Here is a 144,179-nt window from a genome sequence, read left to right as displayed (position 1 = left end):
TTAGTTTTGAAAAATAGCCTATATGTTTATGGCTATTAAAAAGAACTTTCCCCTGTTTTCATCTTCTAACTGGTTAAAGATAAAGTAGAGGAAAGTTATGGGAATTTTTTTATATAGATATCTACTCAGTGACAGAATTATGTTACTAATTCAACATTTTTTCATTTTCTCTTGTTTTCATATTTGATGCAAACATGAGTGTTGTTCTCCTGTTCAATAGTTATATTGCTTAATTACTTTTCATGTATAATTATAGACCACTGTTAAATACTACCCAAATCAATGATAATACTAATGGCGAGGGTTGTAATGGAGTTTAGTATATATATTGCTAGTGTTTCACATTTCAGGTCAGTTCAGTCATTCAGTCATGTCTGACCCTTTGCAACCCCATGGACTGCAGCACACCAGGCTTCCCTAGAGTGTGCTCAAACTCATGTCCATTGAGTTGGTGATGCCATTCAACCATGTCATCCTCTGTCATCCCTTTTTCCTCCTGCCTTCAATCTTTCCCAGCATCAGAGTCTTTTCTAATAAGTCGGTAATGAGTTGGCTTTTCACATCAGGTGGCCAAAGTATTGGAACTTCAGCATCAGTTCTTCCAAAGAATGTTCAGAACTGATTTTCTTTAGGATTGACTCGTTTGATCTCCTTGCAGTCCAAGGGACTCTAAAAAGTTTTCTCCAACACCATAGTTGAAAAGTATCAACTTTTCAGTGCTCAACTTTCTTTATGGTCCAACTCTCACATCCATGCATGACTACTGGAAAAACCATAGCTTTGACTAGACAGACCTTTGTCAGTAAAGTAATGTCTCTGCTTTTTAATGTGCTGTCTAGGTTTGTCATAGCTTTTCTTCCAAGCAGCAAGCATCTTTTAATTCCATGACTGCCGTCACCATCTGCAGTGATTTTGGAGCCTAAGAAAATAAAGTCTGTCAATTAAGAGCAATCACTCTTTTTAAAAAAATGTTGATTTACAATATTGTGTTAGTTTCAGGTAAACAGCAAACCACTTGAGTTATATATATATATTGCATATTCTTTTCCCATATAGGTTATCCCAAGATATTGACTATAGTCCCCTGTATTGTAAAGTAAGTTCTTGTTTATTTTATACCTAGTAGTGTGTATCTATTAATTCCATACTCCTAGTTTGTCTCTCCCCCTCCCTTTTAGTAACCGTGAGTTTGTTTTCTACATCTGTGAGTCTGTTTCTGTTCTGTAAATAATTTGTATTATTTTTTAGATTCCACGTATGAATGATATCATGTAATGTTTATCTCTCTCTCTCTGACTTACTATTCTCTAGGCCCATCACTATTGCTGAAAATGGCAGTAGTTCATGCTGTTTATGGCTGAGTAATGCTCGATCATATATGTATATACCACATTGTCTTTATCTATTCCTATGTCGCTAGACATTTAGGATGCTTCCATGTTTTGGCTATTGTAAATAGTGCCATTATGAACAATAGGATGCATGTATCTTTTTGAATTAGAGTTTTCGTCTCTTCTGCACATATGCCTAGGAGTGGGATTCCTGGGTCTAATTGTAGCTCTATTTTGAGTTTTTCAAGGAACCTCCATACTTTTCAATAGTAGCTCCACCAATTTACATTCCCACGAACAGTATACGAGTCCCCTTTCTCCACTCCCTCCCCAGTATTTATTATTTGTAAACACCTTCATAATAGCCATTCTGACTGGTTTTTGAGGTGATGCCTCACTGTAGCTTTGATTTTAATTTCTCTAATCATTAGCGATATTGAACATTGTTTCTTGTGTCTGTTGGCCATCTGTATGTCTTCTTTGTAGAAATGTCTATTAGTTCTTCCACCCATTTTTGATTGGATTGTTTGTCTTTTTACTATTAAGTTATGTGAGCTATTTGTATATTTTGGAAATTAACCCCTTGTCGATGATCAATCATTCTTGATCCATGTACTTAGGCATTCCTGGCAGTACAGTGTCTATGGCAACGTCTCAGTTCTGGCATTGTACTGTGAAAGCAGACATCGATAATGTCTAAGTGAATGTGTCGGAGAAGGCAGTGGCGCCCCACTCCAGTACTCTTGCCTCGAAAGTCCCATGGACGGAGGAGCCTGGAAGGCTGAAGTCCATGGGGTCGGGTATGGTTGGGTTCTAATAAGGCTTTATTAATAAAAGCAGGCTGCAAGTTTGCAGATTCTTGCTTAAAATAGTTAATTTTGGTCTTATTTTGCTTTATTTAAAGACTCAGATTTTCATGTTATCTTTCTTTTATTGACTGCATTTACCTGAAATTTATCTTTATATATAATTACACTGTAATTGTATCTACTAAGCTTTAATAGTACAAGTAGGAATAAAATTGTCCATTGACTACTCATATGATTAAGAGAATTTGATTAGTAATACACGAAGAACTACAAATGTTCAATAAACAACATATGCTTAGTTTCACTAGACGTGAAATAAATAAGCACTTCAAGAGAAAATATACATTTATATTTATGTACTTATCAAGCTGCCAAAAAGGAAAAATCATTACCCGCTTATATGTAATGTAAACATCTGTGAATATGGAATGGAGATGGAAGCTGGGAGGAATTGACTTTGATGAAAAACTAAAGAGAGAATAAACATAGATTCTTTCTGGAGGGTAAGTTGGTGTTACATGTCAAAGCCTTAAAATGCGTGCTATTTGAACACTGCAATTATTTGTAGGACTATAAGGAAATAACCAGAGGAACACTAAGTGTATTTAAAACAATGTTTATGATGACATCATTTGTAATAGTAAAAGAGCAACAGTCACAAGTGGGAATGTTACCAAGTCCAAGTTCATACTGATGGCCATACAAGGGCTAAAAACATAGTAGATGAATTTTGGGGGCAAGGAATAGTTACTTTATTCACAAAACCAGCAGACCAGATCTAATCCCTATTTGCCTGCTAATAGACTAGTGTCCCAAAGAACCATCTTACCCGTTAGAATTCAAGCTTTTTTAATACTAGAAGCAGAGGGGATGTGACTTGTTTTATGCCAAACTTCTTGGTGCTGGAATCCTTTGTTCTTGCAGCTGTCCCACTAGATCTGGTCACAGTGTTCCTATAAACCTCCAACAAAAGTTTGTTCCTATAAACCTCCAAGTCAAATGTTATTCTCTCTTCTGTAACTTTTATGTCTATATAAATAGAAAAGTGTTATACTTTTAAAGGTCAGAGACCTGGGAATGGGCTATCCTGTATATTTCAGGCAATAGGCAACATTCTTTTACAAAAGGTCAGGACCAGCCTGACTAACTACAGGCAACAGAGCACAAAGGTTAAAGCTAAAAGAATAGATTCAATAGAGTTCAGGTTTGTTATTCTCTGCATTGGAGAAGGAAATGGCAACCCACTCCAGTGTTCTTGCCTGGAGAATCCCAGGGACGGCAGAGCCTGGTGGGCTGCCGTCTATGGGGTCGCACAGAGTCGGACACGACTGAGGTGACTTAGCAGCAGCAGCTACAAAAATAAAACTAATTTCAAACAAATTTGAATTAAATGTTTGTTGACAAAGGTCCATATAGTTAAAGCTATGGTATCTTCCAGTAGTCATGTATGGATGTGAGAGTCAGACCATAAAGAAGACTGAACACTGAAGAATTGATGCTTTCGAACTGTAGTGCTTCTGTTTCTTATAATGATAAAATGATTGTTGTTCTTGTTGTTCATTTGCTAAATTATGTCTGACTGTTTGCTACCCTGTGAACTTCAACATGCTAAGCTCCTCTGACCTCCGCTATTTCCTGGAGTTTTCTCAAATTCATGTTCATTGAATGGGTGATGCTATCTAACCATCACATCCTCTGCCACCTGCTTCTCCTGTTGCCTTCAATCTTTCCCCAGCAACAGAGTTTTTTTCTGGTGAGTAGGCTCTCTGCATCAGGTGGCCAGAGTACTGGAGCTTCGGCTTCAGCATCAGTCCTTCCAATGAATATTCAAGATTGATTTCCTTTAGGATTTACTGGTTTGATCTCCTTGCTGTCTAAGGGACTCTCAAGAGTCTCCTCTAGCACTACAGTTCGAAAGCATCAATTCTTCAGTGTTCAGTCTTCTTTATGGTCTGACTCTCACATCCATACATGACTACTGAAAGAAACCATAGCTTTAACTATATGGACCTTTGTCGACAAACCGATGTTTCTGTTTTTTAGTACACTGTCTAGGTGTGTCATGACTTTCTTTCCAAGGAGTAAATGTCTTTTAATTTCATGACTGCAGACAATATCTGCAGTGATTTTGGACTCCAAGAAAATAAAATCTGTCACTGCTTCCATTTTTTCCCATCTATTTGCTTTGACATGATAGGACAAAATGCCGTGATCTTAGTGTTTTGAATATTGAGTTTTAAGCCAGCTTTTTCACTCTTCTCTTTTACCCTCATCAAGAGAATCTTTAGTTCCTCTTCACTTTCTGCCATTAGAGTGGTATCATTTGCATATCTGAGCTTGTTGATATTTCTCCAAGAAATCCTGATTCCAGCTCGGGATTCATCCAGCCCAGCATTTCACATGATGTACTCTGCATATAATTTAAATAAGCAGAGTGAGAATATACAGCCTTGCACTCCCAATTTTGAACCAGTCCATTGTTCCATGTCCAGTTCTAATTGCTTCTTGGCCCACATACAGGTTTCTCAGAAGACAGGTAAGGTGGTCTGAGTACTGCCATCTCTTTAAGAATTTCCCAGTTTGTTGTAATCCACACAGTCAAAGACTTTCATGTAGTCAATGTAGCAGAGGTAGATATTTTTCTGGAATTCCCTTGCTTTCTATATGATACAACAAATGTTGGCAATTTGATCTCTGTTTCCTCTGCCTCTTTGAAACCCAGTTGGTACATGTGGAAGTTCTTGGTTCACATAATGCTGAAGCCTAGCTTGAAGGACTTTGAACATAACCTTGTTAGCATGTGAAATGAGCACAATTGTATGGTAGTTTGATTATTCTTTGGCATTGCAATTCTTTGGGATTGAAAGGAAAACTGACCTTTTCCAGTCCTGTTGCCCCTGCTGAGTTCTCCAAATTTGTTGACATATTGAGTGCAGCACTTTAACAGCATCATCTTTCAGGATTTGAAATAGCTTAGATGCAATTTCATCATCTCCACTATCTTTGTTCATAGCAATGCTTCCTGAGGCCAACTTCACACTTTAAAATATCTGGCTCTGTGTGAGTAACCACACTATCATGGTTATCCAGGTAATAAGACCTTTTCTGTACAGTTCTGTGTATTCTTGCCACCTCTTTTTAATCTCACCTGCTTCTGTTAAGTCCTTTCTGTTTCTGCCCTTAATGTGCCCACACTTGCATGAAATGTTCTCTTGATATCGCCAATATTCTTGAAGAGATAGCTAGTCTTTCACATTTTATTGTTTTCCTCTATTTTTTTGCCTTGTTCATTTAAGAAGGCCTTTTTACTCCTTGATATTCTCTGGAACTCTGCATTCAATTGGGTATATCTTTCCCTTTATTCCTTGCCTTTCTCTTCTCTTCTTTCCTCAGCTGTTTGTAAAGCCTCCGATTTGTAAAGACAACCACTTTGCCTTCTTACATTTCTTTTCTTTGGGGTGGTTTGGTCACTGCCTTCTGTCCAATGTTATGAACCTCTGTCCATAGTTCTTCAGCCACTCTGTCTACCAGATCTAATCCCTTGAATCTATTATTCACCTCCACTGTATAATCTTAATGAATTTTATGTAGACCATACCTGAATGGCCTAGTAGTTTTCCCCACTGTATTCAATTTAAGCTTGAATTTTTCGATAATGAGTTCATGATCTGGGCTACAGTGAGCTCCAGGTCTTGTTTTTGATGACTGTATAGAGCTTCTTCATATTTTGCTGCAAAGAACATAATCAATATGATTTTGTTCTTGACTATCTGGTGATGTCCACGTGTAGAATTATCTGTTGAGTTGTTGGAAAAGTGTGTTTGCTATGACTAGCATGTTTCTTGATAAAAATCTGTTTACTTTTGGCCTGCTTCATTTTATACTCCAAGGCCAAACTTATCTGTTATTCTGGGTATCTCTTGACTTCCTAATTTTACCTTCCAGTCCGTTGTGATGAAAAGGACATCTTGTTTTGTGTGTTCTAGAATGTGTTGTAGGTCTTCATACAACTGTTAACTTCAACTTCTTCAGCATCAGTGGTTAGGGCATAGATTTTGATTACTGTGATGTAGAATGGTTTACCTTGGAAATGAACTGAGATCATCCTGTCATTCTTGAGGTTGCACCCAAGTTCAGACTTTTTTGTTGACTATGAGGGCTACTCTATTTCTTCTGAATGATTCTTGCCTACAACAGTAAATATAGATAATGGTCATCTGAACTAAATTTCCCCATTCCTGTCCATTGTAGCTCATTGATTCCTAAGATATTGATGTTCAATCTTCAAATCTACTGCTTAACCACGTTCAATTTACCTTGATTCATCATACAGGACAGAAATGGTAAGGACTTAACAGAAGCAGAAATAGATGGGGAAACCGTGTAAACAGTGTCAGACTTTATTTTTGGGGCTCCAAAATCACTACAGATGGTGACTGCAACCATGAAATTAAAAGACGCTTATTCCTTGGAAGGAAAGTTATGACCAACCTAGAGCGCATTTTAAAAAGAAGAGACAGTACTTTGCCAACAAAGGTCCATCTAGTCAAGACTATGGATGACAGAGGCTGAGATGGCTGGATGGCATCACCAATTCGATGGACATGAGTTTGAGTAAACTCTGGGAGGTGGTGATGGACAGGGAGGCCTGGTGTGCTGTGATTAATGGGGTCACAAAGAGTCAGACATGACTGAGTGACTGAAGTGAACTGAATTGAACAGAAGCAGAAGATATTAAGAAGAGGTGGCAAGAATACACAGAAGACTGTACAAAAAAGATCTTCATGACCCAGATAATCACGATGGTGTGATCATTCACCTAGAGCCAGATATCCTGGAATGCAAGTCAAGGAGCCTAGGGAGCATCACTACAAACAAAGCTAGTGGAGGTTATGGAATTCCAGTTGAGCTATTTCAAATCCTAAAAGATGATGCTGTGAAAGTGCTGCCAGAAAATTTGCCAATCAATATGCCAGCAAATTTGGAAAAATCAGCAGTGGCTAAGGGACTGGAAAAGGTCAGTTTTCATTCCAATCCCAAAGAACAGCAATGCCAAAAATGTTCAAGCTACCGCACAATTGCACTCATCTCACATGACCAACCTAGACAGCATTTTAAAAAGAAGAGACAGTACTTTGCTAACAAAGGCCCGTCTAGTCAAGACTATAGTTTTTCCAGTAGTCATGTATGGGTGTGAGAGTTGGACTATAAATAAAGCTGAGTGCCAAAGAATTGATGCTTTTGAACTGTGGTGTTAGAGAAGACTCTTGAGAATCCCTTGGACTGCAAGGATATCCAACCAGTCCATCCTAAATAAGATCAGTCCTGGGTGTTCATTGGAAGGACTGATGCTGAAGCTGTAACTCCGATACTTTGGCCACCTGATGGGAAGAGCTGACTCATTTGAAAAGACCCTGATGCTGGGAAAGATTGAGGGCAGGAGGAGAAGGGGATGACAGAGGATGAGATGGTGGGATGGCATCCCCAACTCAGTGGACATGAGTTTGGATAAACTCCAAGAGTTGGTGATGGACAGGGAGGCCTGGCGTGCTGCAGTCCATGGGGTTGCAAAGACTCAGATGTGACTGAATGACTGAACTGAACTGACTGATAGATCTAACTAATATTCCTGGTTCCTATGCAATATTATTATTTACAACATCGGGCTTTCTTTCATGGCCAGACACATCAACAACTAAGCATTTTTTCTGCTTTGGCCCAGCCACTTCTTTTTGGAGCTTTAATAATTTCCCTCTGGTCTTCCTCTGTTCCATGTCCAGTTCTAACTATTGCTTCTTGACCTGCATACACATTTCTCTGGAGGCAGGTCAGGTGGTCTAGTATTCCCACATCTTTCAGAATTTTCCACAGTTTGTTCTGATCCACAGAGTCAAAGGCTCTGTGTAGTCAATAGAGCAGAAGTAGATGTCTTTCTGGGATTCTCTTGCTTTTTCTATGATCCAACGAATGTTGGCAATTTGATCTCTGCTCCTCTGTCTTTTCTAAATCCAGCTTGAACATCTGGAAATTCTCGGTTCATGTACTGTTGAAGCCTGGCTTGGAGAATTTTGAGGATTACCTTGCTAGCTTGTGAGATGAGTGCAGTTGTGCAGTAGTTTGAGCATTCCTTGGCATTGCCTTTCTTTGGGATTGGAATGAAAACTGACCTTTTCCAGTCCTATGGCCACTGCTGATTTTTCCAAATTTGCTGGCATATCGGGTGCAGCACTTTCACAGCATCATCTTTTAGGATTTGAAATACCTCAACTGGAATTCCATCACCTCCACTAGCTTTCTTCGTAGTGATGCTTCCTAAGGCCCACTTGACTTCATATTCCAGGATGTCTGGCTCTAGGTGAGTGATCACATCTTCGTTGTTATCTGAGTTATGAAAATAATTTTTGTACAGTTCTTCTGTGTATTCCTTCCACCTCTTCTTAATATCTTCTGCTTCTGTTAGGTCCATACAATTTCTGTCCTTTATCAAGCCCATCTTTGCATGAAGTGTTCCCTTGGTATCTCTAATTTTCTGAAGAAATCTGTAGTCTTTCCCATTCTGTTCTTTTCCTCTATTTCTTTGCATTGATGACTGAGGAAGGCTTTATCTCTCCTTGCTATTTTTTGGAACTCTGCATTCAAATGGGTATATTTTTCCATTTCTCATTTGCCTTTAGCTTGACTTCTTTTCTTAGCTATTTATAAGTCCTCTTCAGACAACAATTTTGCCTTTTTGCATTTATTTTTCATAGGAATGGTCTTAATCACTGCCTCCTGTACAATGTCACAAACCTCTGTCCATCGTTCTTTAGGAGCTCTATCAGATCTAATCCCTTGCGTCTATTTGTCACTTCCACTGTACGGCATTTGATTTAGGTTGTACCTGAATGGTCTAGTGGTTTTTCCCTACTTTCTTCATTTTAAGTCTGAATTTGCCAATAAGGAGTTCATGATCTGAGCCACTTTCAGCTCTCAGTCTGTTTTTACTGACTGTATAGAGCTTCTCCATATTTGGCTGAAAGGAATATAATCAATCTGATTTTGGTATCGACTATCTGGAGATGTCCATGTTTAGAGTCTTCTCTTGATGTTATTTGAAGAGGATGTTTGTTATGACCAGTATATTCTCATGCAAAAACTCTGTTAGTCTTTGCCCTGCTTCATTTTGTACTCCAAAGCCAAATTTGCCTGTCACTCCAGGTATCTCTTGACTTCTACTTTTGCATTCCAGTCCCATCATTGCATTCATTCCAGTAATGAAAAATACATCTTTTTTAGATGTTAGTTCTAGAAGGTCTTGTTGGTCTTCATCACTTCATGGCAAATAGATGGGGAAACAATGAAAACATTGAGAGACTTTATTTTTTTGTGCTCCAAAATCACTGCAGATGGTGACTACAGCCATGAAATAAAAAGACACTTGCTCTTTGGAAGAAAAGCTATGACCAACCTAGATAGCATATTAAAAAGCAGAGACATTACTTTGTCAACAAAAGTTCATCTAGTGAAACCTATGGTTTTTCCAATAGTCATGTATGTATGTGAGAGTGGACTATAAAAAAAGCTGATCGCCAAAGAATTGATGCTTTTAAACTGTGGTGTTGGAGAAGACTCTTGAGAGTCCCTTGGGCTGCAAGGATATCAAACCAGTCAATCCGAAAGGCAATCAGTCCTGAATATTCATTGGAAGGTCTGATGCTGAAACTCGAATGTTTTGGCTACCTGATGCGAAAAACTGACTCATTTGAAAAGACCCTGATGCTGGGAAAGATTGAAGGCAGGAGGAGAAGGGGATGACAGAGGATGAGGTGGTTGGATGACATCACCAACTTGATGGACATGAGTTTGAACAAACTCTGGGAGCTGGTGATATACAGGGAAGCCTGTCATTCTGTCATCCATGGGGTCGCAAAGAGTTGGACACGACTGAGTGACTGAACTGAACTTCCTCTGCAGCATATTGGATACCTTCTGATCTTGGGGGATCATCTTCTGGTGTCATATCTTTTTACCTTTTCATACTGTTTATGAAGATCTCCAGGCAACAATACTGGAGTGGGTTGCTATTTCTCCTCTAGTGGAGCATCTTTTGTATAAACTCTTCATTGAGTGCAAGCCCCTTTTTGATGATACTATTTTGACCCATAAAGGGAGATAAATTGATAATGCAGACCAATTCACCCTAAAAAGATAGTGTAAAAGAAACAGAGGCAATGCAAATCATCTTCTTAAATAAACTGTGTAGTTAGTGAGATAGTAAGAAAATACCACACAAGTTCAGTTTAGTTCAGTCGCTCAGTCAAGTCCGACTCTTTGCGACCCCATGGACCATAGCACACCAGGCCTCCCTGTCCATCACCAACTTCTGGAGTTACTCAAACTCATGTCCATTAAGTCAGTGATGCCATCCAACCATCTCATCCTCTGTCGTCCCCTTCTCCTCTCACCTTCAATCTTTCTTAGCATCAGGGTCTTTTCAAATGAGTCAGTTCCTCGCATCAGGAGTATTGAAGCTTCAGCTTCAGCGTCAGACCTTCCAATGAATATTCAGGACTGATTTCCTTTAGAATGGACTGGTTGAATCTCCTTGCAGTCCAAGGGACTCTCAAGCGTCTACTCCAACACCACAGTTCAAAAGCGTCAATTCTTTGGCATTCAGTGTTCTTTATAGTCCAACTCTCACATCCATACATGACTACTGGAAAAACCATAGCCTTGACTAGATGGACCTTTGTTGGCAAAGTAATGTCTCTGCTTTTTAATATGCTGTCTAGTTTGGTCATAACTTTTCTTCTAAGAATTAAGCGTCTTTTAATTTCATGGCTGCAGTCACCATCTGCAGTGATTTTGGAGCCCAAGGAAATAAAGTCTGTCACTGTTTCCACTGTTTCCCCATCTATTTGCCATGAAGTGTTGGGACCAGATGTCATTATCTTAGTTTTCTGAATGTTGAGCTTTAAGCCAACTTTTTCACTCTCCTCTTTCACTTTCAAAAAGCTCTTTAGTTCTTCTTCGCTTTCTGCCATAAGGGTGTTGTCATCTGCATATCTGAGGTTATACCAGGCAAAGAGCAGAGAGTACATTTGATTTTAAAGTGGTATATCCTCTGGAGAAGGAAATGGCAACCCATTCCAGTATTCTTGCCTGGAAAATCCCATGGACAGAGGAGCCTCGTGAGCTACAGCCCATGAGGTCACAAAGAATCGGACATGACTCAGCAGCTAACACTCACTCCCAGTCAATATTTGGCTATGGAAACTAACTAAGTTGTAAAGCTGGAGTTTTTGTAGAGTGTGAAGCAAATAGTGAAGTTCAGTCCTATCAAAGGGAATTACTCTTATTCTGGCCTGAATCCCTGACAGAGTGTTCCCTTTGGAATAGGGAACATAAATGTTCTCTTAGTGGTTATCTACATGGTCCCAAAACCTCAAGCTTGGTCTCAGATGGTCATCACCCTTATGTGACTGGTAGGAGGAAATGAAGTTTCCCTCTGAAGGAATGTATCATTTCCTAAATCTCAAATTACTTATAAATATAATTTTTAAAATAAATATTTAGCAAACAACTATAGATAATGAGGTATAAAAAGAATCTAGGCAGTATTAACCATAATCAACAGAAATAGCATACAGCAAAATAGACCTCTGCTCTCCAGTTATTAGAAAGAAGAAAAATTATTTTTCCTGTTAGTGGAGGTAAAGGCTAAGCTTAAAAATTTCAATAAAATCTGAAAACTATAAAATGTGATATAATTATGCAAAAAAAGCCCCCTGAAGTTATAACAACTTAAATCTGACTTGACATTAAGGGCTCAAAAAAATGGGTTTACAAGCCAATTGTGTATGTTTGATATATTCTGAACTGTAGGGTAGGTCATTAAAAACTATACCGAATTAATGTAGAGAGAATATAGGAATATAGAAAACTCAGAAAATAGTGAGAGAGCTAGAAGAGTTGACTAGAGGATTTAACAAGTTTAATCTGAATCCCCTACATGGTCTAGTGGTTAGGATTCCTGGTTTTCACCTATGCAGCCCAGGTTTGACTCCTAGTGTGGGAACCTCAACCATTGGGCTTCCCTCATATCTCAGTCGGTAAAGAATCTATCTGCAATGCAGGAGAGCTTCGATTCCTGGGTCAGGAAGATCCGCTGGAGAAGGAAATGACAACCTACTCCAGTGTTCTTGCCTGGAGAATCCCATGGACAGAGGAGCCTGGCCGGCTACAGTCCATGGGGTCGCAAGAGTCAGACATGACTTAATAGCAACCAACCAACTAATCTGAGTCCCAGAAGAAGAGAGAGAAAATTATGAAGGGACAATTTTGAAGTGAAAATGACTGAAAATGTCTAAGAACCAGTGAAACACATCACAAGGTAAGCAAGCATTTTAAAAAATGTACACTTAGACACATAATAGTGAAATTCTGGAAAAATTGTCAACATGGTATTGGCTAAACTTACCATGAGTAAGAAAACGAAGCTGAAAATGTAGATGCATAGTTATAATTCTAAAAAAAGATTATAAAATACTGTGGGAAACAACCATAATATAAGGGCAACGATACCTTTCAAATATGTATATCTATATCTGGTAATTACTGCAGTGGAAACTTGGGAGCTTAAGCTCACTAGTCATTATTAATACTTGTTATATTTTTTCAAAAATAATTACATTCCCATAGTTTAATTTAAAAATGAAGGTTAAAAAACAATGCCCAGTGCTGTTAAAGAACAGTAAACTAGGTACTTTCATACTCTGCTGTTGGGATTGTATCTTAAAGCAAACTCAGTTTTGGGAAATCAGATTGTATGCTTCAGAAACTATGAAAATAGCCATGATCATTGATCTGGTGATTTAATGTCTGGTTATTTATCCTAAGGAAATACAAATTTGCAGGAAGATTTTATGCATTGCACAGAGATGCTCAGTACACAAATCCTTTGCCTCAAACGCTCTTCACTGGGCACCCTTCAGGTTTCTGTTGAAATGTTGCTTCCTCAGCATGATTTTCTCTCAATATCCAGTTGCAGTTAATACTCTTTCCCAGTCCTTCTATGATGCACTATATCACAGTTATAATTATGTGGGTTTTTCATCTTTATCTGCATAATTGCCATCTTCTCCTCTCTATATATTTTAAGCTCTTCGAGACTTAAATTTGAATAAGGCCTAAAGCGTTTGAGGAAGTGAATTGTGCTTATGTCTGGGGAAAGAATTTTAAGTGTTGGGAACATCAAGTATGAATGCAAGCATGTGCCTGGCATGTGTGGGAAAGAGCAAGGAGAGCAGTATGGGGAGGTGGACAAGGGGAAACAGGGGAGATGAATTAAAGTATCCATTAGCAGAGTTTTTGTTTTCTTTGTATATTTTTCCTTTCTTTTGGTTTTCACTTTTTTCTTAATTATAATTGTTAAGAGATTTTGTAGTATTTAAAGTGTATCTTAGATTTTTTTTCTTAGTGGTTTTCTATTTTTTAATTTTCTTCTTATATTTTAATTCCTTTGCCTGGTTTTACACTGGTATTTTAAATTTTTTGGCCAGCTTTTCAAGTTAACTTCATTTACTTTCACACCTTTGCCTGTAAAGAATTAATGAAAATGAATGAGTTATAGTTTATAAGGTTTCCCCTCCCCCACTTTTTTGGCCATGTGACACAGCTTGTGGGATCTTAGCTCCCCAGCCAGGGATCGAACTTGAGGCCATGGCAGTGAAAGCACCAACTCCTAACCCCTGGACTACCTGGGAATTCTCTCTTTCAATATAATTTTGATTTAATTATCAAGTTTTTGCATTTAGTGTTCTTTGTCATTTTTTCCCTAGATTTATTTGCAGTTATTTTTAAGCATGAATTTTTCTACTTATACAATAACAATGGGTTTATGGTAGAAGAGTGGAAGAAAATCCAGAAAGAAGAATAAAGTATATAAAGAATAAAGAATATAACTCTAACCCTAACCCTAACCCTATGGGATTCTCCAGGCAAGAATACTGGAGTGGGTAGCCACTTCCTTCTGCATGGGATCTTCCCGACGCAGGGATCAAACCCAGGTCTCCGACACTGCAGGTAGATTCTTTATCCTATAAAGAATCTTCTGAGCCACCAGGGAAGCCCATTGGTACTAAATCATATTTTCTTTTTTTACTTATATTTTACTGTAAGCCACCATACATTCTTTTTGGAAAGAGATGTACTTTAAATCAACTGATAAATAAATAACATTTTATTATTGTGCTACAATAAGATGATCACTAAGTGTCTACTACCAAGAAATTGGAAAATCAAGTCTTGGCATAAATAAATGCTGTATCAATGTATTTTTATTGACTTGAAAAGTTGACATTTTTCCGAGTGAGAAAGAGCAGATCATATAGTACTGTGTATATTGACATGACTTTAATTAGGAGTTGTTTATATTGATTTGTATAGCCCATATCTATATATGCCTGACCTATATATTCCCTATCTATGTATCCCCAATTTATCTGTACTCATATCTACATATAGTTGATCTATATATGCCCACATCAATGTATGCACAGAAAGAGATCCTGAAGAGAGTTTGCCAAACGATGATGATTTGTGGTGGTGAATCTTATGTGGATGTTATAATCTCTAATTTATACTTCTGTTTTCTTTTTGAATTCTTAATCATGTATGTAGAATTTTATCAAAAGTATTATTTTCCTAAAAGAGACCTGCCATTTTTTTCTTTAAATAATTCTTATGTTTAGAATGCCACAGTTTAAAACTTGGACAACTTGTTTACATGTAACTTGCAAAACTTCACCTGGATTTACCTTTAACTTCAAAACTAACGCAGGGTGACACAGTAGAGTTTTAAATATTATTCAACTAGCTATAAATTCTGTTTCCATACAACACATAAAAGTTTGAAACTTATTTCATATGTTGCATTTAGCTACCAACAGGTTATTTTATCCTAATTTCTTGTCAGTTGGTGTTTCAGAAGCATTTCTAAACAGAAATCTTCCTAAGAAATATAGAAATCATGTTTTACCTTTTAGTGACATCATATCTTTAAAAACTAAATTCTCTACACTAAAATAATAAACCTTTGTTATTTGTTTGTAATACATATGTTTGTTCTGCTGTGCAAAGGACAAGAAAGTCACAAAGAGTCCATGTAGAAGTTGGTTGTTAAATATTCAAGCTCAGTTTACCAGGATCTTTATTATACCACCAGAAGTTTTCTGTAATGAAGAGCTACTTGTAACATCAAAGCACAGGAAGCATTATCTCTTCCCCCATAGCCCATGACCTAAAAGCTTTTCTTTTTATCTTTATATGAAAGAGAAACATGCTTTTCAAAAAAGCCTCAACATTTGTGGACGTTGTATGCATCCTGTAAAGTAGACTCTGGATGTAGTCTATGATGTATGCCTTTGTCCAAGTATTTTGTTTTTTCAGCATTGTGCTTTTTATTATTTTCTTGGGGAGCCAGAAAAAGAGAATTTTGTTTTAAACTAATTTTTGAGAGAGAAAATGGTTTCTAACTAGCAACATAGGGTTTTTTCCAGTAAAATCTGAAGATATGAAAAAGTGGCAATGGTACTTGTTGGATCCTCCTTTTATATTCTTTTAGAAAATAATAGAAGCATATTTTATCAGTCCATAGAGATAGTTTTTGGAATCCAAAATTTAGATAGGTATTTCTAAAAACATATTACAACCAAATTGGACACTCATAATTGAGCCAGTAGCTCCTGACAGGTGAAGAGGAATGTCAGTGTTCCTGCTTCCCTTCATTTTATATTAAATACAGAGTATTTCGGGGAAAACAAAGGTGGGAATAATATACAACTGGAACACAGGAAGAGGGGGCTTGTCTAAAGAAATTATCTAACATTTTCCTTTCACTTGATTTTAATTGTATCTTGCCATAGTCATACATATGGGTTTGTCAGGTGGCTCTAGTGGTAAAGAACCCGCCTGCAATGCAGGAGACACAGGAGACTGGGGTTCAATTCCTGAGTAGGGAAGATCACCTTGAGGAGGGCATGGCAACCCACTCCAGTATTCTTGCCTGGAGAATCCCCATGAACAGAGGAGCCTGGCGGGCAAGCAAAGAGTTGGACATGACTGAAGTGACTTAGCAGGCATGCATGCACAAATAGAGACTGTTTAATCATATTATTTCTGTTTGTATGGAGACATACAATGGTAGGGCTTCCCTGGTGGCTCAGATGGTAAAGAATCTGCCTGCAGTGCAGGAGACCCAGATTTGATCCCTGGGTCAGGAAGATCCCCTGGAAAAGGAAATAGCAACCAACTATAGTATTCTTGCCTGGAAAATTCAAGGACAAAGGAGCCTGGTGGGCTACAGTCCATGGGGTCACAATGATTTGGACACAACAGAGTGACTAACACTACCATACAATGGTAAGACATTTGTAAGTGCTTTTAATAGTCATTTCACATGATTGCATGAAAAAAATGCTTGAATTTGTATAAATACCTCTGACTTTTTATGTGAAAAATCCAAACTCCAATATTTGGTTGTTTTAGAATCATTAGAATTAGAAGAAAAATTGTTGAGGGAACAGGTAATTAGAAAAGCAGAAGTGAACCAAATCGGGTTCTTGGATTCATACTTGGCTTTTTGGGTAAGATGTTGAGTTAGAGAAATGATAGATATGCTCTGGACTGTCCCAAATGATTCCAAGTTGTTCAGGCATGAGGTTATCATCATGTTAGAAGGCTAGCAGGTTGAGATGCTGGTGCTAGGAAGGGTGGGCTAAGGTTATATACCTCATTCAGGAAAGCATTTGGATTACTGGTCTATGCCATTGTTGGACTTGCCAGAAATCCCTGCCAAGTAGAGGAATAAAGTTTCTTGAATTCTCTTTACCGAGCCAGTGTTTGATCCATTTTCATTCTTATATTTACACTTTAAAATATTCATTTGATCATGCACTCTGTGCTGGGCACACAGTAAAATGAGACTAAGATTCCTACCATGCAACAGCTTACAATTTTTAGCTTGGATTATAGATAGTGAGCTAAAATTTCTGGGGCTCAGACCCTGTCTGAGTTTCAGTTTGCTCATCTTTAAAATGAATGAATTGGAGTTGTTGTTCAATCACTCAGTTGAGTCTGACTGTTTGCAACCCCATGGACTGCAGTATGTCAGGCCTCCCTGTCCATCACTCTCCTGGAATTTGCTCAAACTCATGTCCATTGAGTCACTGATGCCATCCAACCATCTCATCCTCTGTTGCCCCCTTCTCTTCCTGTCCTCAATCTTTCCCAGCATCAGTAATTCTCCAGAGTCGGCTTTTTGCATCAAGTGGCCAAAGTATTGGAGTTTCAGCTTCAGCATTGGTTCTTCCAAAGAATATTTAGTGTTGATTTTCTCAGGGATTGACTGATTTGATCTCCTTACTGTCCAAGGGACTCTCAAGAGTCTTCTCCAGCACTGCAGTTCGAAAGCATCAATCCTTCAGTGCTCAGCCTTCTTTATGGTCCAGCTCTCATATCCATACATGACTACTGGAAAAAAAACATAGCTCTGACTATATAGGCCTTTGTTGGCAAAGTGATGTCTCTGCTTTTTAATGCACTGTCTAGGTTGGTCATAGCTTTTCTTTCAAAGAGCAAGCGTCTTTTGATTTCATGGGTGCAGTCACCACCCACAGTGATTTTGGAGCCCAAGAAAATAAAGTTTGCCACTGTTTCCATTGTTTCCCCATCTTTGCCATGAAGTGATGGGACCAGATGCCATGACCTTAATTTTTTAAATATTGACTTTTAAGTCAGCTTTCTCACTCTCCTCTTTCACCTTCATCAAGAGGCTATTTAGTTCCTCTTTGCTTTTTGCCATTAGGGTGGTATCATTTGCATATTTGATGTTATAGGTATTTCTCCTGGCAATCTCGATTCCAGCTTCCAATGCTTCATTCAGCCCAGCATTTCCCATGATGTACTCTGAATATACGTTGAATAAGCAGGGTGACAACATAAGCCCTTCACATTTGCTCATCTTTAAAATGAATGAGTTGGAATGATACATCACTAAGCCTAGTTTTAACTTTTACTCTCAACTCCATAAAAGTGAAGTTGCTCAGTCCAACTCTTTGTGACCCCATGGACTGTAGCCTACCAGGCTCCTCCGTCCATGGGATTTTTCTAGGCAAGAGTACTGGAGTGGGTTGCCATTTCTTTCTTCCTCAACTCCATATTTACCCAATAAAATAAAACAAAAGCAAAATTTAAATTCCTCATGGAGCTAAGAAAACAAATAACTTGTCTAATAATTTTGACTGTGATAAAGTGTCTGAGAAAAGTTGATTAGGACTGAAACTTAACTATTGGGTCACCAATCCCTCTAATGTACTAAACACAGCTAAATGTTTTTACACGTTTGTATTTTTTAATGTTCTAAATCCTTTGACCTCTCTGTTATATGTGCACAAGCTTTCCTCTAGTCCTAAATCAGCTTGCTATGACTCATAATCAGGGAGAGGTGATTAGGACAGAATATGTGAAAACTAGAATATAAGGTGTTATTGATGTTGCTATTCTGAGGAAAGCAAAACCAAAATATATTTTAGAGGCCAAGAGACCCTTGTGTATCAGTGAAGCTTTGGTATGTAGGTTGTGGATGTGAATGAGGCTGCCTCTGCTACCCAGGTGATTAGTATAGTATCAGAGTGGAAGATCACTCATGTTTATTTGTGATGAGTGGTTTTACTGAGTACAACCTAGAAATCTTCTTTCCCCTGGTTCTCTATGGCCCTGCTGCCACCAAATATGTGTCAAGGGCATTAGAGAAAATATCCCATGTGCTGTGTGATTCTGCATTAACTTTACAAAGAAAATTGATGGAATATGAATAAATACCAGTACAGGAATTATAAACCAGGTATAAAACTAAGACACTTTAAATTTCATCTCAGGATTCCTAAGTGTGCATATACATATAACGATATAATGTATATAATTATGTATGACTATATATAGTATATAAATACAAAATACTGTTGGGGGTCTTAACCATCAGATCAGATCAGATCAGTTGCTCAGTTGTGTCCAACTCTTTGCGACCCGATGAATCGCAGCACGCCAGGCCTCCCTGTCCATCACCAACTCCTGGAGTTCACCCAGACTCACGTCCATGGAGTCAGTGATGCCATCCAGCCATCTCATCCTCTGTCGTCCCCTTCTCCTCCTGCCCCCAATCCCTCCCAGCATCAGAGTCTTTTCCAATGAGTCAACTCTTCGCATGAGGTGGCCAAAGTACTGGAGTTTCAGCTTCAGCATCATTCCTTCCAAAGAAATCCCAGGGCTGATCTCCTTCAGAATGGACTGGTTGGATCTCCTTGCAGTCCAAGGGACTCTCAAGAGTCTTCTCCAACACCACAGTTCAAAAGCATCAATTCTTCGGCGCTCAGCCTTCTTCACAGTCCAACTCTCACATCCATACATGATCACAGGAAAAACCATAGCCTTGACTAGACAGACCTTTGTTGGCAAAGTAATGTCTCTGCTTTTGAACATGCTATCTAGGTTAGTCATAACTTTCCTTCCAAGGAGTAAGCGTTTTTTAAGTTCATGGCTACAGTCACCATCTGCAGTGATTTTGGAGCCCAGAAAAATAGTCTGACACTGTTTCCACTGTTTCCCCATCTATTTCCCATGAAGTGGTGGGACCACATGCCATGATCTTTGTTTTCTGAATGTTGAGCTTTAAGCCAACTTTTTGACTCTCCACTTTCACTTTCATCAAGAGGCTTTTGAGTTCCTCTTCACTTTCTGCCATAAGGGTGGTATCATCTGCATATCTGAGGTTATTGGTATTTCTCCTGGCAATCTTGATTGGTGTTATCAATTTCTCTGGTTTACAAAACACTTTTATGTGTTATATTTGTATATATTTTAGTACATATATATATATCATATACATACAAGTATTGTATGTATCAGGCAGATAGTGAAGGACAGGGAAGTATGGCATGCTGTGTTCATGGGATTACAAAGATTCAATATGACTTAATGACTGAAAAACAATAGCAGTTAAACATATGTATTATTTTGTTAAATATATGTGTGTGTGTGTGTGTGTGTATGTGTATATATAGAGAGACAGAATCTTGTTCTACTCATTCACAGTAATATTACACTCAGGAGGGTCACTTAATGGATTAGGGCAAAGAGAGCTTTATATTCTGAAAGGCTAGGTACACTTTCTATTTTATTCCGTGCACTATCTTTTTATTGCTCGAGCATTGGAAGCATTTATTTTGTTAACAAAGCTCTGTCTAACTGCTAGAAATTCTGACTGTAATGGGCTTCCCAGGTGGTGCTAGTGGTAAAAACCTGCCTGCCAATGCCAGAGACATAAGAAACACAGGTTTGATCCTTGGGTCCAGAAGATCCCTTGGAGAAGAGCATGGCAACCCATTCCAGTATTCTTGCGTGGAGAATCCTATGGATAGAAGAGCCTGGCAGGCTATAGCCCCTGGGGCTACAAAGAGTTTGACATGACTGAAGCAATTTAGCATTCATGCATGCAAACTGACTATGATATACTAGACTTCTTATATAGAATGAATGCTAAACAACAATGATATGCATCGTGTTCACAGTATTTTAATAAGTCTTTGATGAGGAATATTGTGAAATTTAGAAAGCAATTCAGCAATTTTTTAAGCTAAATGTCCTTTTAAAGACATTGTACCATCACTTCAAACATATAATTACTTATTTTTGGACTTCCCTTGTGGCTCAGCTGGTAAAGAATCTGCCTGCAATGCAGGAGACCTGGGTTCGATCCCTGGGTTGGGAAGATTCCCCTGGAGAAGGGAAAGGCTACCCACTCCAGTATTCTGGCCTGGAGAATTCCATGGACTATATAGTCCATGGGGTCGCAAAGAGTCTGATAGGACTGAGTGACTTTCACTTCCACTTAACATCTAAAAGATGATGCTGTTAAAGTGCTGCACTCAATATGCCAGCAAATTTGGAAAACTCAGCAGTGGCCACAGGACTGGAAAAGGTCAATTTTCATTCTGATCCCAAAGAAAGGCAATGCCAAAGAATATTCAAACTACTACACAATTGGACATATCTCACATGCTAGCAAAGTATTGCTCAAAATTTTCCAAGCCAGGCTTCAACAGTATGTGAACTGTGAAATTCCAGATGTTCAAGGTGGATTTAGAAAAGGCAGAGGAACCCAAGGTCAAATTTCCAACATCCACTGGATCATTGAAAAGGCAAGTGAGTTCCAGAAAAACATCAACTTCTGCTTTATTGACTATGCCAAAGCCTTTGACTGTGTGGATCACAACAAACTGTGGAAAATTCTGAAAGAGATGGGAATACCAGACCACCTGACCTTCCTCTTGTGAAATATGTATGCAGGTCAAGAGGCAACAGTTAGAACAGGACATGGAACAACAGACTGGTTCCAAATAGGGAAAGGAGTAAACAAGTCTGTATATTGTCACCCTGCTTATTTAACTTATATGCAGAGTACATCATTAGAAATGCCGGGCTGGATGAATCACAAGCTGTAATCAAAATTGCTGGGAGAAATAATAACCTCAGATATGCAGATGATACCACCCTTATCGCAAAAAGTAAAGAACTTAAGAACCTCTTGATGAACGTGAAAGAGGAGAGTGAAAAGTTGGCTTAAAGGTCAACATTCAGAAAACAAAGATCATGGCATTTGGTCCCATTACTTTATGACAAATAGATGGGGAAACAATGGAAACAGCTGGAGACTTTTATTTATTTATTTTGGACTCCAAAATCACTGCAGATGGTGACTGCAGCTGTGAAATTAAGAAACCCTTACTCCTTGGAAGAAAAGCCATGGCCAACCCAGACAGCATATTAAAAAGCAGAGACCTTACTTTGCCAGCAAAGGTCCATCTAATCAAGGCTATGGTTTTTCCAGTAGTCATGTATGAATGTGAGAGTTGGACAACAAATAAAGCTGAGTGCAGAAGAATGTTGTTTTTAAATTGTGGTGGTGGATAAGACTTGACAGTCCCTTGGACTGCAAGGAGATCAAAGCCATCAATCCTAAAGGAAACCAGTCCTGAATATTCATTGCAAGGACTGATTCTGAAGTTGAAGCTCCAATACTTTGGCCACTTAATGTGAAGAACTAACTGATTGGAAAAGACTCTGATACTGTGAGAGATTGAAGGCAGGAGGAGAAGGGGACAACAGAGGATGAGATGGTTGGATGGCATCACTGACTCAATGGACATAAGTTTCAGCAAGCTCTGGAAGTTGGTGATGGACAGCGAAGCCTGTCGTGCTGTGGTCCATGGAGTCTCAAACAGTCGGACACAACTATGCGACTGAACTGAATGGTTAAAAAGAAGATTCTCATTGATAAGTAAAAACATAAAAAGAAATTATTTTATTTAAAAACAGGTTCCCTGTTGCCTCTATCTCCTTTTTTTCAATGTATTTTTGTATACATTTTTTATCCTGTAGAACTTGCATTTTCTCCATTTATATCTGTCAAAATTCAGCTGTATAACATTGCCTTAGCTCTCTAAAAGAAAAAAAATGTAAAAGAAATGCACACCATATCAGTAAAAAGGCTGTTTACAGATTTTAGGAATGCTCAGTCTAGTTATATTATCTTGTGTCCCCCTAGTTTTCATGTGTACAAACAAAAACAGCAATTTATTAAAATTATGTAATTAGTAAGTACTTTTCTTTTTTTTTTTTACTAGTTTGTACACACTGCTAGCCCTTCAGCCATGTTAATATCTTAACATCTGCCAAAGTTGGTTTGATCTGTGAAGTATTTTTGTGTCCTGGAACAAAGTTCAAGAGACTAAAATCCTTTGTGTACTTATAGTGAACCAACAATGGTGCATATTTTTCTATTAATTGATGTATTAGTCAGACCTCAAGACTGTGAGGAAAATCTGAGAAAATATTGCCCAGGAGTAAATGGATTCTAATTTATGCTGAAAATTTTTAAATACATACTGTTTTGCATGAAAGTGCAAATGTGAGTAAATTATGTATGGTGCCTACTCATTGCTTAAACCCTCTTGAAAAAAAGAAAAATATTTTTGTTTACATCTCACTAATATGCCAACCTTTGGCTAGTTAATGTTTACTCCTATTTGTCACAGGTAGATTGCATGGGACATGAGACATTCATTATAGAGACAAGTACGCTCTGTTCACAAAGTTAGATGACAGAACAAGTCATGGTGTGTATTGTAATTTCTGTGCTACTGTACATCTTCAGGCTGTCTGGGGTAAGATACTTACTAAGCATTGCATTATGGCTGTCAGAATGCTTCATGGATGGTAATTAAATAAAGGAAGTGTTATTGGTTTGTAGAGTTAAACCAGTATCAGACATATTCTAGAAATCTCTTCTAGAAAGCTTTTACTTTGAACATTAAGTTTTGGGAAAAGTATATTTTGCATTTGTTGACTAATCTTTTATTAAAAGCTCATTTTCTAGGATGTTCACTGAAATTATCCACTTCTATTTTCTTGTGATAAGTCAGTGGCCATTTCGCCTATCAGAGAACTGAATTGTAAGCAGTGCTGCCCTGTGAAATGTTAGTTTTCCCTCTTTCTGTCTGATCAGTTACTATATTCAAAACACAACAAAAAACTTTGAAGGGCAAATAGAAAGACCAAAAGCAGAAGGATTAAAAAGAAGTATGTTTGTTTAATTTTTGTCATTTTTCAGAAAATTTTCTCTGGAATTTAATGCTATAATTTAATATCTAATTGCACAGATACTTCAGTAGGAAATGGATAATTTTTCTTTTATATTTACTTATGAATATAACTTTTATAGCTATTAGCTGTGTCACTGGTAAAATCATACTACAGAACAGCATGAGGTCAACAAACTGTGTTACAAAGGGCAAAGGTCAAATCCTGTGTGTACCTGTTTTTGTAATTAAAACTTTACTGGTATTCAGGCCATTGTTTATGCATTGTCTATAGCTGCTTTCTGGTTACTATGGTCAAGCTGAAAGGTTGTTACTGAGAGTTTAAAGGCCCATAATGTCTAACTTATTTAGTATCTGGTTCTTTACAGAAAAGTTTACTGACCCCTGTACTAGTATGTAGATTTGCTAATTTGTAAGGGAACACACAAGCTTTTTGTTTGTTTTTGTAGTATGTGATAATGAGAAAGAATAAAGATATTTATTATTTCATGTGATTTTTTTGGTGAAGTATATTTGCATTATTGCTTAAAATTTTTTAAAGTCTTAGCAATGTCCTGGTAGAAAGAGATTCAGCTTGGATGCATATCGGATCAGTGTACACTGCCTGGTGGATAGTTAGTAAGTTGGTATCTCTTCAAAGATAAAATATTTTCTAAAGCATGCTGTGAGATTGGCATAGAAAGGAAACTGGAAATAGGGTTCAGGTGAATCAGTGCACTGTTGTCTAACCATGCAGCTATGATCTGCCTGTAACTGCGGGAATTGAGGTTAGTCTGCAGCCCCTATCAGCTTGTTCTTGGCGAGGCTCCCAAACCTCTAACTGTATCATGGCTGTGGCTTCATTCTCTATAGCAGATTATTCCCATGGCTGTCTCTGGGCCAATTTTTTTTTTTAATCTGTCACATTTACTTCCCTAAAAAAAAGGAAAAGAAACTTGTTAAGAAATAAAAAAGAGTATATGTGCTAAGTTATTTTAAAATTTTTTGTATCTTCATTTAGTCGTTAAATAGCTGTTTATGTATGTGTGTGCTTCAGTTTACACATGCCTGATTAACAAAAACTAGTAGAATTGTGAAATAAGGTACCGTGTTCCAAAAGAGAGCTTTTCTGTAAAACATCTAGCAGAAGGATAACAGATAATGATGCAATGGTTAACGGTATTATTTTCAAAAATTGAAAAGGAATATCACTAGGAACTAGTTTGGCATTTTCCTATATGACATCCTATTTAGGGCTCTGAATCTCAGCTATGCAGTTCTGTGGATTTGAATCCAACAGAGAATATGTAGCTTTCATACAGTTTTCTTCAGCTGTAAGAAATATAATCATTGCAATGGGATGCCTCAAGCCTGGGTCAGTTAAACCATTTCTGAAGACAGCAGGTGCTCTCCAGGGATAGTCAGGATGGGGAAGGTACCTGTTGTTCATTGCATCACAGTGTCACCCACCCAGATAGATTTAGTGCAGGTCACTGTGTTAATGAATCAGTTAGGAAGAGGAATATGAAAATGTTGCAATTTAACAAATGCACTAAAATATAAATATAGAAAAAATATTTTTAAAGGCTAAGCCATTTAGATTTTAGATACTTAGATTTTCTCTCAATGTTAATCCCGAGAAGTAACTAAATGAATATAAAAATAAAGATATAAGTATTTACAATAAAATATAATTGCCTGACAAAAATACCCGCTTTATTTTGAGCTAAACAAATGAGCATTTTCAGACTCAATGTATTATAATGTTGATTTATATCAGATCTTGGGAGGAAGTAACATATTTTATTCTTAATTATCTGTTGCCTCAAGATATAAGATTCCTATAATTTTGAAGATATAGAGCAGAAGTCAAAGTTTCAACACTGGAATACAGATAGCCCACTGACTTCCTATTGGATATAAATAGCTTTAAAAAAAAAACAGAAATTTTATTAAAATATAGATTCCAAAATTCCACTGAAAATCTAGGAGATTTTGATGTTTGTTTTGTCTTAAAATTTTTGTTAATGTAAATGTCCATGCAGCTGTTAAAAAACAAATTCAAATAGTATAGAGGATCATAAAGAGATTTTCTTGATACTTGCCCCAGTTTTACATTTTCTTAAGTATTCTTCCATAAATGCTCATGCTTGTATGAACATATGAGTGAAAGAGACAATGAAATCTATTTTTCTATGCTAAGTATTTTAGGGATTAACTCCCACTTGTTAATTTTTACTACTTTACTTCTTTATGCTTTCTTATACTCCACGTTTATTGTCATCACTTTAGAATTTTTAAGTTTTTACCTTTGACAAAGCTTCCTTTTCTCCTCTTGCACTTAAATTTACTATTATGTAAATTTCAAATGCTGTCCTTTTGATGCTTGACAGACCTGGTGGTCATCGCAATGATGGAGGGAGGAGGGCTTCACAGTGCGAGCAACAGGGCAGGTTGAGAGGTGCCACATGTCCCTGTGAACACCATGCTCCATGCTACAATCTACTAGTCCTTTAAATAGCCATCCAAAAGGTTCAAGTATTTTTCTGAAAACTCATAGTTAATAACTGGAAAAATCAGGAGCCTCTTCTTGACAAAGACTGGGCATGTTCAGCTAGATTGATGTTATTTGAACCCTTCTAACTTCTGAAAGGGCTGAAGCAGATAACAGAATCTAAACTTACTCTGATATATTTTTCAGTCCTTTCCCCTGGTGTATTGAGTTCGAGGGATTTGGGGGCTGAGCAGAGAAATAGACATGACCATGAGGTGGCAGTAGCACACAGTGAGTTTTATTTGGGTAGAGATTTGACGGGTTTGCACTTGGGGACTGTCCCTCACAGCAGGAGACCTTCCAGAAGTGTTGGCTGGGCATACCTAGAAGAGGAAGAGGGCGAGGAGAATCAAAGAGGAGAATCTAAGAGGGGGTGCCTGTCTAGATGATGTTGCTGACAGCATGATGGAGAGTCTCTGGGTCAGAGAGCTCTGAAGGGCAGCAGCAGTTTGGGGTCTTTCTTTTATAGCCACAGAGTTTATCTGATCTATGCTTAGAAGATCTTGGGTGCAGTTTTTTGTGGTATGCAAAGCAGGAAGGCTCTGCAAAGCTAAAACCTGCTTATTTGGGATGCATTTAAAACAACTGGATGTTTAAAAATTTGGGATCTTTTGGTGGGCTTTGGATCACAGTCCCAGGCTACTGTGAAGAAATAGACAACATAGAGCTAATGTACAGAGCCATTTTTTTGGCTTTTTAATATAATAACCAGGTTTCACTAATTTTGTTTGTAGATGTGTATTGTGCTTCATTATAACAGACTCCAAATACACATAAAATATACACTCCAATAAAATGTTTAATAGACACACAGTATATTTGTTAACATCATCATTTTGTCATAATTTCTCCAGGTTTTTCAAAGGAATAAATTACTAGAGTTTGATTACTCTGTGTGCCCTGCCCTTAAAACTACTCCCTTCCTTGCCTTCTTCAAAAGATTCTCCTAAGTATGTTTAGCTTCATATATTAGATGTATGTTTGTATATGTATATTATGTATACACTATATATTATATCTGTATATAATTAAAAAACTTGTTTGGGGATGATTTAAAACTTTATATAAATAATAACACAGCATACATAGTCTTCTGTTCACTACTTACAATTTTTGAAATTTATCCAAATGAATCCATTTGACACCTATAGATCATTTGTTTTCCCTGCTAAATAGTATTTCATCATGTGAATATAGCATGACTTTTGAACAATTTCATGTCGATGGACACTTAAGTTGTTTCTAGCTTATTATTTTTGCAAATGAGCTTTGTAGACATATCCTCTTATGTAAATGCTGCTACTTGGTTTTTCCATTTCAGTACTGTGATTATAAATTGTCAAATAATTCCCAGACACCTATGTGTACAGATCTGAGACTATAATGAAATTATGTATATATATGTGTATATTATATACATATATATATACACATACATATGATACATATATATATATAATTTCATTATAGTCTCAGACCTGTACACATAGGTACAAATTTATTAAGAATAGAAATTATATATACATATAATTTCTATTCTTAATAAATTTATAATCTTTGTTTAATCTTGTATATATTTCTAAATAAGAATGACTAGTATTTGATGGTTTGATTTCACCTTTAATTTTACTAAATTTAAATTTACTTCTAAGACAAAAGTATTGTCAGTGTTATTAATTCATTATTACTCCCCAACTTTGGTTTTGGTAGTCTTCCAAGTTGCACAGGTAGATGTGAATGGCCATGTTATAGTTTTGTCTTAAGGAGAATTTGGTGTTTAAGAGCCTTCCTGAATGTCTAACACTGTCACTTGCTTAGTTAATGATTTATTAAATATATCACAGCAATTAGATAAATGAGTTTAAAAAAATGTTTTCTACTGTAGCTCAAGTAATTTAAATCACTCTCTAAGAGCTGTATTTTGGGAAAAGTCATACTGACAGGCACATGACATAGTAAGGATAATGATCAATATAAGCTGATAACTTCTAATGGGAAATATATACACATTTTGAACTGCATTCTAAATCACTTGCTTTTCCAGCATTTATTATATGCAACAAACATGTAGAAAGTGGTTAGCTAAAACAGGTAGTTGGAAAATATTTTAGCATTTTTATCTAAACAAATGTCAGAATTTTTTTGAAAATGAAAAATGCTAAGTATAATAAAAGTATATATTTATGCTCTCGGCAGCCAAATGTGCTTTTTAATGGAATTTAAATAAATGGAATTTTTATGACAAAAAAAGCTACAGTAAAAGCAGTGATTATATTTTTCATAGTTCATTTGCCTTTTTTGCCCTGCAGACCTTGTGTGGAGGAAAATGAGATCCCGAGTGAAGTCTACAATGTCATTGACTCTGAAGAAGGACTCAGAGACCCATTGGTGTTTAATGACCCTTACTGGCCTATGCAATGGGAACTGGTATGATCTTCAGAAATCGATGGTTTTTTGGCAATGTTAAGAAATATTATTTTCGTCATGTTTTAATGCAATAGACACTTTTATGCACTGCTTGCTTTTATCTATTGGTTTTGCAGAGAGACTTAGCAAACTTTTGATGAAATATTACTGCCAGCTTATTAATGAGCACTAATCTTTTTAATTTGATTACATCCTTAGGGTTTGATTTAGCCTGTAAAAAATACCAGTAGAAAACCTAAGACATTTAAATTTGGTATATGTAAACAGGCTCATTACATAGAAATGTTGTTGCCATTCAGGCTTGAAGTTCTTATTTTTGCATAACCAGAATATATTTTATATTACTTCAATAATGAGAGAACTCATCTTTGCCTCTGTGGAGTAGGTAGATGTTAGAACATTGCACAACAAACTTTTTTTCATAATACTTACAGTGTTGGACTTTTCTGGACCACATTGCCCTGTCATTTATACAAAACTGTGACAATGGAAAAGTCTGAGAAAAACACACATAAATTCTGAGCATTAATAAGTAAAAAAATAGTTGAAAAAGATAATGCTAAATAGTCTTAAAGGAAGTCTTTGAAATGTGAGAACAACTTGGTGATAACACAAAAGATAAATCGAAGACCTTGCTGTCTCCATACTTAGCTCCTCAAAGGTCTGTAAATTATACTGTGTTTTAGATGGTCTAATGTTATATACTGAGGAAAAGGTTAAGTGTATTTTATCATTTTCCTTGAAATAATGAGGTTAAAAAATGGGAAACTGTTGTGGTAGCTCTTTTTCTTTATGTTGATCATTGGCAGTTACCAAGTCTACTATCTGAAAAGAGTAGAACGCTCATTTTGGAAAATGTCCAGGTCACTTTTCTGTACCTTTGATTCACCTTTAAAAACTGAATAGTAATTTAGAAAGCTCTAAGAGTCGGACACGACTGAGCGACTTCACTTTCACTTTTCACTTTCCTGCATTGGAGAAGGAAATGGCAACCCACTGCACTATTCTTGCCTGGAGATTCCCGGGGGCAGCGGAGCCTGGTGGGCTGCTGTCTATGGGGTCTCACAGAGTCGGACATGACTGAAATGGCTTAGCAGTAGCAGTAAGAGATGTACATGACTACATTTGACATTTCAAACATGCATGTGCAGAAACTTGAGTAAAAAAGAATTAAGAATTTCTTCATTTACCTGGAGTTGAGATAATCATTAACAAGTGATTGGACTAGGGGTAATTAGGATAATGAAAGTCAAAGATATAAGGAGTGAAATTAAGAAAAAGGAGGGAGGAACAGTAGCTAGATAAGAGGAAAGGCATGAATAGGGAGGAAATCTTTTTCAACTTTCGTTTGTTGGTTTTTTGACCTTAATAAGCAGTAATAATAAGATGAATACTTGAGGATTACATTTGTGATACTTTGTAAATAGTCACCAGCAAAAAATACTCTTTTTTTTTTTTTTGCATTAGGTTACTAAATACCAAGCTCCTCTATGCTAAGGTCAAGGATTTCAGGAGACACAGGATGGAAAGTAGATAGAAGGTAAGTGATATAGGAAAAAAACAGAAGAACTGAGTATCAGTCAATAAAGTGACTGATTAGAAATGGGGACTAGTCTTAAAGACTTAAACAATTGAGTCATCTTGAAATCAGATGAAATTGAGCAAGAAAAGGATTGAGCAGAGCTAGTAGGATAACTGTACCATTTTCTAGGAAAGAAGTTGATAGATTTTCACTGCAAATGACCAGGTAGTAAATATTTCCAGGTTTGTGGACTATATAAATCTTGGTGGCATATTTTTGATATTGTCATTCTAGTCCTTTAAAATTGTAAAAATCTTTCTCAGTTTTAGTCATAGAACAGGCTGTAAGTTAGATTTCACTTGGAGGCCATAGTTTATTGACATCTGTAGAAAGTAAAGGGAAAAAAGAGTTAAAGAGTAAATAGCTGTTCAGATTTAGCTATATTGCTCTTTTTTTCCACTGATGTATAGTTGATTTTCAATGTTGTGTTATTTTCTGCTGTGCAGCAAAGTGACTCATATATATATATATATACACACACATATACACATATATACATTCTTTTTCATATTCTTTTACATTTTGGTTTATCACAGGGTATTGAATATAGTTCCGTAGGACCTTCTTGTTTATCCATTCTCTGTTACGATTGTTTGCAGATTTAGTTATCTCTTTTAACATCCAGTTGCTGCGGTGTCTATGTATACATTACAGTAGCAAAACTCAGCAATGAAAAGTCAAGCAGGTTATACTGATGTCAGTAGCCTTCTAGATTATCATTACATTCTGGTAGCAATGACAACCCACTCCAGTATTCTTGTTTGGAAAGTCCCATGGACAGAGGAACCTGATGGGCTACAGCCTATGAGGTCACAAAGAGTTGGACTCGACTGAGTGAACAACAACAAGCACCATTCTAGAGGCATGTCTTCTAGTATTGGAGAAGATGCTTCATAATGTCAAGGTGAGTCATAATACAAAATTGAAAGGAAAGAATTGCAGTTTCCAGTTGCAGTCCTGATGTTATTCATAACAGCAGAGCTAAGTTCTTTTACAAAATCCATCCACTGATGAGAACACCAAACTTATTTCGCTGAAAGATTGAATGGTGTAGGTATGCCTTCTTCACAACCAAGCATCCTAAAATAGAAATCTACTCTTTATTGTTGTGCCCATCTACTCCTCAGCCAACAATTTGTAGCAATCTGGTTTTGTGATGCCCTCCCACTTGCCCTTGTGATGCCCTCCCACTTGCTCTTGTGATCTTAGCCACCTTCAGGCACTCCACTTAACTTCCCGGTGTAATAAAGACTTTTCAGTTCTTATCTTACTTGAGTCATCAACTATAAGCTGATAACTATCTAGATAAAATGCAAACAGCCAGAATTCCTCTCCCAAATGCTCTTTACTTGTGCCTCCTCAACAATTCCTCCTGAGTAATTCTTTCTCACATTCCAAAATTCACTCTGGGTGCTATTTTTAAAAAGAAGAGTCTTTTCACCTACCAGAGTGAATTAGTAACTTTTACTCTGTACTTCCATAATGCAGTGTGCCCATACTACCGTTTGAATGAATGAAAAAGTGAATAAGTGAATAATTAATGCTTGACAATTCGTGTGTCCTCTCAGCTAGACAATAATATGCTTAAGAGGGACTATGATTTATTTTTCTCTACATTTCAATTTATGGCAGTAAACTTGACATTTTAAATCTCAAATAAGCATGTGCTTAATTAGCAAATTTTGGAATGCATCTATAAATGTAGCTTCTTGTCCCCTCCCCCTCCTTTTTTTTGGTATTCTAAACTAAGAAAAATCTATTTAACTCTTAACTGCTGCGAGCTTGTGTTTCTGTAAAACTGGTTCTCATTTGAAAAGGCAGCTTCTATCTCTACCAGTAATTTTAAGGACCAAAAAAAAAAAAAAAAAAGAAGAAGAATTCTGTATAGGAAACCCCTAATAGGTGTTTGAACTGGATGAGGCTTATTTCACATAAGAAAAAGAGTTCATCCAGAGCGAGAATGAAGACTCACAGTGCCAAGACCCAAAGCTGCTTCTGTTTGCGACCTCACTTGAGTCCTTCCTACGTTTGGCTCATTGCCACTTATGCGCTCCACAAAGCAGTGGGAAAAAATAAGGTACATGGCACCCTCAATCCCTGTGGACATACCCAGGAGGTTGTATACACAAACTTGAGGGTCCTCTTCCTAAGAAAGAGAAGAATATATGTAAAGAGACAATATGCCAATAGTGTCTTCCAACTACAAGTTAAGAAACAAAACATTTGAAGCAAAAAGTAAGTAAATAAACTCTCAGGAGTTTCTAATTAGCATCTGATGGAGAGCATGAATAATAGAGAAATATGAGTATAAGTAATAGGAAATTATGGAGAAGGCAATGGCACCCCACTCCAGTATTCTTGCCTGGAAGAGTCCCATGGACAGAGGAGCCTGGTGGGCTGCAGTCTATGGGGTCACTAAGAGTCGGAAACGACTGACCGACTTCACTTTCACTTTTCACTTTCATGCATTGGAGAAGGAAATGGCAACCCACTCCAGTGTTCTTGCCTGGAGAATCCCAGGGACGGGGAAGCCTGGTGGGCTGCTGTCCACTGGGTCCCACAGAGTCGGACACGACTGAAGCGACTTAGCAGCAGCAGCAGTAGTAGGAAATTACAAAGCTATAGAATAATTTTTGAAATTTTGGATAATCTTTTTAAAGAATTGTTTAATAATGTTGAGACTCACCCTATTTGCCATTTATTTGCCTAAATTTATCATGGCTGCGATTCATGGGGTCGCAAAGAGTCGGACACGACTGAGCGACTGATGTGATCTGATCTGATCATGGCAATTAGTTGAGAATTGAATGTCTTAAATCTGAATACAGTATTATTTATGTGGGCTAATTTCACCATTTAAATAAAATGTCAGGAATAAGCACATCCAAATATATAATACTATTGTTTTCTTTCTACTACTACTATTATCCTCATAATATTTTCATAAACCCATTTAAGGGTAGTCATGATATTCTTTTGCTAACATTTGTACAATTCTACAAATGTGAGGTAATATTTACTATTTTTAACCTAGTATGTTTTTTCAGAACATATTTCTTGAGAAATTCTTATTAGACTTTTTTTTTTTTTTTAAATTTTATTTTATTTTTAAACTTTACATAATTGTATTAGTTTTGCCAAATATCAAAATGAATCCACCACAGGTATACATGTGTTCCCCATCCTGAACCCTCCTCCCTCCTCCCTCCCCATACCATCCCTCTGGGTCGTCCCAGTGCACTAGCCCCAAGCATCCAGTATCATGCATTATTAGACTTTTAAATATCATTGTAGTTCTTAAGATTTGCGTGTAAGTTTAATGCTGCTTTTGCCTAAAATTGTTTGCTAAAAAGTAGATCTTTAAGAATAATTTGAAGAAAATTTTGACTTAATATTATATTTTCTGAAGTTCTATGTTCTAATGATAAAGTTCTTTAAAATATTGTGCTAAAATTTTGCAAACATGTTCAAATGTTCCATCGTAATATCTGAAATAAGTAATCTAGAAGAGGAAGTGAAAGTTATAAAGATGACTATTATTAGTTTATATAGGCAAAAATAACATAACCCATTATAACTGATGCTCAAAGCTCAACAGACATGGATGAGAAAATTATAGCAATATAATTTTCAAGAAGGTAAGGTTATCTGCTTTAACTTTTAATTCATGAATTTATTTTGCAAAAAAGAAGCACTGCATATGCCATATGCATTGTTTTGCATGTAAGACAATGGGACAGATGATGTGAAAGGGAGTTGACAACATGAAATTTCATCAGTGCAGAGGGCATGAGGATACTCTTACACTGTTGAAATCAGTGTTTGTGAACTAGGGCTCCTCTCCTTCCTCGTCCTCCATGCCTGTGTAGACTGCAGACACAAGCCAGGCCAGGGTGAAGACAATGTCAAGAGAGGTCAAATCCATGAGTCTAAAAAGAAAAGGATATGTTTGATTATTTTAACATAAAATTTTAGATAGAAAATTAAAATTAAAACCAATGTTGCTGTGACTAGATGTGTTAGAAAGAATTTATACTGGATATTTTAAATTATGCTGCTGCCAAGTCACTTCAGTCGTGTCTGACTCTGTGCGACCCCATAGATAGCAGCCCACCAGGCTCCATTACTGGGATTCTCCAGGCAAGAACACTAGAGTGGGTTGCCATTTCTTCTCCAATGTGTGAAAGTGAAGTCTCTCAGTTGTGTCCGACTCTTAGCGACGCCATGAACTGCAGCCCACCAGGCTCCTCCGTTCACGGGATTTTCCAGGCAAGAGTACTGAAGTGGGGTGCCATTGCCTTCTCCGATTTTAAGGTATAAGATTAGACAAATGTGGATTCAAATCCTGTGCCTTGTTTATTACTGTCATGAATGTTTAATCTTCTGAAAATCTGTTTTCTTATTTGTAAGACAGACTTAAAGATACTTTGCAGGATTGGTTTTAGAATTAAATGAGATTATGGACACAAAGCATGCGCCATAATGTTTGACATGTAGTAGGGATTCAATGAGGCAGTTGGCCAGATTCCTTTCCTGTAATGGGTTAAACTTCCATTACATGGGAAATAAGGCATTGGAGTACAGAATGAAGCAGGGCAAAGGCTAATAGAGTTCTGCCAAGAGAATGCACTGGTCACAGCAAACACCCTCTTCCAACAACACAAAAGAAGACTCTACACATGGACATCACCAGATGGTCAATACCGAAATCAGATTGATTATATTCTTTGCAGCCAAAAAAGGGGAAGCTCTATACAGTCAGCAAAAACAAGACCGGGAGCTGACTGTGGCTCAGATCATGAACTCCTTATTGCCAAATTCAGACTGAAATTGAAGAAAGTGGAGAAAACCACGACACCATTCAGGTATGACCTGAATCAAATCCCTTATGACTATACAGTGGAAGTGAGAAATAGATTTAAGGGACTAGATCTGACAGACAGAGTGCCTGATGAACTATGGATGGAGATTCATGACATTGTACAGAAGACAGGGAGCAAGACCATCTCCAAGAAAAACAAATGGAAAAAAGCAAAATGGCTGTCTGAGGAGGCTTTACAAATAGCTGTGAAAAGAAGGGAAGTGAAAAGCAAAGGAGAAAAGGAAGGATATACCCATTTGAATGCAGAGTTCCAAAGAATAGCAAGGAGAGATAAGAAAGTCTTCCTCAGTGATCAATGCAAAGAAATAGAGGAAAACAATAGAATGGGAAAGACTAGAGATCTCTTCAAGAAAATAAAAGATACCAAGGGAACATTTCATGCAAAGATGGGCTCAATAAAGGACAGAAATGGTATGGACCTAACAGAAGCAGAAGATATTAAGAAGAGGTGGCAAGAATACACAGGAAAACTGTACAAAAAAGATCTTCATGACCCAGATAATCACGATGGTGTGATCACTCACCTAGAGCCTGATATCCTGGAATCTGAAGTCATGTGGGCCTTAGGAAGCATCACTATGAACAAAGCTAGAGGAGGTGATGGAATTCCAGTTGAGCTATTTCAAATCCTAAAAGATGATGCTGTGAAAGTGCTGCACTCAATATGCCAGCAAATTTGGAAAACTCAGCAGTGGTCACAGGACTGGAAAAGGTCAGTTTTCATTCCAATCTCAAAGAAAGGCAATGTCAAAGAATGCTCAAACCACCACACAATTGCACTAATCTCACACGCTAGTAAAGTAATGCTCAAAATTCTCCAAGCCAGGCTTCAGCGATATGTGAACCATGAACTTCCAGATGTTCAAGCTGGTTTTAGAAAAGGCAGAGGAACCAGAGATCAAATTGCCAACATCCACATGATCATCGAAAAAGCAAGAGAGTTCCAGCGAAACATCTATTTCTGCTTTATTGACTATGCCAAAGCCTTTGACTGTGTGGATCACAATAAACTGTGGAAAATTCTGAAAGAGATGGGAATACCAGACCACCTGACCTGCCTCTTGAGAAACCTGTATGCCGATCAGGAAGCAACAGTTAGAACTGGACATGGAACAACAGACTGGTTCCAAATAGGAAAAGGAGTACGTCAAGGTTGTATACTGTCACCCTGCTTAGTTAACTTATATGCAGAGTACATCATGAGAAACGCTGGGCTGGAGGAAGCACAAGCTGGAATCAAGATTGCTGGGAGAAATATCAATAACCTCAGATATGCGGATAACACCGCCCTCATGGCAGAAAGTGAAGAAGAACTCAAAAGCTTCTTGATGAAAGTGAAAGAGGAGAGTGAAAAAATTGGCTTAAAGCTCAACATTCAGAAAACTAAGATCATGGCATCTGGTCCCATCACTTCATGGGAAATAGATGGGGAAACAGTGGAAACAGTGTCAGACTTTATTTTTCTGAGCTCCAAAATCACTGCAGATGATGACTGCAGCCATGAAATTAAAAAACACTTACTCCTTGGAAGGAAAGTTATGACCAACCTAGACAGCTCATTAAAAAGCAGAGACATTACTTTGTCAACAAAGGTCTGTCTAGTCAAGGCTATGGTTTTTTTCCAGTGGTCATATATGGATGTGAGAGTTGGACTGTGAAGAAAGCTGGGTGCTTAAGAATTGATGTTTTTGAATTGTGGTGTTGAAGAAGACTCTTGAGAGTCCCTTGGACTACAAGGAGATCCAACCAGTCCATCCTAAAGGAGATCAGTCCTGGGTGTTCATTGGAAGGACTGATGGTGAAGCTGAAACTCCAATACTTTGGCCACCAGATGGGAAGACCTGACTCATTTGAAAAGACCCTGATGCTGGGAAAGATTGAGGGCAGGAGGAGAAGGGATGACAGAGGACCAGATGGCTGGATGGCATCACTGCCTCGATGGACGTGAGTCTGGGTGAACTCTGGGAGTTGGTGATGGACAGTGAGGCCTGGCATGCTGCGGTTCATGGGGTCGCAAAGAGTCGGACACGACTGAGCAACTGAACTGGACTGAACTGAAGCTATGCAGAATGCCCATTTCTCAACAACACTAGATTATTAAAGCAGTACTAGTGAAGGTTATTGATAATTCCTGTGTTATAATGAGAATAATCTGTTAGTGATCTCCAAAGAAGGGCTTACCCCACAAAGCATACAGAAACATAAATTAGTCAGATACTGGAGAAAATTCAATGACTTCCACTTATATTTACTTTTTTTTTTTTTCCCGCTTTTCAATTTATTTATTTTTTAAATTTTATTTTATTTTTAAACTTTACAAATTGTATTAGTTTTGCCAAATATCAAAATGAATCCACCACAGGTATACATGTGTTCCCCATCCTGAACCCTCCTCCCTCCTCCCTCCCCATACCATCCCTCTGGGTCATCCCAGTACACTAGCCCCAAGCATCCAGTATCGTGCATCGAACCTGGACTGGCAACTCGTTTCATACATGATATTATCTTTAGTTTCTTTTTACATTTTTCTGGTTCTACTAAATCCATGTAATATATTAGTATATCAATACGTGCTTTTTTTTTCAAATAATTAAACAATATGATTGTATGCACACATTTTTTAAATGTGAAGGCTTATGAACAAAGTTTTTGAAAGCGACTGAGGTACTCAACAAATACTCATAAGTGGATGTCACGGTGTTTTTACTGAAAGTCTGGTTTCTGAACAGGACTAGGTATTAATTCTTCTCAGATGATTCAGTTATGAAATTTTACATGAAAAATCTTAAAGTTTAAAAGAGATGTTAGCACACACTAATAAATAATTATATTATTAGATAGCAATAGATTCTATTATGAAGACAAACTTAAATGTAGTTATTTCTAGCTTACGGGAGATAATGTTGAACTCGAACTGAATGTGGGCTCACTACAAACATAGTCATGAAGATAGAAAAGTATTGGTTTTGTCCAGTGGAGAGTATCATGAATACTTAAATAAGAAGTCCAAACTTCACTGTATACTAGTAGAATTCTTCAAAGACTTTCAGGTTCAAAAATTGAGTTATGCTTTAATATCATTAATTTATTATTTTATATATTTATTTATGTAATACTGATTGTCAAATACCATGGTCAGTCCCAATGTTAAATATACAAAATATGAATATGAATTACATACTGTTTTTGTTCTCAAAGATTCGCAGTTTAGTGAGTTGGCCATATAAATGTATTCACTATAGTTTATGAATGTATAACACGGCTATGTATAAAAGAGTAAACAGTGTTGACCATGTAGTAAAGGGAACAGCCTTTCTGTCCAAGTATGTTGGGAAAGCTTCACTGAGTCAAGAGAGGAATAAGGAAACAGTAGAGTTCAATACACGAAGCTTGGCTAGCCTGTGACTTTTTTCATGTGGCTGGAGCCTGGAAAAACAGTAATGGAGAAAGGCTACATAGTTCAGTTTGGTTCCAATTTTAAGGGACCACATATGTCAAAGTAAGGCATTTGTCCCTTGTCCTGTAGCTCATGAAGATTAGAGGCTCAAGAGAGGGAGGTAATTCGATCACAATCATCTTTGCTCTGTAGAAAGATCATTTAGATAGGAGGTTGAGTGCCAAATAAAGGGGACCAACACTGAAGATGAAAGAGAACAATTAGGAGAGGGCTTATAGCTCAGGGAGATGAAGAAATTTGGACCTAAGTAGATAAAGTGGGGATAAATACAAAAATGCAAAATAAAGCCATGTTTAAAAGGAATACATTGACAAGAATCTTAGATAAATCTCTATACCAAGGTTAAGGGAGAAAGGCCTGTAGTCTACTAAAGGTAGCACAACACAATACCACATACTAGGTGGTTTAGACAACAGTAATATAGTGCCTCAGCCTTCTGGAGCCTGGAAGTGCAGATCAAGGTACCAGCAGAGTCAATTTCTCCTGAGGCCTCTCTCCTTGGCTTGTAGACAGCTGGCTTCTCACTGTGTCCTCACATGACCTTTTCTGTGGACATGTGCATCCCTTGTGTCTCTTCCTCTTTTTATAAAGATACTTGTTCTTGTAAAAGGCCTATGGATTAGGCCTTCACCCTTATGACCTCATTTAACCTTAATAACCCTTTTAAAGGTTCTGTTTCCAGATACAGTCACAATGACAGGGCTTCAACATAAGAATTTGGGAGAAACACATTTTAGTCCATAACAATGATGCAGTTTACAGAAAAAAAACAAAAACAAAAAACAGGGTGAAAGTTTGGTGATGTAATCAAGTTAATGAATCATGTGTTTGGCAGAGTAACCAAGGTTCTCTGTGGAATATTTAAATTGAAAGGAAAAAAAAGGGACTAAATATTGGGTAGTGATATCATTACTCATATTTTAATAATGAGGAATCTGAGACTCATGGCTTTGAAGATAACAGGTAAGCATGTAGAAATATGGAAGATAATGAGTTACGATGTGGGCATTATCTTATAATTACAGATTTGTTTATGTAACAAATGCTGAAACTATAACAAATATTGAAAGTATAACAAATGAATATTTATGTTACAAATAGGTAACTATGTTTTTCACAATTTAAGTCATTATATCCATTTTTTCTAAGTAACTGCATGTTATCTTCATCTGTATCACAATGTTTAATAAATATGTAACTACAACACATTGCAGTTGAAAGTGTGTGTGTGTGTGTGTGTGAATAGATGAAATTGTCCAGGAAATGGTGAAAAGAGACTGGGAATAATAATATCTAAAGGCCAGATAGAGTGCATTAATTTGAAAGTATTCTTGCCTGGAGAGGTTCATGCGCAGAGGAGTGTGGTGGGTTACAGTCTGTGGGTTCACAAAGAATCAGACATGACTGAGCAACTAACACTCAGTTTCTTCACTTTTCTAAAGGCTAACAATGTGTTGGACCTTGGAGACTCAATAGTGAACAAGAAGGTGGTCCTATACCCTTAGAGTTGATAGTCTAACAATAAATAATATAATTTAAAAAGTAATCAATGGTAAAATGTAACTACTATAGCCAATGGTTGTTAGAAAAAAATGGCAACTCCTAACCTAGTGTTGAGAATATAGAAAAAACTTTTTTCCAGAGGGAATTTAAATTGAGAACCAAGAAGAAGATACTAAATTGACAAAAAAATTGCCAGGATAGGAAGAATGACTTTTTTAGGTAGAGAGACATTAACACAAAGAGCTGGAAGATTGTGTATCATTGAGGAAGCAAAAGACTTGTCAATATGGCCAAAAAAAGGAAAGAGGAGTTTGAAAAATTGAGGAAGAAGGAATGCCCAGAGATAAGGACGACAAAGACACTATGCTTATAGGAGAATCTAGAATAAAAGAAAATGTTATTGACTGCAGTCAATGCTTCTGAGGAACAATAATATTACTGAATGTTTCTTGACATGTAAAGTGAAAGTTAAAGTTGCTCAGTTGTGTCCTACTCTTTGCAACTCCTCTTGGAATTCTCCAGGCCAGAATACTAGAGTGGGTAGCTGTTCCCTTCTCCAGGGGATTTTTCGCAATGCGGGGATTGAACCTAGGTCTCCCACATTTGAGGCAGTTTCTTACCAGCTGAGCCACCAGTAAAGTCCATTAACATGTAAGATAGATACTGTTATTCTTAATGAGAATAATTGCAGACTAATGTTGGGAATAGAACTCACACTACAGTAGACAGATGAGTGAATGGATATTAGGGAAGTGGAGACATTGAATGGAGACAACTATTATAGAAGTCTACCTAATCCATTTATTATTGGCTTACTGAGAATATTGAGATGGCTTTTGGAGTTCAAGGTGCCTTGAAATGTGAACATCAGTGATACTACAGTGTAAACAATGGAAACCAGGAGACAAGGGATGATGGCTTGAAGACACTGAAAAAAATTACTAACAGCCTAGAATTCCATTAGAAGGGAAAAAAGTCCTTCCAGAATAAAAGTGAAATGAAGTTATTTTTAATCAAGCAGATCTTCGTCATTAGCAGATTCATATTACAAGAAATACCAAAGGGTGCTCATGAGGCAAAACTCAAATGATCTCAGATGAAAATTTATAAAAGTTAGGGTTAGGGTTAGTATTACTCAGCCATTAAAAAGAATACATTTGAATCAGTTCTAATGAGGTGGATGAAACTGGAACCTATTATACAGAGTGAAGTAAGCCAGAAAGAAAAACACCAACACAGTATACTAACGCATATATATGGAATTTAGAAAGATGGTAACAATAAGCCTGTGTACAAGACAGCAAAAGAGACACTGATGTATAGAACAGTTTTTGGACTCTGTGGGAGAGGGAGAGGGTGGGATAATTTGGGAGAATGGCATTGAAACATGTATAATATCATATATGAAATGAGTCACCAGTCCAGGTTCGATGCACGATACTGGATGCTTGGGGCTTGTGCACTGGGACGACCCAGAAGGATGGTACGGGGAGGGAGGAGGGAGGAGGGTTCAGGATGGGGAACACGTGTATACCTGTGGCAGATTCATGTTGGCAAAACCAATACAATATTGTAAAGTTTAAAAATAAATAAATAAAATTTAAAAAAAGGAAAAAAAGTTATCTGAAGCTCAGGATGAGACTTTCTACAGGGACAATTTACCTTTGCTTCTGTCAGACAGAGAAACTGGCCATCTGAGATTCCCTTAACTGAAGTTCAGGGATCAAGATGATTTAAAGTTGGGCAGCAATCCCTGAGGGGCTTCCCCGATGGCTCAGCAGGTAAAGAATCTACCCGCAATGCAGGAGACACGGGAGACACAAGTTCTATCCCTGTTTGGGGAGATCCCCTGGAGGAAGAAATGGCAACCCAGTGCAGTGTTCTTGCCTGGAAAATCCCATACGGAGGAGACTGGCAGGCTACAATCCAAAGAGTCTCAAACAGTTGAACTGAGTGGTTAAACAAATACATCAGTCCCTGAGAGAGCTACTTGTATTGATAGTTCACTCTTACTCCTAAGACAAAAGCTGCTCACTCCTTGAACTCTGAGCCAAATTTTCAGAAATAGCAGATGTCCTTAGGAAAAAAGTGATCCTAATCGCCAAGCTTACCTGTCTAAGTCTCAGCTTCTTCTCCAATCTTGGCCTTCAATCCTTTGTTAGTTTTTTAGTACATTCAAATAGTATTTAGCTACTTTTTCTGATCTTTACTCAGCTTTTCTAGAGTTTTTAGCAGGAGTGTTAGGAGTTATTTAATCCACTATTACCAGAAATAGATGTCTGAAGTTTATGCTTTGTAAATAACCAAATAACCAAACTTCAAAGATGTAAATTGCTATAACACAGTCACATAAAATAAGTAGGACCATAATACTAAAGTTGTCCTAGAATGTTGTACCTTTGCTAGAACTACACTAATATATAGCTGAATGGGGAGCCACTTTTCCTGAGAGTGAAGCAAGATTTTCAGTCTTACCTAATGGTCAGAGTTTCTTTCTATTGGGTTGTCAGTTTCTATATAAGATATTACTAAAATAAAAGAAAAAGAACACATATTCAAGAGAGGATACACACTCTCATTCATAGAATGTCAAGCTTTTTTATCAGTTCCATATGATGAGCTATCACCATATATGGAATAATCTGTGTTGATTTTCTTGATTAAAAAGATAAATATTTAGACAGTATTTCAATCACTCTTCTCCAATGCCTACTGGTAGGAATTCAGGGCTTTTCAACAAAGTTCGAAGTACAGTTGCCGTAGAAAAGAAGGAAAGAGGGCAATAATGATGGTTAGTGTCTTATGGGAGTTTGTAGTTCCACTTAGTCTTTATTTTTGTTTTGTATTTGCTGTAATGGTCTCAAGTTAGCTGAGATGTTGAAACCCCTCTCTTCTTTTACTCACTGTAGTATAATAAAGAACACCATATTATAATAAAACACAAACTTCACAGTATATATAGGCTGCCCACCAGATGAAATGAAAAAAAAAAAATTATCAGTGACCAGTCCTTCTGGAAGACAGACTGTCTAGGAGCTGTCTGCTTTACACCCTGGCGCGTACTACTTGGGTATTTCCTGAGTCCTTTTGGAGAATGCTAACCACTCACTTTATAGGCTAAGTTCTTTTCCTTTCTAATGTTGAATAACAGGATAATCAACATCAACCAACCTTTCCTTTAGTCATTCTCCTTACAACTTCCAGAAAAAAATTAATGTTTCCTGATCATTGATGGCTTCTGCATTTAAGTTATATTAGGTTCATTTTTAAAATTTGTTTTTCTGTTTTTCATTATGTTAGTGAGATTTTACAGGGAACGCAGAGACTAAAATCATTATAATGTGAGATATTTGTTCTTTAAGTTTTAATGGACAGGAAGGAGATGAAAATATCTAATGTCCTTGTTAGGAGTGGACTAGCATGGTGAGATGTTGATAATAAGAGCCATTGACTTTTTTGGTCATGCCAAAGGAATGCTAAATGGCTTTGTGGTTATAAGGAGTGGGATACTAAGCAGAGGTTAATGTGCATAAATAAACACACATACATGCATACTGGAGAATTGCTGTCTTGAATTCAGTTTTGTGAAAAACAGATTTGATAGTTGAATTACCATGTAGGTAGAGTTGTGATTATTGCTCTTTGTGAGTAGAATTTGATATTTGTTTTTGTAGATGTGGTTTTAGATTTATGTCTATTTTAAATAGAAAAATTGTTTTCTTAGACACTTAAAATTTATTGATAGATTCAAGAGAAGCTTTTCTATATCTGTCATCAGATGAAGCCAATCATAATTAATTTTTTAAGAACTAGCTTTCTGAATTGGTTACCTTATAAGTTCCTCACCTAGATTTGGAGAGAGTTTGAGTTGCTGCTGGCTGGCAGCATCTCCCCTGAAGGAGACAAGCAGGGAGTTGTGCTGGCAGCCAAATGGATTTGTTCTGCATGTCCTCTCCAGCTGAGTGCTATGTGATGCCAACTTCTAGTCCTCAGTTTGATGTCATTGTATAAATTACTGCACACAAGTGTTCTGATTCCTCAATGTGATCTTATGAAACTTCTTTATAAATCTTTTGATTATATAGAGGTTTGTATATATTATATATTTTTCTATGCCCAAGCAGATCTTGGATGAACTTATTATTTAAAAAAAACAAAACAAAACTATCTGGAGTCATTAATTGAAAGTTTTCCCTGATGTCAGGGTCAGTAATTTTTCTAATTTAGTACAATCTGTGGTCCCTGCCTCGGAGAAGGCAATGGCACCCCACTCCAGTACTCTTGCCTGGAAAATCCCATGGACGGAGGAGCCTGGTAGGTTGCAGTCCATGGGGTTGTGAAGAGTCGAACACGACTGAGTGACTTCCCTTTCACTTTTCACGTTCATGCATTGGAGAAGGAAATGGCAACCCACTCCAGTGTTCTTGCCTGGAGAATCCCAGAGACAGGGGAGCCTGGTGGGCTGCCGTCTATGGGGTCGCACAGAGTCGGACACGACTGAAGTGACTTAGCAGCAGCAGCAGCAGTGGTCCCTGCCTAGATCTCCTGTTCTGGGCTGTTACACCCCTATCCCAGCTGCTGGCAGTGTTGGCCACAAATGTATCAGCTTTCTTCCCACTCCCACCTCTTAGCTCACACCCCCATGTCCTGGACCCTGAGAAATGGTTATCTAATCCTTCCTCATACTGCTTGCCACAGGACAGGCCAATAAAGTGAAAGACAAATGGTTGGGGCAAAGAATAGTGAATTTATTTAAAAAACCAGCAGATTGAGACAATGGTGGGCTAGTTTCCCTAAGAAACATTTTCTTGAGTTTGGATGCTAGATTCTTTCGTAGTACAAAGAGAGAGAGGTGAGGAGGTAAAGGAGAAAAAAAAAGTCAATAAATTGTTGCTAATATGTCCTGGTTCTGGCCAGATTCCAGAAGGGATGTTTTAATTTCTTCTTTCCTGCAGCCATTCACAGATGGGTCTGGTTAGAATGTTTCCTGTGAGCTAAACAAAGGTGTTTTAACTTACAGCTCTGGCGTACATGGGAACAAACTTCCTGGGGATGGGCTGTTACATATATGTTAAGTTATAGGCAACATCTGTTCAGTGATTAATTTATAGCAAAAGCAGTAGAATACAAAGGTTAAAGTAAAAGAAACAGACCCAACATGGAGTCAGATATGTTCTTCCCTATTACAAAATGCCCTTGGCTGATGAGAGCAATCTAGCCTGGGGGTGGGGGGAGACTGTGACACTCCTGTGGTGAAATTTATATTTCAAAATCTTCACAGCTCTGCCTAAGGCTAGACTTTACAGTTTTTTCTTTCAGTTTTATTTAGATATAATTGACATATAATACTGTATAAGTTTAAGGTATACAGCATAATGATTTGACTTACATACACTGTGACATGATTATCATAAATTTAGTGAATATCTATCATCTCATATAGATACAAAATTTTTAAAAAACAGAAAAAAAGTCCTGGTGATGAGAACTCATGGTTCACTATCTTGAAAACCTTCACATATAACTTACAGCAGTGTTAATTACACTTATGGTGTACATACATCCATAGAACAACCAACTAGTTCCAAGAACTTATTTATCTTATAAATGGAATTATGTAGATTTTGACTGTGTTCATCTAATTCACCCTCCCTCCTTCCAGACCCAATCTGGTTACAAGTCTGATCTGTTTTTCTGAGTTTGTTTTTGAAGTATAATTGATCTACACCACCATGTTAGTTCCTTTTACATAGCATAGTGATTCATTATTTCTATACGTTTCAAAATGATCATCACAGTAATCACAATAAGCTTAGTTACAACTTGTCACCATACAAAGATATTACACATTTATTGACTATATTCCCCACACTGTGCATTTCACATTCTTGACTCGTTTATTTTGCAACTGGAAGTTTGTGCCTCTTACTCTCCCTCATCTATTTATTTCCTCCCCCACTTCACTGCCTTTGGGCAACTGTTTGTTCTCTGAATCTATAACTCTGTTTCTGTTTTGTTACATGTATTTATTTTTTGTTTTTAAAGATTCTCCACATAAGTGAGATCTTGTAGATTCTGAAATATAAATTTCACCACATTATTGTCTTCGACTTTGTCTGACTTATTTCACTAAGCATAATACCTTCTAGGTCCATGATGTTGTTGGAAATGGTAGGATTTCATTATTTTTTGATAATTTTTCTATAACTGAGTAATATATATATACTACATCTTCTTTATACATTTTTCTGTGAATGGGTACTGAGACTGTTTCCATATCTTGGCTATTATAATTAATGCTGCAATGAACATATAGGTACACCTATCTTTTCAAAACTGGTGTTTTTCCCCCCTTTGGATAAATACCCAGGAGTGGAAGTGCTGAATTATATGATAGTTCTATTTTTAATTTTTTGAGGAATATCCAGGTTTCCGTAGTGGCTGCACTGGTTTATATTCTCATCTAGTGGATAAAGTTTTCCCATTTCTCCACATCCTCATGAAGACTTTTAATTTGTTGTCTATTGTATGGTATTTATTCTGACAGGTGTGATATTGGGATAGTAACCCTTTATTGGATATACTGTTTGCAAATACCTTCTCCTGTTCAGTAGGTGGCTTTTCATTTTGTTTATTTCCTTTGTTGTGCAGAAGCTTTTTCAAAAAGTTGATGTAGTCCTATTTGTTTATTTTTGCTTTTGTTTTCCTTGTTTAAATAAACATATCTAAGGAATATTACTAATACTAATGCTGAGACCACATTCCTGATCAAATAGCCAGTATTTGTTGGATCACAGAGAAAGCAAGGGAATTCCAGTAAAACATCTTACTTCTGCTTCATTGACCACACTAAAGCCCTTGACTGTGTGAATCACAACAAACTGGAAAATTCTTAAAGAGATGGGAATACTATACTACTTTACCTGTCTTCTGAGAAACCTGTATGTGGGTCAGATAGCAACAGTTAGAACCAAACATAGAACAACTGACTAGTTCCAAATTGGAAAAGGAGTAAAACAAAGCTGTATATCATCACCCTGCTTATTTAACTTATATGCAGAATGCATCAGGCAAAATCCCAGGCTGGAAGAATCACAAACTGGAATCAAGATTGCTAGTAGAAATATCAACAACCTCAGATATGCAGATGATACCACCCTTATGGCAAAAAGCGAGAAGGAACTAAAGAGCCCTCATCTTTAGTTTTTTTCACCCCAAAAAGAGGGTGAAAGAGGAGAGTGAACAAGTTGGCTTAAAACTCAACATAAAAAAACTAAAAAATGGCATCCTGTCCCATCACTTCATGGCAAATAGAAAGGGGAAAAGTGGAAGCAGTGACAGCTTTTATTTTGGGGGGAGACTGTAGCCATGAAAGTAAAAGACACTTACTCTTCGGAAGGAATGCTATGACAAACTTAGACTGTATTGAAAAGCAGGAGACATCAGTTTGCCAACAAAAGTTCATACAGTCAAAGCTATGGTTTTTCAAGTAGTCATGTATAGATATGAGAACTGGACCATAAAGCTTAGTGCTGAAGAATTGATGCTTTTGAATTGTGGTGCTGGAGAAGACTCTTGAAAGTCCCTTGGATAACAAGGAGATCAAATCAGTCAATCCTAAAGGAAACCAACCCTGAATCTAGCTAAAGTGCCAATCCTTTGGCCACCTGATGTGAAGAGCTGACTCACTGGAAAAGACCCTGATGCTGGGAAAGATTGAAGGAACCAGGAGAAGGGCGTGGCAAGGATGAGCTGGTTAGGTTTCATCACAGACTCAATGGACATGAATTTGAACAAACTGCAGGAGATAGTGAAGGACAGAGAAGTCAGCCATCCTGCAGTCTGTGGGGTCTCAAAGAGTTAGACACAACTTAGTGACTTAAAAAGAGCAACAAAATACTGAGACCATATTACTGATAAATTCTTTCTCCTTCTTATACTGTTTCATTCCTACCCTTATACCCAGTCTTGAAGAGATCGTCCTCTTCTGTCTGAAACCCTTGATTGGGCTTTGTTTTCAAGGGAACAGACCTAAGATTGGTGTTAAAGGTAGTCTATGGAATCAGAGATTCTGGATTTAGAAACATGAAAGCTGACTTGTAACAACTTCGCATTGCTGGTGGTAGGTATGTGGAGTTTGCATAGCTCTGGCATGTAACAGTGTAATTGCTAAAGCTGTCACTGAGGTCAACTGGGATAGGACATGTAAATAAGGAGATGAACTGGCTTGTACAGTATCTCTGGCATTTCAGAGTTATAAAAGAAATATAAATTATAAAGACTTAAGAATTGAGAGGCTATTTCTGAATATCATGAAATAACAGGCCCAGGGCAATTAATCATCAATTTAGAGCCATGTATGCAAAGAGTCGGACATGACTGAGTGACTGAACTGAACTGAACTGAACTGATGAGAGTCAGAGGACCTCTTTGCAGCTTTTAAAAGGAACTTCAACTCCTGCAGCTGGAGGGATGATAGACTGAAGACCACACATAGGACTTAATTATAAAAGTCATAGAACTCAAGAGTAAGGCTTAGTATCAGCCTAGGAAAGTTTTATATGGTAAGGCCAAATATTGAAAGGTAAAAGAGATGATACAAAAATTTAGGACAGGGTTTTCTGGATATATATACATGTAGACCTTGGACTCCTATATTCCCCTGAAACTTATAGGCTTATATAAGGAGTCTACCTCATGTGAAGAGTTGACTCATTAGAAAAGACCCTGATGCTGGGAGGGATTGGGGGCAGGAGGAGAAGGGGACGACAGAGGATGAGATGGCTGGATGGCATCACTGACTCGATGGACGTGAGTTTGGGTAAAGTCTGGGAGTTGGTGATGGACAGGGAGGCCTGGCGTGCTGCGATTCATGGGGGTCACAAAGAGTCAGATACAACTGAGCAACTGATCTGAACTGAACTGAATCCCCTTTATTGAAAGATATCCGCTCCTACCTCTTGATTTAAATCTATGCAGGAAAACAAGGCAGACACTTTACAAAATAATGCTACAACCCCTCACTCTGAATCTGTCTCCTCTCCTCTTGTCCCCATAACCAATAACTAAGATTATGTCACAGCATAATCCAACTCCTCCAAAAGGGTTTATGCCAGCATGCCATGCCTCTCTGGACTGCTGTGGTCAGTGCTCCTGGCCCCACAGCAGGCCATGGTGACCCACACCTCCACCGGAGACTCCCAAACAATCACAGGCAAGTGCGGCTCAGTCCCTTGTGGGGTCACTGCTCCTTTCTCTTGGGTGCTGGTGTGCACCAGGTTTTGCTTGTGCCCTCCAAGAGTCTCTGTTTCAGAACTTTCCTGTGGAAGTTCTGTAATCAAATACCCATGTCCTTCAAAGTAAAATTCCTTGGGGAGTCTCAGTCCTTTTGCCAGATTTCCAGGTTTGGAAGTCTCTTGTGGGCCCTAGAAGTTTTGCAACAGTCCAAGAACTTCTTAGGTAGAATTGTTCTCTAATTTGTGGATTGCCCACTGGGTGGCTCTCTAGTGGGGCTAATGGCGACTTACTCCAGGAGGACTTGTGCCACTCACTGCACTTCCCAGGACTGCTGCTGTCAGTGCCCCATCACCGCAGCAGGCCACTGCTGACCCATGCCTCTGCAGGAGACCCTCAAACCCATACAGGCAGAACTGGCTCTTTTGTAGGGGTTCTTTCCCTGGGACCTTGGTACACACAAGATTTGCTTGTGCCCTGCAAGCATCTTTGGAGTGTGTAAAGTTTGATTTTAAACATGACTGTACCCCTCCTACCATCTTAGATGGGGAAAAAATGGAAACAGTGACAGATTATTTTCTTGGGCTCCAAAATCACTGCGGATGGTAATTGCAGCCATGAAATTAAAAGATTCTTGCTCCGTGGAAGAAAAGCTATGACAAACATAGACAGCACATTAAAAAGTAGAGACATTGCTTTGCTGACAAAGGTTTGTATAGTCAAAGTAGTCATATACAGATGTTAGAGTTGGACCATAAAGAAGGCTGAGTACCAAAGAAGTGATGCTTTTGAACTGTGGTACTGGAAAAGACTCTTGAGAGTGCCTTGGACAGCAAAGGGATCAAACCAGTTAATCCTAATTAACTCAACCCTGAATGTTCATTGGAAGGAAGGACCGATGCTGAAGCTGAAGCTCCAATACTTTGGTCACCTGATGAGAAAAACTTATTGAAAAAAAATACCTGATGCTAGGAGAGATTGAAGGCAGGAGGAGAAAGGACAACAGAGTATGAGATGGTTGGATGGCATCATTGACTAATGGACATGAGTTTGAGCAAACTCTGGGAGATAGTGAAGGACACGGAGACCTGGTGTGCTACAGTCCATGGGGTCACAAAAATTGGCCACGACTGAGCAACTGAAGAACAAATAATCCAACTGTTAAAGTAGTGAGTCTAAGGGAAGAGATGGATTATATGCCAGTAGAGTTTCAGAAATGACTAACAAGTACAACAGTAATTAGGAAAATATTCCTGAGAGTGGGTTTGGAAGGTGTTGATCAGAGTGATGGGGTAGAATATAAAGGTGACTAAAGGAGATTATGTTGATATGGGAGCATCTTCCTTTGACACAGAACTTAACACCCTGAAATGGTTCTAATAAACTACTTGCAAGATTTTTGGAAGCTTGGAAATCTGTACTTTAAATTTAATGTTGTAGAGATGCCAGACTGCTATGCCAAATAGATGGAAGGGATCAAAGTCTCAGAAAAATGGGCATTCTAGAAAGGACTGACTACATAAACCTGAAAACCCATCTGCTGATCTGGTTTCTCGGAAGAGCCTAGAGTAAAGTCCATTTATGAAAGCAATACCAATGTCACTTAGAAGCTTATAGAGGCTATACTTTGTAGGCTGAGACTTGTTGTAGGAGAAATATAGTAAACAAAATTGCACTAGATAAATAACACTATTCTATGTATTTCATATATAGAATTTAGAATATACTCAATATATAGAAGAGTGCTACCCTTTTATTTATCTAGCTAGCTACCTACCTACCTATCTAACCTATCCATCATCTGTTTAAAATCAGATGAGATCAAGAATGGATATGCAGAAGGCTGAAATCTGCTACCCTGATGGAAAGGCATGATCCTTTGCCAAGTTTCCAGATCTGAACAGTTATTAACAGTTTCATCAACTTAAGGGCTTCCCAAGTGGCACTAGTGGTAAAGAACTTGCCTGCCAATGAAGGAGACGTAAGAGATGTGGGATCAACCCCTGGGTCAAGAAGATACCCTGGAGGATTAAATGGAAACCACTCCAGTATTCTTGCTTGGAGAATCCCATAGACAGAAGAGACTGGTGGGCTACAGTCCATAGGATCGCAAAGGGTCAGACACGACTGAGTGACTTAGCACACACATAAACTTAAGGAGAAATCAGGTTCCCTTCCCTAAGAAAAGCCTTTTTAACATCATGGTGATTGTGTACAATAATGGTTCTCTAGTCCTTTCCCAAAGGGACATACAACCATATACTTCAATAATTATATACTGTGGAAAGGGAAATATCCAGGTCTTTCGATGTTTGGATATACTATCCAAGTTGATGCTGATGATCAAGGAGCTAGACTTACTTGCAAGTTAGTTTTTTGGTACGATAATATATAATCATAATGGATATACTTAGCAGTTGGCAGAACTCTCTTATGCTTCCTTGACTAGTTCAATAGGAACAACTACAGTGAAAGTCCATGAAACTGCCCCACTAACTCCTCCTTGGCCAATATAACAAATAGAAAATTTGAATCCCCAGGGAAATGGAAAAGATTAGTGCTATTCTCAGGCTTCCCTAATGACTCAAGTGGTAAAAAATCCACCTGCCAATGCAGGTTTGATTCCTGGATTAGGAAGATTCCCAGGAGAATGAAATGGCAACCCACTCCAGTATTCTTGTTTGGCAAATCCCATGGACAAAGGAGTCTGGCAGGTTACAGTCCTTGGGTCCCAAAAAGTTGGACACAACTTATTGGCTAAACAAAAACAATTCTAAATACTAGAACTGAGTCCACTGCTGTGGGGATTCATCCTGTGACAGACCTCACAGGAGTTCCCTGTGATCAGGTGGAAGAGGGGGAATAAAAAAAACCTGAGCTTGGTTCACAGATAATTCAGTATGTTGGTACAACCCTAAATGAATAGTTGATGCATTATACTTCCAATCAAGTGTGGCTTTGAAAAACAGTGAAGGAAGGGAAATTTACCAGTTGGAAGGACTTTGGACAGTTCAGTTCAGTTCAGTTCAGTTCAGTCGCTCAGTCGTGTCCAACTCTTTGAGACCCCATGAACCGCAGCACACCAGGCCTCCCTGTCCATCACCAACTCCCGCAGTTTACCCAAACTCATGTCCATTGAGTCAGTGATGCCATCCAACCATCTCATCCTCTGTCGTCCCCTTCTCCTCCTGCCCTTAATCTTTCCCAGCATCATGGTCTTTTCAAATGAGTCAACTCTTTGCATCAGGTGGCCAAAGTATTGGAGTTTCAGCTTCAACATCAGTCCTTCCAATGAACACCCAGGACTGATCTCCTTTAGGATGGACTGGTTGGATCTCCTTGCAGGCCAAGGCACTCTCAAGAGTCTTCTCCAACATCACAGTTCAAAAGCATCAATTCTTCGGTGCTCAGCTTTCTTTATAGTCCAAATACTCCTGGTTATTGTATAAAAAGAGAAATGGTTTGAAGTAATAATATGAATATGAATTCATAGACAGTGATAAATAATTTAGATGGTTAGTCAAGGGATCTAGAAGGAATAATAGTGTGAGATCAAGGTTAAATAAAGATGTCTAGGGAAAGACATGTGGAAGTAGTGGTAAGGAAACATGAAGCTGTCTTTATTGTACACCAGGGTGGAACCTTGATAGAAGAAACACTAAACAACCAAATGGACAGGATGATTTGGCCAGTTATTATCAGTCAGCCTCTCTCTCTGACCATGGCATTGATGGCATCATGAGCATGTGAATAGAGGGTGCATGTGGCAGAGGTGTATAGGCCCAAGAATATATAGTGTTCTCTGTCTCACCAAGAGTGAGCCAGTTGCTGCTTCTGAATGCCCGGCCTATCAGCAAGCAACAAAGATCAGTGTTGAATGTGTAATATGATGCTATCGTCCAAGAAGACCAATCAGCTACTTCCTGGGTGCCGTTTTTCAACGTGACTGTCTCTATCTTGAGAAAAACAAACTTTATCCTTACCCGGACTGACACCTGTGACTTTGACCAATATCATACTCCAACTGCTTATGGTATGTTTGATTTACGGGAACGATGTGCTGTGTAACTACATCTCACACAAAAAGATTTGTTTTTTCACATTTTTGCAGAGAAGGTAGAAAAATGGGCACATAATCACAGGAACCATTAATCTAATCATGCATTGTACCATCAAGAAACTGTTGTTGATGGACGTGAGTCTGAGTGAACTCTGGGAGTTGGTGATGGACAGGGAGGCCTGGCATGCTGCAATTCATGGGATCTCAAAGAGTCAGACACGACTGAGCGACTGATCTGATCTAATCTGATACATGGCTTTGGGAACTAATGGGTTAAAGTAGGAGTGGCCCCATTTACTATCATTCCCATTGACCTGCTTGGGGAATTTGTGCTTCCTGACTCTGAAACCTTAAAGCTCTGTAAGTCTAGAGGAGCTGGGTTTCCAGATGGGGTGCTTTCCGCCTGTGAGTACGTCAAGATTCCTAGTAATGATAAAGGTACAACCACTACCTGGTTGTTTTGGGCACCTGGTGACAGTAGACCAGTAAACACAGAGCAAGAATAATTGACCCTTGTCTTCCTTGGGTGTCAGGACAGCTAGGAGCTGGAAAGAATGTGCTTGGCACTTAGGTGTTTCACTAGCGTGGGGAAGGGGAGCTATCTAGGTCTTGTCATGCTTATGTGTAACTGTGAATGGGCAAGAACAGAAACCATGACCTTCCTTATGGTGTCATTGTAACAGGTGTTCAACTGTCAGGGATGAGGCTCTGTGTTACTCCACTAGGTCCAGTAGAAGTGCTGGGTGGGGGTAGAGAGAAAGAGAGAGAGAGAGAAAGGAGATGAAAGCCAATTTTTTGCCATAAGACTAACTGAGTAGCTACTGTATTTCCTCAAGAATTGTGACTATGGACTCCTGGAGAGTCTGTGCCTGGGTGGAAGTGAACTGATGTAAGAAAGAAGTGCAATCAAGTGGACGCTGCAAACGCTCAGCCCAGATTCCCTTTACTGGCCCTCTCATTGTCGCCCTCTGCGGGGGTGTTGGCTACTCACTGCTTCCCCTTCTCTGGAGATTTGCCTTCAGCTGAGGTTGTTGCCTCCCATAACAGGTTACAAACCTAGGGTGGCTGCAGCTAATGACCCCCAAAATAAGGAGTATGAAAGGCCAGCTCTCTTATCTGAAGGAGTGCAATTTATACTTCAAGCTCCCATTCCACCCATGTTAAGGATCAGACCAAGGTTAAACTTAACCTGAAACCACGTTTTTGTTCAGTTCTTCCTTCTCTTTTCTCTCTCCTTTGTAAGCTTTGACTAAAGCTTATGCCTTTTGTACGACTTGTGCATCCAATTTGCTCTCTTAGGCTCTGTTTCTAGGAAATTGAACCTAAGCTAATCAGCAATAAAATAAATTCAAGAGAACATATCAATAATCTTGGCTTAATGGAGCAGCTTTTCTTGATAGCAGCACTATGTGGGTATACATAGGCCTTGTTTTCACTGAACTCACCATCTAGTTTGGATGTAAAAATACAGTGTGTACACAACTTAAACTTGTGACTCAGTGCTAAATAGTACCAAATGGATAAGAAATAAAATTGGAGTTCAGAAAAAAAGAAGTGTCCTCTTCAGAGAGCTACACACTTGAAAGTAGCTATCAAAATGTTAGTTATGTGAAAGAATTTCTAGTACCTTAACTTGAAATTTTGTGCAAAGTTGACAATATGTATTAAAGTGATAAAGTCAGTGAAATATTATTAATTTACTGCACTAATTAAGAGTTGAAATAAAGCCTATATATTTCTGAAATATTCACATCTGAATTGACTTCATGCTATAAGACATTTATTCAGGACTGAGCTGAAGTTCAAAGTGTAGTACCTGGCTGCTGCTCTACACCAAGAGGACAGAGCATGTTGCTTCCCTTCCTTGGTGACGGTCAGAGAGAAACCATAGGGGGCAATGCGAGCTCAGAGGTAGCATTCTGTTTCCTGTCTGCACCAGCTGAAACTGTCTTTTCTAGGCTGCTTTATTATTCTTGCTTAAAACAGGCTGAAACTTTACATTTTCACGATGTCTTAAGCTGCATAATTACTTTAAGGTTTGGGGCAAGCTATATGTGGAAATGTAAGAGTTGACTGATTGTAAAGAAAAATATTTTATAAAGATACAAAGAGTAAATGGGGAGGGAGAGAGTTTGAGTTTACATTTGATACAAAAGTAGAACACAAGTCTGTAGCTAGTACACAAGAAATCTAATCTGACCCACTAATTTTTGTCTGTCAAATTTCTGTTTTTGAAAAGTTTGGAAAAGCAAACTGATTCTTATTTAAATTTTGTTATATTTCTTAATGAATTTGTTGGCAGAATATTGTGAGTGAAGAGACAGCTGTTGAACAAATAAAATAGTTCTCACAAATGATTTCAAGGGGCATGTGCATATCATGTATTTCTGTGCCCTTATATTAAGGTTCCAGAGTTAGTGTACCAACATATGAATATGGATGTGTGTTGATGAGTATGATTTTCCTGCCCATCATTATAAAAATACCTTTCCTAGTTGAACTGTTAATGAAATGATGAGAAAATCTGAGGTGAACATTAGCAGTCTACTTTCATTTTGTTTCATCAAAAGAATCTATTTTACAATTACTATTTACTTGCAATAACCTGCAGCAAAAAATGATTTAATGTTCAATATGTGCATTAAAATGCACTTGCTTTTTTAATATGTAAAAGCTGATGGAAATTTCATTTAAGCACAATTCCTGTATCACAGATTTTAAGCAAAATGAAAGGAAGTTAGGGTACCATTTAAACATGGCTATAAAAATAATTTCTTTCAGTGGCTGGAGGGAAGGAAGGATTGGTCAAAGTAATTTTTATCTTCGATAGGATTCCCCACTAGTCTGCTTTCTTATTTGGCTTAATGCGTGCCACAATAATCATGCTATTTCTTCCTAGCATTTTTCTAGCTCACAGTAATAAGAATAATTGCATGGTGTTTATATTCTAAAGTGCCTTTTCTCACTAGGCTCAGAAGTTCTTTCTGAGTATTAATTCTCACAAGGTTTTGTGTGGCGCACTGGGATGTGTATTATTATCTTGTTATTCTCCTTTTAGCAGCAAGAATTGTAAGACACATATGCAATAGATGATACACGAGGCAGTCAGGGTGCCAGAAACAGATTGCCACCTGACTTTCAGTTCATAAGCCAGGCCATGCTTACTTGGAATTATTAATACACTTGATGATTGCATCCTGGCAATTAGTAGCCGTCTCTTAAGTCTTTGTTTTCACTCCTAGAATGCTCACATTGATACGAAGGAAAAATTTAACAACTTTGAAGAAGTTAATTCTGTTGCATCCTGGGTAATATAGAGATTGTAAACAAGCAAGTTGTAAATACATGTAATGATAAGAATGTTATTGATAATAATTTGAAGTGTAAATGTTTAATGGCACAGATGTAAAATTCACAACAATTAACACAAATACAAATGACAGAACTTCTAAATAATAGAAAAAAAACACAGCACTAGTTATATGATTTGAGTGTAGAATCATAGATGTTTAAATTTATGGGATGGGCCCTTGCCATGCAAGAGGTTTCAGAAGCTCAAAGTGAACTCCAACTGGGAGACTTATCTTTTCTAAAGGGAATCCTTCGCTTGTGTCTGTAACTAGATAACTTTGAAATAATGAAATCCCACTTCTGCCAATTATTCTTACAGAAAAATTTCTTTACACATGCACAACAAATTTACTGGTTGAGGCTCAAAGATGTTCAGATAGGGCCAGAACATGATATGTACTCAACACATATTATTTACCAAGTACATGAATTCTCTTTTGAGAATTCTTACCCAAACTATTTTAATCTTTTTGAAGTGTGATATTAGTTTATCACAATTATATATTATATATTAAACTTTCTTATATTTTAAAGATATCTAAATGATATTATCTACTCTTCCATTTACATGTGAAATAATTGGAAGTTTCTGAAATCTGGAGGGTATGAGGGATATACGAATCAAGATTGGCTATGATTTAAATATTGTTAAAGCTGTATGATAGACATGTGGGGAGTCAAATATATTCCTTACTTTTGTTTATGCTTATAATTTTCCATAATAAAGATGTTTTAAGTATAAAAAGTTATATCCACATGTATTAGGTAAGAGATTATTTTAAATCTGTCATAAGAAAATGCAGTTCACTCTTCTGGAATTTAGCTATATGGGAACATCACCTATGTAGAGGATGGTCAAGCAGAGCGATGTCAGCATCATGATGGTGTGAGACACTTCCTTTGCTTCTCTTTTTCAATCTACAGCTAGTAAGACATCCATAACTCAACCGAGGTTCCTCTGCCCACTACACCAGGATGACAGTGAGATTCGCATATTTGTACATCTGTATATGGGTGGACATCAGAGAAGGCAGAATGTGGGAACAGTGCAGTCAGAGCCTATGATCCTGGCACCTGAAGCCACAGAGAACTGGGCAGCATCAGCAATGGGGCCTGAGACCCTGGTCCCCTCCAGCCTTGGCACACCTGTAACTCTGGCCCCTGCCTGTGGTGGTGGTACCCACAAACTTGATAAATCCCGAAACAGTGGAGGCATATTTGATCCTGACCTTTCCTTCTCATTATCCCCCTCTCCCCACTGTGGTAGCAGTGTCTACAACCCAGCAGAACTTGGATACAGAAGAGGCCATCTCACTGTCCTCAATAATGACACCAGTGTTGGCAGTGACTCTGGTAGCAGCAAGGTACCTATGAGCCCAGAGGCACAAACGGAGACAACAAGGGCACCCGTGACACCTCTGGCAGAGGTTGTGGAGGGTGGGAAGTGACAGTTCTTAAATGTAGCCAGAGGCATCTCAAGTAAGAGAAATCAAAAACTGTGCTATAGTGCCACCTACTGAAATACAAAAGATATGCCTCTAATTATCAACCTGTTGAATTGTTAGAATCAAAGTAAAATAAGAGTTACGGGCTTCTCTGGTGGCTCAGATGGTAAAGAATCTGCCCGCAATGCAGGAGACCCTAGTTTGATTCCTGGGTTGGGAAGGCCCTGGAGGAGGAAATGGCAACCTACTCTGTATTCTTGGTTGAAGAATTCCATGGACAGAGGAGCTTGGCAAGCTACAGTCCATGGGGTCACAAAGAGTCAGATATGACTGAGCAACTAACACAACAACAAAAAGAGTTTTACCTAAATAAGAAATGTGTTTGCTGTTTCAGTTGGGCCAGCAGAGAAACAAATCATTAAGCACCATGGAAAACCATGGTAACATGCTATCACAAAAAGAAAAAAAAAATCTCTAGAAGCCAAACTTAAAGTCATCTGAGTCTGTGACCTAACACTTGGAGAATTCAAAGTAACGGTAATGAATAAATTAAACAAGGTACAAGGAAGCTCAGAAAGGCAGTTCAATGTAAAAAAAAAAAAATAACAAAAGTGATACGTCACCAAAGAGGTTGAAACTCTAAAAATGAATCAAACAGAAATTCTGTGCGTGCTAAGTCACTTCAGTCATGTCTAACTCTTTGCAACCCATGAATTATATAGCCTGTCAGGCTCCTCTCTCCATGGTGTTCTCCAGCAAGAATACTGGAGTGGGTTGCCATGCTCTTCTCAAACAGAAATTCTAGAACTGAAGAAATCAATAGATAATATGAAGAATTCAATAGAAAGCATTGAAAATAGAGCAGAACATATAATATCAGAGAGAATCAGCAAGGTTTAAGACAGAAATCTAGAAATTAATCAAGTAGAATCTTCATTTTAAAAATGAAGAAAGAAGGGATGGGAGAAGATTCTTCTAGCAAATGGCAGACAAAAGAAAACAAGGGTAGCTGTACTTATATGAGATGAAATAGACTTCAAGCCTAAAAAGGTGACAAGAGACAAAGATGGACATTGTATACTGATTAAGGGAATAATCAATCAAAAAGACAACACTTATTAATATATGTGTACCTAACATGGCAGCAGCAAAATATATAAAGTATTAACAGACTTTAAGAGAGAAATGAACAGGAAAACAATAATAGTAGGGACTTTGTCATCTCACTTACATCAATGGATCGATCATACACACAGAAAGTTTTTGAGGAAATATTAGTCTTAAATGACAAATTAGAACAGGTTGACTTAATAAATTTCTGAAGAACACTACATCAAAATGCAGCAAAATAAACATTCTTCTCAATACACATGGAATAGTCTCAAGGATATACCATATCCTGGGACACAAAACAAGTCTTAATACATTTAGGAAGGTTAATATCAAGCATCTTTTTCAACTGCATTTTTACGAAACTGGACATCAACTGTAAGAAAAAAGCTGTAAAAATCACAAACACATGGATCAAGGAGACATAAAAAGGGAAAAAATATCTGAAGACAAATGAAAATAAACATATGACATACCAAAAGCTATGGGATGGGATGCAACAAAATTAGTACTAATAGGGAAGTTTATAATAATATAGGCCTACCTCAACAAACAGGAAAAGTCTCAACTAAACAATTTGATCTTATACTGAAAGAAACTAGAAAAAGAATAAATGAAGCCTAAAATTAGTGATAGGAAGGAAATAATAAAAATAAGAATGGAAATGAATGAAATAAAAACTAAAAAGACAATAGAAAAGATCAATGAAGCTAACAGCTAACTTTTGAAAAGAAAATTGGAAACTTTTAGCTAGACTACTAAGAAAAAAACAGATGATTAATACAAATAATATCAAAAAAAGAGGAAAAATTACAATGGATGCTATAAAAATATAAAGACTTATAAGAGAATACCATGGACACACAAACACACAGTCACACACACACACACACAAACACACATGTATACACTAGATAACCTAGTAGAAGTGGATAAATTCTTAGACTTATACAGCCTTCCAAGACTGAATCATCAAGAAGTAGAAAATCTGAATAGACTGATCACTAGTAAGGAGATTGAAACAGTAATCAAAAGTCTGCCAAAAAACAGAACTCCAGGATAAGGTAGCTTTCAAGGTGAATTATACCGAACAATCAAAGATGATTTAATGCCCATCCTTCTCAAACTCTTCCAAAAAATTGAAGAGAAGGGAATGCTTATTGATTCCTCTTATGAGGCCAACATTACCTTCTACCAAAACCAGACAAAGGTAACACAAAAAAGAAAAGTACAGATCAATATCTCTGATGAACATAGATGTAAAACTTTCAAACAAAATATTAGCAAACTGTATACACTACTTTAAAGGAACCATCCACCATGATCAATTGGGATTTATTCCATGAATGCAAAGATGGTTCAATATTTGCAAATGTGATATATCACATTAATAAAATGAAAGATAAAAACTTTATGATCCTCGCAATAGATGCATAAAAAGCATTTGGCAAGATTCAATATCCATTTATGATAAAAGCACTCAGTAAAATAGGTATAGAGGAACGTATAACAACATAGTAAAGGCCATGTACTATTTGTGGCATAATTTTATGTGTAGAATACCCTTAAAGGCTCCACCAAAAAGCAATTAGAATAAAATACAGTACAGTTTCAAGGTAAAAAATCAACATACAGAAGTCTGTTGGGTTTCTGTAAGTTAACAACAAACTAGTTGAAATAGAAATTAAGAAAACAATCTCACTTGCAATTGCAATGAAAAGAATTAGATACCTAGGAGTAAATTTAATGAAGAAGCTGAAAAATCTGTATGCTGAAAATTATAAGATGTTGAAAGAAGCTGAGGACCCAAAGAAATGGAAAGATATTCTATCTTGGATTGGAAGAATAAACATATTAAAAATATCCATACTACCTAAAGCAAACCTAAATTCAAATTCAGTGCAACCCCCATCAAAATCCCAATGTTATTTTTGACAGAAATAGAACAGAATGAACAAGTGGAACTATACCTACTCTAAAAGCTTCTCCTCAGTAAAAGAAACCATCAACAAAATGAAAAGACAGCTTATGGAATGAGAGAAAATATTTGCAAATCATTTATCCAATGAGGAGTAAATATTCAAAAATTTTAAAGAACTCATATAGCTCAACAACAAGAAAACAAGCAGCTCAATTTAAAAATGGGCAAAAGATATGACTAGATGTTTGACATCATATCTACTTTGGAAGTTATGACTTCCAAAGAAGACACACAAGTGGCCCCAACAGGCATGTGAAAAGATGTTGAACACCACTAATTAGGGAAGTTCACATCAAACTGCAATGAGATATCATTTCATGCTTCTTAGAATGAGTATCATCAAAATACTAGAAATAACAAGTATTGGAAAAGATGTGGAGAAAAGGGAACCTTTATTCACTGTTGATGAAAATATAAATTGGTGTAGCCACTATGGAAAACATGTGGAGGTTTAAAAAAACTTAACAATAACTGTCATATGATCCAGCTTTTCCACTTCTGAGTATTTGTCTGAAAAATATAAAAACATGTATTCAAATAGATATGCATACCCCTATGTTTATTGCAATGTTATTTACAATTACCAAGATATGCAAATGACCTAAGTGTCTGTTGACAGATAAAGACGTGGTGCATATATACAATGAAATACTACTTAGCCCTAACAAAGATAAAATCTTGTCATTTGCAATATTATCAATAGATCTTGAAGTTATTTCCCTTAAGGGAAATAAGTCAGACAGAGAAAGACAAATACCTTATGATTTCACTCATATGTGGATTATGAAACAAAACAAAATAAACGAACAACAAAACAAAACAAAAGCAACACACAAATCCACAGAACAGATTGGTGGTTACCAGAGAGGAAGCAGAATAGGGAGAGGGCAGCATGAGTAAAAGGGGTCAGCTGTATGGTGATGGACGTTTAGGTTCATACGCTGTAGTGTATACAGAGTTGAATTATAATGTTGGGTTTCCCAGGCCAGTAGTAAAGAACCCACCTGCCAATGCAGGAGACATAAGATATTCAGCTTTGATCCTTGGGTTGGGAAGATCCTCTGGAGGAGGGAATGGCAACCCACTCCAGTATTCTTCCCTGGAAAATCCCATGGACAGAGAGATTGGTGGGCTACAGTCCATAGAATCACAAAGAGTCGGACATGACTGAAGCGATTTAGCACACCTGTGTGCACATGTTATTGACTAGGCTTCTTATGTGAAATGAATACTAAACAACAATGATATGTACTGTGTAGTCCCCAGTATCTTAATAAGTCTTTGATGAGGACTTTTGTGAAACTTACAAATCAAATCAATAATTTTTTAAAGCTAGAAGTCGTTTTAAAGACACAGTACCATCATCTATTTTTGCTAAAGATTAATGGCTAAAAAGAAGTGATTCTCATTGATAAGTAAAAACATTTAAAAAGAAATTATTTCATTTAAAAACAAATTCCCTGTTGCCCTTATCTGATTTTTTTCTACGTTAATTTTGTGTAAGTTTTTTTATTCTGTGCTATTTGATTCAGTTCAATTCAGTTCAGTCGCTCAGTCATGTCTGACTCTTTGAGACCCCATGAACCACAGCACGCCAGGCCTCGCTGTCCATCACCAACTCCCGGAGTCCACCCAAACCCATATCCATTGTGTCGGTGATGCCGTCCAACCATCTCATCCTTTGTCGTCCCCTTCTCCTCCTGCCTTCAATCTTCCCCAGCGTCAGGGTCTTTTCAAATGAGTCAGCTTTTTGCATCAGGTGGCCAAAGTATTGGAGTTTCAGCTTCAACATCAGGCCCTCCAATGAACATCCAGGACTGATCTCTTTTAGAATGGACTGATTGGATCTCCTTGCAGTCCAAGGGACTCTCAAGAGTCTTCTCCAACACCACAGTTCAAAAGCATCAATTCTTCGGTGCTCAGCTTTCTTCACAGTCCAACTCTCACATCCATACATGACTACTGGAAAAACCATAGCCTTGAATATGGACCTTGTTGGCAAGTGATGTCTCTGCTTTTTAATATGCTATCTAGGTTGGTCATAACTTTCCTCCAAGGTGCAAGCATCTTTTAATTTCATGGCTGCAAATCACCATCCGCAGTGATCTTGGAGCCCAGAATAATAGTCAGCCACTGTTTCCACTGTTTCCCCATCATTTGCCATGAAGTGATGGGACCGGATGCCATGATCTTTGTTTTTTGAATGTTGAGCTTTAAGCCAACTTTTTCACTCTCCTCTTTCACTTTCATCAAGAGGCTCGTTAGTTCTTCTTCACTTTCTGTGATAAGGGTGGTGTCATCTGCATATCTGAGGTTATTGATATTTCTTCTGGTAATCTTGATTCCAGTTTGTGCTTCTTCCAGCCCAGCATTTCTCATGATGTACTCTGCATATAAGTTAAATGAGCAGGGTGACAATATTTAGCCTTGATGTACTCCTTTTCCTATTTGGAACCAGTCTGTTGTTCCATGTCCAGTTCTAACTGATGCTTCCTGACCTGCATATAGGTTTCTCAAGAGGCAGGTCAGGTGGTCTAGTATTCCCATCTCTTGAAGAATTTTCTACAGTTTATTGTGATCCACACAGGCTTTGGCATAGTCAATAAAGCAGAAATAGATGTTTTTCTGGAACTCTCTTGCTTTTTCTATGATCCAGTGGATGTTGGCAATATGATCTCTGGTTCCTCTACCTTTTCTAAAACCAGCTTGAGCATCTGGAAGTTCACGGTTCACATATTGCTGAAGCCTGGCTTAGAGAATTTTGAGCATTACCTTACTAGCATGTGAGATGAGTGCAATTGTGCAGTAGTTTGAACATTCTTTGGGATTGGAATGAAAACTGACCTTTTCCAAATTTTCTGGCATACTGAGTGCAGCACTTTCACAGCATCATCTTTCAGGATTTGAAATAGCTCAACTGGAATTCCATCACCTCCACTAAGCTTTCTTCATAGTGATGCTTCCTAAGGCCCACCTGACTTCACATTTCAGGATGTCTGGCTCTAGGTGAGTGTGAGTGATCACACCTTTGTGATTATCTGGGTTATGAAGATCTTTCTTGTATAGTTCTTCTGTGTATTCTTGCCACCTCTTCTTAATATCTTCTGCTTCTGTTAGGTCCATACATTTCTGTCCTTTATTGAGCCCATCTTTGCATGAAATGTTCCCTTAGTATCTTTAATTTTCTTGAAAAGATCTCTAGTCTTTCCCATTCTATTGTTTTCCTCCATTTCTTTGCATTGATCGCTGAGGAAGCCTTTCTTATCTCTCCTTGCTATTCTTTGGAACTCTGCATTCAAATGGGTATATCTTTCCTTTTCTCCTTTACTTTTTGCTTCTCTTCTTTTCACAGCTATTTGTAAAGCCTCCTCAGACAGCCATTTTGCTTTTTTCCATTTGTTTTTCTTGGGGATGGTCTTGCTCCCTGTCTCCTGTACAATGTCATGAACCTCCATCCATAGTCCATCAGGCACTCTGTCTGTCAGATCTAGTCCCTTAAATCTATTTCTCACTTCCACTGTATAGTCATAAGGGATTTGATTTAGGTCATAGCTGAATGGTCTAGTGGTTTTCCCCACTTTCTTCAATTTAAGTTTGAATTTGGCAATAAGGAGTTCATGATCTGAGCCACAGTCTGCTCCTGGTCTTGTTTTTGCTGACTGTATAGAGCTTCTCCATCTTTGGCTGCAAAGGATATAATCAATCTGATTTCTGTGTTGACCATCTGGTGATGTCCATGAGTAGAGTCTTCTTTTGTGTTGCTGGAAGAGGGTGTTTGCTATGACCAGTGCTTTCTCTCGGCAGAACTCTGTTAGCCTTTGCCCTGCTTCATTCTGTACTCCAAGGCCAAATTTGCTTGTTACTCCAGGTGTTTCTTGACTTCCTACTTTTGCATTCCAGTCCCCTATAATGAAAAGGACATCTTTTGGGGGTGTTAGTTCTAGAAGGTCTTTTAGGTCTTCATAGAACCGTTCAACTTCAGCTTCTTCAGCATTACTTGTAGGGGCATAGACTTGGATTACCATGATATTGAATGGTTTGCCTTGGAAACAAAAAGGTATTCTGTCGTCTTTGAGATTGCATCCAAGTACTGCATTTCGGAATCTTTTGTTGATTATGATGGCTACTCCATTTCTTCTAAGAGATTCCTGCCCACAGTAGTAGATGTAATGGTTATCTGAGTTAAATTCACCCATTCCAGTTCATCTTAGTTCGCTGATTCCTAGAATGTCAATGTTCACTCTTGCCATCTCCTGTTTGACCACTTCCAATTTGCCTTGATTCATGGACCTAACTTTCTGGGTTCCTATGCAATATTGCTCATGGTGGAGAGGTCTGACAGAATGTGGTCCACTGGAGAAGGGAATGGCAAACCACTTCAGTATTCTTGTCTCAAGAACCCCATGAACCGTATGAAAAGGCAAAAAGATAGGACATTTTAAGATAAACTCCCCAGGTCGGTAGGTGCCCAATATGCTATTTGATTAGGTTGAAAGAATTAATTGCTTGAGCATTCATAGCTGTGCTGCGCTAAGTCGATTCAGTCATGTCTAACTCTGTGCAACTCTGTGGAATGTAGCCCACCAGGCTCCTCTATCCATGGATATCTATCTCCAGGCAAGAATACTGGAGTCTGTTGTCAATCCCTCCTCCAGGGGATCTTCCTGACCCAGGGACCGAACCTGGGTCTCCTGCGTTGCAGGCAGATTCCTTATAGTCTGAACCACCAGGGAACCCCAAACACTCCCAGGTTTAGGATTAGCAGCAGTTCATTGTTTGGCAGTGAGACTTTGAACAATTCTGTAGGATAAAGTACGGTTCATTCTAAAGTCATTTATAGGTCTCAGGCTTGAGGATGACTGAGATCATTGATGAGAATTATAGACAGTGACATAATTTTCAAAAAAGATATTAGAGTGGAAGAAATGAGTAAATGTTTTTGTAAGTAACAGTGACAACAATAAAAAATAAGAAAACCATTAAAATGTAAGAGTTACACTGGAATGTGCTGTAAATGTTGCTGTTTTTTCCATCTCTATAATTGATTCTGGTGAATCTTACTTCACGTTCATACTTTTGTCACATGTCTGCAACACAGAATTAAAAAAATAAAGAAAACTGATGTACCAAATGCCAACAAAAATTATTGTTGAACATAATTATTTATTTGAAATATAATGGTCCCTAAATATCTGTGAAATTTGGAAACTGCTGGAAAAGTATCAAGAAAGTAAATAGAGATATTTTAAAGGCATAACTAAAAACAGGTGATTTTTTTAGAGTTTAGATTCAGTACCATTTTCTAAAAAAATTCAAAACCATATTTGTCAGAGTTCTGGGATAAGGCATCTGAGGAAGTTGCTGCCAGAAGATTTTTGTTCATCTTAAAACAAACAAACGAGAAAGAAAACGATAGGTTTGGTAATGGATATTGTGTTTGATATGAGAGATTGGTTGTATATATTCACTAGCAATGGAATGAGTGGTAATTCTAAAATTCATTAAATAAAATACATTGTTGATTTTGTTTTTTTCTAAATTGAAAATACTGGTTGGGTTTTGTGGCGGTTGGATTGGCTTCTTTGAAGTAACTAAATTGACAACCCAAAAAGTGAAAGCCTGTTTTTAAGTTCTTTTCAAGTCTTTCACCACCTAAAACATATCTATGCATAATGAACTTTAAAATCCATGCTTTTTATATCCTCTCCCACAATTATCATTTTATAGATTTTAACTGCAGAAAGAATGTCTGAGAAATAATTTCTAAATACTGCTCGTGCTGTGCACACATGCGCCCACACATACACAGAGACACACACACTTTAAATGTGCATCAGGAAGCTATGTAAGGGTTATATCTCTATAATGACTAAGTTACTTAATATCACAGATTAATCCTTTTTTCTAACTTTATTGAAATTAAGCAATATCTTCAAGGAGTCCTTTAGCTAGCTGACACAATCTAAAATACCTTCATTTTCAGTGTCTTTGGAGTTAAGTGGAAACCGGTGTACTGCCTTCTGCTTTCTTTCATGAATAGAATTCAGTTGTACTAAGGTAATGGTACAAATTTACAGTATCCATAAAAGCACCGTTATTGTATTGCTTTGCCTAATGCATTAGGAAGAGAAGACCACTTGGCAGACACCACATATCTACAAACGAACAAAATGCACTAAAATCAAAATTGCATTACTTTTGTCAATAATTTGTGTTATAATTTTTATGGCAAAAATTAATGGAAAGGATTCCTTAAATAAAAATGGGTCTGACGTTTTCCTTTTGTTGTTGCTGCCCTGATTGTATTTACATCCAGTCATTTATTGCCCATTAAAGAAGTAATGCTATGTTAATGTAAGGGGGAAAAAAATCAATGCTACTGAGATCAGTAGCTGTGGGGAAACAGTGCAGCAGCTGGTTTGCAAACAGCGAGCCCATATAGATCAATGAAATTACAAGCGAAATCTGCTGATGCTCACAAACTGCTCCAGCAGTGTGCTGGCTAACCTTTTTCAAGTTCAAGAGCTCTGGAAACCCAGAGGTAACTAAATGGAAAGCAGGGCAAAGGCAACCAGGAGACAGTGACTATGCACCTGGAGTACTTTACTGTAATACGTGATGTTCTACTTTTGCAGCTACCAGGATAACTGCATACTTTTAACCTGTAGAAAAGCCCTATGATCTGTAAATGAGTTGCATAGAGAACTTTCACATCCCAGACAATCTCTATCTTAAGAGAGTTCCTTACCTGGAACATCAGAAGGCTCCATGATACGTCACAAATCTGCTTATTGAGCTAAATTCCAGAAAATACTAATCTGTGAACTAAGGTTGGGATTTTAGAATATATTTGGGTTTGGTGACTTACTGTGGTCTCTAAAATTTTCTTTATTCTAAGACATTATGAAATGCATCGAGCCTCTGCTTTTGATAACAAATCACTGATAAGATCCAGGCACATTTAATATTTGAAAAAGACAAGTTTTCCATCTCAATAAACTGATTTTTAGTGTCAATTTAAATGATAGTGTTAAGTGTTTTTCCTGATAAGGATTGAATTTTCAAATTTTCTATTAGGTAAGCCTTCCATGGGCACATTGGCAGCTTACACATTTGCATGGGAGTCTTTTAGTCAAGTTTGTTACAGACATAATAGGAACACTAAAATCATATTGAGTAAAATTAATCATAAAATATTATTCCTATTTAAATTCTTCTGAATCCAGTTGTTGACAAGAAGAACAAAAAGTTATTTATCCCCTTCCTTCCTCTCTCCCTCCCTAAATCAATCAAAGAAAATGTAAAGCAAAACCAGTGGTTATAGGACCAACCTAAATCAAGCCTGTCAGCAAGGCTGACCACACTCCATATCCTCCTCAACTATGCACTGAGTAAAAATGTCCTGAGAAGCACAGTATATGCTTTCTTTGAACCCTAGTTCAGTAATCATATTGATTTAAATCATTCTGTCTGTCTCATCCCTCTAAGATAGTGACACCAGAGTGACATGATCTTTGTGGGACTGGCTCTCTGTATACTGGCAGAAATCTCAGCCAAATAGCACAATTGGTAACTCTCTTAATTCAGGCTCCTTATTTAAATCTACCTTAATTTTTACATTCAAAATCACTTTTTTTTGGTATGATTTGTTAAGTGTTAATACAATTTTGGGGGCTTCCCCGTGGCTCAGTGGTAAAGAACCCAACTGCAATGCAGGGGATTCAGGTTTGATATCTGGGTCAGGAATATTCCCTGAAGAAGAAAATGATAATCAACTCCAGTATCCTTACCTGGGAAATCCCATGGACAGAGAAGCCTGGTGGGCTAGTCCATGGGGTTGCAAAAGAGTTGGACATGATTTCGTGACTAAACAACAACAATAAATGCATTATTTAGTAGACAAGATAAACAGGAGATATTTTCTTTTCCGTATAAGAATACTCACACTTGAGATAAATTGTTACATTTTAGATGTATGCATTTAAAAAATAATGTCAACAATAAGCAGAGTGTAGATACTATCTCCTAAGTAATTTTAGAAAAACTAAAATGAGCAATATGTATATTTTGCCTACTAATATTTTAGGTAATGAGACCACTGCCAAATAGACCAAGTGATACAATTAAACATTTTATTTAAAAATATCTTTTCCTCATATTTTCAAATTTTCAAAGTATTTTCATTTATTTTGATATCCTAATGAATACTGTGAGGCAAGCATATTGGATATTATACCTCCTGTTCAGTGACGAATACAGAGACTAAGTCAACTAATCAGTGATGAGAACTCAACTCCTGGGAACAAACTCCATTATTTTATTACTGCCTCTCTTTTATACTTTGAGTTGGGATATGTGAAATAAGAAAAAAAAACTGAAAATAAGATGAAAAATTTGCTCCTCAACTGTATTGTTATGCTTATCATTCTGATCCAGAAAGTAAAAGACACTCAAGAGTCTTTAAACTTGGGTAATGGAGTAAGTTCATAATTCAAAAACAATTTTCCAGGACTTTAAAAAAAGCATTGTATTAACACTGGCAGAGTATCACAGAGTTATTGTAAAGTCTTCACAAAGAAGACAAGAAATAAATATACAATCATGCTTTACAAAGCTGTGGAAATGGTTGATAAAGCGCAGGGAAGTATAATGGTGTTTATTATTAAATCTGTGACATGGGGGAAGTATTTCCAAGCAGATGTCCACTTGGAGATTGTCCATTTTCCAGCTAAAAACCAGAATAATACCATTTCCTACCACCAGCACCAAAGAGTAGAGATGTACAGTGGACAGGTGGACAGAAGTAAAATCAAAATAAAATCAGTGGCTATAGCTGATAGGCGAGATCTAGACAAAAACAAAGTAATAAACTAGAGAACACTGGCAGATACTTTCTTTTAATACATTAATGATTAATGGTTTTATAAGTTCTTTTTAGATGAGTATTAGTATTATATATGTTGATATATGTTATTTGTAATGATAATTGGTATGTTTGCTTATGTTGATTCTTGGTATGGTGGTTTAGTCGCTAAGTTGTATCTGACTCTTGAGGGCTGTGGAATGTAGCCAGCCAGGTTCCTCTGTCTGTGGAATTTTCCAGGCAAGAATACTGGAGTGTGTAGACACTCCCTTCTCCAGGGGATCCTTCTGACCCAAGGACGAAACTATGTCTCCAGCATTGCAGGCAGATTATTTACTGACTGAGGTACCAGGGAAGCACTGTGGTAAAATGTACCTAATTCATTTCACAGTGTGGCTTTTTACTTACTCTCAACTAATCCATTTGTTAACATTATGCAGTATTGAATTAACAGAATCTATTAAGAATGGTTAAAAAAGAGATCTGAATTGTGTAGAGATCATTATATAATTGTAATCACAATTGTGATATCTATCAGAAAAAGACAAAAAAAGCTGCTCTCTTTCAACATACTGCCTTAATAAGGCCTCATCCTTTCTGATTGTGCCATTCTTCCCAATTTTAGAAAAATCATCAAGACTTTTTTCAATACTTTCCATATTAGAAGACTCATTGGTTGAATGATTAAATTAAATGACAGTATGTATATGTAACTATAACCAGTGTGTGTATGTGTGTGTATGTATGTGTAGATAAATATTGGTTACAAATTGATTTAGATGTCACACTTTTAGAGTTAATTTTTTTTAAGTGTTAACTTTATATAACTATAATTTATATATGTAATTATATATATATAATTTATATAAATGTGATCATTTTTGAGTTGTTTACCCCCATGAAATATCTCCACAGTTAGAAAGAAAACATCTCCATCACCCTCAATAGATTCCTTGTGTCCCATTGCCCTATTGGAGACCATTCGTCCTGACACTTACAACTCCAGACAAACGTTGATTTTTTTTTTTAATTTTTGTTTTATATTGGAGATCCCTGATGGCTCAGTGGGTAAACAATCTGCCTGCAGTGTAGGAGACACAGGAAACACGGGGTCGATCCCTGTGTTGGGAAGATCCTCTGGAGAAGGAAATGGCAATCCACTCCAGTATTCTTGCCTGAAAAATCACATGGATAGAAGAATCTATAGGGTCATAGAGAGTCAGACATGGCTGAGCGACTAAGCATGCGGGAAGACATAGCTGAATTACAATGTTGTGCTAGGTTCAGGTATACAGCAATATGATTCAGTTATACATATACATATATTCATTCTTTTTCAGATTTTTCCGTATGGGTTTATACAGAATATTGAGTAGAATTCCCTGTGCTGTAACAGGAGGCCACTGATTATCTGTTTTATATACAGTGGTGTGTATATGTTAATCCCAAACTCCTAATTTATCCCTCCCCCAATCTTTCCCTTTTGGTAACCGTTAAGTTTGTTTTAGAGGTCTGTGAGTCTGTAAGTTAATTTGTATCACTTCTTTTTAGATTCCACATATAAGTGATATCATATGACATTTATCTTCCTCTGACTTACTTCACTTAGTGTGATAATCTCTGGGTCCATCCACGTTGCTGCTGCAAATGGCATTATTATATTTTTTATGGCTGAGTAATAATACATAATAATATATTTTATATATATATATATATATATATATATATATATATATATATATATATCATTCTTCTTCATCCATTCTTCTGTCAGTGAATATATAGGCTGTTTTCCTGTCTTGGCTAGTGTAAATAATGCTGTGATGAATATTCAGATGCACGTATCTTTTCAAGTTATGGTTTTCTTTGTATGTATGCCCAGGAGTGGGATTGCAGGATCATATGGTAGCTGTTTTTGGTTTTTGCAGGAACCTCCATAATTTTTTCCAGTGATTATACGAATTTACATTCCCACCAACAGTGTAAGAGGGTTCTCTTTTCTCCACACCCTCTCTAGCATTTACTGTTTGTAGACTTTTTGATGATGGCCATTCTAACTGTTATGAGGTGATACCTCAGTGTAGTTGTAATTTTCATTTCTCTAATAAGTAGTGGTGTTGAGCATCTCATCATGCACTTTTTGGCAATTTATATGTCTTCTTTTGAGAAATATCTATTTAGATCTGCTCATTTTTGATTGGGTTGTCTCTCTCTTTTTTTATATTGAACTGCATGAGCTGCTTGTGTATTTTAGAGAGTGATCCTTTGTCAGTCACTTCATCTCCTATTCTGTAGTGTCTTTTCATTTTGCTTATGGTTTGCTTTGCTGTGTAAAAGCTTTAAAGTTTAGTTAGGGCCCATTTGTTCATTTTGTTTTTATTTCCATTATTCTTGTATACAGATCCAAAAAGTTATCACTATGATTTATTTCAGAGTATTCTGCCTGTGTTTTCCTCTAAGAGTTTTATAGTGTCAGGTCTTACATTTAGGTATTTAATGCATTTTTATTTTATTTTTTTGTGTGGTGTTAGAGAGTGTGCTAATTTCACTTTTTCATATGTAACTGTCCGGAGTTCCTAACACCACTTATTGGAGAGACTGTCTTTCTCCACTGTATATTTTTGCCTTCTTTGTTATAGATTTATTGACTGGAATTGAATTATTTCTGGGCTTTCTATCCTTTTCCATTGATCTAATATTTCTGTTTTTGTGTCAGTACCACACTGTTTTGATGACTGTAGCTTTGTAGTACAGTCTGATGTCAGGGATCCTGATTTATCCAAATCCATTTTTCTTTCTTAGGATTGCTTTGGCCATTCACAAAAGCTATTGGATTTTGTGTTTCTATAAAAAAAAAAAAAAGAATCATTATGGTTCTGTGAAATATGTCATTAGTAATTTGATAGTAATTGCATTGAACCTGTAGATTACCTTGAGTAATATATTCATTTTGACAATATTGATTCTTCCAATCTAAGAACATGGCATATCTTTCCATCTGCTTGTGTCATCTTCAGTTTCTCTCATCAATGTCTTATAGTTTTCAGAGTATAAATCTTTTGTCTTCTTAGCTAGGCTTATTCTTGGGTGTTTTATTCTATGATGAGATGGTAAATGGGATTATTTCCATAATTTCTCTTCCTGATATTTCATTGTTAGTATATAGGAATACAAGTGATTTTTATGTATTAATTTTATATCATTTAAGAATTTTATATAAGTAGATTCATGAAATATAGACCCTTTAAGTTTTTTTTTTTCCACTTAAGATAATGGTTTTGGTTGAGTTTCACTGTTCTGTGTATCAATAATCCCTTTCTTTCTATTTTTCAGTAGAGATTAGATGAAAATATCACACTTTGCCTATGGTTATTAAGCTGTTAATTCAAACTTGGCTTTCAAAAATGAGGAAAAAAAGACATTGTTTTACATTTAAAAATATATCTTTAATGTCTGTATTAGTAGAGGATAGTTAGATGGTTACGTCTAGCTCTTTTTAAAAATTCTTTATAATTAATTTTGTTTATTTTTGTCTGCTCTCGGTCTTTGTTGCTTTATATGGCCTTTCTCTGGGCTTCCCTGTTGGTAAAGAATCCACCTGCAATGCTGAAGATCTGGGTTCAATCACTGGGTTGGGAAGATCCCTTGGAGAAGGGAATGGCTACCCACTCAAGTATCCTGGAGTGGTTTAGGTACCCACTTAAATCAAATCTCTAAATCAAATTCAGGTATGACTTAAATCAAATCCCTTATGATTATACAGTGGGAGTGACAAAAAGATTCAAGGGATTATATATGATAGACAGATTGCCTGAAGAACTATGGACAGAGGTTCATGACATTGTACAGGAGGCAGTGATCAAGACCATCCCCAAGAAAAAGAAATGCAAAAAGGCAAAATGGTTGTCTGAGGAGGCCTTACAAATAGCTGAGAAAAGAGAAGCTAAAGGCAAAGAAGGAAAGGAAAGATATACCCATTTGAATGCAGAGTTCCAAAGAATAGCGAGGAGAGACAAGAAAGCCTTCCTCAGTAAAGAAATAGAAGAAAACAATAGAATGGGAAAGACTAGAGATCTCTTCTAGAAAATTAGAAATACCAAGGAAACATTTTATGCAAAGATGAGCACAATAAAGGATAGAAATGGTATGGACCTAACAGAAGCAGAAGATATTAAGAAGAGGTTGCAAGAATACACAGAAGAACCATACAAAAAAGATCTTCATGACCCAGATAATCACGACGGTGTGATCACTCACGTAGAGCCAGACATCCTGGAATGTAAAGTCAAGTGGGCTTTAGGAAGCATCACTACGAATAGAGCTAGTGGAGGTGATGGAATATCACTTGAGCTATTTCAAATCCTAAACGATGATGCTGTGAAAGTACTGCACTGAATATGCCAATAAATTTGGAAAACTCAGCCACAGGACTGGAAAAGGTCAGTTTTCCTTCCAATCCCAAAGAAAGTGCCAAAGAATGTTCAAACTACTGTGCAATTGCACTCGTTGAACACACCAGCAAAGTAATGCTCAAAGTTCTCCAAGCCAGGTTTCAACAGTATGTGAATCATGAACTTCCAGATGTTCAAGCAGAATTTAGAAAAGGCAGAGGAACCAGAGGTCAAATTGCCATTTGTTGAATCATCGAAAAAGCAAGAGAGTTTCAGAAAAACATCTACTTCTGCTTTATTGACTATGCCAAAGCATTTGACTATGGTCACAACAAACTGTGGAAAATTCTTCAAGAGATGGGAATACTAGATGACCTGACCTGCCCCTTGAAAAATCTGCATGCAGGTCAAGAAGCAACAATTAGAACCGGACATGCAACAACAGACTGGTTCCAAATTGGGAAAGCAGTACATCAAGCCTGTATATTGTCACCCTGCTTATTTGACTTATATACAGAGTACATCATGTGAAATGCTGGGCTGGATGAAGCACAAGCTGGAATCAAGATTGCCAGGAGAAAAATCAATTACCCCAGATATACAGATGACACCACCCTTATGGCAGAAAGAGAAGAAGAACTAAAGAGCCTCTTGATGAAAGTGAAAGAGAATGAAAAACTTGGCTTAAAACTCAACATTCAGAAAATGATCATGGCATCCAGTCCCATCACTTCATGGCAAATAGATGGTGAAACAATGGAAACAGTGACAGACTTTATTTTCTTGGGCTCCAAAATCACAGATGATGACTGCAGTCATGAACTTAAAAGATGCTTGTTCCTTGGAAAAGAAGCTATGACCAACCTAGACAGCATATTAAAAGGCAGAGATATTACTTTGCTGACAAAGGTCCATCTAGTCATAGCTGTGGTTTATTCCAGTCGTCATGTATGGATGTGAGAGTTGGACCATAATGAAAGCTAAGCACTGAAGAATTGATCCTTCTGAACTGTGGTGTTGGAGCAGACTCTTGAGAGTCCCTTGGACTGCAAGGAGATCCAACCAGTCCATTCTGAAGGAGATCAGCCCTGGGATTTCTTTGGAAGGAATGATGCTAAAGCTGAAGCTCCAGTACTTAGGCAACCTGATACAAAGAACTGACTCATTGTAAGAACCCTGATGCTGGGAAAGATTGAAGGCAGGAGAAGAAGGAGGCAACAGAGGATAATTTTCTTGGATGAAATCACTGGCTTGATGGACCTGTGTTTGAGCAAACTCTGGGAGTTGGTGATGGACAGGGAAGCCTGGTGTGCCGCAGTCCATGGGGTCACAATGAGTTGGACACAGCTGAGTTACTGAACTGAACTGAACCGCTCCAGTATTCTGGCTGGGAGAATTCCATGGACTGTGTAGTCCATGGGGTCGCCAAGGGTCAGACACGACTGAACGGCTTTCACTTTCACTTCTTTTCTCTAGTTGGGGCAAGGGCAGGCTATTCTTCATTGTGATGCATGGACTTTTCCTTGCATTGGCCTCTCTTGTGGAGCACAGGCTCTAATGCGTGGACTCAGTAGTTGTGGAGCACAGGCCCTGTGTAGAATCCTCCCAGACAGGGGTTGAACCCAGGTCCTCTGCATTGGCAGGTGGGTTCTTATCCACTGAGCCACCAGGGAAGTCCTCTTGTCTACTTCTGCATTGTGTATTGAGATATTGTAGATTATTCTCCTATTGGAAAATGTCACTCTATACTTATGAAAATAAGAGACTGAAACAAACAATTGACTTACTGTTAGAAAAATAATTTTAATTCAGTCTTAGTCCATGTTTTGAAAATTGCATCTCACGCATATATATGGAATTTAGAAAGATGGTAACAATAACCCGGTGTACGAGACAGCAAAAGAGACACTGATGTATAGAACAGTCTTATGGACTCTGTGGGAGAGGGAGAGGGTGGGAAGATTTGGGAGAATGGCAATGAAACATGTAAAATATCGTGTGGGTAACGAGTTGCCAGTCCAGGTTCGATGCACGATGCTGGATGCTTGGGGCTGGTGCACTGGGACGGCCCAGGGGGATGGTATGGGGAGGGAGGAGGGAGGAGGGTTCGGGATGGGGAACACATGTATACCTGTGGCGGATTCATTTTGATATTTGGCAAAACTAATACAATTATGTAAAGTTTAAAAATAAAATTAGAAAAAAAAAAAAGAAAATTGCATCTTTATTCCCTTCTTTAAAAAAATATCCTTATATTCTGGTAATACCACATAGTCTTGATTTACAGTGAGATTTAAAGTTCATTGGTGTAAGTCCTCCAATTTTATTCTTTGTAAAAATTTGGCCATTTTAGGTCATTGCATTACTCTATGAATTTTAGAATCAGCTTATCAGTTTCTACTAAAAAGCCTGCTCAAATTTTTACTGGGATTATGTTTAACTATAAATCAATTTGTGGAGCATTGACATTTTAAAAGTAATTAGCTTTGTAATCCATTAACATAGTGTACCTCTTTGTTTATTTAGATGTTCCATAACTTCTCTTAGCAATGTTCTATAGTTTTGAGTGTAGTTGTATTCAATATATGTTGTTAAAATTATCCCCAAGTATGGTATGTTATTTGGTGTGATTTTAAATGAATTAAGAAAATTCACTTCCCAATTGGTTGTTACTAGTGTGTGAAAATATGACTGAGTTTTGTATATCAATGCTGTATACTGAGATATTTATAAATTTATTTGAGTCTAGGTTAGTAATAAACAATTACAGTCACTAACAATATAGGTCTGTGATCATGTCTTTCTGTGAAATTTACCTTTTATCATTATGAAATGTTTCTTTTTATCTCTTTCTTTAAGTCTATTTTACCAGATATTTATATAGTTTTCACAGCCCATTTATGTTTATTTTCTTTTAATCAGTGGATTTCTTTGATTTTAAAGTATGTCTCTTGTAGATAATATACAATTGCTCCTTTGCTGATTCTGACAATATCTGTTATTTAACTGCAGTGTTTAATCCGTTTGTTGTTGCTGTTTAGTTGCTCAGTGTCCGACTCTTTTGGAATCCCATGAGCTGTAGCCTGTCCGGCTCTTCTGTCCATGGAATTTTCCAGGCAAGAATACAAGTGAGTTGCCATTTCCTTCTCCAGTGGATCTTATCAAGGCAGGGATTGAACTTGTGTCTCCTTCATTGGCATGTAGAGTGCCAATTTACTGGTGCGTTTACCAACGTCTCCTGCATTTACTGCTGAATCACCTGAGAAGCCCATTTAATCCATTAATACTTTTAAAACTTTGATTTCAAGTTAATTTTAAACTTACAGAAAAGTGGATACAGAGATTTCCTGTATACTCCTCATCCAGTTTCCTCTAATGCTAACATATTACATATATAATAACTTAAAAAATAAATTAACATTGACTCAATACTCCATTATATATAAACTTTATTGGGTCTCACATGTTTTTATACTAATGTATTTTTCTATTCCAGGATCAAGGCAATGATCCTATCACATTTAACTATTAATCCCCTTTGTCTAATCTGTGACACTTCTATTCAGTGGTCTTACCTTGTTTTTCATGACCTATTCAGTATTGGTGACTACTAGTCAGCTGTAAGAGGACTTTAATTTCAATTTGTCTGCTGTCTTCTCATTATTGAATTAAGATTATGCATTTTAGGCAAGAATACTATGGAAGTGATCTGTCCTTTGCTGTCATATCGAGGGTGCGTGACGCTAATATGTCTTATCATGTTAACAGTAATCACTTGATTACAAAGCTGTTGGGTTTCTCCATTGTAAATTTTGTTTGTAATAGATAAATGTCTTGGAGGATACATTATTATTTAATGTATTTATTAATATGCCTGAACTTATGTCTACTATTTAATTGTTTTATCTTTTTCCTATTTTTGGTTTCTTTTTCTTTTTCCTTTGGATTGTTTTAAGATTCTCGCCCATATGACTTATCTTTGGCCTTCTTTTTTGGTGTGACACTGCCATCATTTGGTGCTGTCAGTGTTTTGGACTTTATAGGCATGTAATAGGCATGTAATGTCATCTTGTTTTCATTTTCATAATGACATATAATGTGGTGCTTCTTATCATATACTTATTCATCAGCTGTATATCTATTTTGAACTTCCATGAAGTGTCTGTCTGGGGGGTTTCCCTAGTAGCTCAGTGGTAAAGAAATCTGCCTGCAGTGCAGGAACCACAGGAGACATGGGTTCAATCCCTTGGTTGAGAAGATCCCCTTAAGGAGGGCAGGACAACCCACATCATTCTTGACTGAAGAATCTCCATGGACAGAGGAGTCTGGCAGGCTACAGTCCATTGGGTTGCAAAGAGTAAGACACGACTGAAGCAACTTAACATGCACGCATGAGTTGTCTGTCTGGTCTTTGTCTTATTTTTTAATCAGATTTTTTTTTTCATTTTTGTTGATTTAAATATTGTGTTTTATAAATTCTAAAATGTTATTAGTTTTATTTTTGTATTTTGTATTTCTAAGCTCAAATTTCTTATCTTTTTATCCAATACAAGCATATTTTCCTTTACCTCAGTGAGCACATTTCTAATAGCTGCTGTAAAATCTTTGAGAATTTCAACAACTGAGTCATCTTACAGTTGACTTCTACTTATTTTCTTCTTGTTGGAGACTGTCATATTTTCCTAGCTGTTTGAATATAGAATAGTTATGCATAGTGTCCTGGATGTTGGACATGTCATGTTTTTGATCCTCTGGATTCTGCTCTGTTTTTCAGAGTGGTATTTTTTGTTTATAAAAGCAGTTATCTTGATTAGACTCAAAACTCTGTCCCACTTGTGGTGGGCAGCAGGTTTCATCACTGGCTGTTTTCTTTCTTGTATTCCCCCTTACTCTCTGGTGGCCCTAGTCATGCATACCCTTTCCTGTGATTCACCTTCCAGAAACATGGTGGTTATTCTATTAGTTTTAGCTAAGCTTCTCCACTTATATAAATGTAACTGCTCTCACGGAAAAGCTGCAAAAACAGGGAACTCTATGCTAGTCACTTACTCCAAGTTTCAACTCCCCTGTATAATCCATTTGCTTTGTCCACTTTCCAGAGCCCTAGAGTGTTTTGTTTGTTTGTTTTTCTCTATTTTGCTTGTTTTCCCATGTGAATCCATAGTTGTAATTTGCAGGAGTGCATGCAGGAAGATTTTTTATCACAAGCTTATTCCTTCATAAAAGTAGAAGAGCCTTAGACCATTTAATTCTTGATGATACACATGTATCTTACTCAAAGAAACACAGGGATGCTTTTGAGAGCTGACATGTTCTGCTGCCTGACAGATGAATATGATTATTATTTCTATTAACAGACATTGAATATTTCTAACAAGTGTGTACAGTTGCTAGTCATCTTAATCTGGGAAGATTATTGTACCAAACTAAGTTCCAAGAGTGGAAAAAAATGGAGCAATTTGGGAATGAGTAGGTTTTGCTTGGTAGTATATAATCTGAATAAATTCTCATGGTTGAGAAATTAGAGATGATAAAGGCAAAATGACCTGATCTTTCTGACTATAGATCAGAAAGTTCTGATCTATAAAACTTTCCAAATTTTTTATGTTTGTCACATTTTATTTTTTTTATATGATCTTAAGATGCTTTATTGGTGATTAAAACCAGGGAGGTAGTTTTTCACATCCTGAAAATGCAGATACTAATGCTGCTTGCTCAAAAAATATTTCTATTTGTATACAGAAGTAACTACTGTGTGGTTGCGTCAGATCTTTATATTCATAGCATAACTCCATCCCTTCCTAGTTCTGTGAGGCTTTGTAGTTTACCTTATTTCCTATATGGTGATTTTTCTCATCTTTAAAATGGGGATAATAATGCTGCTTGCCTCAAAACATGTTTATAAGGGAATTAATGTATATTCAGATTTTAGAAAGTACTTGGCACATAAAAATTCTATTGTTAATTACTAATTTTAACCTTAGAAATATCAAGATGATAGATATGTCCTAAAATTTTCAAATAGACAAGGGGACTTATGAAGAAAAGCATAATATGGAGAGAATGGTAATACTTATAATAAACCTTTCACATTTAGATACTGATGGGTGTAAATTCATTATTATTTAAGTTTAGTCTTAAAGTTTCTCTTTTTTCTATATTATTTCACGTAGTTTTCTTTTTAAAATATAGATCTGGGGACCAAAAGAAAGCAGGAGTAGCAATACTCACATCAGATAAAATAGACTTTAAAACAAAGGCTGTGAAAAGAGACAAAGAAGGTCACTACATAATGATCAAAGGATCAATCCAAGAAGAAGATATAACAATTATAAATATATATGCACCCAACACGGGAGCACCGCAGTATGTAAGACAAATGCTAACAAGTGTGAAAGGAGAAATTAACAATAACACAATAATAGTGGGAGACTTTAATACCCCACTCACACCTATGGATAGATCAACTAAACAGAAAATTAACAAGGAAACACGAACTTTAAATGATACAATAGACCAGTTAGACCTAATTGATATCTATAGGACATTTCATCCCAAAACAATGAATTTCACCTTTTTCTCAAGCGCACATGGAACCTTCTCCAGGATAGATCACATCCTGGGCCATAAAGCTAGCCTTGGTAAATTCAAAAAAATAGAAATCATTCCAAGCATCTTTTCTGACCACAATGCAGTAAGATTACATCTCAATTACAGGAGAAAAACTATTAAAAATTCCAACATATAGAGGCTGAACAACAGGCTGCTGAATAACCAACAAATCACAGAAGAAATCAAAAAAGAAATCAAAATTTGCATAGAAACGAATGAAAATGAAAACACAACAACCCAAAACCTGTGGGACACTGTAAAAGCAGTCCTAAGGGGAAAGTTCATAGCAATACAGGCATACCTCAAGAAACAAGAAAAAAGTCAAATAAATAACCTAACTCTACACCTAAAGCAACTAGAAAAGGAAGAAATGAAGAACCCCAGGGTTAGTAGAAGGAAAGAAATCTTAAAAATTAGAGCAGAAATAAATGCAAAAGAAACAAAAGAGACCATAGCAAAAATCAACAAAGCCAAAAGCTGGTTCTTTGAAAGGATAAATAAAATTGACAAACCATTAGCCAGACTCATCAAGAAACAAAGGGAGAAAAATCAAATCAATAAAATTAGAAATGAAAATGGAGAGATCACAACAGACAACACAGAAATACAAAGGATCATAAGAGACTACTATCAACAATTCTATGCCAATAAAATGGACAACGTAGAAGAAATGGACAAATTCTTAGAAAAGTACAACTTTCCAAAACTCGACCAGGAAGAAATGGAAAATCTTAACAGACCCATCACAAGTATGGAAATTGAAACTGTAATCAAAAATCTTCCAGCAAACAAAAGCCCAGGTCTAGATGGCTTCACAGCTGAATTCTACCAAAAATTTAGAGAACAGCTAACACCTATCCTGCTTAAACTCTTCCAGAAAATTGCAGAGGAAGGTAAACTTCCAAACTCATTCTATGAGGCCACCATCACCCTAATACCAAAACCTGACAAAGATCCCACAAAAAAAGAAAACTATAGGCCAATATCACTGATGAACATAGATGCAAAAATCCTTAACAAAATTCTAGCCATCAGAATCCAACAACACATTAAAAAGATCATACACCATGACCAAGTGGGCTTTATCCCAGGGATGCAAGGATTCTTCAATATCCGCAAATCAATCAATGTAATACACCACATTAACAAATTGAAAAATAAAAACCATATGATTATCTCAATAGATGCAGAGAAAGCCTTTGACAAAATTCAACATCCATTTATGATAAAAACTCTCCAGAAAGCAGGAATAGAAGGAACATACCTCAACGTAATAAAAGCTATATATGACAAACCCACAGCAAACATTATCCTCAATGGTGAAATATTGAAAGCATTTCCTCTAAAGTCAGGAACAAGACAAGGGTGCCCACTTTCACCATTACTATTCAACATAGTTTTGGAAGTTTTGGCCACAGCAATCAGAGCAGAAAAAGAAATAAAAGGAATCCAACTTGGAAAAGAAGAAGTAAAACTCTCACTATTTGCAGATGACATGATCCTCTACATAGAAAACCCGAAAGACTCCACCAGAAAATTACTAGAGCAAATCAATGACTATAGTAAAGTTGCAGGATATAAAATCAGCACACAGAAATCCCTTGCATTCCTATACACTAATAATGAGAAAACAGAAAGAGAAATTAAGGAAACAATTCCATTCACCATTGCAACGGAAAGAATAAAATACTTAGGAATATATCTACCTAAAGGAACTAAAGACCTCTATATAGAAAACTATAAAACACTGGTGAAAGAAATCAAAGAGGACACTAATAGATGGAGAAATATACCATGTTCATGGATTGGAAGAATCAGTATAGTGAAAATGAGTATACTACCCAAAGCAATTTATAGATTCGATGCAATCCCTATCAAGCTACCAACAGTATTCTTCACAGAGCTAGAACAAATAATTTCACAATTTGTATGGAAATACAAAAAACCTCGAATAACCAAAGCGATCTTGAGAAAGAAGAATGGAACTGGAGGAATCAACCTACCTGACTTCAGGCTCTACTACAAAGCCACAGTTATCAAGACAGTATGGTACTGGCACAAAGACAGATATATAGATCAATGGATCAAATATAGAAAGCCCAGAGATAAATTCATGCACATATGGACACCTTATCTTTGACAAAGGAGGCAAGAATATATAATGGATTAAAGACAATTTCTTTAACAAGTGGTACTGGGAAATCTGGTCAACCACTTGTAAAAGAATGAAACTAGAACACTTTCTAACACCATACACAAAAATAAACTCAAAATGGATTAAAGATCTAAACGTAAGATCAGAAACTATAAAACTCCTAGAGGAGAACATAGGCAAAACACTCTCTGACATACATCACAGCAGGATCCTCTATGACCCACCTCCCAGAATATTGGAAATAAAAGCAAAAATAAACAAATGGGACCTAATTAACCTTAAAAGCTTCTGCACATCAAAGGAAACTATTAGCAAGGTGAAAAGACAGCCTTCAGAATGGGAGAAAATAATAGCAAATGAAACAACTGACAAACAACTAATCTCAAAAATATACAAGCAACTCCTACAGCTCAACTCCAGAAAAATAAATGACCCAATCAAAAAATGGGCCAAAGAACTAAATAGACATTTCTCCAAAGAAGACATACAGATGGCTAACAAACACATGAAAAGATGCTCAACATCACTCATTATCAGAGAAATGCAAATCAAAACCACTATGAGGTACCATTTCACACCAGTCAGAATGGCTGCGATCCAAAAGTCTACAAGTAATAAATGCTGGAGAGGGTGTGGAGAAAAGGGAACCCTCTTCCACTGTTGGTGGGAATGCAAACTAGTACAGTCACTATGGAGAACAGTGTGGAGATTCCTTAAAAAACTGGAAATAGAACTGCCTTATGATCCAGCAATCCCACTGCTGGGCATACACACTGAGGAAACCAGAAGGGAAAGAGACACGTGTACCCCAATGTTCATCGCAGCACTGTTTATAATAGCCAGGACATGGAAGCAACCTAGATGTCCATCAGCAGATGAATGGATAAGAAAGCAGTGGTACATATACACAATGGAGTATTACTCAGCCATTAAAAAGAATACATTTGAATCAGTTCTAATGAGGCGGATGAAACTGGAACCTATTATACAGAGTGAAGTAAGCCAGAAAGAAAAACACCAATACAGTATACTAACTCATATATATGGAATTTAGAAAGATGGTAACAATAACCCTGTGTACGAGACAGCAAAAGAGACACTGATGTATAGAACAGCCTTATGGACTCTGTGGGAGAGGGAGAGGGTGGGAAGATTTGGGAGAATGGCATTGAAACATGTAAAATATCATGTATGAAACAGGTTGCCAGTCCAGGTTTAATGCACGATACTGGATGCTTGGGGCTAGTGCACTGGGACGACCCAGAGGGATGGTATGGGGAGGGAGGAGGGAGGAGGGTTCAGGATGGGGAACACATGTATACCTGTGGCAGATTCATTTTGATATTTGGCAAAACTAATACAATTTTGTAAAGTTTAAAAATAAAATAAAATTGTAGTTGGAAAAAAAGAAAAAAAATTTTTTTTAATTATTAAAAAAAATATATAGATCTCTCTTCATGGAATTGCCTTTATTTTTATTTTTCCTCTGCTTGGAAAGCTTCTTTATTGTATATCCTTTAAAAAATTGCCTAGCAATCCTTCATCACATAGCTCAAATGACTCCCCAGAAGACTTAGAATAATGTAGGGAGAGAGTAAAAATTTTAGAATTAGACAGATTTTGAATATTAGCAAGGTCACTCATAAAACGGAGAAGGCACTGGCAACCCACTCCAGTACCTCTTGCCTGGAAACTCCCATGGACAGAGGAGCCTGGTAGGCTGCAGTCCATGGGATCGCTAAGAGTTGGACACGACTGAGTGACTTCCCTTTCACTTTTCATGCTTTGGAGAAGGAAATGGCAACCCACTCCAGTGTTCTTGCCTGGAGAATCCCAGGGACAGAGGAGCCTGGTGGGCTGCCGTCTATGGGGTCGCACAGAGTTGGACACGACTGACGTGACTTAGCAGCAGCAGCAGCAGCAACACTCACAAAATGTGGAAACTTGACTTACTATGTTGAGTCTTATCCTCATCTGAAAACAAGGGGAAAGCTTGACATTCATGAAAAAGAAAGGTGGTGAAGATTAAATAAGATGGTTTTTGTTGAGTCCTTAATTCAGGTCTGGAACATATGAGGCACTCAATAACAGTGAATTCTCTTCTCTTTCTCATTTCCTGCTTCTATGAAGTCTTCCTGAACACTGCCAAGAAGATGACATCTGTCTTTCCTCTAGCACTGTCATTCAGGGTCTTTATCATACTCCACTAATATGTCTTTCTTTACCACTGTGTATACTTCTCCTTGCGGAGAAGGCAATGGCACCCCACTCTAGTACTCTTGCCTGGAAAATCCCATGGACGAGGAGCCTGGTAGGCTGTAGTCCATGGGGTTGCTAAGAGTCAGACAAGACTGAGCAACTTCCCTTTCACTTTTCACTTTCATGCATTGGAGAAGGAAATGACAATCCACTCCAGTGTTCTTGACTGGAGAATCCCAGGGACGGGGGAGCCTGGTGGGCTTCCGTCTATGGGGTCACACAGAGTCGGACACGACTGAAGCGACTTAGCAGCAGCAGCATACTTCTCCTTGAGGGTGGAGACCTACATGTTTTATGTCTGTCTGTGCACCTATCATAGCACCTGGGCCACTGTACATTTTCTAAATGTTTGTTTATTTATATAATGGATTAAAATACTATTAGCTTGAATTTTATTTGAATATATAATTTTCACTTACTAATTAAAACCATCAGAGTAGATAAAAGAGCATTTGAATCAAATATAATACTGTAGAGGAAAACAAATATGAGGACTTTTCTTTTGTCTTATTCTGACATTTTTTTAAGGTAATGAAAACATCCCCATGACCAGAAATACTCAGGAATAATTCCTCTTGACTGCAGTAAGTACCTACTTTGGAGGAATAGAAAGCTGATGAGCTGCAGGCTTCCCTGCTGCTAAATTCATCTAACAAGGCACTCCTGATGTGTTCTGATTTTAAGGCCAATGGGAACTCTATAGATTGGTTTGCTTCTCTTTTTCTTGAAAAAGAGAGGACTTTGAGCTGTGCATATTTATGTTGGTAAATAAATTCTGGTGTGAAATGGGAATCCAAGAATGAAGTCTAAGGCATCATAAACAGTAATAAAGTGAATCTGTAGACATATTGCTTTGGTGCTTCTAGGATGAGATCTGCATAGCTAAGGTAAAGTTGAAAGATAAGCTGTTATGGGCACCTCTGGACCTTTCCTGTGTTTTGAATAAGAGAGTTGAGAGACGTTGGGTTCTTTGAATGAATTAATCCCTTGAAATACCTTATGTGGTTGGGATTTGAAACAATGGTTATCAGAAGTGCCAAAAATGACTGGGGCAAAACTTGGCAAGCACTAATTACAACCAAAATGGTTTTTTTATTTGTATGTAGAAGTAGCTGAGCAAAAGAAGTAGAGGCTTGCTCCTGAGGAAGCTAGACATATGCTACCAGCTGAGAGAAAACAGCAGGATGACTCAACTCCAATTGCTACATTCTACATCAAGGAAAGTGGTATGCAAATAGAGAAGATAGAAGTGACACAGAGGAGGGAAATCAGACTTAAGACTGGGGCAAAGATGCAGGGGCACATCCAGCTGTAATGAGTGAATAATACTCCTAAATCAGATAGACACATTTCATCCTAGGATATTAAAAACACATAAATGTGAGATCACAGAAACATTATCATTACACTATTAGGAATAATGGAAAGTCAGAGAGGTAATGACCCAGGTAAGAAAGTGATAAGAAGAGGATAAGGTGAATTGTAGAAACCACAGCTTGTAAACTTTGATCATAGTATTTGGTAGAATTCTCTTCTTTACTATTAACCAGATAGTTACTAATCTCCTTGGCAAAAGAAAGCAGAATTAGGTAAAAATGAGTATGGGCATATTAAAAACATTTTGTTGGCAAATCAAAAAATTTCTATTGGCATCTGGTGTGCAAAGTTTTCTGTATAATGTGCCAATGGACAAATTATCATGTTGAAGACAAGGGCAGTGAATATGTAGCTAGGATCACAATATGTGTGTGTGTGTGTGTGTGTGTGTGTGTTGTATCACTCAGTCGTGTCTGACTCTTTGCAACCTGGTGAACTGTAGCCCACCAGGCCCCTCTGTCCACGGGATTTCCCAGCCAATAATACTGGAGCGGGTTGCCATTTCCTCCTCCAGGGTATTTTCCCCACCCATGCACTGAACCCACATCTGCTGCTGCTGCTACATTGGCAGGTGGATTCTTTATGACTGAGCCACCTGGGAAGCCCAGCCAGCATCCTAATACACTATGACATTAGAAATCATGTATTTGCTATGAGCAAGGGATCTGAAATCAGGTAGGCCTGTGTTTGAATCCTGCATCTGATCCTTAATTAACCTGGGTGATCTTGAGGAAATATACTTAAAGTTACTAATTCTGAAAAATGGAGATAGCAATAGTGGCAACCTCATAGAGTTGTTCAGAAGATTAGCTGTGGCTGACAATAGTAAGAGCTGCTGCTAAGTCGCTTCAGTCATGTCCGTCTCTCTGCGACCCCATAGACAGCAGCCCACCTGGCTCCTCTGTTCCTGGGATCCTCCAGTCAAGAACACTGGAGTGGGTTGCCATTTCCTTCTCCAATGCATGCATGCAAGCTAATTCACTTCAGTCATGTCCGACTCTGTGTGATCCTATGGACAGCAGCCCACCAGGCTCCTCTGTCCACAGGATTCTCTAGGCAGGAATACTGGAGTGGGTTGCCATTTCCTTCTCTAATAGTAAGAGCACAATAGCATATTAGCTTAGAAGAGTCATGTGGTGGAGACACACAAAGTCTTCTATGCAGGCACATAGAAGGGCAGCTAATCCTTGGGTGGTGTAGGAGTCAGAGCTGGCCAGGAAAGGAGAAGCACAGGGACAGCACAGGAGAACATGCTTATAGGCAGAGACTTGATAAATTTCCTCTTCTGCAAATAATAGTTACTCCCTGCAGTTTTAGCTTGGAAAAAGGAAATAACTGAGGAGACAAGGGGATGGAATAGGATGAGGCTGGGCAGGGAGGCTGGGGTAAGCTCACAGTGGGCCTTATATGTTGTTTTAGGAGACTAGAAGCTATACTAAGCATATGCTATGAGAGGAGGATGGGGGACAACTTAAAATGTACAGGTGATTAGAATGTAAACTTGTTCAGAGCACCTTCCTCAAAGTTCTAGGTACTTGGAAAGATTTTAGTAAATGTAACGTTAAATGTTAAGTGGCATGTAGATTAAAATGGAATAGCTGTGCTGATTCTTCACCTCATCAACGTGCTCAAAGAGGTAATTATTTTCCCCAAACTTTAAACACATCCTACTTTTGGTGCTATCTTCGATTTCATTTTTGTTTATGGATGTTGTTTTCTCCAAATGTAAGTCCCTGCAAGAGAGTTTGCACCTGAAATGTTCTGAACCTTATGCAATACACACTTCTATGCTAGACAGAAAGACTGAGAAGAGAATTAGACATTAGTGACTTTTTAGAAAGATCACTAATGCAAGACAAAAAACAATCTTCTTGAGGGTTTTTTTTTTTTTTACTTCAAAGGGAGGCTTTGAATCCTAGCGCCTACTTTGAATCCCTTTAAGATGACATCAAAATTTAAAGCAGTTGGTTTCCATCTTGCAAGTGCCTATGAGTTCTTTAAACTTTGGGAATGAAAGCAAAGCAAAGAAGTGATATTAATCTTATTTTCAAAATATTTGTGTATTATATCTATTTTTGAAACTATCTAGATAAATACATTATTTGAAGGAATTGTTCATGACCTTGATGGTGGTATATGTGGGCTGTGGCTGAAATAATGAAGCAGGAAAATGGGGGTCAGATAAATGCCTTTCTGCCTGTATTCAGTATCTGTCCTTTCCACTTCCTTAACTTGCATAGCCTGTCTTCCTGAAAATGAAAAGCACTGAAAGGAATGCATTTGAATTAATGTTAATTCCGAAGTTCTATACCATGAGTCAGCTTTTCAGTAATGAAGTTCATATGCAAAGGATATAGTGGCGTCTTCATTTCTTAGGTTGTAACTGCTTATCTTGTGTTTATCCTAGAAGTGCCTTTTGCTTTCTTTACTACTGTTTAGGCTTTAATAATAAATTTGAGGCTTTTAAAATCTAACTTTTATAAATATTAAGTTCTAGAGCCAAAAGATTTAGATTTGATTCTTACTGTTTAAAGTTTTGACTTTCAATAAAATAATACTTTTGCTGAGCTCTAAATCTTTTTTATCATAAAATAGACCATGGATGGGATCATAGGCTTGGAGTCTGAAAGTCTTGGTTCACACCTCTATAAGGTAAAGGTTTAAGGATTATTTTGAGGCTAACTAGCCTAATGTAATTTGTTTAATAACACATAGTAAATGTTCAAGGAAAAGATACAGTGATGATAATAATAGATACTCATTTTACTTTCCAGACTAATTGTACAGATTTGAGAATTGTATGAAATATGTGATGTGAGATGGAATGGACCAAAAAATACTCAGAGAGAAGGTGCTAAGTAAATATTTGATGAATGAATGGATTAAAACCGAATGTACTAAAAGTTGGACAGAATTTGTCTTCTTTGCTCAGAATATGTTATGGGATAATAATAATTGGCAAAGCATCAAAAATCTTAGTTCAATATATGATGTTGAATGACTTGGGGCAGAATAATTACACCTTCTAAGGCAGTTTCATTTTCTATAAAATGATAATGCTGCTGCTGCTAAGTCACTTCAGTCGTGTCCGACTCTGTGCGACCCCATGGACTGCAGCCTACCTGGCTGCTCCATCCATGGGATTTTCCAGGCAAGAGTACTGGAGTGGGGTGCCATTGCCTTCTCCATAAAATGATAATAGTAGTGCACTTTATGGTATTATTGTTTCAGATACTACAATATTAAATCATTATTCACCAGTCTTTTGGGGAAAGATGCTGTCAGCAATTAGATGTATTTGAACTGTTATTTTTAAATGGCAAACATATTGTTGGGAAAGAAATTATTTATGAAATTTTCAAGTTTTTAATGGTTTAGAATTGGACTAATCAGCTAATTTCATTTTGTAATTACAGCATTTCTGAGCAGAATACAATTAGTTGTTACCTATTCTGAACTGTTAAGATTTGTATGCAAGTGACCTGCATTATGGGATTTTAGTGTACATTAGAATTATACACAGGTTTGATTTTCATCCCACAACTAGAGGTGATTCTGATTTAACACTGAGGATTTGATTCCATAGGACTAAGTACCAGATGGCCCATGTGACATTCTCAAGTTTATTCACAGTACATCCATGGAACTGGTAATGGGGGGCAGGTGGACCATGGATGACTCTTCTGAAGTTTAAGGAGTCTTGGATTACATCACAGTGCCACATCCTTGGCACCATTACCTTTCACCCAACAGTTGCCACCTGTGGTCTGGCTCACTGCTGCTCTCCAGTGGTCTATGCTGTTTCTCACCCAAATAATCATGGATTAGGCTGTTTTTCTGGTGTTTGAATTTCTGTCAATTGTCTCATATTACAGTTGCTGCATAGAGTTCCCCAGTGATCCAATACTGAACATGAAAACATTTATTGTAATTCACTGGGGATTTTAGATTGTCTCAGACTTTGCATACACTCAAAATATAGGACAACAAGTGTTTTATATCTGTCCAAGTTGTCCTTTGTTTTTGCTGAAATCAGTAGAAGTCAATAAACAAACCACCTAATGAATATTTACTGAGTGCCTAGTTTGAGTTTGTGCCAGACCTGGGCTAGAATTTTTTTCATGGATTGTTTTGAAATGATTATATTGTTCCTTGTAAGTTTGGATTATTTTTTACAGACTCACACTGGTTGGCTGTTTGAGCAATTCTCATCAGCTGGAGTTGTGCATTTGGATATTGGCAGGCAGCCTTATTGTTTCACACTCTTAATATATATACTGAAGAGGTCAGCAATCCAGCTGTTCGTTGAGTCTTCACTAGGATTCTGTAGAAAACAGCCTTTGGAGGAAATGCTCACTTTTTAACCCTTTAAGGGGGTGTGAAGGTTGATTTGACATATCAGAGCAGCATGAACATGGAGAAAAGGGGAGTGGGACAGGAAAGGAGGGAAGTGAACACTGTAGAGTCCTGTATTACCAAGAGAGGACAGTTCATAGATATCCATAACCAGTTGCTTGATCCTGGGACACTTGTATGTCAGGCTGTAGGGAACCACTGTAATTTTCGGAAAAGTCAGCTGGTGGTGTGCAAAGGGAGAGAAATTTCTTTTCAGATCCTTGTATGTTCCTGTATTCACTGGTCCAAATTCAATCAAGAAACTTGGCTGAACTTTTGTGGCTCAGGTCTCACTATGGAGCCACTGTGAAGAGCTAGGAATGTTTAACACTCCTTCACTTATAGTGATGTAATCACTAGGGAAATCTGGCCCCATGCCCAGGGGCACTTTACTTCATTCACCAGAGTCTGGGTACCAGATCATTAGAGGGTTTGCATTTCCACTGATTAGAGAAGGCCTCATGGAAAGCCAGGCATGTTCCTGGTCCTTACCCTGGATAAACTGCTACAACTAGCTGGGCCCTCAATCAAGCAAGCCTCTAAGTTCCAGGAGGCAGTTGGGACCAAGAAAAATCTGTATAAGTAAATTGGATTGGATATAACTGGACTTTTAATGGACTTGGTATAGAGTATGATTCAAATCAGAAATTGACATTTTTTGAAGATCTACTCTATGTGAAACTTTTTTTTCCCACATGTGTTGTCTAATAAGCATGTTAGTCTTATGTTAGTGGAGTTTAAATAAATGTGTATCTATAAAGATAATTTTGAGACCAAATTGACACTGAAGATGCCTTGCCATCTCATATTTCCACAATTCTATTTAAATTGGTCAAACCTTTCAAATCAATCTAGAGCTAATTATCTTTATTCTGCTAATTATTTGGGAATTCGATGTTGTGTGAGGCCTGGCGTCTCCCCAGTGATTCCACATCTAGATTGGGCAACCTGCTGTTAGTGCTATTTATACACGCTTATGCTTCAGCTATGGTTTTCCCAGTGTCATGTATGGATGTGAGAGTAAGACTGTGAAGAAAGCTGAGCGCTGAAGAATTGATGCTTTTGAACTGCGGTGTTGGAGAAGACTCTTGAGAGTCCCTTGGACTGCAAGGAGATCCAACCAGTCCCTCCTAAAGGAGATCAGTCCTGGGTGTTCGTTGGAAGGACTTATGCTGAGGCTGAAACTCCAATACTTTGGCCACGTGATGAGAAGAATTGACTCATTGGAAAATACCCTGATGCTGGGAGGGATTGGGGGCAGGAGGAGAAGGGGACAACAGAGGATGAGATGGCTGGATGGCATCACCGACTCGATGGACATGAGTTTGAGTGAACTCTGGGGGTTGGTGATGGACAGGGAGGCCTGGTGTGCTGTGATTCATGGGGGCGCAAAGAGTCAGACATGACTGAGTGACTGAACTGAACTGAACTAATGCTTCCTGACTTACTGAAACCTGTGACAACCCCACCTCAACTCCTAAAAGTTGCTTGCATCTCTTTTCTCCCACAACCCCATCTTCTGCCTAAATTTCTCCCTTTTCAGTGGACGGAGTCCTTTTTGTCCAAGACTGATCCCTGCACCCAAATCCCGGCTTCCACCCTTCCAATGCCTCTCCCTCCTGTATTTTCACCTCTCCCTCTCTGCTGGATATTTCCTCTCAGTATAGGCTATGGCAGACATCCTTGTCTATCTCAGCTCCTCCCTCCCCCACAATCACTGCCTTGCTACTTCTTGCTAGCATTTGTTGTTGTTCAGTTGCTAAGTCATGTCTGACCCTTTGCAACCCCATGGACTGCAACATGCCAGACTTCCCTGTCATTCACTGTTTTCCGGAGTTTGCTCAAACTCATGTCCATTGAGTCAGTGATGCCATCCAACCATCTCATTCGCTGTCACCCCCTTCTCCTCCTGCATTCAATCTTTCCCAGCATCAGGGTCTTTTCCAAGCAGTCGGCTCTTGTGCCAGGTGGCAAAGTATTGGAGCTTCAGCTTCTGCATGAGTCCTTCCAATGAATAGTCAGGGTTGATTTCCTTTAGGACTGACTGGTTTGATCTCCCTGCAGTCCAAAGAAATCTCAAGAGTTTTCTCTAGCACCACAGTTCGAAAGCATCAATTCTTCCGCACTCAGTCTTCTTTATGATCCAACTTTCACATCAGTACATGACTACTAGAAAAACCATAGCTTTGACTAGATGGACCTTTGTTGGCAAAGTGATGTCTCTGCTTTTTAATACACTGTTTAGGTTTGTCATAGCTTTCCTTCCAAAGAGCAAGCATCTTTAATTTCATGGCTGCAGTCACTGTCTGCAGTGATTCTAGCATGCTACTGCTACTGCTAAGTCACTTCAGTCGTGTCTGACTCTGTGTATCCCCACAGATGGCAGCCCACCAGGCTCCCCTGTCCCTGGGACCCTCCAGGCAAGAACGCTGGAGCGGGTTGTCATTTCCTTCTCCAAGGCATGAAGTGAAAAGTGAAAGCTCAGTAGCTCAGTCTTGTCCGACTCTCAGCGACCCCATGGACTGAAGCCCACCAGGCTCCTCCGCCCATGGGATTTTCCAGGCAAGAGTACTGGAGTGGGTTGCCATTGCCTTCTCCGATTCTAGCATAGCAAAGCCCAAATTTTATCAGAGATATATCTTTTGCTGTCAGAGAAGGTGCTGCTTTGATCTGTAGCCTCAGGGAGTATGCCTTGTTATTTACTGTAGCTGGACCAAACTTGCTGACGATTGGTCTAGCGCTGAGCACAGTGATACTATTTTGGCCAATGAGAATGAGAGGTGGGGTTCCTATATGATACTAGAAAAGTTTCCTCACTTCATAAAGAGATGGAAAACATCTCCCTTCCCCTTTTAAAATTTTGCTTCTGGTTACTGCTCTCTGAGTGTTTAATGCTTGACGCTGCTGTAAGCATCTCATAATACAAGGGGACAAGCCTGAGGACAAACCCCAAATGGTGAAAATGACAAAGTGGAAAGATGAAAAGACCTATGTCCTTGATGACATCATTTAACGACTGAATTAAACAATCCTGAATCTACTCTACCCACCCTGATAGGAGAGATTTTAAAAATAACTTTATTTTAAATAGCCATTTTTCATCTTATTTTTTCTCTTATACCAAATGAGATTTGTCATCCACCCCACATGTCTTCTGAAACTGTTCTCATTCGGGTCACAATAAGCATCCGATTGACAATAATTGACACTTTTTAATCCTTATCTTGCTTGACCTCTCCATTTCATCATTGACCTCTCTCTACATGAAATGCTACCCTTCCTTGGATTCAATTAAGCATGCCCTCTTGCTTTACTTCCTATTTTTCTGATCACTCACTCCTTGGGCTCTTTTAAAAATCGTTTTGAAATATTTCAAACAAACTCAAAGTGTGAAAAATAACAGACACTGTGTTTTTACTAGCTAGATTTAACAAATGTTAACATCTAGTCATCTTTATTTGTTTTGGAACTTTTTAGATCCAGTCTTTCTTTCACCTGTCCTTAAAGATGCCTTCTCCAGTGTTGTTCTACATTCTTTTGTTTGTTTGTCTTTTTAACCCATGCCTTCCTGGGTGATTTTATCCACACTAGTGGCTTTATATGGAATTCTTCATCTGAGAATAACTTCCCGAGTTCAAAACCAATGGATTTCAGACATCTTGATATCAATATCCTCCAGGTACTTTAAAATCTGCCTAGTGGCCAGTGCTCACTGAAATTCAGCAACACAACAGGAGTTGCATCTCAGGAGAGTGACCCTGAAGGGACTGTGTTCTCCATTCAAAACTTTAGAGCCTTCACAGTGGCTCTTGTTCTAAGCCTACTTCCCCAGGCTCTCTCTAGCCTGGCTGTCTGCCTCAGACACTTGATATAGAGAAGTCACAGGCATCTTACATTGAAACCTGGATCAATTAGAGCTCTTTGTCTTGCTCAGAGTAAGCCTCTGCTCAGTGAGTGGCTTTATGGTAATAAAATAACCCTATCCTGGCTGTGAAAGCTGGAGTGTATGGAGATTTAATCTGTTAGAATCATCTTTTATCAGTCAATTTTTAACAGCGTGAGTTCTTAGGCTTCTTATGGAGACTGTAATAGCAGCACTGTGTTTGATGCACTTTATAGATCTAATCTGTGTATTTAATCAGTGCTTATTGGAGTTTATTATACACTGTTATGTACTATTCTGGATAATAGGAATATGGCAGCTATATCCATGAAGTTGAGATTTTGGAGAGCAAGGCTAATTTATAAAATCATTACTCAAATAAGTAAAAATATACCTATGAGAAGGCTGTGAGTAATAGAGACTCTGGATATGTAAAACAGGTGACCTGATAGAATTTGGGGATGGTCATGGAAGAATTGAATGTGAGCCAAGGATTTCATCATGACTTACGGTTAACCAGGAAAAATGTGAGCTGAAAGAGGATGTGTCTTGTGATGAGAGCTTCTAACAGATCTGTATTTATTCATTTTGCATTGTCAAGGTAAATATCTAAGAAATTCAAGTAGTGTGAATACAAGGCTAAAATTCACTCTGAAAAAAAAAAGTGCTATGCTCAAGGAAGTTTCAAATTTGCTTACATGATAAGTTTCTCTCTTTTGTGGGATTCACAAGGCATTTTAACCTACTAAAAAAATGAACATTTATGGAGTAAAGAAACATATTTAGCTTTATTTAATCAAGTATGCCCACATGTCCCCAAATTATTTAACCATGAAACCCCTTGTTTTCCCTTGCATTAACACTTTCAACTGGAGTAAAGCTAGCATTCTCAAAAAGCAAGCAAGCAAGCAAACAAACAAAAAAAAAACTCCAAACCTCCGCTCTGGGCTACCTTTTTCTGAGATCAGCGATTGCCTAACTCTTCAGTGTGGGACATTACAGGCCAATAGTGTGGCTGAACAAGTTCAAGAGCAGGGAAAGCAGTTGGAGTTGCAGCTGTCTATCGTAACTGACACATGAAGCTGGCGGTCTGATGAGAGCCTGAGAACCAATTTCATCGCAGCTCTTCTAGCTCTCTTGCTCCTGGGGCACACTGGCTAAATCTGTTCTCTCCTGCTTCAGTCAGAAACACCTCATCTACACCAAGGATTAGCAAATTTTTTCTGAAAAGATCAGATAGTAAACAGGATAGTCTTTGGGTCATGGAGGATTCTTTCAGCTACTCAACTCTGCTGTTGTAATTTGAAAGCAATCACGATCAAGTCAATGAACGGGCCTAGCTATGTTCCAATAAGAATGTATTCACAAAATGTATTCACAAAATCAGACCTGCTACTAGCAGGACACAGTTTGCCAACTCCAAATTCAGACCTTTCCTGAAAGCAGTTCTGCATGAAATATCTTCACTTTCTAGTGTCATTTTGCATCTAAATCATATCTTCCTTATGAATTGCACATCATAACATGACAGATAGTCACTTTCTTCCTGAAGGATGGTGAATACTATGTGTTTTTGCAAATAGTTCCAAAATTTTCTGTTTTTGTGTGTATTTCTATGAGAGACCCAATGTTGTGAAGATAAGATTTCGTTGGATATGCAGGTTGTTCTAAATTTAGCTCAAATATATGGTTTCAAGAACAGGTTTCAGCATACTGACTACAAGGCACAATCACATAATAAGCTGCATTGTCGCCAGTCTTCTAACTATGCAATCTAGAACGACAGTTAACACCTGAATTAATAGAGATTACTCAAAGCCAAAAATCCCCACCAAACATACATAATATATACATGGACAAAATAGCCTCCCTATCTGTACATGCCAAAGCCTTTGACAGTGTGGATCACAATAAACTGGAAAATTCTGAAAGAGATGGGAATACCTATGCCAAAGCCTTTGACTGTGTGGATCACAATAAACTGTGGAAAATTCTGAAAGAGATGGGAATACCAGATCACCTGATCTGCCTCTTGAGAAATTTGTATGCAGGTCAGGAAGCAACAGTTAGAACTGGACATGGAACAACAGACTGGTTCCAAATAGGAAAAGGAGTTCGTCAAGGCTGTATATTGTTACCCTGTTTATTTAACTTATATGCAGAGTACATCATGAGAAACGCTGGACTGGAAGAAACACAAGCTGGAATCAAGATTGCCGGGAGAAATATCAATAACCTCAGATATGCAGATGACACCACCCTTATGGCAGAAAGTGAAGAGGAACTCAAAAGCCTCTTGATGAAAGTGAAAGTGGAGAGTGAAAAAGTTGGCTTAAAGCTCAATGTTCAGAAAACGAAGATCATGGCATCCGGTCCCACCACTTCATGGGAAATAGATGGGGAAACAGTGGAAACAGTGTCAGACTTTATTTTTCTGGGCTCCAAAATCACTACATATGGTGACTGCAGCCATGAAATTAAAAGACGCTTACTCCTTGGAAGGAAAGTTATGACCTACCTAGATAGCATATTCAAAAGCAGAGACATTACTTTGCCAACAAAGGTCTGTCTAGTCAAGGCTATGGTTTTTCCTGTGGTCATGTATGGATGTGAGAGTTGGACTGTGAAGAAGGCTGAGGGCCAAAGAATTGATGCTTTTGAACTGTGGTGTTGGAGAAGACTCTTGAGAGTCCCTTGGACTGCAAGGAGATCCAACCAGTCCATTCTGAAGGAGATCAGCCCTGGGATTTCTTTGGAAGGAATGATGCTGAAGCTGAAACTCCAGTACTTTGGCTACCTCATGCGAAGAGTTGACTCATTGGAAAAGACTCTGATGCTGGGAGGGATTGAGGGCAGGAGGAGAAGGGGACAACAGAGGATGAGATGGCTGGATGGCATCACTGACTCGATGGACGTGAGTCTCAGTGAACTCTGGCAGTTTGTGATGGACAGGGAGGCCTGGCTTGCTGCGATTCATGGGGTCGCAAAGAGTTGGACACGACTGAGCGACTGATCTGATCTGTACATTCCTAACCGCTCAAAACAGCTCTTATACAACAATACCAAACACTTTACTTGCAATATGCCTGGAGGTTAACAGAGGAAAGTGTGTGAAAGTTGCTCAGATGTGTCTGACTCTTTGCGACCTCATGGACTGTAGCCCACCAGGCTCCTCTGTCCATGAATTCTCCAGGCAAGAGTACTGGAGTGGGTTTCCATTCCCTTCTCCAGGGGATCATCCCCACCTAGGGATCAAACCCAGGTGCCCTGCATTGCATGCAGATTCTTTACCATCTGAGCCACCAGCAACGTCCCTTTACTTGCAATATGCATGGAGATAATAGAGAAAAGACTTGTAATTTCCTGCCTTTTTGCAGCCAGTCATGATCTGTTTCCAAGATTGTATGATTCTTACTGACCCCAACTGTACTCTAGGAACCATGGTAGAGCTTTAGCTAGATTCTCAACTGAGGGCAGTGAAGCTGCTGGGTAAGGTCAGTCATGGGATCAGTTCAGTTCAGTTGCTCAGTCGTGTCCAATTCTTTGTGACCTTATGGACTGCAGCATGCCAGGCTTCCCTGTCCCTCACCAACTCACCATCCCCATCACCAACTGATATCATGGGATATCAGCCCCTTAAACATACGTGAGCCTCTTTCTAACTCTGCCATATGTTTTGATGTTCTTTTAGTTGGCACCCACCAGCATTTGTACCACAGTATTTTAACTGTCATGTCAACCCCTTTTAGAGGAGTGCTCAGAGGGAGTGATTGCTTTCCCTGTTTCCTACCTTGGTTCTTCATTTGTGCCACCGCCAGATCCACATTCCATCTGAGCGTTCTTTATCACAGCTCTGTCTCCAGAGCCAGTTTCTGTGTGTATTTGTCTTACAGATTGTTGGGAAAATAGAGTCCTAGTAATCTCATATAATTGGCATTTATTCTAAAAATGAGGCAAAAGCTCTCCTGCTCAACCATTTCAGTGCCTCCCTGTCTGATTCTTTCCCTTGGTGTCTTAATATCTGTTACACCTTCCAACTGTCTATGCAATGAGGACATGATCATTCAGGATATGTGCCTTGGGATGTAGAGCATTAATTTTCATTAGCATCTGGGTTAAACATGTGTCTATCCAGTGGAAGTGTTGTTCCTGAAAGTACATGATTTTGCTGATCGTAAAGACTAGCCTGAAACTGCTTTCCTAAGAACAAGATGTCACTTGATATTGTAACAGGCTTGTTCCTGAGGACTTTGAGACTTGACCAATTAATATATAGACATATATTAAATGAATCCAGAGAAGAAGTGCTTGAAGAAATGGAAAAAAAGAATAAAATTTCAAGGAAAAAATGTATAAATGACTCCAGAGGCAATAGCCAGTAACTGCTGTTTGTGTGTGTGCTTAGTTGCTCAGTTGTGGTCTGTAGCCCATGGTCTGTAGCCCTCCAGGCTCCTCTGTCCATGGACTTTTTCAGGCATGAATACTGAAATGGGTTGCCATTCCCTTCTCCAAAGGATGTTCCCAACCCAGGGGTTGAACCCATGTCTCTTGAGTCTCCTGCACTGGCAGGCATATTGTTTTACCACTGTGCCACCTGGGAAGTCAACTCCTGAGTTCAGTTTATTGATTTGGACTCTACAAAATTTGACTTTATTCAAGATGCCTTCTTCTCTTGATTTTCTTTTTCCTCTTTATCTTCTCATCCTAATCTTGTTTACTTTTTAATTGGAGGATAATTACTTTATAATGTGTTGGTTTCTGCCATACAACAATGCAAATCAGTTATTATATGTATATGTGTATATGTATATATATATCTCCCTTTCCTCTTGAGTGTCCCACCTCTCTAGGTCATTACAGAGCACATCAAGCTGCTCCTTTTTAGCAGCTTCCCACTGGTTAGCTATTTTACACATGATAGTGTATATATGTCAATACTACTTTACAATGTTTACCACTGTCTCCTTCCCTGACAGTCTCCTTCCCCCACATCCACATTCCTTCTCTGCAAATGGGTTCATCAGTGCTATTTTTCTAGATTCTATATATATGCATTAATATACAATATTTGTTTTTCTCTTTCTGACTTCCTCCATTCTGTATAACAGGTTCTAGGTTCATCCATCTCACTACAGTTAACTCAAATTTCTTCCTTTTTATGGCTGAGTAAATTGCATTATATATATATGTATATATACCACATCTTCTTTATCCATTCATCTGTCGATGGCTATCTAGGTTGCTTCCATGTGCTGCCTTTTGCAAATAGTGCTGCAATGAACTCTGGGGTACATGTGTCTTTTAGAATTGTGTGTGTGTTTTTTTTTTTTTTTTCCAGGCTATTTGCCCAGTAGTGGGATTGCTGGGTCATATGGTAGTTGGAGGATGGTGAGCTACAGTCCATGGGGTCGCAAAGAGTTGGACATGACTGAGTGACTGAGCACAGCACAGCACAGCATGGTAGTTTTGTCCCTTGATTGTACTTTTCAATTTATAAATACTATGCCTCCACCCCTAGGTTACCCTTGGACCTCTGTGGGTCTCACATTGTGCTTGGAAAGCAAATCCAGCCATTAGCTATATGATGATGATTTGCTGGGTCTATATCTCCAGTTAGAATATCTCTTGATTTCTAGTTCCATAAATTTAGCTTTTGGCTGACATTATTCTGTAGATGACTGGAACTTGAATCGATATAAGAAACAAGCAAAAAAACCCCTGAATTTATTATCTTTTCCATAAGCCAGTAGTTTTCAATAGAGGATGATTTGACCCCATTGGGGATATTAGGCAATGTTTAGAAGCATTTCCATGACTGGGATGGGAATTAGAGAGTGTGCTGCTGCTGCTGCTACTGCTGCTAAGTCGCTTCAGTCGTGTCCGACTCTGTGCGACCCCATAGATGGCAGCCCACCAGCCTCCCCCATCCCTGGGATTCTCCAGACAAGAACACTGGAAAGGGGTTGCCATTTCCTTCTCCAATGCATGAAAGTGAAAAGTGAAAGTGAAGTCGCTCAGTCGTGTCTGACTCTTAGCGACCCCATGGACTGCAGCCCACCAGGCTCCTCCGTCCATGGGATTTTCCAGGCAAGAGTGCTGGAGTGGGGTGCCATTGCCTTCTCCGAGAGAGTGCGCTACTGGTATCTAATACATAGAGGTCACGGATGGTACTAAATATCCTACAATGCACAAGATAGTCTCCCAGAACAAAGAATGAATAGTGTCAATAGTCCCAATCAGATTAAGAAACCCTGTTTTCTATTTCTTATTTCACACAAAATTTATTTCCCGTTGTGTATGGGAATAGCATGACTATTTGCCATGTCACATAGGCTAGAATTCTACAAGTCATAAAACAGTAAAGAAGGAGGCCTCAGACGCAAACATCCCGTGTCAGAATCCCATCATTGCGACTTACCAGTTGTGTGACTTTTGGCAAGTTACCTAACCTGTAGTGCTTGGCACCTAGTGGTGCTCAGTAAATATCATCTACTCTTGTTATTATTATACTGACTTTTTGGACCAACCCCTCCTTCCTTTCTTTCCTGGTAATATCTTAATTCAGATCATCATTTTTCTTAAATAATGGAATAATTTTTATAAATGATTAGGCTCACCCTGTATAAATTCATCCTCTGCATGCTTATTACAGGATGTTCTTTCTAAAGCATAGTACTGATCATGTCATTCCCCAATGTAAAATCCTTCAGAAATTTTCATTGTTTGTAGGAGAAAGTCTGAATTCCTTGACATAGCATAAATAACTAAAGGGAATAATTTATCTACAGATGTCATTATTTTTATGACTTACCTACACTCCTACTATAGCTTGTACTCCAATTTGCTGAACTGCTTATTACCTGGATTCACCAAGTTTAAATTTTATTCACAGAAAACCAGAATAAATGACCAGAATCAAATGAATGTCACTCACATAAAAATAATTTGTTGAGTTAAATATAATGACAACTGTTATGATAGTAAAGATAAAAACGATTTCAATCTTTCCTGCTCATTATGATTTAACTACTATTAGTTTTAAATTTAATTTTCTAATTTCTCTTCCCAGATTTATTTTGTAGAAGTATTCATTTGTTTCTTAGAAGTTTACAGCTGTAATATTAATAACATGGGAGACGTGAATTAATTTTTTAAGGTGGCAACACTCTAGGCAAATGGTTGTAACTCTGTAGGAGAGTTTCCTGAAGGCTGTGATCTCACAAATAATTAGTAACAAACCCTAACATGTCCATAGAGGAAGGGATTGGTTCAAATTCAGGACCATATTTTGCTACCTAACAAAGGACTTACTGAGGCTATCCACTGCTATAAATGTAGTTATTTTCTTAGTATATCACATCAATTAGTGGCTTTTGGTCACTTTTACATCTTTCCCACTGAGACTAAAATGAATCATCTCATTTTTTCCTCTAATGAATCACTTCTGGACAGATACACTGCTAATATTGCTAATATTTGATCTAGGCCCCAGGCCAAGATCCAATAGATTCCCCGTGAACCTGAAAAGTAACCAGGGACTTGATGTTGATGCTGTTTCGTTGCATGAGAGCAAATGATCACTTTAGCATTTCTGAGATTAATGACTATTTTCTTGGTGTTAAAAGGCCATCAGTGAGAGTTTGCATTTTAGTTCTGTAGTGCATAATATATTTGGCAATAAAGCTGTAGATTTAAATAAAATTTATTTTGAAAATACATTACACTCTAAAATTTAATCTACTTTAAAATTGTTATAAACTCTTTGAAATGTCTCTCTGATGATGCTATATAAATTGTCAAAACTGAAAAAAAAAGTGATATGGAAAGTGACAATCCATTCTTAAACCCACTCCATGTACTAGTATCATGAACACTATATAAAATCAGGGAGTCTTCGTAATTTCCCATTATGCCTTAGAATCCAAATGATTTGGGAGAAGATTGCATATGTGTGCTTGGTCACTCAGTCATATCTGACTCTTTGTGACCCCATGGACTGTAGCCCACCAGGCTCCTCTGTCCATGGGGATTCTCCAGGCAAGAATACCGGAGTGAGTTGCCATGCCCTCCTCCAGGGGATCTTCTCAACCCAGGGATGGAACCCAGGTCTCCTGCATTGCAGGCAGATTCTTTGCCATCTGAGCCGCCAGGGAAACCCAAGAGAAGATGAATTTAACTTGAAATTCATCCCCATTATATACTGTATTTTAACCCCATAAACATGATTCACTTTTGTTTAGGTTAGTACTTATTAATAATATTAACAGAACAACCAAAATGATAGAGTACCTTGTGTGCTATTTTTACTGTCCTTTATGTAGCCTGCAGTGTAAGTGAAGTTGACATTATCATTAAATGAGATCTCATATGTAATTAAATGTATGCCAATAACAGTAGTCTTATTAATATCTTTGGCATCATTTAGTTTTTCTCCTCTTTTTCATTAATTAGAAATAACCTCTTTTAGTATCTGTGAACACTTCAAGAACTGTCAAACTTTTCTCTAGCCAACCTTCAAAGGTCAAAACTAGCAGTGACACCTAAAATTCAAATGTAATTAGTTTGAGATTTACAGGGATTGTATGCCAATCTTCCAATAGCTTAGAAGTGACGTGGTTTCTAACCTTTCATGGCCCAAGAGATGTTCAGATAGATGTGAAGATAAGTAAAAAAAAAAAAAAAAAATACAACCATCACATTGACTGCTGGTCTAACTTTTAGATTTTTTTCCTGACTTGTTTTTTAGAGTTTGTGTTTTTGCACTTTCTCTTGATTTTAAGAAAAATATCTCTCTCATAGCCTCCTAGCACTGAGTTGGTATTCTTATTTAAAGCTTAGCTCACGTGGTGTATACTTGGATCATTAAACCAAAGGACTTGTACAGTCATGATTTTTAATGAAGCATGTTTGAATAATTATGCTAATTTACAAAGCACTAGAATCAAATCAAGTGATCAAAGTTTTCATGATTGCTATCATGTGTTTCTAACCCCCCTCTGCCTCCCTCACAATTTGCTGCATGTGGAAGCCTTTTTCAGGAATGTATTTGGAAATGGGTATTAATCAATGTTAAGCATTAGGAAAAAAATTTTACATGGAGTGTAAGACACTTTATGTTGTGCTTCTGTAGTGGACTATATGTGACTGTGAAGGTAATATTGCTCTGCCATTCTCTTGCCTAAATACCGCCTACAATCAATACTGCATTCTGCCTTGACAGAAAACTGAATTTTTATCTGTTAAATGTGTGAGCTTGGGGCAGTGATGTGTCTGAAGTGGTTTAAATCTGAAATGTGATGTGCTGCAAAGAGAGTTGATTGACATCTTTGTTTATTGAAAAGTATTACATGAACAACAAAACACAGGCAGAGGCAGAACACTCCATTGCAAAATGCAGCTGTGTTATTTTTCAATCCTATGTGCTCTTCCCCTTTGAAGCTTGTCTGATGTAATAAAGCCAGAGGATATAAAACAAACAAGAATTTTCTTTGATTCGACACTCAAAAATTTAGACAAGGGTGGTTTTTTTTTTTTTTGGTTTGGTACAAAACCTTTCCCATAGAATTCTCCCTGCTCTGACATTCTATGAGGATATTTACTTCTGAAAACTTGCATTTAAAGTTATGTTCTTATGTTTATGAATTTGAGTATAAATTCAGAATTATTTAATAAGAAAACAAATTGGAGAGGGTTGAACATTTTTATGTATCTTCTATAAATGAGAAAAAGGACATTAATGACACTAATCTTAAAGCACTGAACATGCAGAATAAGAAATTAAGTTCCTTTTAAATTTTATGTTAGAATAATTATCCCCCTCAATGCAATTTGCCCATGTTTTATTAAAGCTTTATTATGTCAAGGTAAATAGAGGTTAATGCCGCTGTTACTTCTTCCAATGAAGTATTATCTTTAATCTTGCTTTAATAAAATAGTGGTAAATTGCACAGTAGGGGTAATCACCATGGGCTAATTTAGAGAGTTGTAAAATCCTTTACCAAGTATATGCTGTAGTTAAAAATAGAAATAGTCTTAAGAAAACACACATTGCAATGCAACTTGAAGGAAGTTAAGGAAATTGCTATTTGTAATTTTGACTACTTATTTAAATTGATGTATGTTGAGTACCTACATATACATACTACAATTGAGTATGTATAAGGCTCTGTGCTGGCTTTACCAAGTGTATGGGAGTATATAAATGTGGACTCTCCCTGAGAATCTTGCAATTGAGCTCTTGGGCAAATACCTAAAAAAGAATAACTATGCTAACTGTGAAGCCTGCCATAAAAAAGTATGGACATCCTTGCCTTGGATACTTAGAGAAGGAAAAGATCATTTCATGTAGAGGATTAAGAATAGGTCATCTGAATTGAGTCTTAAAGGAAAGGGTAAGGTGGGGCTGGTGTCACTGGAGTGGGAAGGATACTTTAGGTAGAGACATGGATAAGAGCATAGAACTGGAGTCAAAGTGTACCAGATGTCAAATCAAGAATGTCTTGCCTGGTTCAATTAGAGCTGGGACGTGAGACTGAAAGCCAATCAGAGACTACTGCCACAAGTCAGGTGATAAGCAGAGAAAACTTTTAATTGTTTGGAAGACATGCTAAACTATATATATTTAGCATGAGAAAAGTAAAACTCTTTCTTTCTATACATATATATATATATACATATATATGTGTGTTTATGTGTGAGTATATGTAAATGTATATTATATATTTATATATATGGAGGTGTATAGATCAATCTATCTATATATATGCATATATTCAAAAATAGAAAAAATGAAGGTTTTTAACATAGAAATCCTAATTTTTTTCTTCTCCCAATAGATCACCAGGTGTTTTTTGAAGGCCATTTTTATAGTAGTATTTGTAAGAACATAAAAGAATTAGAGTATAAAAGATCAGGAAATGAGAATTATAAACTTAAAATGTGAGTTTTGTTTGACAGAGAAGAATTAAAGGAAACTCCAAGGATTTGAGCCTGGAATATGGGAAGAATAAAGCATTATTAATATAAAGAGACAAGAAAGAAGAAAATTGGGAGTAAAAATGTTAAATTTTGTTTAGAATGTATTAAGTTGGTGTTTTTGGACTTCCCAGGAGGCACTAGTGGTAAAGAACCTGCCTGACAATGCAGGAGACATAAGACATAGGTTTGATCCCTGGGTCGAGAAGATCTCCTGGAGGAGGGCATGGCAACCCCTACTCCAGTGTTCTTGCCTGAAAAATCTCATGGACAGAGGACCCTGATGGGCTACCGTCCATAGGGTTGCAAAGAGTAGGACATGACAGAAGTGACTTTGAATGCAGGTGCTATGATGATATGAAAGGTGACAAGCAACTGGGTATTAACAGAGTTCAGGGAATGCTTGCTGATTTGGTTGTTTAGGTACATCAGATAATAAAACAAAATAGTATTTTTTTTTAAGACAAGCACATGTCTCCTTAAAGACACATGCTAATTAAAGTGAAATACAATAGCTCTTCTAAGTGGTTTTCAGCTTCCAAGTAAAATCAATCAGATAAGATTATTTGGAATCGTTTATTGTCTGTAGTGAAGAGCTAAGGACTTCAAATGGGTCATTGTCATCAAGATGACCGACACACTAATTTGCTTCCAAACTACCACTTCGTTTGAAGCCTGGTCCTATGGTGCTGAACCTCATTCTTGTTCTTGAGATTGTGTCAGAGTGAGCCATCAGCTAAGAGTATATAGTTTTGCCATCTTGTGTTTTTATGAGCAATTTAAATGACCCAAGATGTAGTAAGGCAACAGACAGTTAACCATCTTTGACAAATCACATTGTTTGAGGGTGGAATAGATGGTACTTGTACATAAGCAATACAGACAAAATACAAAATGTGCACAGGCTCTTCTGTCCTCTGGTACCTTATTGTTCCTTCCCTACTCTCATGTCCCTTCTCTTGGGGTCTTCACAGCCATTCTTGCCTGTTCCAATTTTGTATTTATTTTTCTTAATGACAACCTCCTAGGTCTTGGTAATATCTGGACTATTCATCTAGTTTCCTTTAAGTTACCATTTTCTCATTCCAAAATTATCATTACCTTAAACTCTTAGACTTTCTCTTAAGCATAACATGATCAGAAATTTCACAAAATATAATGTGTTCACTTTTGCCTTTAGACAAGCCTGAAGAACTATTTTCATTGTCACAAAAGTTGTTTCAACCCTACTGCTTTAGGGAAGCGCTGTTCCTTATCTCTGAGTTGCTGTGCCATGGAATAGCAAGTCTGATTATAAGACCTCACGCAATGAAGGTCTAAAATGATACTTGCCTCTACTCTGCCTTTCTGAAGTCTGAGAGAGAGAGAGACCTTAGCTCTTTCAGCATGGAACTCTAGTCACTCTCAGAAAGGAAAAAGATGTAAGCAGTTCTTACTGGGACTTAGAAAATTCCTCTAGAATTATTCAGAGATGAGCACAAAGGGTAGAGAAAATCAAATGTAAATGATGTTCCTCTTTAATTTTCCTGTGGGCTATATTCTAAAGCAAACAACAGTACATTGGATGACTTTTGTGGATGACGAGCTGTTTCCTTCTGTCTTTCACAAGCCTCTGTGACAGTAAGGGGTATATAAAGCTCTGAGTGAAGATCTGAAGCTGTTATTAAAATGGAAATATTCAAAGCAGGCAGGAGTCTGTGAGAGTCTGTTCTGGAGACACATTAATGCATTTGAAAGGATATTAAAGCTTAACATAGAGAAGAAATAGTTCTAATGGCAAAACGTAAAGCTGCTTAACAGAATTACACCTAGAATTCTGTGTATTAGGTTTAAAACACCTTTACTCTTATATTGCTCAGAGTAAAGCTATACATTGGTTGGAATGCTTTACAGTTGTCTTATTTGAAGTTTTAACATTCTTAAGTGAAAAATTTTGCTCTGGTTTATGCTTTTATAGAGTCAACTGACAGTACTTCTCACCGTGGTGTGGGACTTAAATGTGAGCCATGTTGTGCCATGTTTGAATCAATATGGAACAGTTTTTCTAAAAAAAAATCTGACTTTCTTTTATGCAGACTATTGAGGTGGGTCCATCATGCCAAATGCTAGAGTATGTTCCATTCCTTGGAAGTAAGAGAGAAGAGGTAAGGTGAAAGTTATGTTAGTACCTCTAAGAAAGAGTTCATGTTTATGTTTACATGGAAGAGCCTGACCCCATTCATGTGTAAAAAAATGAGATCCATTTAATAAACTGTTCTCAAGCAGCTCAAAGCCAACAACACAAGTAAAAGGAGTCAAGCCAATGGTAGGTGGATATAAAGCCTTTTTGTAGCCTAGATGAGTCACTCTTACGGTGTAGTCATGACTGTTTTCTAAATATTGTTGGGTAGTAGAGGGTAATTTTGATTCTTTTATCCTTTAAGATGTCACCCAAAAACATATTCCAGAGCATTTCATAAACACAAAATGTATGAGAACACCAAAACTATCTATCTATACTTCAATATTCTAGATAGTAAAATATAATAGAAAATAAGCCTCTGCCCTTAAGAAGTTTATAATTCATCTGTGGAGATGAATTCATCTCCACAGATGAATTATAAGCTCAAGTATAAAAACTGTTTAAAACATTATATATGAAGGGGAAGATATCATAGAAATGGAAATCAAAAATTCAAAATAGACAAAAAGAGGAGCTGGAGTTGGAGAATTTACTAAAAAAGAGTTTTGTGGGTTCACAATTATCATTTAGGAAAAAAATCAAGAAGAACTTTGTAGGTAGGAGAATAACATCTGTTGCACAATGGCATACAGAATCTGACCAAGGTTGGATAGTTAACAATATTTGTCAGTGTTACAATATTAGTAACTTAAAATTAGAACAATTTTATTACTTTCTAATTGCATAGATTCTAGCATGATTTTGGAACGTTACAGTTAAATTCACAAATTGAGGATGACTACCATTTTGGATTACTTCAGATTTGGATGTCACACTATGTTCATCCAACGATGAAACTCTGGTTTCATTTCTAAAGGAAATGTAATTTTTGTTATTTAAGAGTTTTATACATGCTAGGTGATTAGGCAAAGAGTAGAAAGATTTTATCTGAGAAATAAATAAGATGCAAACTCAAGTCCCATATACCCTATTGCTTGAGCACACTGTCATGATTTCATAAAATTACTGCATAAAATTATAGTGTACTTTGGGAAAGTGATTATAAGACAGACACAGATGCACAGGTTATGCTTACCAAAAGAAAATTTGGGGGAAACCAGGGTCTGAAATCAATTCACATTTTTCAACATATTCCAAATAATAGCCCCAAATAAAGACTAAACTGTTTATAACATTGAAGTATGATTTATAAGAAAAATATATTTTCTTCATTCATACAACCAAAATGTATTTCTCATATATATTTGGTCTTATCCATGGTTCTTGGCTCACAGTTCTCCAAACTCTAGGAATTTTCTAAGTATTGAGAATAATAAAGGTGCCTTTTTTTTATGTTGAGATGACTCTATCCCAGGGATATTGTAAGGACTAAGTGGGGTAATGTGTATAATGTATATAAAGTGCCAGATGTAGAGTACCAGTTGTGATTATTTTAAAGAGCATATTTTTATATGTCATGATATATCTACTTTGTTACAAAGAAAAATATCTGTTAAAGTATGACAGAATGGGAGATGAAAGAAATACAGAAATAGTGGGAAAAATAAAAAAGAAAATAAATGTGTATGAACTAAACTCTCCAGTGAAAAAACATTTTCAGAATAAAAAAATATTCTAGCTATATGCTGTTTATGAAAGAAATTTAAAATTATAGATGGAGAAATGTGAAATTTAAAGGAAAGTATATATATCAGATAAAGTCTAATGAAATGAAATCTGATATAATTATTATATTTGTATGCTAGGTCGTGTCAGTCGTGTCTGACTCTCTGCAACCCCATGGACTAAAGCCTACCAAGCTCCTCTGTCCACGGGATTCTTCAGGCAAGAATACTGGAGTGGGTTGCCATTCCTTTCTCCAGGGGATCTTCCCGACCCAGGGATCGAACCCATGTTTCCCATATCTCCTGCATTGGCGGGTGGGTTCTTTACCACTAGTGCTATCTGAGAAGCTCTGATGATTATATTAAGGTCAAACAAAACAGACAGAAAGGCAAAATGGCATTACAACAGATGAAGAATACTATTCATTATGATAATAGTTAAAAACCTCAGGAAAACAGTAATTCTACTTGTAATGTGCTGCTGCTAAGTCGCTTCAGTCGTGTCCGACTCTGTGCGACTCCAGAGATGGCAACCTACCAGGCTCTCCCGTCCCTGGGATTCTCCAGGCAAGAACACTGGAGTGGGTTGCCATTTCCTTTTCCAACACATGAAATTGAAAAGTGAAAGTGAAGTCGCTCAGTCGTGTCCGACTCCTAGCGAACCCATGGATTGCAGCCTACCAGGCTCCTCATCCATGGGATTTGCCAGGCAAGAGTACTGGAGTGGGTTGCCATTGCCTTCTCCAATTGTAATGTACTTAATCATATAACTTGAAAATATTTAAAAGTAAAAATTGGCAAAATTGCAAAGTTAAATTGACACTTTACTAATACTTTACTAGGAGTGACTACTTTAGTTCCTAGTAAACGACAAATCAGGTGGATTAAATAGTAGGATATTGAAATTTGAAAAGCCCAAGAACAAACTCATCTAATTGACAATGAAGTACTTTATCCAAGTATGAGCTATTTTTAAGCATATCTGGGACATATATGTTGGCTGTGTACTAGCCATAAAAACTAACTTGACAAATTTCAAAGACTGGTGTCATAAAGCCCACACTTTTGATTACTGTGCTATTAAGTTAGACATTAACAACAAACAAAAGCTACAACTAATAATAGACATTAGATAATGTTGATGGCAACCCACTCCAGTATTCTTGCCTGAAAAATCCCATGGGCAGAGGAGCCTGGCTACAGTCCATGGGGTCGCAGAGAGTCGGACATGACTGAGCGACTAAGCATGCACATGCAAGAGGTGAATTATTTAAAAAACCAGTTCAGTTCAGTCCCTCAGTCATGTCCAACTTTTGTGACCCCATGGACTGCAGGACCCCAGGCTTCCCTGTCCATCACCAACTCCTGGAGCTTGTTCAAACTCATGCCCATCGAGTCAGTGATGCCATCCAGCCATCTCATCCTCTGTCGTCCCCTTCTCCTCCTGCCTTCAGTCTTTCCCAGCATCAGGGTCTTTTCTAATGAGTCAGCTCTTCACATCAGGTGGCCAAAGTATTGGAGTTTCAGCTTCAGCATCAGTCCTTTCAATGAATATTCAGGACTGATTTCCTTTAGGATGTACTGGTTGGATCTCCTTGCAGTCCAAGGGACTCTCAAGAATCTTCTCCAACACCACAGTTCAAAAGCATCAATTCTTTGGCGCTCAGCTTCGTTTGTAGTCCAACCTCTCACATGCATACATGACTACTGAAAAAAACATGGCTTTTACTAGATGGACCTTTGTTGGCAAAGTAATGTCTCTGTTTTTTAATATGCTCCCTAGGTTTGTCATAGCTTTTCTTCCAAGGAGCAAATGTCTTTTATTTTCATGGCTGCAGTCCCCATGTGTAGTGATTTTTGAACCCCCAAAATAAAGTCTTGTCACTGTTTCCATTGTTTCCCCATCTATTTTCCATGAAATGATGGGACCAGATGCCATGATCTTAGTTTTCTGAATGTTGAGTTTTAAGTCAGCTTTTTCACTCACCTCTTTCACTTTCATCAAGAGGCTCTTTAGTTCCTCTTTGCTTTCTGCCATAAGGTCAGTGTCATCTGCATATCTGAGGTTATTGATATCTCTCCCAGCAGTCTTGATTCCAGCTTGTGCTTCATCCAGTCTAGCATTTCGCATGATGTACTCTGCGTATAAAATAAGTAGTGAAGTGAAAGTTGCTCAATCATCTCTGACTCGGTGACCCCCATGGACTATAAAGTCCGTGAAATTCTCCAGGCCAGAATACTTGAGTGGGTAGCCTTTCCCTTCTCCAGAGCATCTTCCCAATGCAGGGATTGAACCCACGTCTCCCGCATTCCAGGCAGATTTTTTACCAGCTGAGCCACAAGGGAAGCCCAAAAATACTGGAGTGGGTAGCCTATCCCTTCTCCATGGGATCTTCCTGACCCAGGACTCGAACTGGTGTTTCCTGCATTGAAGGTGGAACAACAATTTAAAGACAATTTAAAAAATTTAATAGCATTTAAAGAAATACTGCATGTCAAAATTTTGAAGACGTGGCTAAAATAGAACTTAGAAAATTATAGCCCTAAATGTTTACATTAGAATGGAAAAAAGTCTAACCTTCCAAGTTAAGAGGTATGACTGTTCTATACATCAGTGTCTGTGGGAGAGGGAGAGGGTGGGAAGATTTGGGAGAATGACATTGAAACATGTAAAATATCATGTAAGAAACAAGTTGCCAGTCCAGGTTCGATGCACGATACTGGATGCTTGGGGCTAGTGCACTGGGACGACCCAGAGGGATGGTATGGGGAGGGAGGAGGGAGGAGGGTTCAGGATGGGGAACGCATGTATACCTGTGGCGGATTCATTTTGATATTTGGCAAAACTAATACAATTATGTAAAGTTTAAAAAAAAAAAAAAAAGCTTATACTACCAAGTTAAGAGGTATGAAAAAAAAGAACAACAGAAAAAGACAAGATAAAAGAATTAAAACAAAAGCAGAAATTGGTGTTATAGAAAGTAAATACATGAGAGGATCAATAAAACACTTAAGAAGAATATTAAAATAGAACTCTAGGAAAAATTAATGAAAAAGAATAGAGAAGATTTTTATAAATAACATTAAGAATCACAATGGGGTAAAACTACAGCTTTAAAGAGATAATATACAGAGTAAAATGCAAATGAATAACTTTATGTAATACACACATGTAAATAATAGATGAATGATTAAAAATACATTTATCAAAACTAATTACTGAGAAATGACTATTAGGAGAGAAAATAGCAGACTGATTATTCATGAAAATAGAATGCAATAATTGTTAAGCAAACCAAATTTAGTAATGTATAGAAACTATATAGTTATATTGGATTTGTCTTAGAAATATAATGTTGATCTTCACTTCAGTTCACTTCAGTCACTCAGTCGTGTCCAGCTCTTTGCGACCCCATGGACTGCAGCAGGCCAGGATTCACTGTCCATCACGAACTCTCAAAGCCTACTCAAACTCATGTCCATTGTGTAGGTGATGCCATCCAACCATCTCAGCCTCTGTCGTCCCCTTCTCCCACCTTCAATCTTTCCCAGCATCAGGGTCTTTTCCAATGAGTTGGTTCTTTGCACAGGGTGGCCAACATATTGGAGTTTCAGCTTCAGCATCTGTCCTTCCAATGAATACTGAGGACTGATTTCCTTTAGGATGGACTGGTTGGATGTCCTTACAGTCTAAGGGACTCTCAAGAGTCTTCTCCAACACCACAGTTCAAAAACATCAATTCTTCGGCGCTCAGCTTTCTTTATAGTCCAACTCTCACATCCATACAGGGCTACTGGAAAAACCATGGCTTTGACTAGACAGACCTTAGTTGGTAAAGTAATGCTTAACATTAGAAAATGAATTATCATTAAAGTCTTAACAGCTTAAGTGAGATAAAGCATAGGGTCATATCTTCAGATAAAAGCAAGCATTTGATAAATTGCAACTAAATAGGAACTCCTAGTTTTACTATAACCAGGAAGAAAAAGGACTTCCTAAAATCCACATAGGATATCTACAAAACCCAAAGCAAATATGATTAATGAGAAAGCATTGAAAGCACTGGTTTAGAGATCAAGGAAACAAGAATCTTTGCTATACAAAATTAATTATTCTTCATGAGAGTGTGGGTTTCCCTAAGTTGTATCAAAATGGAGGGGAAAAAGAAACATTGTGGGAACTAGAGACAGACTGTTGGCTCTTGCCTCTAATGGAGTTGTGAGGAAGTGGACTCACAACAAGTAACTTTCTATGAAAAGATGATGGTGCCAATGTGAAAAAAATTACTGTCTTTTCATAGATGGTAACTTCTAGAAGTAATGACAAGCTTCAATTTGATTCAATGTACAAGGTTAGCAGGTCAGAATAAATACCTCTCATCAGTATGAGCTATCAATACTTTTGCTGCATAACTGCAAAACTTCCTTAATGATCTGTCTCTACTCTGTCCACCTTCAAAAGTCTTCTTGTAATACATTAAGAGTAATATAGTAAGGCTTCCCTGGTAGCTCAGCTGGTAAAGAATCCAGCTGCAATGCAAGTGACCCGATTTGATTCCTAGGTAGGGAAGACCTGCTGGAGAAAGGATAGACTACCCACTCCAGTATTCTTGGGCTTCACTTGGCTCAGCTGGTATAAAGAATCTGCCTGCAATGTGGGAGACCTGGGTTCAATCCCTGGGTTGGGGAGATCCCATGGAGAAGGGAATAACTACCCACTCCAGTATTCTGGCCTAGAGAATTCCATGGACTCTATAGTCCATGGGGTCACAAAGAGTTTGACACGAGTGAGTGAGTTTTATATATTCACTCAATATACCTAAAGCATAAATATATGTTCTTGGTATTTTTTACTGACTTTTTCTCAGTCAGTTGACAGCATTTGAAATCCTCCATTCTATACCCTTGAACTTCTCCAGCCTCAACATTGCCTTCTCTGTGTGTCCATCTGGAGGTGGTTATACCCCCTCATTCTACACTCGTCATTCCATTGCTCATGCTGCTGTCTCTTCCTCTCCTCTGTCACTTTCTCTCTCCAACTTTTTGCCTAACTGCTACATGCTGTCAACACTCAAATTGGAACAAATATACTCTTAGGTTGTTTTGGAATCAACTCAGCTAAGTTAAATTCCTTCCTTTTAAAACCCTGGCACCCAATGGATTCTAGGTGTTATATAAGCTGAGTAGTTTTCCTACAATGTGGTAACATTGCTTCCATTTTGGTTCAAAGAGGAACTCTTCATTTAGATAAATACCTAATTTTATTCTTTACTTCAAACGGTTCTAAACAAAATGACGTTAGAACATAAGAAAGTGTTTCTCTCCTTGTATTCTCCCAAATCTCTTGATTTGGCTGTACTATGTCTCAGATATGCAGATGACACCACCCTTATGGCAGAAAGTGAAGAAGAACTCAAAAGCCTCTTGATGAAAGTGAAAGTGGAGAGTGAAAAAGTTGGCTTAAAGCTCAACATTCAGAAAACGAAGATCATGGCATCCGGTCCCATCACTTCATGGGAAATAGATGGGGAAACAGTGGAAACAGTGTCAGACTTTATTTTTCTGGGCTCCAAAATCACAGCAGATGGTGACTGCAGCCATGAAATTAAAAGATGCTTACTTTTTGGAAGGAAAGTTATGACCAACCTAGATAGCATATTCAAAAGCAGAGACATTACTTTTCCAACAAAGTTTCGTCTAGTCAAGGCTATGGTTTTTCCTGTGGTCATGTATGGATGTGAGAGTTGGACTGTGAAGAAGGCTGAGCACCGAAGAATTGATGCTTTTGAACTGTGGTGTTGGAGATGACTCTTGAGAGTCCCTTAGACTGCAAGGAGATCCAACCGGTCCATTCTGAAGGAGATCTGGGATTTCTTTGGAAGGAATGATGCTAAATTCCTTCCAAAGAAATTGAAACTGAAGCTGAAACTCCAGTACTTTGGCCACTTCATGCGAAGAGTTGACTCACTGGAAAAGATTCTGATGCTGGGAGGGATTGGGGGCAGGAGGAGAAGGGGACGACAGAGGGTGAGATGGCTGGATGGCATCACTGACTGGATGGACGTGGGTCTGGGTGAACTCCGGGAACTGGTGATGGACAGGGAGGCCTGGCGTGCTGCGATTCATGGGGTCGCAAAGAGTCAGACACGACTGAGAGACTGAACTGAACTGAACTGAACTGTCTCTTTTTCTTCATTATGAAGATGGTAATTAAATTATGCAATAACAATGACTAATGTAGATGCCCTGAGAACCCCATGAACAGTATGAAAGGGCAAAAAGATAGGATACTGAAAGGTGAACTCCCCGGGTCGGTAGGTGCCAAATATGCTACTGGAGGTCAGTGGAGAAATAACTCCAGAAAGAATGAAGAGGTGGAGCCAAAGCAAAAATGACACCCAGTTGCGGATGTGACCTCTGGAAGTAAAGTCCCATGCTGCAGTATTGCATAGGAATGGAATGTTAGGTCCATGAATCAAGGTAAATTGGAAGTGGTCAAATGGCAAGAGTGAACATGGACATTTTAGGAATCAGCGAACTAAAATGGACGGGAATGGGCGGATTTAACTCAGATGACCATTGTGTCTACTACTGCGGGCAGGAATCCCTCAGAAGAACGGGAGTAGCCATCATAGTCAACAAAAGAGTCCAAAATGCAGTGCTTGGATGCAATCTCAAAATCGACAGAAGGATCTCTGTTCGTTTCCAAGGCAAACTATTCAATATTATGGTAATGCAAGTCTATTCCCTGACCAGTAATGCTGAAAAAGCTGAAGTTGAATGGTTCTATGAAGAACTATAAGACCTTCTAGCACTAATACCCAAAAAAGATGTCCTTTCGTTATAGGGGACTGAAATGCAAAAAATAGGAAGTCAAGAGATAGCTAAAGTAAGAAGCAAATTTGGCCTTTGAGTACATAACAAAACAGGTCAAATGCTAATGGAGTTTTGCCAAGAGAATGCACTGGTCATAGCAAACACCCTCTTCCAACAGCATAAGAAGACTATACACATGGACTTCACCAGATGGTCAATACTGAAACCAGATTGATTACATTCTTTGCAGCCAAAGATGGAGAAGCCCTATACAGTCAGCAAAAACAAGACTAGGAGCTGACTGTGGCTCAGATCATGAACTCCTTATTGCCAAATTCAGACTGAAATTGAAGAAAGTAGGGAAAACTACTAGACCATTCAGGTATGACCTAAATCAAATTCCATACGATTATACAGTGGAAGTGACAAATAGATTCAAGGGATGAGATCTGATAGACAGAGTGCCTGAAGAACTATTGACAGAGGTTCTTGACATTGTACTGGAGGCAGTGATCAAGACCATTCTCAAGAAAAAGAAATGCAAAAGCCTGAGGAGGCTTTACAAATAGCTGAGAAAAGAAGAGATGCAAAAGGCAAAGTAGAAAAGGAAAGAAATACCCATTTGAATGCAGAGTTCCAAAGAATAGCAAGGAGAGACAAGAAAGCCTTCCTCAGTGATCAGTGCAAAGACATAGAGGAAAACAATAGAATGGGAAATACTAGAGATCTCTTCAAGAAAATGAGAGATATCAAGGGAAATTGTCATGCAAAGATGAGCACAATAAAGGACAGAAATGGTATGGACCTAACAGAAGCAGAAGATATTAAGAAGTGGCAGAATACACAGAAGAACCATACGAAAAAGATCTTCATGACCCAGATAATCACAATGGTGTGATCATTCACCAAGAGCCAGACATCCTGGAGTGTGACATTAAGTGTGCCTTAGGGAGCATTGCTACAAACACAGCTAGTGTAGGTGATGGAATTCCAGTTGAGCTATTTCAAGTCCTGAAAGATGATGCTGTGAAAGTGCTGCACTCAATATGCCAGCAAATTTGGAAAACTCAGCAGTGGCCACAGGACTGGAAAAGGTCAGTTTTCATTCCAATCCCAAAGAAAGGCAATGTCAAAGAAAGTTCAAACTATTGCACAATTGCACTCATCTCACACGTTAGCAAAGTAATGCTCAAAATTCTCCAAGCCAAGCTTCAGCAATATGTGAACTGTGAACTTTCAGATGTTCAAACTGAGTTTAGAAAAGGCAGAGGAACTAGAGTTCAAATTTCCAGCATCCGTTGGATCATCAAAAAGCAAGAGAGTTCTAGAAAAACATCTGCTTCTGCTTTATTGACTACACCAAATTCTTTGACTGTGTGTATCACAACAAACTGGAAAATTCTTAAAGATGTGGGAATACCTGACCACCTTACCTGCCTCCTGAGAAATCTGCATAGGTCAAGAAGCAACAGTTAGAGCTGGACATGGGACAACAGACTGGTTCCAATGGGAAAAGGAATATGTCAAGGCTGTATATTGTCACCTTGCTTATTTAATTATATGCAGAGTATATCATGAGAAATGCTGGGCTGGATGAAGCACAAGCTGGAATCAAGATTGCTGGGAGAAATATCAATAACCTCAGATATGCAGATGGTACCACAGATATGGCAGAAATCAAAGAAGAACTAAAGAGCCTCTTGATGAGGAAAGAGGAGAGTGAAAAAGCTGGCTTAAATTCAGTATTCAGAAAACTAAGATCATGGCATCTGGTGCCATTACTTCATGGGCAAATAGATGGGGAAACAGTGACAGACTTTATTTTCTTGGGCTCCAAAATCACTGCAGATGGTGAGTGCAGCCATGAATTTAAAAGACGCTTGCTCCTTGAAAGAAAAGTTATGATGAACCTTGACAACTTATTAAAAAGCAGAGACTTTGCCAACATAGGTCCATCTAGTCAAAGCTATGGTCTTTTCAGTAGCCATGTATGGATGTGAGAATTGGGCTATAAAGAAAGCTGAGTGCTGAAGAGTTGATGCTTTTGAACTGTGTGTGGTGTTGGAGAATACTCTTGAGAGTCCCTTGGAACTGCATGGAAATCCAGCTAGTTCATCCTAAAGGAAATCAGTCCTGAAAATTCATTGAAAGGACTGATTTTAAAGCTGAAACTCCAATACTTTGGCCACCTGATGTGAAGAACTGACTCATTGGAAAAGACCCTGATGCTGGGAAAGATTGAAGGTGGGAGGAGAAGGGGACGACAGAGGCTGAGATGGTTGGATGGCATCACCAACTCACTGAACATGAGTTTGAGTGAACTCTGGGAGTTGGTGATGGACAGGGAGGCCTGGCGTGCTGCAGTCCATGGGGTCACAAAAAGTCAAATAGGACTGAACGACTGCTGCTGCTGCTAAGTTGATTCAGTAGTGTCTGACTCTGTGCGACCCTATAGACGGCAGCCCACCAGGCTCCCCCGTCCCTGGGATTCTGCAGGCAAGAACACTGGAGTGGGTTGCCATTTCCTTCTCCAATGCATGAAGGTGAAAAGTGAAAATGAAGCCGCTCAGTCGTGTCCGACTCTTCACAACCCCATGGACTGCAGCCTGCCAGGCTCCTCCATCCATGGGATTTTCTAGGCAAGAGTACTGGAGTGGGGTGCCATTGCCTTCTCTGGACTGAAGGACTAAACTGATCTAAACTGAGAGTCACTTCAACTTAATATATAAAAAAATTTAGCTCTTCCTGTTCCCTGTGATACTTTCCTTTACCTGTGTTCCCTTTCTTATTTGTTCAAGCCCCCAAACTGCCTATTGTTCTTCAATTATTTATCTCACCTTAATATCTCATGACTGATTTCTATGGATTCAACATTCTAAATACTTCTTAAAATGACCCTCTGGTCTCTATTCTCACCTCAGTTTAGGTTGTGATTATTGTCTTTTTCAAGGATGGTGCAATGTCCTTTCAACTGATTTCCTTGTCCCCAGTTATGGCCTCTTCCTAATCATTCTCTAAATAGTAGCCAGAGACTCTTAGCGACCCCATAGACTGCAGCCCACCAGGCTCCTCCATCCATGGGATTTTCCAGGCAAGAGTACTGGAGTGGGGTGCCATTGCCTTCTCCCAGAGTGATCTTAATGTAACTCAAAGTTCATAGTGCTGCTCTCTCACTAAAAGAGCTTCAGTGACTTTAGTTACTGATAGAATAAAATCTAACCACTTTCACATAGGCTAAGTGTGAGATTTGTCTGTAAGCCTGTCTCTTTTCAGCTCTCGACTCTGCCCTCACACACGCTTCACAATGCTGCTAAGATTACTTCTGTTAGTTCTTTGAACATGTACCTTTAGCCTTTACCTCCAGGGCTTCATATGCATTTCACCTCACTTCATGCCTCATTAAGTCCTCCTAAGTCTCCGTGTTTCAATTGAATGCCATGCCATGGGGGTGAATAGTGCTCTCATGTCCCAGTTTTAGGTTCTCCCTATTCAGGTAATAGCAACACGCTCCTGAAGCTTAATTTATTTATTTTGGACACACAGCACATGGGACCTTAGTTCCCTTACCAGGGGTCAAATCTGTGCTCCTTGCATTGGAAGCATGGAGTCTTAACCACTGGACTGCCTGGGAAATCCCAATTTTATTTGTGTATATCTCCTCAGTTATAACTCAGTGAAGGCAAGGTCCTTATCTGTATTCATCAGTATATCCCCAAGTCTAGTCTAGTGTCTAATGGGATGTAGCTACCTAAGATTCATGTCATGAAGCCAGTAGTTTGAGGATAATGGGCAATATATCTGGTCTTATTTTTCATGACAGCATGCTACCCCATACTCATGCCCACATACTAAAAAAGTGCATGATTATACAAAAACAACAGAGAAGGCAATGGCACCCCACTCCAGTACTCTTGCCTGGAAAATCCCATGGATGGAGGAGCCTGGTGGGCTACAGTCCATGGGGTCGCTAAGAGTCGGACACGACTGAGCGACTTCATTTTTACTTTTCCCTTTCATGCATTGGAGAAGGAAATGGCAACCCACCCCAGTGTTCTTGCCTGGAGAATCCCAGGGACGGGGGAGCCTGGTGGGCTGCCATCTATGGGGTCACACAGAGTCGGACACGACTGAAGCGACTTAGCAGCTGCAGCAGCATACAAAAACAAATGAAAATAAAAAACTTACTTGAGTATCTTCAGTGGAACTCAAATGTGAAAATATGTAAGACGAATGACTATTTTTGGATGCTATTTTCTTACTTATTTTGAAATCATTTGTTATCTTTAATAGCTGTAAGTTTAGAATCAGCTATATTTTTGTATCTCTGCTTAAAGTTATAGATACTTTATTACCAAAAGGGCAGAATACAAAGTGTCTAGTGTGTATAGATTTACCCAGCTCAATGCCTGGCACAAAATAAAATACACACAAAAATATGTGTTAAAATGTTTTTCTCTCTTTGGTCAAGCCATTCCTATTTTAAATTCTGCACTAACAGAATTCGTTGTCATATTGGAGGTGCTTAAGGTTACTTTGGTCAATAAAATATGTACATAGAATGACCTCTCTCATTGATCCAAAACCTATTAAAATGTGAAGAATTAACCTTTGAAGGTAAATTTTCACATTCTATGGTAGGTGCCCTACCTTTTTAATAAAGTATCCAGACCTATGTTTACTTTAAAAGAGTTCTAAACTTTTTGGTTTTAGGATACTCTTTAACTATTAAATTCTAGTGAACTGTCCCAAAGGCTTTTGTTTATATGGATTATATCTAGCAATATTTATTTCCACTAGGAATAAAGAAAAGAATTTTTGAAATACCCAAGTTCTCTTTTATTAACTCTACGAATCATGGCATCATAGCTTGTCATACAAGCTCTAGAAAATTTCTCTGTACATATGTGAAACGACAAGAGTGCAAAGGCAAAATGAAGCCTTAGTATTACAAAAGAGCTTTGACCTCATGGATTCTCTGAGAGCGTCTTGGGGAAGCTAAGACATCTTGGATCACACTTTGAGAAATACTGTTTTAATATATTACCATTTGACACATTCTCAAGCATTGTAAACCTTTCTACATTTCCATAGCTTTGTGAGCATAATCTGTTGTAAGAAACACTTGAAAACTATTTCCTAAAGATACCCTAGGATATTAATAGTCTTACTATGGAAATACTGTTCTTCATTCCAATAAGCTGGAGAAAAACTCAAGCAAACCTCAAAGCCCTTCTGAATTGCAGGATTTCTCAGGACCTGCGTTTTGATAATTGGCATTAGGCATGTTTAACTAGGAGATATCATATTCAGGGTTCTTAAATTTGCTTTATTTGACTAAATTATTGTAGAACATCTTATGGGAATAATGGGGGCTTCCCTGGTGACTTAGACAGTAAAGAATCCACCTGCAATGTAGGAGAACTGGGGTTTGATCCCTAGTTTGGGAAGATCCATGGGAATAATGATATAAAGGATAAAGAATAAAACAATCTGAAATGTATACAAGGTTGCCACTTTATTTTTCAAATCAGGGGCCTCTCACATTAATTATTTGCTTACTTTGTTTAAATATCACAATACAGATATCATACTTACATATTTTTGTTTATTGATTGGAAGAGTGCACCTACGTTTTGTGTATTAGTTAATCAAATTTCTATTTTGAAATATGCCAAGCAACTCATTTCATGACCTTTTCTAATCCATTTGTTTAAGTCTCCAACTATTTCATTATTCCTCTATTTACCAACACTGCTGAAATGCTATCAGATCAGATCAGTCGCTCAGTCATGTCCGACTCTTTGCGACCCCATGAATCGCAGCACACCAGGCCTCCCTGTCCAGCACCAACTCCCGGAGTTCACTCAGACTCATGTCCATCGAGTCAGTGATGCCATCCAGCCATCTCATCCTCTGTTGTCCCCTTCTCCTCTTGCCCCCAATCCCTCCCAGCATCAGGGTCTTTTCCAGTGAGTCAACTCTTCGCATGAGGTGGCCAAAGTACTGGAGTTTCAGCTTTAGCATCATTCCTTCCAAAGAAATCCCAGGGCTGATCTCAGAATCCATTCAGAATGGACTGGTTGGATCTCCTTGCAGTCCAAGGGACTCTCAAGAATCTTCTCTAACACCACAGTTCAAAAGCATCAATTCTTCGGCGCTCTTGTGATTAAAAGCTACAGCTGTTCTTTTTATCCTTCATCTTTAAATTTGCTTTTAATAACACAATCACTTGAAGGTTGAGAAACATTGAGTGAGTGGGGTAGGATATATTCTTACAGTAAGGGAGGCTTTTCTCCTCCCCCCTACATTGCTGTCTTCCTTGCAAACATTTATTCAGGTAGACAAGTTCTATATACCAGGTAAGATGGAGGTGAAATATTATTCTCTGCCTCCTCTAGTTTTCATTTGCACTACTTGATCATGAACTTGAGTGAACTTCAAGGCAGAATTTTGGCAAATGACTCCAGATGGATTTACCTTAAATTTTTTCGGAATTTTAAATAACTTCTGATTCAAATCCATTTGAGAAATGATGGTTTAAAAAGAGCTAAATGGTTTCATTTGCTGTGGGACTTCAGAGCTGTTCACTTGATAATGTGTGTTATCACTTGCCCAGAGAAGGGTAGAATATACAAAGTGCCCCAAAGTACCTAATGATGTAAAATTTAATAGGAGGATGTCTCAAAGTAGAGTGCTACAGAGTAACATTTTAGAAACAGCTGTTCTAGATTGAAATGCGTTTTCTTCATATTGTTTAAGCATGGGGATAGTTTGTGGGTTTTCCTGAACTTTGTTTTAATTTGTTACACTTTTAGAAATAGATTTTTAATTACTTTATTATACAGAGAAAGGTATTGGGCTTCCCTGGTGGCTCAGTGGTAAAGAATCTGCCTGCAATGCAGGAACCACAAATGATATGGGTTCGATCCCTGAACTGGGAAGATCTGAAGGAGGACATGGCAACCCATTCCAGTATTCTTGCCTGGAGAATCCCCCTGGGCGGAGGAGCCTGGTGGGCTACAGTCCACAGCGTCTCAGAGTCAGACACGACTGAAGAGACTTAGTAACATGGAAAGGTGTTAGGAAAACTATTGTTTGATTCACTGGTATTTGCACATATTATAGAAATGAGAAGGGAGGAAATGTTCTAGGTTTTCAAGTCAAGTAACTATAATACCGCTTAATTCAAAAAGAAAGCACTCCACTTATACTCGACGTTAGGCTAAAATCAGATTGATGAATAAGCACTTACTTTTGGAATCCCAGCTAAAGTGTGGCCAGCAATTTTCACTGAGTTGAATACACACAGGCTGATTTCAGGGTGATGAAGGGAATTGGTCTTCTTTCACAGTATCTACAAACAGAGCTTGAATCCAGCTGACTAGAGCCTGAGAACATGCTAGGGCACTTCATATTCAATACACAGCCCTATAAAGGGAAGAAAAATGAGTCTTGTCCAAAACTCTTACCTCAGCACCCACTGGCAAAAGTAAAATGTAAGCTGGGGACCAGGTCTCTTTGAAGCTGATTTTTTAAAAACTCCCTAACGGGCCTCTGGTGGTTCAGATATTGATCGTCAGAAAGTAATCTGTTCGGGTTTGGGGGCATGCCAGTACAAATTGTGGAATGCATTCCTTCCTCTCCAAGGACATGTTGAGCTTTTTACATTGTCTATACTGGTTCACTTGTCAGCTGCCTACCCTATTTGACATGAATTATTTTCTACCTTTTGTGAATGTGTAGTTAAATATATTTAAAAAATAGTAAATTTTATTAATATAGAATCCTTAGCTTGAGTCAAAACATTCTTTTCATCTTTTTTAACCCTCATTTTTCTTCCATAATCATTATTTGATTCCCTCTGGCTGCCTGCTACTTATTTGTAGTAGTACCATTCATCCATTGAGACCTTTCCATCTGTCACACAGCTTTGCTTTCTTTCCCCAGAAGCTTTATTCTCCTACTATGCCGTGTTTACTTTTTTTTTTTTTTTCCTTTTTTAGTCTTCTAGTTGAATTGAGCATTCTTTTGTGCAGGTGTTTTCACCTTTTTTTCTGTTATTGTTATTTTAAAAATGTAAACCAGGCAAAATTATGCCGAATTAGATAAAAATGACCCTCAGAAGGGGCATGTTTGCTAATCTTCAAAGATTGAAATAATTTAAAAAAATTCATTATGTCTTTGTTTTGATATGTAAAGGTAGAATTAGGGTAGATCCAATACAATTCTGACTGTTAAGTGAAGTGATAGGAATTGTTTGAATCAGTATTTGCATATGGGTCAACAGTGATACTGATATGTTACTCTCCATGTGTACATTTATATTTTTACTATGTGTGAGTGTTGATTAAAAGCTTGTTTACTGTGAATTTCCATGCTTAGATGTACTTAAACATAAAATTAACTTTCTGGGTTAACTCAAATTAATCTCTTAGGTTTGCAGATGACCAAGACCATATTTCTCAAACTGCCATTGTTTTACCTGGTGCTGAACCCACTTCCTAAGGAGATATATACTAAGTGAAAGGGACAGCTTTTGCTGTCAAGGGCCTCACAGTCTGTTTGAGGCGGGGCCGTATACTTACTTTTCTCTTAAAGTATCCAGGGCATTAGGAATATGTTTACTGAGATATGATAGATAATGTTAGGATCATATCTGGTTAGTATCAGGAAAGAAAATAATTCTGAAGTATTTTACAGTAGTTTTTTAAGGTGATCAGAAGATAAATGGAAGGATGATACTAGCAATCCAGAAAGTAGTAGGTAGAGAGATATATGGGAGGGGTATAAGTAATTCAGAAATAGTGCAAACATTTTTTTGGAGAGAAATAAGAAATAAGAGATGTAACTGACAGCTGACTCTATCTCAGTCCCTTGAACAATCAAAGATAATGAGTCAGAGTCTTTGCCTATAAGAAATTCATAATCTAGTAATGGATATAAGAGAAATATATAAATCATTTTATTAAAACTTGAAAGGCTATTAGAGATATACTGATTTTTTTTTTCTTGCACTATGATAAAGTATCTTATTTTCAGGAGAACCTTTGCTTGGAGAACAATATAAAAGCTATAGAACATATAAAAAGTAACTGACTGAGGGCCTTGTAGAGAAACCGAAGTAGGAAGGTTTTGAAGGGCTAAGATCTTAGAAAAAGGAAAACATATTGAGGCAAAATTGACATTCTCTGCCACTATTGTCCTTGAGAGATTTGCCAGTTCCTAAACATTGTAAGATGGGAGTCCAAGAAATCAAGAAAAATAAGCAGAGATTTTTGCAGTTCCATAGTGCTGAGGAACAAAAATAGGAGATCAAGTCCTGCCAAGGAGAAGGGACCTTGAAAAAAAAATCTAGATTTAGAGTTGAGAATCCAGGAAGTCTATGTTCTAGGGGTAAGGGAAAATCACAAATAGACCAGATCTCACAAATTTTGAAACCCAGTCTCAAATCATCTCACACTTAACTAACTAGATGATCTGTTCTCAAACTGCCTGCCTGGAAAAATATAACATGATACAGAGCCTTTAAATCTTTATGTCTGAAATTCAACTGGCAAAAAAAAAAATACACATCCTAGCAGATAGAAGAAAAATGAACAAAATCCCAGAAAGAAATAAACAAATCGAAAAGAGCCACAGATCATGAAATACTGAAATTTAGGATACAAGATTTTAAAGTATATGCAATTAATGCTTTTAAGAAAATAAAAATTCCCTGGAGTACTTCACACAGAATGGACTCAATAAATAGGAATCAGATGAAAATTATAGAATTTTAAAATAAAGTCACTGCAAACAAGTGTAAATATTTGATGGGAGATTGTCTAAGTGGGCAATATCTATCATAATCACTCTGTATTCCCCACTACATGGTACTGAAACTGGTATGTGGTGGGGTAGTCACTGTATTATTTGTTGAATGAATGGGTGTTTAAATGTGTACAGCCAAGTGTGCTTAAAAAAAAATCACTGAAGTTAATCACTCAATATAAAAATATTTGAAGAAAAGAAAGAAAGGGAAGAAAAAACAAAACCATATGGAAAAAATAGAAAATGAAAAGCAAATTGTTAGACTAAACCTAACCCTATTGATTATCATACAAATTGTCATTCCAGTCCATAGTTAACTGACAATATAGTAATTGATAAAACAATTAAAACATGTATAAGTATGTAGAAAACTTAAAGAATAAATCTATTAAATTGTCCTAATTTCTATACCATATACTAGACTATAGAACAAGCCTCTTGGGAATCAGCAGACCTACACTGAAAGAAATACTAAAGGGATTCTTTAGGTAGAAGGTAAATATTATCAGGAAAACAGAGCAAAGATGTATAAAGGATTAAAGTGCAATGAAAATGATGAAAATGTGGTTGTTTTAAAACGTTGTATACAACAAATGTATGCACTCTATATAAAACATTAGAATGATAACACACATGGAGGAAGGATTAAGTTAACCTTGTATGAACCTTTTCTAAGAACCTGTTCTAAGTATTTGTTTATTTCCAGAAGGTCAGTTCAGTCAGTTCAGTCGCTCAGTCGTGTCCGACTCTCTGCAACCCCATGAATCGCAGCACGCCAGGCCTCGCTGTCCATCACCAACTCCCGGAGTTCACCCAGGCTCATGTCCATTTAGTCAGTGATGCCATCCAGCCATCTCATCCTCTGTCATCCCCTTCTCCTCCTGCCCCCAATCCCTCCCAGCATCAGAGTCTTTTCCAATGAGTCAACTCTTCGCATGAGGTGGCCAAAGTACTGGAGTTTCAGCTTCAGCATCATTCCTTCCAAAGAAATCCTAGGGCTGATCTCCTTCTCCTTCAGAATGGACTGGTTGGATCTCCTTGCAGTCCAAGGGGCTCTCAAGAATCTTCTCCAACACCACAGTTCAAAAGCATCTATTCTTCGGCACTCAGCCTTCTTCTCAGAGAGCTATTAATTTATAGTTAAAACATTTGCTGGTAATATCTTTGGCAATCTCTCAAAGAAATGTTTAAACAATGTGTAACTAATAGAAGAGAAAACGGTAATAAAAAATGCTTAGCTCAAAAAAACAAGAAAGAAAAATAGCAACAACAAAATGGATAAACACAAAGCAAATGTAACCTGGTAAGTTCATATTCAAATATATTAATAATTTTATTAAGGATAAACAGATTTAATTAAAAGACAAATGTCATTATAGGAAACAAAAATGCTATAATATGTAGTCCTTAAGAGACACACAATAAATAAAAGAACAAAAAAGGCAGAAGGCATGTATTAAAAACCAATTATAATTATTCTAATAAAAAGATAGTGGACTTCAAGGCAGTATATGTTTCTAAAGAATAAGATTTCATAGTGATTAAAGGATCCACTAGGAAAATAAAATATTTCTAAATTTATATACAGATAATAATATAGCATTAATATAGACAAAGCACAAACTAAAAGGATTATAACCAGAATACAGTATTTCAGAATCATATTTGGAGATTAAACCCATTTCTCAAACTGATAAAGTAAGGAGCTAAGAAATTAATATAACAGTAGAAGATATGAAAACCACAATTCACAGTATTACTTAATTAATCTATTTAAAATGTTGAATCCCCAAAAGCAAAATGTACATATTTCAATGAAGCAGTTTCAATACATTTTTCAAAGAACTGAACTTAGAATGTGTTCTCTAGCCATGGTGAAATCAAGGTTAAATTTATCTACAAAAGATATAATGAGAAAAGACCCAGATGTTTGGAATTATGCACTATGCCTCTAAACTATGAGTCAGAGAAAATATGAAGGGAATTTTGTGATTTGAGCAATAATGAGAATAATATATTAAAATCTATTGGATGTGGGAATTCTCTGGGAATCCAGAGGTTAGGATTCCATACTTGCACTGTGAGGGCCTGGGTTAAATCCCTGGTTGGGTAACTAAGATTTTTCAAGTTGTGCAATGTGGCAAGAAAAAAACAAAGCCTATTCGATGAATCCAAACCCTGCTTAGAGAGAAATACATAGCAATAAAATGCATATATACAAAAAATCTGAAAATCAATATCCTTGGTAGCCATCTCAGGAGACTTGAAAAATAAAGTAACTAAATGCAAAGAAAGAAAGAAAGAAAAGTAAAGAAAGTGAAGTTGCTCAGTCATGCCCTACTCTTTGTGACCCCATGGACAGTAGCCTGCACCAAGCTCCTCCGTCCATGGGATTTTCAAGGCAAGAGTACCTGAGTGGGTTGCCATTTCCTTCTCCAGGGAATCTTCCCAACCCAGGGATTGAACCCAGATCTCTCACACTGTAGACAGACACTTTACTGTCTGAGCCACCAGGGAAGTCCAAATGCAAAGAAAGTAGCAGTAAATAAATAATTGCAATATGAACCAAAATTAATAATGTAATAAACAAATGCAAAATTGCAAAGTCAGCACAGCCAGGGGTTGGTTCTTTGGAAAGAATACTAGGACTTATAGCTTTCCAAGATTGGTCAAGGGAAAAAAAAAAAGAAGATATAAGGTACCAATACTAGGAGCATAAAAAGGCACATCATTAGAGATCCTGATAATATGAATGATCAATCTTAATAATATGAGCATTATGTCAATAAAATTGAACATGTATATATGAAATTGAAATTCCTGGGAAACTTCTACTTATCAAACTAGATATAAAAACTAATATAATTATGTATATATAGTATTATATCTATTAAATAAACTGAACCTATAATTTAAAACCCTCCTAAGAAGAAAACTCTAGGCCTAGATAATCTTAACCGTAAAGAAAGACATAACAATCTTACACAAACTTTTCCAGTGTGGATAAAGATGGAACAATTTCTATCTCATAAATATGTATTTTAGGAGACTACCATAAAATTTATACTCAAAACTAACAAGTACTTTACAAGAAAAAGCAATCCTTTATTAAGATAGAGAAAAATTCTTAAACTAGTGTACGCATATAAAGTCCACCGACACATGAAAAATTTAAAACACAACAAAAAATGTTTATTTCAAGCAATGTTGTTCAATATTCAAACATTAAACTGTGTATTTTACTCTATTAACCATATAAAGGATAAAATCATATGATATACAAAAGGTGCAGGAAAACATTTAAAATTTCACAGATTAATGATAAAAACTGTTAGTAACCTCAGAAGAGAAAAGCACTTTCTTAACCTAAGGCACTGATTCATTGGAAAAGACCCTGATGCTGGGAAAGATTGAAGGTGGGAGGAGAAGGGGATGACAGAGGATGAGATGGTTGGGTGCCATCACCGACTCAATGGACATGAGTTTGAGTAAGCTCTGGGAGTTGCTGATGTACAGGGAAGCCTGGCATACTGAAGTCCATGGGGTTGCAAAGAGTCGGACATGACTGAGCGACTGAACTGAACTGAACAAAGGCTTCAGCAAAACTTAAAATATTGGGGATAATAAATTGTCTACTAAGGTTCAACATATTCAATCTAAATCTAGATGATCTAGTGCTAACTAGATATACTTTCACAATGCATGATATGTGTACCAAAGTATGTAAAAGTAAAAAGACATTGTAATAAGTTCTAATTGGAAACAATGCAAATGCCTATGTGCTGTAGAATAGACAAATTGTGATGTGTGATGTATTTGTAAATATTTTAAGATAAATATTGATAAAATAAGAGAAAATGAGCAAACTAGTAGATGGCTGAAACCCACAAACATAATACTGAGCAAAAGAAGCAAGACACAAAACAATTCAAAAAAGCAAGACACATGGTATATTTACTTTGAAATAGTTAATCAAAATGCATTCTTATGATTTTTTCACTTTCCTGAATGTATGTTTATTATGGACTCAATTGTATTCCTTCAAAATTCTTATGTTGGAACCCTAACCATCAATGTGTTCGTATTTGGAGGTGGGGTGTTAGGGAGATAATTGGGTTTAATTGAGGTCATGAGGGTGGTGGCCTCAGGATGGGATAAGTATCCTCATAAGAGACCAGAGGGCTTTCTGTGTCTCCCTGCCATGTTAGGACATGACAAGAAAGTCAGCATCTGCAATCCAGAAGAGAGTCTTCTTTAGAACCTCAATAGGCTGATAACCCTCATCTCAGAATTCTGGCCTCCAGAACTATGAGGAAATAAATGTCTGTTCTTTAAGCCCACTCTGTCTATGGTATTTAGTTATGGCAGCCTGAGCTAACTGAGACATATTTTACTTCTATAAAAAGTTTACTTAGAAAGTAGAAAAATATATTCTGACAAGATTTAGAAGTGGTAGAAAGGTACAAGTATTGGCAAGGAGCAGATATATTTCTATATATTTCTATATCATAGAAATAATACTTTGACTAATTCTTAAAGAAAGAGCACAAGAAGTATGAAGTAGAGAGGAACCTCTCTACTTAGAAATGAGTGATGGTACAGAACTAGGGATGTCAGCTTAGAACTTTATATTTTATATGCATGAAATATACAATTGCTATAAATTATTATACCTGAGTAGGATCTGTCCATGAAGAAAGGACTGGATGCACACTGGAGACAAGGACATCTCATGGAGCACTGCTATAACAGTTCAAACACAATGTTGATTCTGTTGAGTTTACTCTGTATAAATAATTTTGATTTATGTTCTGTATAGGTCTTTGGTGTTTGTTTTTATTTTTATTTATTTTTTTAAATTTTATTTTATTTTTAAACTTTACATAATTGTATTAGTTTTGCCAAATATCAAAATGAATCCGCCACAGGTATACATGTGTTCCCCATCCTGAACCCTCCTCCCTCCTCCCTCCCCATACCATCCCTCTGGGTCGTCCCAGTGCACTAGCCCCAAGCATCCAGTATCGTGCATCGAACCTGGACTGGCATCTCGTTTCATACATGATATTTTACATGTTTCAATGCCATTCTCCCAAATCTTCCCACCCTCTCCCTCTCCCATAGAGTCCATAAGACTGTTCTATACATCAGTGTCTCTTTTGCTGTCTCGTACACTGGGTTATTGTTACCATCTTTCTAAATTCCATATATCACTTTATACCTTTGCTCTGTGTCCTATTTAATGATCCCAAAGTACTTTATAATAATATATATCTCCTTGATATAATGGACATTTCCTTGAGAACTAAGAAATTGTCAAAATTACAAGGACATTGTTAATATTTAAGCTCTTAGGACCCTAACTGAGAATACTACTGCTATTAGAAACTAGGTTTTTTTTTAATGTTTGAGTTTTATAGAAATGTTTCAGTTTCTTTAATTAATTTTTATTACAGTATAGTTGCTTTATTTTTTAAATTTTATTATTATTATTATTATTTTACTTTACAATATTGTATTGGTTTTGCCATACATCAACATGTATCTACCACGGGTGTACATGTGTTCCCCAGCCTGAACCCCCCTCCCACCTCCCTCCCTGTACCATCCCTCTGGGTCATCCCAGTGCACCAGCCCCAAGCTTCCTGTATCCTGCATTGAACCTGGACTGGCAATTCATTTCTTATATGATATTATACATGCCATTCTCCCAAATCATCCCCCCTATTCCTCTCCCACCGAGTCCAAAAGACTGTTCTATACATCTGTGTCTCTTTTGCTGTCTCGCATACAGGGTTGTCGTTACCATCTTTCTAAATTCCATATATATGCGTTAGTATACTGTATTGGTGTTTTTCTTTCTGGCTTACTTCACTCTGTATAATAGGCTCCAGTTTCATCCACCTCATTAGAACTGATTCAAATGAATTCTTTTTAATGGCTGAGTAATACTCCATTGTGTATATGTACCACAGCTTTCTTATCCATTCATCTGCTGATGGACATCTAGGTTGCTTCCATGTCCTGGCTATTATTAACAGTGCTGCAATGAACATAGGGGTACACGTGTCTCTTTCAATTCTGGTTTCCTCAGTGTGTATGCCCAGCAGTGGGATTGCTGGATCATATGGCACTTCTATTTCCAGTTTTTTAAGGAATCTCCACACTGTTCTCCATAGTGGCTGAACTAGTTTGCATTCCCACCAACAGTGTAAGAGGGTTCCCTTTTCTCCACATCCTCTCCATCATTTATTGCTTGTAGACTTTTGGATTGCAGCTATTCTGACTGGCGTGAAATGGTACTTCATTGTGGTTTTGATTTGCATTTCTCTGATAATGAGTGATGTTGAGCATCTTTTCATGTGTTTGTTAGCCATCTGTATGTCTTCTTTGGAGAAATGTCTATTTAGTTCTTTGGCCCATTTTTTGATTTGGATCGTTTATTTTTCTGGAATTGAGCTGCAGGAGTTGCTTGTATATTTTTGAGATTAGTTGTTTGTCAGTTGCTTCATTTGCTATTATTTTCTCCCATTCTGAAGGCTGTCTTTTCACCTTGCTTATAGTTTCCTTTGTTGTGCAGAAGTTTTAAATTTTAATTAGGTCCCATTTGTTTATTTTTGCTCTTATTTCCAATATTCTGGGAGGTGGGTCATAGAGGATCCTGCTGTGATGTATGTCAGAGAGTGTTTTGCCTATGTTCTCCTCTAAGAGTTTTATAGTTTCTGGTCTTATGTTTAGATATTTAGTCCATCTTGAGTTTATTTTTGTGTATGGTGTTAGAAAGTGTTCTAGTTTCATTCTTTTACAAGTGGTTGACCAGTTTTCCCAGCACCACTTGTTAAAGAGATTGTCTTTAATCCATTGTATATTCTTGCCTCCTTTGTCAAAGATAAGGTGTCCATATGTGCATGGATTTATCTCTGGGCTTTCTATATTTGATCCATTGATCTATATATCTGTCTTTGTGCCAGTACCATACTATCTTGATGTCTGTGGCTTTGTAGTAGAGCCTGAAGTCAAGCAGGTTAATTCCTCCAGTTCCATTCTTCTTTCTCAAGATTGCTTTGGCTATTTGAGGTTTTTTGTATTTCCATACAAATTGTGAAATTATTTGTTCTAGCTCTGTGAAAAATACCATTGGTAGCTTGATAGGGATTGCATTGCATCTATAGATTGCTTTGGGTAGTATACTCATTTTCAGTATATTGATTCTTCCGATCCATGAACACGGTATGTTTCTCCATCTATTAGTGTCCTCTTTGATTTCTTTCATCAGTGTTTTATAGTTTTCTATGTATAAGTCTTTAGTTTCTTTAGGTAGATATGTTCCTAAGTATTTTATTCTTTTAGTTGCAATGGTGAATGGAATTGTTTCCTTAATTTCTCTATTTTCTCATTTGTTGTGTTAGTTTCCACTCTACAGCAAAATTAATCAGCCACACATATACATACATCCCCTCCCCTTTGGACTTCCTTCCCATTCAGGTCACCACAGTACTTCAAATAGAGTTCCCTGTGCTATGCAGTATGTTCTCAATAGTTATCTATTTTATGCAATAGTATCAATAGTATATATATATATCAATCCCAATCTGCCAATTCCCCCATCCACCCCTTTTTCCCCTTGGTATCCATACATTTGTTCTCTATGTCTGTATCTCTATTTCTGCTTTGTGAATAGGATCATCTGTTGAAGTAGACATATATCTTGAAGATTTGGTCACTATGATTATTGCCATTGTCCTTAATGTGTGTGGAAGCACACAACAGAGGAAACCTAGAACTCTGAGCAATAAAAAGATGTATTTGTCCTAGAACAGAAAAATTTAGGGGCACAAAGGAGTCCTATAAAAGTTTTATCAAAGCTGCCTGGAGGTAGAACTGAATTGGTAGAAAGTTGACTTGGTATGTCTAAGTTAGAGGTATGTTGACTTCTTAAAGTATTTCTATGGTTTCTACAATGGTGATCGCCTTTGCTGATTAGATTCTGACAGATAAAATAAGGTGATATAGGATTTATTTAATAATAAGACTATGAAAACATATAGATATGAAGAATGCCTGAAAACAGGAGAGAGCTAGAGATCTCCTTGTGGTAAGTGTTGCTTTCCTGACTTTCAAGTTCCTTACACAAAAATACTTAATAACCAATGCATCTACCTTCCAGAATGAGGACCCTCACATTCTTTAAGCGGCCAACTCTGAGTCTTTCTAAGCACAGGTAGAGAGTTGAAATAAATCTTTCTGATTGTGTAGACTTTCAGCATTCTCCTGGGGAAATTCTGTAGAATGACTTGAATTAGAGGTCAGTTGGAGGCACTGAGTGGATCTGACCATCCTAAGTAGAATTTGGCTTCAGACCTGAAGTCCTGCCCCCAGTGCGATCATTTATTAGGCACAATATGTCAACATAACCTGGGTCAGCTGACTAATTTCTTCCCACTGTGGTAGATTCACCTGTCTGTCCAGCCAGAAGATTGACTGTCACAAAAAGGCATTCAATGAAGATTTGTTAAATAATTGAACAAGTTGGGCAAAATGATCATGGAATATATCTTCCTAGGAAGGAAACTGAAGGCTTTGAAGACACAGCTGATGTTTTCATGCCTTTTTCCAATCTAAAGTCATTTTTTTTTGATAGCTAAAGGGAATATGCTATCAAGAAAGAAAAATCTACAATATTATTTTTGTGGTCCGTGGATGATGATTATAGAGTTCTTCTTAGAACACAAGGAAGAATATATTTTGCAATAGACTTACTGGTCTGATTTTAAAAAGTTAGCCTTTGAGAAAGATAAATAATTCTAATGAATATTTTGAAAACTGGATACTACTCAGTTTAATAAGCACAATAATATACATATTAATGAAATCATAGAAATAAGTATGTATAATTTGTACAGCCTAGTAAATAAAAAATATGAAAATACATCAAGTGCTCAGTAATTCCAAGGAAGAAGCAACAAAGGAAAAAATCAGGACAAAGAATAATGAATAATTTTTGCAGATATTTATACATATGTAATTGGAGAAGGAAATGGCAACCTACTCCAGTGTTCTTGCCTGGAGAATCCCAGGGACGGGGAAGCCTGGTGGGTCGCTGTCTATGGGGTCACACAGAGTTGGACACAATTGCAGCAACTTAGCAGCATACATATGCAATCACATATATACACATACAAATGGCACATATGCATATATGCATATGTCATAATCAACCATATTTTATATATAATGTTAAAATAATTAAAGTAATATAATATTATTGGTATGACCAAAACTGATTTGTTTGCACTTATGAATGGGGCTTCCCTGGTGGCTCACATGGTAAAGAATCCGCCTGCAACATAGGAGATGCAGGTTCAGCCCCTGTGTTGGAAAGATCCCCTGTAGAAGGAAATGGCAACTCCAGTATTCTTGCCTGGAGAATTCCATGGACAGAGGAGCCTGGTGGGCTACAGTTCATGGAGTTGCAAAGAGTTGGACATGACCAAGTGACTAACACACACAAAGGCTTATACGTAAGTGGATGACCAAACCTTTTTTATAAGAAACATATAACTTGCAGCATTTGACATTGAAAAAGTATGTTTATATGTAACTTTGTATATGTGTGTATGAATCCACAGACTGGCCAAAAGGAAAGTGTGTCTTAAACTTTCCTATTATCAATAATAGGGCTGGTCCAATGGCAGAGTCAGTGGTGAAAAATGGCCCCATTATTATATACGAAAATTCTGATTACATTTGGTGTGTCTTTACTCTCATAGTTTCTCATAAGAGTGAGAAAGCAGTGTGATAAATTCTACTGTTCTTGAATAAGAACTTTTACATAAAGTAGAAGTCAAATCAACTTTGAGAGAAAATCATATTTTTATATTAGAATTTTAAATAGTGAGATGATTATATAGCCAAATATGATAACCTTACAATTCCAGTTAGTAAAGTTCAGGAAGTTCAGAGAAATATATAATTCCATGTTCAGGCTCTCTAAATATGAATACAGTTAAAAATAATGATGGGTTGAAAAAAGAAATTTTGATTTATAAACTTGTAAAAATTAAAAATTTTTTTTTGGCTGTGCTGGGTCTTTGTTGCTGTGCTGGCTTTTTCTAGCTGCAGTGAGCAGAGGCCACCTTATAGTTGCACAGCACAGGCTTCTTCTTGTTGTGAGTTCTTTTGCTGCAGAGCATGCGTTCTAGGACGCAAGGGCTTTAGTAGTTGTGGGTCGTGGGCTCTAGAGCACAGGCTTAGCAGTTGCAGTTCAGGCCTTAGTTGATCTGTGGCATGGGAGATTTTCCTGGAACAGGAATCGAACCTGTGTCTCCTACATTGGCAGATGGAGCAGAAATGATTATTATCATAATCTGACAAATAAAGAAACTGAGACTTAAGGTGATTATGTAATTTGTACACTCAGTAACCAGTAATCTGTAGGTGATAGTGGTGTATCACTGAAATTGTTGAAAATCAAACTATTCTGAATTGTAGCTCTGGGAAACAAAGAACTAGAAACCAACTCAAGATGGCCTGTGTGCCTTTTAGAAGGTTGGCAGTAAATGTGGCACCAAACTCTGGATCCAATCAAATGTTTGGTACTGTCCAACCTTCCATATGGTTGGGAGGTCTGGATCTGTCACAGATGTCGCAGGCAGCTTCCCGCATCACCTGCAAGACATATGTGACAAAAATGGGAAAGCAAGATTACTAAAAGTATGTCTCCAGCTGGGCCTGTAGCTGTGAAGCAAAGATCAGCACAGCAGCAAGCATGGGAACTGGGCAAACATCGGGGGTGGTTCACTTTAAGGCCCTGAGTCAGCTGCTCAACAGTGAACTGAAATAGGGCACTGCAAGAAGGCTGGGCTGGCAGAAGAAAAGCTCCAAGGACACACTGAATCGCAACTTCTAACAATGTGGCATGGCTGTGCAAACAACATTAGACAGGCCAAACTTAAATGCAAAAAATCAAAGACTGAGTGACTCATTTTGGGCAAATGTGTCTGGCAGCCTAGAAGGAGGAAAGGCAGGGCTGCAAGTACAATATGCTCTACAGACAGAGGAGAGAGTCCCAGCCCAAAGACACTTTCCATGTGTACAAAGTGTGGAAAATCTGAGACATGCACTGGGCTCTTCAGCCACATTCTCACCCTTGGAAAGCAATCAGCCAGCAGAAAAAAATCTCCAATTTAAATGACGGCAAAATGTATGCTTGGAATTATCTGACCAAATTAGCAACTGAGATATTCTAGGGACTTAATTTGCACATTGAGTTTTAATAGTATTATATTTGTATAGCAGATTATATAACCAAAAATGTTAATGGGAAAATGATTTTATTTGACTGGGAAATTGGCACTCTGGCTAATTGTCTGAAAAGGAGCCAATTTTAAAATTCAGATGCTGTTTGAATGAATTGGGATTGGCTGAATTAGGATTTATTGTGTAAAAGACACAGTTTTTAAAAATAGCCTAAGGAAAGAAAAGAGGGCTCAATGAACTAAGTTTGTTCATTAGTTCATCAAACTAAGTTTGTGTACTTCATCATGTTCTGGCATGAATTTCAGGGTGGAACAAATGAGACCATCAGAGAGGACTATTGTGGTGGGGGTAGGGGTGGAAGATGAATAAATGCTCTGAGATGGGTATGCAATATAGATGTGTATGTGTTCAGAGTAAATAGAAGAGTGGCTTGTCATCTGTCCGCCATTTAGCCAAATAGCAAATCTCTACTAAAACATTTGATTACCTTTTTATAAATGACTTCCAGTTTTATATGATTATTTTATGCAGATTAGAATTCAGTTGCCACACATATTTAGGAATGGCTATGTTTTCAGTACGATATTTAGAGTACTTGAAACATTAAGAAGATTCAAAGTCTGCAATTAATGATGGTGATGACTTTTCTTATTATGAAATGTATTAGCTGTAGCTGACCAAAACTAAAAAAGAAACAAGACTGAGGGCAGTTAATTTTATCAGAGAAAGCTTTGCTAATAAAAAAACTATTAATTGTTTTTAGAATATCCCCTTTCTTAGCCAGTTGTAATGATCTTATGCTTGCTTAACCCCACCCCCTTTTCCTGAAGAAGCACAGGCCTTGTAACAGTCAAAATTGCCCTCTATTCATGAGGGTACAAGCCCTTCTTATTGCATGCCTTCAGGATTTGGTAAGCACAAGATTTCCCTAGAAAGCCAGGCCTTTTCTTCTCCACCCCACCCCCTATCAGCCCTACTTCTTAAGACAACATCTTCAAGTTGCCATAGACCAACTGTGAGTGTTAAATGAATGTCTTTGACAGGAGCTAAGTCTTTTGGGCATTGAAATAAGGTTTTCTTCCTCTTTTGGCATGTGAAGATTGAGAGTGTGCTTTGACACCAGTAGCAGAGGATGTGAGCAAAGCAACTTTCAGAACATCAAAAGTGTCAGCAGAAGAAAAAATCAGCACAAGTAGAAAGCATCAAGGTAATTTCCCCACCTCTAGTATTCCATGAAGTCAGTCAGCTTATTGCCACTCTTGGCGGACAGAGCCTCCTTCTCTGTTGTTAAATGCCACATAACTGTCTGTCAGCCTCTAGGGCTGTTCCGTTCTCTTATATGGAAACACAAAAGTGGAAACAAAAGCAGCAATGTATTGAGCTCAAGTAAAATGAAAAAAAATGTCCTACTTCATTCACAAATATATATTTTGTGGGTATTTTCCACAAATATCATAGCCAGAATTCCTATTACGTTTATCAAATTTCTTCAAGAGATGAAAAAATCCATTTCTATGTGGAGAAGTGTTTCTCCTATTTTTATGTTGTTTTTATTTTAGATTTGGAACTGAAAAAATATGGTTATACTTCTGCATTTTTGAATGTATTAAAGATTTCATTGCTAATGCTAAAATTTCTTAAAGTTGTTATTAATATATGATATATCCAAATGAAAGTATTCTTATCATAAGTGTAGAACTTATTGGAAATAAGTGAATTATTTCCAATTGCACATCCATGAAGCCAGTACCCAAGTTAAGCAACAGAAACTTACTCATGCTAAGTTTTCCAATAGTTGCATTTTCCAAATGCTTTCATTTCAGTGGCTTTTCAAATCTTGAGAAAAGAAAAAAACTGTCTCCTTAGAATGCCAACACCTGTACTCAAGCATTCATCTTTCTCCATATATTCTCTAATAGCATCATCAAATATTTTTATTAATGTTTAATTCATTGCACATAGCAACCTGTATAACTATAGGGAAGGACATAAATTAGCATTGCAGAGTATGAACATTTGCTACATGGCAAAACTGTTCTTTTTGGCAACCATTTTGCATTTTTAAAGCCACAAGCACCCTGCTTAACAGAACTCCAAACAGAGAAACAGCAAAGTGAGGGGAAGGTGCTAAATGATGAAGGGCTGAGGGGTTAAAATCATCGCTGGATGATTTCACCACTGTTGCCCCATATTCATACTCTCAGCAAATGAATGAGGAGAGTTCCATGTGGGATTACAAACTTGCTGGGAATGGCTGAGAATCCTTCTGCTTTGCTGGAGTTTGTAAGTAGTTTCTAAGAACTGATTTCTGCGCAAGTGAAATTGATTGGGTTGTTGTATTTTCCTTCTGGCAAGAACTGTTTTAATCTCTGCATATCCCTCTCCCTGTTCTCTTTGGTTGGCTTGATGATAAAACCTTCTGCAAGATCCAGACACACGTCGTCTCTTCTGTGAAGGCTTCCTGATTACCCTGCGTTGGCCCCTCTTAGATTATGTGGCATTGTCTTCACCAACAACTTGTACAATGTCTCAGAGTCATAGTAAACACTTAGTCTCTGCCACTCATTCATGCACTAAGTTGTGAGCTTCTAGAGGGCCCAGACTATATCTTTCCAACTTCGTATGTTACTGTCTTGTGCTGTTTTACTTACACTGCTGCTGCTTCAAATCTGAACATAAATGGAAACTCAGTCCCAGGTGTGAAAGTCCACAGGCAGACATCTAGGTAGGTGAGACCACCACAGACCATCATCATCTAGAGTTCTCTACCATCATCAGAGTTGTTTCTTTAGATTGACCTACTTATTATTTAGCAAGCAACCCACTACCAAGCTCCAGATGAGCAACCACCCACCCAGACCGTCTTGTTAAGCATCATAATGAATGGAGACAGAACTTGCTATTAAACTGTCTTCTTAAAAAAAAATGTATTCTAGAAAAATAACTGGATTTTGTGAGGAAAGAGTAAAATAAAAGTCCACATTCTTCTTAATCATTTTTAGTTGACAAACACGTCTTTTACTTCTTTTTTTTAAATAAAAAGCAAGCAATGAGAATAATACAAACTACAGCCATATTGAAATCATCAAAAGATAAGGTAAAGGAAGGGAGTGACTCTAGCCCATTGCTCTTCCTTGGAGTCTTAGGTGGCCTCCATCTTTCTCTTTTCTTCACTCTGTCTTTAAAAATTTTATTTTCCAGAGGATGGATGGTCGTATGTGATAATACTGTTTCCTCTGAAAAGTATATTACAATTTTATTGGTAAATCATACATATTCTACTGCTTAGAAATACTATAAACTTATATGATAATTTGAATACATTCAAATAAATATAGATATATTTAGTCATGCCTTGACTTTCCAATACCAGAAGTACTGTGTACAAAGCAGACTACCAGGGTTTAATTCTGACTCCCACTTAAAATGCATTTGCTCTTGGGCAAGTTATTTAACCTTTCATCTATATAATTGGGATAATAAAATACATCTCTCAGGTTGTCATGAGAATTAAATGTGTCAGTGTATGTAAAGCTCTTATAAAAATGCATGGCACATGGTAAATGTTTCATAAATGTTAGCCATTATGTAATAATAACTATCATTATATTATATATAATATGCTAGCACTGATAATAAATAATTAAAAACAAAAGGGACATGAGATATCAAAATGAAACATTTGAGTATTATGAATAAGAATGGATCTGCCTGTAGTTAACAGCTAGGTTTTTCAATTTCTTGAATAATATTAAGCAAAAAAAAAATGTTTTCTTTATTCGAGAAACATGAACAGCAGTTGTCAGTAAGAGCAGAATTCCTATATTGCTCTTTGTTATTTTTCTATCTTATAACCAGGTATGGCTAATAGCTACTCAGATATTAAGTATGTAAATACTGTATTAAACAACTATTATTTCAGTGGACTATACAAAAGAATATCATTCAATATTATTCTGTGTCCATTGGTAGAATATTTTTGTATTATAATTAATGAACTTACTGTACATTGGTAAATTTTACAATTACACTTTTTAACACAGTGATAATAAAGATAGCATAATCAAGATCATGTCTCTGTTAAAAAAGAAGCTAAGTAATATATGGTTCTCAGATTACTTTGTGACTTTCAAAATAATTTTGACAGCATTAGTGGTTTGGAGTTTTTGGCCACAACGTCTTGCCCATGTCTTTTTTTTTCCCCCTGAACTTCCTTTCTTCATAGTTTTCAGATACAATAATTTGCTTGCCAAATAGGGATGTGAAGACCATATATCAGAATAATTCAGGGTGATTTTTTCCAGAGAATATTTCTGGTTACAAGAAGGAGATGCTTCATTTGCACTGTACCATATGAAATGTAGTAACACCAAAATACTTTGATGAAACCTACAGATAAACCTTATACAATGGTGAATAACATAGTAATTATATGTTGATTTATAATGACATATAATGACTATCCAAGAAGCATCCGTTCCTAGTACAGAAATAGCAGAGTTAATCCTCATTTCATAGTTTTTTTTTTTTAATTTTTATTTATTTATTTATTTTATTTTTAAACTTTACAATATTGTATTGGTTTTGCCAAACAGACACTGTGATAAAATTTTTTGAGATTAAAAACAAATTTAAATATACTTACTTAAAATGTTTATCTTCATAGTCTTTTCTGGAACGTGCATACAATACAAATTTTCACCTCACATGGTTTTCATCTCATGCAAGTTTTGCATTAAGAACATTTGAAAGCAAACAGTAATTATTATTAACCTTTGGTCAGAATCTGGAGGTAATAAGCCATGTTTAAAGCTTTATAGGAGCTGAAGTAACTAAGAGACATCTTAATTAGGATACTTTCATTGTGTAGTTATGTATGTTGATTTTTAAAATATTTATTTTTCCAAAAGGGAGAAAAAAAGAGACATGTGCAAGCAGACTGAAGCAATAGAACAACGTGTTTACATAACTAATCTTTCAAATAAATTTGCTCCCAATAGGAGCCCAATTAGATATCTGAAAAGGTGAAATCAAATTGAGCCAGTTTAAGGTGTGTGTATGTGTGTGGGGGGATTTGGTATCACTGCAACTGGGACTAGATCATTATTGTTGATAACAAGTGACTATTATTTTGACTGAGAATATCATTATGTATTATATTGCTTACATGGCTAACCTTTTAATTTAACTTATATCAGTTTCAAACCTGGGGGTTGTTATGTTTGCTTTTGGCCATAGCTAAAACTCTTACTGTTTTTCTGGGAACCATGTCTTCCGCGCTTTTTCTGCCCTCCCTCTGCTGCCTCCCTTTTCCTTGAAGTGTTTCTTTTGTTTGTCTCCATTACACCAGCACGCAGGAACACAGTGTTTCTGCACAGTGGGAGTTGGCAATCTCCAAAGAGGCTTTCCAGCATTGCTTTTTAGACTGAAATCATTACAATCTTCAATAGCTACTTAGATTAAAAAAAAAAAAAAGAAAGAAAGAAACTAGCACATTATTATTCTCAAAACCGTCTCAATGTATAAAGAGGCTATTTGCTTGGTCTTCCCACATCTTCCCCTTCTCTCCCTCCTCTGGCAACCCCTGCTCACCCTGCCCCTTGTCTCTCTGGATATGTTTCCTTCACACTCAAGTTTAGTTTGCAAGGACCTGATTCACTAATTCTATTCAAATTAAGCATACAAATGCATTTTTCCCTGTTGTTTCTGAATATTTTTGCACTGCTTATGCGAATGATATAGTCAGATGTATCTTACATTTACTTATACTTAAATTATTACCTTGAAGAAGGTGATATATACTAGCACTAACCCACAATACTGTTTTCAAACCCAAGAGCTATTAACATGAATTAATAGGAAAGTTACTTTAGCAATAATCTTGCGAGTAATTTTTAAGTAGGTGGGAGTTCTAGTTTATCCATGTGTCAAGAATTCCATTTTTACTCCAGGTCCTGAGTGTCTGAATGTCTCCTTTTAACCAGTAGTGACATTTGTTTATGTAGATGCCCACGAGTGACCCTAAGTGCACAGTGGAAACTCAGGGCTTGAGGAGCTGTTTGCAGTGCCTTCACCCTGTGAAAGGGATTATCGTATGTGAACACTAATATTTCCAATAGAGGCTTGTACAGTGTCTTCACAGGATTTATTTGTTCTTTTTGGTGAGCATAACTATAAATAATAAAAGGGAATGGCATGA

At 37.5% G+C, this 144,179-nt stretch overlaps 1 long non-coding RNA gene across 1 annotated transcript; it reads left to right on the top strand.

Moving 5' to 3' along the window:
* Window positions 1-30,957: 30,957 nt before the first annotated feature.
* LOC133254427 (uncharacterized) lies at window positions 30,958-139,494 on the top strand. Its single transcript, XR_009738670.1, has 3 exons — window positions 30,958-31,281; window positions 108,385-108,453; window positions 139,080-139,494. It is a non-coding gene; the product is annotated as an uncharacterized LOC133254427 (long non-coding RNA).
* Window positions 139,495-144,179: the final 4,685 nt, after the last annotated feature.

This window comes from Bos javanicus, chromosome 9, assembly GCF_032452875.1.
Source record: "Bos javanicus breed banteng chromosome 9, ARS-OSU_banteng_1.0, whole genome shotgun sequence".
Taxonomy (NCBI): domain Eukaryota; kingdom Metazoa; phylum Chordata; class Mammalia; order Artiodactyla; family Bovidae; genus Bos; species Bos javanicus.
This window is presented reverse-complemented; position numbering and strand designations above follow the sequence as displayed.